This window comes from Solanum stenotomum, chromosome 10 (genome assembly GCF_019186545.1).
Source record: "Solanum stenotomum isolate F172 chromosome 10, ASM1918654v1, whole genome shotgun sequence".
NCBI classification, from domain to species: Eukaryota; Viridiplantae; Streptophyta; class Magnoliopsida; order Solanales; family Solanaceae; genus Solanum; species Solanum stenotomum.
The window spans coordinates 14,096,495-14,230,951 of NC_064291.1; the positions used below are offsets into that span (position 1 = coordinate 14,096,495).

Here is a 134,457-nt window from a genome sequence, read left to right on the forward strand (position 1 = left end):
AGGAAGAGGGGTAGATTTTCCTCCATTGTTTCAAGCTTTGATTAGGGATATGAATTGAGGTATGTTGGCTTATTCATCTATGGGTTCTTCAACCCATAGAGCCCCTTAAGGTTTTCTCCCATGGTGAAATCAAAAACCCAATTCTAGCTAGGGTTTCCTTCTACATTATGGGTAGGGCTTAGCTATGATTCCAATCTAGTGGATCATACCTAATTATGATTGTATTAAGATTGAATTGTGATATTACGATGAATTTATGTGATTTCCATGGTAAACCCTAGTCTACTTGATGAATGTGATATTTTGTGGGTTTATGCAATTTAGAGGTGAAATTGAAGGTTCATATGTGACCTTCTTAAATCAATGTCATGTGTAGTAATTGTTCAAGTTTAGGAATATATAATCATGAATTGAACTACACTCTATTGAATATGAAGGATTATGACTTGTAAAGATGAAATTGAACCTTTATGATCAATTATCACTAGAATCTTCTACTAATGAAGAATATGATTAGAACACCTTGAATTTAGGTATGAATGATGATAATAAGAAGTAAAGCCTTAAGTATAAGGCTAGTAGCCATAAATGTTGATCATTAGGGTTTTGAGAGTAAAACCAATGTGATGATCTAGATGTGCTAAGGATTTGAGAGTTAAGTCTAAATGTGAATAGAAGCTTAAATGGATAGAGTTATGGTGGAAGATATTTACCTACATAATCTACCTAATAAATGCTTGAATATGTGAAGTGATAGATTCACTTGAATCATGAGGATATCAGTGTCTAATGTAGAATTCTAGATATGATATTATGCATGAATATAGCATGACATGAAAGGTTATCTCACATAGAATGATTCTAGGTTGAAAGGTTTTCTCACCTAAAATGAATCTAAGTCTTAGGACTATAAAATGTGATGAGACTTGTGGTGATTCCCCTAAATGACTTTTACATGATAGGAATGTTTGGTGACTTCCCTTACTCCTAATTAATTAGTTATGGGGATTGTGAAGTGATTACCCTTTATATGTGTGTGACTCCCAATGCAAGCGGTGAATACCCTTTATCCTATAGGTTAATCATGGAGGCGATTACCTATGATCCTTATGTGATGATGTGGAGGTGTATACCTTAATTACACATTAAAATTGATATAGAGGTGAATACCTATATCACATTAAAATGGACATAGAGGTAAATACCTATGATTCATTAACTTGTATGAATTGTGGAGACTCCCCTTACCCTTATAATTCATTAGTATGTGAGACTAGAGGTGAATACCCTTGTCTTTCTGATTCAATGATATGTCTGGCTTGAGGTGACTCCCCTTGTCTTTCATGATGATCTAAACATTTATGCCTTGGGTGACTCCCCCTTGCATTTATGAACATGAGCATGATTAGTTTGAATTGTAGCTTTAGAGGCCTCTCCAATACATGCATGACTAATTGAGACTTCCCTTGTCTTTATGATGTTAAGAGATGATAAACATGAATGATGAACCTAAAGTGTCTATCTTAGCATGGGTAAGATTATGGGGTCTTATGCATGGCACAAGCTTGCCTTAAGGTGACTTATGAGATGTTTTGTAACACCCTGAAAATTTCGTAGGTTGAACTAGAGCCTAAACGTAGTGTCAATGAGGTATAAACTGAATTCCCCTAAGTTAGTAGACCATCTAGGTGTGATATGGTGGTCTATGAGTTAAGGCCTAAGGGAGGAGTGCCAAACAAAAGAGGCAAGCCAAGGCCTAAGGCCAAGGCTGCCCCAAATTTGGAGCGACTGCCTCAAACTCCACGGCCATCACCACGGCTCGTGGTCATGACCACGGACCGTGGAAGGCTTCGTGGAGTTTCCTTGGTCGAGGGAGAGGGACCTCCAAGTGTCTCAGACACTGCCTCACCCTTCACGAGAGGGACCACAAGTTGTGGTCCACTTCACGGCTCGTGAAGGTGGGCGTGGAGTTCTCTTAGCTTTTAGGGAGTTGGGGGTTGTTAGGGTACCTACTGCCCAAGGCACCACGGGCACCACTACGGGCCGTGGTGCTCTTAACGAGGGAGGGGGTGGCTCGTGAACATCACTTAGCACCAAGGCTTGAAGGCCTTGCCTCCACAAGGCCAAGACCATCACCACGGACCGTGGTCATGACCACGGATCGTGGAAGGCTCCATGGTCTTGCCTTGGCCAAGTGTTGACTTGTGCACGAAAGGGGATCCACTTCCTCCAACACCACGGGCAGTACCACGGCCCGTGGTGCACTTTCACGGTCCGTGAATGTTGGTCGTGGTCCCTAACGGGGACCATTTAAATGAGGAGTTTTGGGACATTTCCTTTTAAGTCCTATTTAAGTAGGGGTGTTTTGGGTATTTTTAGAGGTTAATTATATATTGGTTTTAAGTCTAAATTCACAAGTTTTGGTCATTATACACAACACCCAATTGAAATCAAAACTCTTCCACTTCTCTCTAAACTCTCTCTCAAAAAACCTTAGAAGAAGAAGAATACATTGGAGCTAGGGTTTCAAGGTTCTTTCCCAAATTTCTTGGAGTTTCTCCATTGATTCTCAAGGAATCAACTAAGGTATGGTTGCTTATCACTCTTGGGATTCCTTTCCCCAAGAGGTCCCTTCAAGATGAATTTCAAAAACTCTAATTTCTAGATTTTCAATCCAAAAACGTGGGTCTTTTTTCTAAAGTGAAATTGATGTTATAAACTGAATTTGATTGATGTTATTTGAACAATTATGAATGAATTTATGTTGTTTTTGTGGTTTCTTGAAGAATTCCCTATGAGACCCATGTTTCTCCTTCTTTTCCTAATTCTAACCCTAGTTTGTGTTGGATATTGAGTGAAGGCTATGAATCGAATGTCATGTTATGTAATTCATGTTTGTATGATGATTATACCCTAGTTTATGTATAATTTCTATGAAATTAGGGTTGAGTCCTTGAATGAAGCCTTGAAGGCTATGAAAGGAATATGCCAATTGCTTATATTGATGTTGATTATGTATTACTTTATGAATTACCTTGTATTATGTATTGGTGATGAACTGATTGGTGATTGAAGTATGAATGTCCTATGAAGGGTAAGAAGGTATGAAAGTTGGTTCTTATTTGAACTCAAGTATGAAAGGTGAATTACTTAGATTGTAATGATGCTACACTCTTACTAGGGCTTTCTTAAGGGTTTCTACATTGTGTAAGGGAGGGTGTGGGACTTCTCTTGCACATTGCACTTGTGGGATCCTAAGAGATGGTTGTAGTAGTGTTCTCTTATTATTATGATGATTATGACTTATGTATGTTGAAGCTATGCTAGGTATGATCATTATGAATATGGTAAGTTATGATGAAGTATGATTTTATGTATGTATGCATGAAGTAGGTTGCTTAATGTGATACTTGGCTTTGAATAGGGTTATGGGATTCTATTCCTTTCATTGCACTAGTATTACTTGGGTTGTCTACATGTTGGGATGATATTATGTTGGTTTGTACTATGATGCTTACTTTGTGTGCATATTGGATTTACTTAGTAAAAAGCATGTTTCGACTAAAATGACCTTTTATGCATGTTTCAATGGTTTTTATGCATAGTAGCCATACTTAGTACATGTGTTGCACTAACCCATATTGTCTCCTTTTTCCCCAAACATTTAGGTTCGGGCCGTTGAGGATTCAAGCTTACTTCTCAAGACACTTGGAGTTGCTTCCCCAAGTTGGTGAGTCCTCAAGTCCGAGGACAAGACCCCATGATCTAGCTTCTATGTTTAGTTCTTTGCTTAGGTTGAAACACATTGTTTTACTTTCCTATTTCTAGATTTTTTATTGATGTAAGGGCTAAGTCCCATTTTCGATACTTCTATGTCTAGATGGTACATTGTGACGAAGTTAGATTCTATTTTTCATATATGAAGTGAAGTTGAACTTCCAAAGTAAAAGTTTTAAATTTTTCGTGTTTTTATTCTATGATACATGCCAGATGAATGCTAAGGGATTGTATAAGACCTCTTCAAGGTCGAATACGCCGGTAACGACTAGGGGGTGCTCTCGGGTCGTTACATGTTTTATCTTATATGATGTATGCTTAGATAGGATTGGGCTATAATTGCCTTCCTTGACATGATATGATTGACTAAAGGTGATATTTCCCTTATATACATGAAGTAAGCAAATAATGAGACCAAATTAGGGTAAATATGACTATGATGACTTCAAGGTTATGCTTAGTGTGAAGGGTAGTATGGAATTCGTTTCATGCATTGCACAAGTGTGCTTTGAGGTTACTTAGGAGTATGGTTCCCTTAGTGTAGAAAAGCTTAAGACTTACCATGCATATAGGCTACAATTAATATGACCAAAAAGGGATACTTGGCTTAGGTGGTTTTATGGGAAGATATTCATGCATTGCAGATGTATGCTTTTAGGTTACTTGAGAGTAGTTTTATTATGGTATAGATAACTAAGTGTCAAATAATGCTTATATGATGCTTATGTTGGATACTTTGCTTATTATGATGTTATTGCCTCTTATGCTTATTATTGATTCCTGATGAAGTATTTCATATGATTTTGGATTATGTCTTATATTGACTAACCATTGTCTTATGCTCTTATGAATATGCTAGCTAACATATTTAGTACATTTTGTACTAATACATACTTTGCCTACATTCTAATCAAATCTAGGGTTTGGAGACTTGAGTGCTATCTTGAAGCTAGGTTTCTAGCTAAGGAGTTGAAGATCTTGGTGAGTCCTCATAGCTTCGAGGACAAAACACATCATTTCCTTTATGTCTTTATTTCATGTTTTTGAGACTACTGTATGGGCTGTGTCCCAAGAGTTTTATTCTAAAGTTTTATTAGATGGTTTGAGACAAAGTATAGAAAGACTTCCGCTTGATTTTATGAAAATGACTTCGATTGTAATTATTTTTAAATTTTCCCGTACTTTTCTATTATGTTATGTTGTGATATGCTAAGGTCTTGTATGAGACCCCTTCGGGGTCAAGTATGCCATGTTACATCTAGGGAGGTAACCCTTGGTCGTGACATTTTGAGAGGGCTATGGTATGTTTCTCTAATGTCTTAATGTCTAATGAAATGAATGTGTTTATAATGATGTTAAATGAGAATGTTGACTTAAAGGCTTAAGGTAATGAAGAATTCTTAACTTGGATTGTTTTTATGAGTAGCTTACCTTGTCATGCCTTATTAAATGTGAATGTTCCTTATCTATGATTATTGACTAAAGATGAGATAGAAGGATTGTAAGTATGTTATGGTGGCCTAAAAGTGGTACTTAGTATGAATGGTATTATGAGATACTATTCATACATTGCACAAGTATAACTTAGGGTTACTTTCATGATGGCTCAAGCCGTAACTACTCAAGCCCAAGATATGATGGCCAAGCCAATAGGGGTGTTGAGACTCATGTGAACCCTAATATGAGCACAATGACTTCTAGGTTGAGGGACTTTGTGAGGATGAATCCTCCGGTGTTTCTTGGTTCCAAGGTGGGAGAGGATCCCCAAGAATTTGTGGATGAGGTGTATAAGGTAGTTGATGCTATGGGGGTCACTTCGGTAGATCAAGCGGAACTAGCCTCTTATCAATTGAAGGATGTTACCCAAGTTTTGTTTACTCAATGGAAGAGTTATAGGCCGGTAGGAGTGGGTCCCATAGATTGGGAGGTATTTAAGAAAGCATTCCTTGATAGGTTCTTTCCCTGTGAGAAGAGGGAAGTTAATATGGAAGAGTTTATCAACCTTTGGCAAGGTAGCATGAGTGTGCAAGAGTATTCTTTGAAATTTACCCTATTGTCTAAGTATGCTCCATCTTTGGTGTCGAATTCGAGGGATGAGATGAGTAGATATGTGATGAGTGTGTCCGACTTAGTTGAGGAAGAATGTCATACAACAATCCTCCATGATGACATGAATATTTCTAGGCTTATGGTATATGCCCAACAAATTGAGGAGTCCAGATTTTAGAAAAAGAATAAGGAGATGAAGAGATCTAAGTCCAATGAGCAAGGTCAACCAAGGTTCAAAAAGAGATCTTCTAACCAAGATTCTCCAAGCACTCCTAGTGTTAACCAAGAGAAAGGTAATGGGTCTCCATTTCCTAAACCTACTTGCTCTAATTGTGGAAAGAGTCACCATGAGAAGTGCCTAGCCGGTACAAATAGGTGTTATGGTTGTAGAAAGAGTGACCATCAAGTGAAAGATTGCCCTACACTCTCGTAAAAGGGAAGAGGTGTCAAGCAAGCTTCTCCTAATGGTACGGTTCCTATTCCTCCAAATTATGGTTGTTTCTATGCACTTTGGTCTAAAGAGGACAAAGGAGCCCTTCTAGATGAAGGCACCGGTATGTTGATAGTTCCTTATAGTTGTGAATGTTTTATTAAGGTCCCTATGTTATTTTCATGTTAGACTTAGTATGGGGTTTACTCCCAAGGGGGACATGGTATGCTTAGAAGGCAAGGTTATTGAGAGTTCTGATATCCTTATCTCTTCCTTCTATTCCTATTCAAGCTTGAGACCAAGAGTTCTTTATGGCATGTTTAATGTTTTGGAATCATGTGTGATTATGTGTATCCATGGTCTCCTTATGATATGCATGTTCTTGATGAATTCATGTTTAATGAGAAAATGGGTTTTAATGATTTATGTTTCTCATGTTGATGTGCATCTAGTATGAGTTGCTTATATGCTTCATGAGATGAAATGTTGAACATGCTTAAATGTGCTTTTGAGAGTAATTGCATAATTTGCTTAATGATGTTATGATGAGCATGAATTGAGTTGGAGAAGGCAATTCCTCCAATGAAATGATAAATGTTGAAGTTTTCATGCATAATGGGTTTGTAGCTGTAGTTCCTACTTCCTTGTGTTGCATTGAGTGTATTGAGATGGAGTTGATGTTTTCTCCTTTGAAAGGTGCATTGTTATGATGTTTCATGCATGATGGGCTGCTAGTCTTGAGTCATTAATTCCGTAAAGTGGTTAAAGTGTCATTCGATGATGAATGTTCCCAAGGGGGAGATAATGTAACGACCAGGAAAACTAGTAGGTGAAACTAGAGCCTTACGAGTGAGTTGTTCAGTTTGATGTGGAGTTTTAAGTTGTAAAATATTTTACCGAGCTTAGGTTGAGTGGTTTAGGGGTTAAACGTCAAGGTTCGCGACCCTTCAAGGACTAACCAAGGGTCCTTAAGGAGGACCCTAAATCCTAATCCCCTAGAACCCAAAATCTGCCAAAAGGCAGCCAACCCACGAAAAAGGCACCCATTCCCCGTAGGTGGGGGTCGTGGGTCAAGTCTGGACCTTACCTCAACCCTTCAAGCTATAGACCCCACCCACGTTTGACCAGTACGGTTAGTGGGGCCATCCACGTCCCGTAAGTGGGGGTCGTGGATGGGGTCTTGAGATGCTGCCCAATTCGGCCAAGTGAGGGACAAAGTGGTAAATTCCTAGGGTGGTTAGTTAAGTTAGGGGTCGTTTTATATTGTTTTATTTCACTTATTTAAGACCTTTTAAACTATTAACTACCCTTTTTCACTTCCTAATTCCCAAACCCAAAATAAGTAACCAACTCTTCTCCAAATAAATCTCTATAAAAATCCATTGAAGAAAAAGAAGAGGTCAAGGTCTAGGGATCAAGGACTCAACTTTTCCACACAATTTTGTGAGGAATCTTGAATTAAGGTATGATAGTTTTGATTCATGGTTAACTTTCCATCCATGAAGTCCTCAAATCTTCAATTTCAAAGTTGAAATTTCTCCAAAACTAAGGGTTTTCATTCTAGGTCATGGATTCTTTCTCAAAACATTTTCAAATGTTAAATTATCATTTATTGAGATTGAATTTCTGTTTTATGGTGGTTTTAAGATAAAATCCCCCATGAATCCATGATTTCCCCATAACCCTAATTTGTGACTTTGGTGTGGGTGAATTGTAGTAAGATGAATGTTATGTAATTGATCTTGTAATGGTTTAGTTACTTGAATTATGTCATTATTAATTCCAAAATTGTAGTATTCTAGGTGTATTGGTGAATTGTGATTCATGGCCTTGAAGGGCGAATTATGAAGATTGATGTATAATCATAATGCTTATGTATATGCTTTGTGATTTCAATGAAAGTAATGTGATCATGACTACAATGCAATTGTGTTACTATTGAAAGGCTATTCTCAATTATACACATGTGGATGACCATGATATGTTGTGAAAGGTTTCTTCAATGTAATGTTATACCTTGAAATGGTAGGCTTAGGGCATCCTCATCTTGTGTAAATGAAAGTGATCTTGATTGATGTACTTTGAATTGGTAGGCTTAGGGCATCCTCTTCTTGTGTACCTAAAGTATCTTAACTTAATGAACTTTGAATCGATAGACCTAATGGTGGTAGCCCTTTCATAAATGATTAATGAAGTATTCTAATGACGTGTCTTGGATTGGTAGGCTAATGGCAGCCTTCCATGTATAATAATGATGAACTTTGGATCGGTGGGCCTATGGCACCATTCCATGAATGATAATGATAAACCTTGAATCGGTAGGCTTATGGCACCCTTTCATGAGGAGTCAATGAGATTTCCAAATAATGTACCCTTAATCAGTTGGCTTATGGCGCCTTTTCATGTGTTAAATAATGTACCTTAGATCGGTAGGCTTATGGCGCCCTTTCATGTGTGAATCAATGTACCTTGGGTCGGTAGGCCAATGGCACCCTCTCATGTGTAATAATGTTAAAGTAATGATATACTCTATGGGAATTTAAAGCTTAGCACCGAGTGGATATGGTAAAATGGAAGATCTCCCCATGTTTAGGCCGGGTTTCAATGAATATCTTCCTTATCCCATAACTATGTGCCCATATAGGTTATTAGCTAGTGGATCCACCTAAGCTAAAATATTACCGGTCCTACCTTAGGCAAGTAGACCAACCCTTTACGATGTGGGATAGACAACGGATTCCATGAGTTTCTCACATGGTCTATAGTGGTAAATGTTTATTCCCATCATGTGAGTTATGTGCTTTGGTTACTTGAGAGGTTCTATGAAGTGTGGGTGGTAGTATGGGATTCCATCCATGCATTACACGAGTAGGTTTTTAGAGGGCAATGGTATGTTTCTCTAATGTCTTAATGTCTAATGAAAAGAATGTGTTCATAATGATGCTAAATGAGAATGTTGACTTAAAGGCTATTAAATGTGAATGTTCCTTATATATGATTATTGACTAAAGATGAGAAAAAAGGATGGTAAGTATGTTATGGTGGCCTCAAAGTGGTACTTAGTATGAATGGTATTACGGGATGCCATTCATACATTGCACAAGTATAACTTAGGGTTACTTTCATGATGGCTCTATTATGTTCTAATGACTTACATGATGAATATGCTTATGTCTTAGGTGTTTATACTAAAGATGCATGATTATTCTCAAACTTGTTAAATGCATAGTTTTCAACTAAAATGTCCCTTTTAAGCATAGTTTTTGCATGGCTATCATACTTAGTACATATTTGTGCTAACCCATATTTCTTATACAAGCTTTTAGTCAAGAAGGAAGCACACCTCAACAACCGGGCCCTACACTTATAGAAAAACGTAGAAAATATGGGTTAGCACAAAATTGCACTAAGTATGGAAGCCATGCATACAAATCCTTTAAAACATGCTAAAAGGGACAATTTAGTTGAAACCATGCTCTTTGTCAACTTTAAGAATCATCATGCACAATAGTGTAAATACATAAGTCAAACCATTTCATAAGCAACCCTAAGCTATACTTGTGCAATGCCTATACAAGATCCCATAATCCTATCTAATTCTAAGTACCACTTTTAGGTCACCATAATCATGCATATCATACCTTGAACTCAACCATAGTTAATACTCATAGACAAGGAAACATTCATGTTCATAGCTTGTAGAAACTAAAGTCACTCTTAGCAACAATTCATATCATACATGCATAAATTCTTATATCTTCATAGCATAAGGAAACCACACCATAACCCCTTTCAAAGCCTACTTTTCCTAAAATTAGGTGGCGACTCATTTAAAACTCTTTTTTAAAAAATTCTTTTAAAATTGATTTAACAGATTATTTTTTATGTCACCATAATGTTTCTCCTTATTTGAATGAATTAGAGATGTATAAACAACACTACAACAAATTTGATTATCAGGGACGAATAATTTCGTCATCTATAAATCATATTTCGTCACTAAACTCTTGTGTGACGAAAAAAATTTCGTCAATCAGTCATCACTAAACGTGCTTCACTAAAAGTATACAAAGACGATTTAGTGCTTCGTCACTAAAATATTATATTAACTACAAAAATAAAAATTGTCCCCAAATGCATAAACATTTGTGACGAATTTATTTGTCATAAGAAGTGTAACTTTTTTGTAGTTAATAGTATGTTTTGTCACTAAAAATATTATTATTAGTGACAAAATTAAATCATCACTAATTATTTTGTTCAATCACTGATGACATCAAATGTCTCTAAAGCTATATGTATTTCATAGTTGAAAAAATACAATATCGTCACTAATGACTATTTTTTTATATACAAATTTTTTTTTTCCTTAAATGTAAAAATTAGGGACAAATTTATTATTATAAAAAAGGTTAATAATTTTGTGATTAAATATATCATTTTGTCACTATAAGTGTAGCTTTTATCGACAACATATATTGTCCCTAAATGTTATCATAAATAGTGACAATTACAATTGTCACAAAATAAAAAAATAATTCATATTCAATAAAAGGGGTACTAGGACAATAAATTTTGTGTCACTGAATGTAATTAACTTGTGATGAATTAATTTAATTCATGACACAAATATTTGGCAAAAAATTCACCCATGATCATACAATAAAAACAACTAAAATTATACTAAATTAATAATATCTCATTACAAACTCCTAAAATAAAAGTAAAATATGTCCAATGACAAGAAAATCAAACAAAAAATATACTAAATATTACTCCTATGCAAAGACATACAAGTAAAAATTCTTTTCAAAATATCAATAATGTGGTAACACATAGCTTGTAATCAATCTTGATTCATTTCTCACCCTTTATACCTGTACAAAGAGGGAAAATAAAACAAAAATTTAGATTGAGATGTTTATACTAGAGTCAAAAGTAAAATATGTAACACAATTTTTCTTTCATATGTTCTATTGCCCACTTTTATAAGGCTTATTGGATGGATTGTCCCTTGTATTACCATTATATATATATATTAATACTTTCTAATTTACAATATAAATTTTATCATTACAAGTTTAACACAAGTGAAAGTTCATGGAGTATATATCATCACAAACTACTCTACATGGCAACATTAACTCTATCATTCATGAAAACTATTAACTATTAAAATATAATGTAATCTATGTAGGAATTCTCACATTCGAATCAAACATGCGTGAATTAAAGGAGAAACTACATATAACTAGAATTTATAGCCTCATCCATTTTGTTGCAAAAAAAAAAAAAGACGAGAGTTCTAAAAAACAAAACTCAAGCAATTTCTTAGAACAGAATAGAAAAAGGCCATCAATTATAAAACAATTTAATGTGATTAACAAATGACACAAATGAAGCAATCAAAAGGCTCTTTTTTCATAAAGTTGACAGATAAATACTTGTAAGTCCAAATCTTTTTTATCTAGCTCATTTAACTAAAAATTGAAATATTATGTCAGTTAATTAGGTGCATGTTATCAACAATGTAATTCACATTTGCTAAATACAAAAGCCCTAAAATAACTCATGAATGTGGCGGTGAATACAAAAGCCAAGAACTGATATTGTTTAGGCAATGAATGAAAGTCTCTTAATTGAAACAAATATTTCTAACGTGCCTAAAACTCACCTAGTATTAAAAGTACTTACTCTTATTTTGGTGAATTTTAGAGAACTAATCTTTCATTCCATTATTATATTAATTGATACTATTTTAAATAAATTAATCCTCATATCAAAGGATTCAACTAATTCAAAATGAAGTAAATTCAAGTTTAACAACATAACCCATTTGTTTGTTATTAGGTAATCACATTTATTTTAAAATATGTAAATTAAAATAGACAATTGACATGAACATTAAGCTACAACAATGTCATAAAAATAGTGAGTTGGGCATGAAAAAATTAAACAACAATAACAACAACAATAACAACAACAACAACAACAACAAAAAATAAAAAAATTCTTACATTATATAGGACTTCATTCATTAAATAGAGATATAACACTTTAACCCAATCTTCATTTCAATCAAATTATAAATAAAACAAAACTATAGAAAAACTTATCACATAATTGTATAAATTTCCATAAATAAATTAAAAGATAAGGTCAAGTTGAGTACCACAAATGAAGAAATAAGAACCGCAAAATTTTGATCGAAGCTCGATTAAAACGCTCATAAATACTTTTTTTGGTGTTAGTGTGTATTGTATTTTTGTTTATGTGTGTGGTTGGTGCTTTGCGTGTATATTGTTTTTTTTTTTTGGTTTTTGCTGATCGTCCCTTTTTTTTTGTGTTTTTGTGTGATGGTAGTATAGGAGTGTTTTTTTCCTTTTGTTCTTTTTTGGCGTTTGCTGGGTTTGGAGTAGTGTAGGTGTGTTGCTTATTCTTTTAGTTTTGATTTATTATTGTGCTAATACATGTAATGATTGTGTGTGTGGGTAGATAGTGGGTAAACAATTAGGGTAGTGGGAGGAAAATAGGATGGTGTAGGTGCAATAGTGGGGTAAGAGGTAGTTTAGGTTGGTTTTGATTTATTTATTAAATTTATATAAAAATTATAAAAATATTAGCTAATTATTTTGAACTAATGAAAATATAAGAAAAAATAATTAGTTAATCTAAAAATGTAATTAAAAAAAATATTAAAATTACTAGCTTATTTATTAAACCTAAATTAAAAGAAAACATATAAAAAAAATTATATTTTTCTATTTCTTTTTAAAACAATTGAAAAAATAAAACTTACCTAAAATTGCGATTCAATTTTTTGTGCTTTTCAAATCATTTAAAATAAACTTAATAAAACAAAATTCAAATTAAAATATTTAATTTAAATTTTAAAAAAATATTTGAGCGCTAAAAATAATGTAAAACTTAAGTTTGATAAAAAATTACATGTTGACACAATATATTAAATCAAATATAATAATCTATAAAATGACCTAATTGACTGTAGATGTACGAGGATATGAGGGTTTTAGAATAAAGAATTCAAAATATGGCCAAACGATTGTAATCTTAGCTAAATTGAGTGGCCTATTGTATTAGGAATTTAGTCAATTGAATTTAAATATTGCCAAATCGAATCAATTAGCTAAATTCGATTGAAGTTGAAATAAGACAAGTAATTATCGATTAATTATTTGAGGTTCTTAATTTAAATAAGACAAATTATTTCTTAAGACATAAGTTAATTAATAATTATACATAAATATGAAGTTAACTAATTTAGAGTTATATATGTATGTGTGTGTATATATATATATACAAAGTATTTAAAGAATATATTTAAAATATTTTTGAAATTTTCAAAAATAATGATTTCAAATTGAAGAAGCTCGATAATTAATACGAAGTGCATATGATCAAAATTGGGTGTCAACACTCGTGATGATTGAAAGGTGTCCTATATTATAATTGTATATAATCAATGTTTATACACACTTATAAAGTGCAGGTACATTATTTAAAAATTATCTACAATTGATTTGTCTATGTGTTGTTTAATTATGTATAACAATATAAAAATGTATATAAGCACCTTTTATACAATATTATACACGTATATACAAGTGTATACACTATTTTAAATTAAAAAATTATTCAGTATAATTATAAAGTTATATAAAATTAAACTTTCGACTTTATTAAAAGAAATACTAGTTAATACTCGGTTCACTTCGATCGGTAAATCAAATCTTAAAAATATATTGATACCCACAATGATAGTACTTTATCTTAATATATTCAAAATCTTAGTTGGTTAATTTCTTTCATTTGTGCTTTCATTTTTTTTTTGTTTATTTCAATTTTCACACGGATGAAAAAGGTAATAGAACCCATGAAATATTTTGCATCTTTGCAGTCTAAGTTTGTAAGTCGATATTATCTCTATAGAGTTGCTCTACGTAAAAGGATCCACTACTAATTATGTATGTATTTTTAGACAGAAGCAAATAGATCGAGTTAGTATGTACAATTACCAACAAAAAATAAAATATTCTCTTCTTTAGTGATTAACGGTTCATAATCAGCGTGAATTTTTTTTTCAATTTTCATATAAAATAAATAAAAGATTTGATATTATTATTCAATTTCTCTATGTAAAATCAAATGAACAGAATAATAAAATTGATATATTTCAAAATAAAAAAAATCTTTAAAATGGTGGAAAATCTACCATTTTATAAATTCAGCTTCTAAGATATCAAATAAATTTCCGTTAATTAAGTCGTTGGAGTACAAAATTTGAAATCAAAATATACAAGTAAATTTTTTAAAATTTTATTCTAATTGCAGGAAATTCATTTCTATTAAATATAAATAAATTTCTTTCTACAACTAACGAGTAATAACATTTTTCTTTTTGTAATAAATTTTAGCATTCTCAAGTCATTAGTAGCAATAATATATTTCATTTCATCTTCCATTGAATAAGAATCAAGACTTGTATCTTCTTTTACTATGAATTTTGTTTTGAATCGTTGAGGTAAGGTTATTTTCTTCAGAGTAATTTGAAGAAAAAGTAGTGGGAAAGTGAAACAACTAAAAAATGGGCTAAAGACTTAATTTCACATAGACATGAGTTCTATTTGTATAAAAATAGTCAAGAGACCAAACATGATAAATTTTTGAATACTTAAAGGACTAAAACTAGTAAATGCATAGTCAAGAGACTAAAAATGGTAGGTCTATAATTAAGAGACCAAACATGATAATATTTTGAATAGTGAAAGGACTAAATATGATAAATGTATAGGTATAGAACAATTTTAGACCTACTTTAATAGTTGAGGGACCATTTAGGAAATTCTCTAATTATGAACAATCGTACCCAAAAATGAATTTTTTTTAGAATATAGTTGAATTATTCAACTACAAATTCTAAGTCATCGCTATTTAATACCTTACATATTTTGTGACAATTTTTTGTTGTCACTAAATCGTAGGTTGATTAGAGACAATAAAATAATTGTCACCAATTGTTCATATTATTAGTGACGAAAATAAATGTTACAATAAAATCTAAATTTTTATAGCTAAAATTTAGAATATTTAACTACAAGCTATAATTTGTCACTATTGTATCAACATATTTTTTGAGACGAAATTATTGTGTCTAAAAATTAATTAATTTTAAGACAAAAATAATTTTTCACAAATTAAAAACATCATTAGTGACGAAATAATGTGTCACTGGTAACTTTAAATTCGTGATTGACAGTACTCAATAAATGGTGACAATACATTTTTTGGTGGGAAACTTTAATGGACAAAACTTTGCTACGAACTATTATGTTTCGTCACCAAAAGTATCTGCCTCGTGCATTTAAGCACGAAAAGTAATTTTCGTCACTAAAAGTGAACAATTAATGACGAATTTTATGTCGTAGCTAATCATTTCGTAGCTATATATCATATTTGTTATAGTGCAATGACGACTCGCTGGGGATATAGAGGCTCTACCCATTATGAGTTCATTTTTTTCAATTGAGGAGGCTTTTAGTTTTTGTGTTATATCTTGTATGTTGTATATATTGTTGATTATTTATTGATTATTTGTATATTGTACTTGTGGTTTATTCTTTATCTATTTTCTTGTATGTACATTGTTGTTTTATTTATGTCATTTTCCTACATGTATATAGTATATTATAGAAAAATTTTGCGTAACCGCAGTCAGACTTTTTTATACTCAATCCTTTTATGGAATGATCGACATTTTATTGGTTATGCGTCCAATGGTTTTCGTGAGTTCCAGCCTAAGTTGCCCATTTGGGTTTCTGGTCTTTCAAAAGCCACTCTTAGTAACCTAGCGTAGAGTGAAATCAAATCCCAAATTTAGTACATTTGAACTAAGTTGACCCAACACCCAAGGCGCGTTGGGCCCTTTAGAAGTCCACCTTGTGTCTATTTGGACCAGTGGTAAATAAAAGACAATCATGTTTCTGTGTTTAATTGAAGGATTTATACGTCATTTGGAAAATCATTGTCACTCCGGGTTGGGGGTTTATTTTAGTAGCTTACTCTAGTCGAAGAAGGATCTTTACAAGCTACCATCCCATCCAAAAGGTGTTGGCATTCGAAGATTACAAGAAGTTCAAGAAAGACGATGAAGGCTTAGTTTAGGATGATACCCTGCGTGAGATTGATTATTTGTATTTTCCCCCTTATTTTTTAATCGTATTTGATTTATTCAGAAAATTTGTACTAAGTGTTTTTGGGGGACAATGTTTTCAAATGGGGTAATACATCCTTCAGATCGGTAGGCCTACCCTTGGCACAAAAGGGTCACATATTTGTATAGGATGTGTAATAACTATCTGTATGTTATGTGATATAATTGAGTTTGTCTTCACTCAGAGCAGTGTTTATGTGTTTAATTAATTCTTTGCGTGATATTTTGCATTATCCATTATGAACACGAACTAATACGTTTACCTTTTAAGTTTTTCTTCTTTTTAAGCAAGAGGTTGATCTATGTTAGAATTTAGAAGTCATTGTTCATCCGAAGTTGCAAGAGACAAGAGGATTCACAAAATTTGAGTCCTTGTATTTCACAAGACATTAATATCAAGTCAAGAAAATAAATCAGGGGAGTATTTGACTATGATGTCGCACTCATTTATTTTTTATTATTTGGCATGCTGGTCCTGCTCTCACGCATTTCTCATATTTTTTGAGGAAAAATGTCCCCAACAACAGTCGGGGATGGTCATAACATTGTCTGGTTCTCATGGATAATTGGGAGAAGACATAGTTCCAAGAGACATTCAAAAAAGAATACAACAACAAGTGGTTACTGTAAAAAATGAGAGACCACATTCAATAGGTAGTACAAAGTGTCACGACCCAGGGGTACCCCCTAGATGTAACAAGGCACATAGGACCCTGAAAGGTACCATGTAAGCCACTTATCATATCATAACATAAGAATAGAACAATAAAGAGTAAAAACACAATTCAAGTCCAAAATTTTCATAAAGGAAAGCGGAAGTCTAGACTTGTCTCAACATAGCTATCAATTACAATACTTGAAACAAGTAGGAACACAACCCATACAATATAATTTGAAAAGGAAATAGAAGAATGAAGCTACTGATTGAAAATATCCATCCTCGAATCATGAGGACTCACCAACAAGCTAGGAGAAATGAGTAAATCCAAGCTTTAGCCATAATGAGGACCGCCTTGAGAACCGGACCCTACACTTGGGGAAAATTTAGGAAAATATGAGTTAGTACAAAAATGCACCAAGTATGATAGCCATGCACAAAATCATGAAAACATGCTAAAAGGGACATTTCATTTGACTGCATGCAATTTACTAAGTTAAAATATCATTTTTAAGATAGTGGAAAAGCATAAATCATAAGCATAATCAAATCATAAGAGGAACATACCATAAATACCCTCAAAGCATATTTGTGCGATTCATGGATAAGATCCCATAATCTCGCCCATACGAAGTAAAGCATCTTGAGTAGCTATAATTCATAATTCATATTCTTGTTCATACTATTGTCATAGTAGGTAACAAGCCTTAACCAACATAGACCATGTGAGCTTACCATGGAATCTGATATCGACCCCACATCGAAAAGGGGTTATCCTACTTGCCTAAGGTAGAACTATACTCTTAGCTCATGTGGATCCACTAGTTAACTACATATGTGGGCACATAGTTTATGGGTAATGATATTGCTACAATAAACCCGAACTTAACTATGGTAGAAGTTTCCATCTTATGAGATACATACTTTGGAACTCGGACTCAGCTAAGGTAGAAGGAACCCATTTGGAAAGTCAAACTTCACTAGTTTAAAAGCTTTCATTGGGTAGCCAAACTCAACTAAGGATATAGCTTCCATCTCATATTCATATCCATTCGGTGCTAAGCATTAATTTCCATGAATTACATATTAAGTCTTGACTTAAGTTCATATTCATGGAAGAATGTTTTGACACTCAATCCATCATAATTCATGCAGTAGCTCATAGATTCAATAGGTGAGAATGTCCTTTCAACCTTAGAATAATCATATTGTGAGAAAACTTTTCACATCATTTCATATTCATAACTAGGTGTGTATATGAGAATAAAATAACGACCCGTAAAATGAATAAGTGAAACTAGAGCCTAACTATTGTGTCTTGGAATTTGTTATGAGGTTTAAGGTGTTTTGATGTTGTACCGAGCTATTGTTGAGGGGTTTAGGGGTTAAAAGTCAAGGTACGACTCCCCAAGGACCACCCTAGAGGTCATTGAGGAGGACCCTAAGTCTAACCCCAAGGCTTCCCCAAATGAGAAAACTTGCGAATTTGAGGGTGACCTACGGAAGGGGTCCACTTCCCATAGGCGAACCCACACCCCGTGGATGGCCTACGTAGGTCAAGGGCCCCCAAACCATGCTGAAGCCATGAACCACGAGGTGACAACATCAGGCGTCAACCCATCCACGGTCCGTGGATGGGGATCCGTCGATTGCATGTGTGTTGCTGGTGTGGTTCGGCCAAGGTGAGGGGTTATTTGGTAATTAGATAATTAATTTAGTTAAGTTGTGGGATGGTTATTTTAAGTTATTTATGGTAATTTAAGAGTATTAAAAGTGTTAGATTCTATTTTTCATCTCATTACTTCAAAACCCAAATCAAAACCTCCCTTCTCCTCAAAAAGTCTCTCTCTAGAAACCTCCATTGGAGGTGATGACTTCAAGCTTTCAAGGTCAAATCCTCAAGGTTTTCAAAGGATTTTCAAGGCAATTACGTGGGAATCTATATAAAGGTATGGCAGTCTGGATCCTTGTCTAACTTTTCATTCAAGGAGCCAATTCAAAGGTGATTTCAAAGTAAGAAAAATCTAGAGTTTCACTCAATCTCATGGGTTCTTTCATAAAACATTTTCAAATGGTTTCTAATGACAAATTATGATTGTATTAGTATTTAATTGATGAGTTATGATGAAAATACTCTATGAACCCATAAATTCTCTCAATTCCTAAATTGTGCCTTTATGAAGTGGGTTTGTTGATCATGAATGAATTATGCCTAGATTGATTGTTGAATTATTGATGTTTATATTGAATTAAGTGATTTTATCATATCAATTTCCTATTATATTGTAGTAGTTTGGATTTATGGGTTGATGTTGGTTCATGGCCTTGAAAGGGCAAGTTATGGTGTAATTACATGTTGAAGTAGAATTGTACTTGAACTATTGATCCACTTGAAAGGTGGAGGTGTTTAATTACTATATATAGTTGTGATATGAAGTATCTGTGTCTGATCTAAATGAATGAATGATGATCATGTTTAGAATGTAGTATGTGGTGATTGAAAGTAAATTTCTCAATTTACCCTATGAATGATGATGATATATGTGAAAGGCTATTCTCACATGTTCACACACACTCATGAATGAATAATGAATGAAGTTCTTTGATTATGTAAATGATGAAGTACCTATTGAAAGGTTATTCTCAATTGTACTTTAATGAATGAAGAGACATATTGTGAAAGGACTTTCTCACAATATGGGATTCCTAGGTGAAAGGCTATTCTCATATTTGAATCTATGAGCTTCCCAATGAATGAATGTTGGGTTTGAGATGGATGCCCATACGTTAGTAGAGGCGGGGAATCTAGTAGCAATCTCTTATCCTATAATAATGAATGAACGTAATAAATGTCAAATATTGTGTGGGGAATAATTCTAAGCACCGAGTGGATATTGGTTGAGATGGATACTCATATGTGAGTTGAGGCGGGGTATCTAGTAATAATCTCTTGAGATAAATGCTCATACGTGAGTTGAGGCGGGACATCTAGTAGTAATCTCCCTATCCCATAACTATGTGCCCACATAGGTCTAGCTAGTGGATCCACTTAAGGCTAAATAAATGATGGTCCTACCTTAGGCAAGTAGGAATCCCTTTATCCGGTAAGGGTGACACCGGGATTCCTTGTCAAGGTCACATGGTCTATGTCGGTTAAGGCTTACCCCCACAATAATGTTAATGAACTATGGCTTCTTAAGAATGTACTACTTAGTGTGGGTGGTGGTATGGGACGTCATCTATGCATTGTACAAGTAGGCTTTGAGAGAGGTTGTGGTTTGTTCCTTTATAATGTTAAGTGTAATGAATGGGCTCTTATGATGATGTTTATGAGAATGTTGATATAATGTTTAAAGAATGAAGGTGCTCTTAATGTAATAAAGCTAATGAAGAATGGGTGACCTAAATACTTATATGTTTAATGTGAAGATGCATGCTATCCTTGGATTGTATTATGAGTTACTTCCTTGTTATGACTTGTTGAGTATGAATGTGCCTTGTCTATGGTGACTTTAAAGGAGTACTTAGTGTGAGTAGTAGTATGGGATGCTACTTGCACATTGCACAAGTATGACTTAGAGTTGCCTTAGGTGATGGTCCTTAATGTGATTATATGACTTATGTAATGTTTGTGTCTCTTATGAATGAATATGGTGTAAGGATGGTAAAGTTGAATGGTAAGTTCACTTTTGGTGACCTTAAGGTGGTACCTTAGTTTGGGTGGTGGTATGGGACGCTTTCCGTACATTGCACAAAGTATAGCTTGAGGATTACTTGGGGTGAAGGCTTAATGTGAAGGAAATGGTTTGATATTGATTATGTTCTAATGTGGTTTAAATGACTTGAATGTTGATTATGTCTTGTATTATGCCTCTTATGTTTGTATTCATGAAGTTTTATCAAATGGCATACAAGCATGACTTTCAAACAAAAATATCCTTTTTAAGCATGTTTTTGCATGGATATCATACTTAGTACTTAATTGTGCTAACTCATATTTTCTTTACTTTATGAAGTGTAGGGATTGACACTCGATTTGATTCTCCCTACTTGAAACTTGGAATAGAGTTCTTCCAAGACATCTTTTGGTTTGTCCTCATAGATCGAGGACAAAGACTTTTAATGTTACTAGTTCTTTTATATTTTAAGACTATTGTTAAGATTTTGATTGTAAAGGGCCGTGACCCTATTTTGTTTCAAGTATTGTTTAGATGGCCATATGAGATATAGACTTCCGTTTGCTTTTAAATTAATGCCTTAGATTGTATGGTTGTTGAATAAAAGTTTTTAATTCCGTACTATTTTTAAGTATCTTATGCAATGACTATGCTATGGGGCTTGTATAAGACCCTTTCGGGGTCGAGTACACCATGTCACTTTTGGGGTGTAAACTCGGGTCGTGACAAACATGGTATCAGAGCACAAGGTTTTGGGAATGGATTTTAGGTTGATGTCTCATAAGCCACGTCTAGTAGAGTTTTGTTCATTAGTGTGAGTCGCGACACATCTATGAGTGAGAGGCTATAGGACGTTAGGAAATTACACTTCTTTCATATTCTTCAAGTCATGCGATAGAGTTTAACTCTAGAATGTCTTTCTCTTATTCCTTATCCAATGGTCTTTAGGGTATGACCATTTGGAAGGCTTATGCTAGGTGGAGTGAGGGAGGAAGGTTGGTTGTGATGCAAATTATGGCTCTGTGACTTGTTAGATTAGAGGTGAGAAATTGTGATGTTGCCTTTAGTAAGGATGGGTTACTTTATGGTTATGTGTGTTGATGGTAGAAAGTCATGATGAGTTTTGAGGTATGTTGATAGAGTTGATGAAATGTGGAGTTTTAGAAATTACTAGGTGTTTGAAGTGTGTAGACTTCTCTAAGAAGGGTAAAAGTGCATTTATCATGATCTAGAATCATCTTGTGTGATGAGTGTGAAGGTTTAGTGATAATTTGCTCCGATCTTAGAATTGAAAGAAGTGATGTTTAATGGAGTTTGTATAGGCTTACTCCCAAGTGGGAGATAATGTGCCTAGATAGCAACGTCGTTGGGTGCTTTGAGGTTCAGGAGTTAGGTTTTCTTGATATTCTCACCTTATGAGGTGTAGTGAGTTTGAGGAGTTTAGAACCGGTGTGGTAGACTCATATGAGACCTTGAGTGGTGTTGGTAAGGTTGTTTGTGACCAAGATTTGCTTAATGAGGACCTTCCTAGTTTAAAGGCACCGGTAAGTGATAGTTCCTTATAGATTGTGAATGTTATATTGAGGTTCCTATGTTGTTTTCATGTTAGCCTTAGTTGGTTTTTATCCTAAGTGGAGGATAGTATGTTGAATAGTAAGGTTGTTGAGAGTTTTGATATCCTTATCTCTTTCCTTCTATTCCTATTAAAGCTTGAGACCAAGAGTTCCTTGTGGCTTGTTTCATATTTTGGAGTCATGTGTGAAGATGTGTTTCCATGGTCTCCTTATGTTATGCATGTTCTAGTTGAATTCTTGTTTAAATGAGAAATTGAGTTTCTATGAATAATGTTCCTCATGTTAATGCACATTTAGTATGAATTGTCTATATCCTTCATGAGGTTGATTGTTGAACATGCCTAAATGTGTTTTTATGAAAAGGTTGCATAGTGTGCATAATGATGTTATGATGAGCATGATATGAGTTGGAGAAGGTAATTCCTCCAATGTAAAGAGAAATGATGAAATTTTGGTGCATAATGAGTTTGTAGATGTAGTTCCTACCTTCTTGTTTCGCTTTGAGCTTATAGATGTGGAGCTATTGTTTCCTCCTAGTTTTGTGCATTTTTTTGATGTTGCATGCATGATAGGCTGCTAGTCGTGAGTCGTTGACCTCTTAATGTGTTTAAAGTGTCTTTCGAGGATGAATGTTCCTAAGTGGGGGATAATGTAATGACCCGTAAAACAAAAAAGTGAAACTAGAGCCTAACTAGTGTGTCTTAGAGTTTGTCATGAGGTTTGAGGTGTTTTGATGTGGTCCCGAGCTATGGTTGAGGAGTTTAGGGGTTAAACGTCAATGTACGACTCCCAAAGGACCACCCTAGGGGTCCTTGAGGAAGACCCTAGGTCTAACCCCAAGGCTGCCCCAAATGAGCAAACTTGCCAATTTGAGGGTGACCTACGGAAGGGGTCCACACCCCGTAGGTCCATCCACGCCCCAAGGATGGCCTCCATAGGTGAAGGGCCCATAAATCATGTTGTATCCACAAACCACAAGGTGACAACATCAGGCGTCAACCCATCCACGGTCCGTGGATGGGGATCCGTCGATTGCACCTGTGTTGCTGGTATGGTTCGGCCAAGGTTAGGGGTTGTTTGCTAATTAGCTAATTAATTTAGTTAAGTTGTGGGATGGTTATTTTATATTATTTATGGTATTTTAAGAGTATTAAAAGTGTTAGATTCTATTTTTCATCTCATTACTTCAAAACCCAAATCAAAACCTCCCCTCCCCTCCAAATGTCTCTCTCTAGAAACCTCCATTGGAGGGGAAGAATTCAACCTTCCAAGGTCAAATCTTCAAGGTTTTCAAAGGATTTTCAAGGGAATTACGTGGGAATCTATAGAAAGGTATGGTAGTCTTGATCCTTGTCTAACTTTTCATTCAACGGGACAATTCAAAGGTGATTACAAAGTATGAAAAATCTAGGATTCCACTCAATCTCATGGGTTCTTTCATCAAACGTTTTAAAATGGTTTCTAATGAAAAATTATGATTGTATTCTTTAATTGATGATTTATGATGAAAATACTCTATGAACCCATGAATTCTTTCAATTCCTAAATTGTGCCTTAATGAAGTTGGTTTGTTGATCATGAATGAATTATGCCTAGATTGATTTAGATTGTTGAATTATTGTTGCTTATATTGAATTAAGTGATTGGATCATGTCAATTACCTATTATATTGTAGTAGTTTGGATTTATGGGTTGATGTTGGTTCATGGCCTTGAAAGGGCAAGTTATGGTGTAATTACATGTTGAAGTAGAATTGTGCTTGAACTATTGATCCACTTGAAAGGTGGAGGTGTTTAATTACTATGTATAATTGTTATATGAAGTATATGTGTGATCTAAATGAATGAATGATGATCATGTTTAAAATATAGTATGTAGTGATTGAAAGTATATTTCTCAATTAACCCTATGAATTATGATATGACCTATTGAAAGGCTATTCTCAATTGTACTCTAATGAATGAAAATACATGTTATGAAAGGACTTTCTCACAATATGGATTCCTAGGTGAAAGGCTATTCCCAATGAATGAATGTTGAGATTGAGATGGAAGCCCATATGTTAGTGGAGGCGGGGTATCTAGTAGCAATCTCTTATCCCATAATAATGAATAAATGTAATGAATGTCAAATGCTCCATGGGGAATAATGCTAAGCACCGAGTGGATATTGGTTGTAATGGATACTCATACGTGAGTTGAGGCGGGGTTTCTAGTAACAATCTCTTGAGATGGATGCTCATACGTGAGTTGAGGTGGGGCATCTAGTAGCAATCTACTTATCCCATAACTATGTGCCTACATAGGTCTAGCTAGTGGATCTAGTTAAAGCTAAACAAGCGATGGTCGTCTTAGGCAAGTAGGAATCCCTTTATCCGATGAGGGTGACACCGGGATTCCATGTCAACCTCACATGGTCTATCTCGGTTAAGGCTTACCCCCACAATAATGTTAATGAACTATGGCTTCTTAAGATTGCACTACTTAGTGTGGGTGGTGGTATAGGGCGCTATCTATGCATTGCACAAGTAGGCTTTGAGAGAGGTTGTGGTTTGTTCCTTTATAATGTTAAGCGTAATGAATGGGATCTTACGATGATATTTATGAGAATGTTGATCTAATGTCTAAAGAATGAAGGTGCTCTTAATGTAATGAAGTTAATGAAGAATGGTGACTTAAATGCTTATATGTTTAATGTGAAGATGCATGCTATACTTGGATTGTATTATTAGTTACTTCTATGTTATGAATTGTTGAGTATGAATGAGCCTTGTCTATGGTGACTTCAAAGGAGTACTTAGTGTGAGTAGTATTATGGGATGCTACTTGCACATTGCGCAAGTATGACTTAGAGTTGCCTTAGGTGATGGTCTTTAATGTGATTATATGGCTTATGTAATGTTTGTTTCTCTAATGAATGAATATGGTGCAAGGATGGTAAGGTTGAATAGTAAGTTCACTTTTGGTGACCTTAAGGTGGTACCTTAGTGTGGGTGGTGGTATGGGACGCTATCCATACATTGGACAAAGTATAGCTTGAGGGTTACTTGGGGTGAAGTCTTAATGTGAGGGTAATGGTTTAATGTTGATTATGTTCTAATTTGGTTTAAATGATTTGAATGTTGATTATGTCTTGTGTTATGCCTCTTATGTTTATATTCATGAAGTTTTATCAAATGGCATACAAGCATGACTTTCAACCAAAAATGTCCTTTTTGACCATGTTTTTACATGGCTATCATACTTAGTATTTAATTGTGCTAACCCGTATTTTCTTTACTTTATGAAGTGTAGGGATTGACACTCAATTTGATTCTCCCTAGTTGAAGCTTGGAATAGAGTTCTTCCAAGACATCTTTTGGTATGTCCTCATAAATCGAGGACAAGGACTTTTACTGTTTCTAGTTCTTTTATATTTTAAGACTATAGTTAAGAATTCGATTGTAAAGGGCCGTGACCCTATTTTGTTTCAAGTATTGTTTAGTTGGCCATGAGAGATATAGACTTCTGTTTGCTTTTAAATGAATGTCTTAGATTGTATGATTTTTGAATAAAAGTTTTTAATTCCATACTATTTCTAAGTATCTTATGCAATGACTATGCAATGAGGTTTGTATAAGACCCCTTCGGGGTCGAGTACGCCGTGTCTCTTGCATGGTGTAAACTTGGGTGGTGACAAATAACCTTTCAACAACACAACACCTAGATGAGATCATAATCACTTTACTCTCAAAGTGATATTAAAACATATACATAAATCTCATAATCATGCATAACTCTCATACTTTGTCCTTCAAAGACCATAGATCATATTCCATCAACATATCTAGAATTACTACATTAGACATGGATGATAACATAATTCAAACATCTCAATTACTACAAGCATAATCTCATAATATTCTTCTTTCATAAATTCACCCACATCACAAGGTCATAATTTGGGAATACAGGGATTTCATGGATTTTTGGGGATTTCAACATAAGAACCATAATAAATCATTCAATTAAATCATAATATAAAGTAATTAAATTATTAGAATCATTTTTGAAAGGAATCCATGAGTTGGAGTCACACCCTAGCTTTTGGAGAATTTCTATCTTTGAAATTGTGGTTTTGAAGGGGCTCCATGGATGAAGGCTATCCATTGATGAAGGACTACCATACCTTAACAGTGAAATCCAATGAATTTGAGAAGAAAACATTGCTCCTTCAACCCTAGCTCCAACTTCCTTCTTCTTCTTCCTTGAAGTTCTAGAGAGAGAATATTTGGGGAAAAGTTGGTTTTGATTTGAAATTTTGGAATAATGAGGAAGATGACTTAATTTAGGGGTCTTAAATCATTATATAATTAATTCAAATTAGTATAAAACAACAGCACTTAATAACTAATTAATTGCCGAAAACACCAAAGTGCCCCTAAACTTAACAGCCAAAAGGAAATTCTATGCCTCACCCACAACCCACCACTGACGAACTGTGGTTGGACCCCTGGCCCGTGCTGGTGAACTATGGTCTGGGTTTAGAGACCACGTTCCTGGGGCCTTAATCCACGACCCCTCACCTACATGCGTGGATGGACCTAGGGGGCGTAGGTTCCCTCGTGGGTCACTGTCCAGGCCATTTTCTAGGGTCTTCCTCAAAGACCCATGGTTGGTCCTTGGGGGTCGTACCTTGACGTTCTAACATGAAACCCTTTATTTCTAAGTAAAGGGGAGTTACATTTACGACTCTAACCCTCATGTTAAGCTCTAGTTTAGCCTACTAGTTTCTGGGGTGTTACAATATCTTCCTCTTTGGAACATTCATCCTCGAATGACGATCTAGACACCTTACGAAATTAAAGACTTAAAACTAGAAGCCCATCAGCATGCAGCATAAAAAATAATGCACAATTCAAAGGAGTAAACTTCAACTCCATCTCAAACATAATCAATGCAACACAAGGAAGTAGGAACTACATCTAACAACCCATTATGCATGAAACTCAACATTTCTCATATTCATAGGAGGAACTACCTTCTCCAACTAAAATCATGCTCAACAAAAAATCATGGAGCCAATATGTAATTACTCTCAAAAGCATACTAAAGCATGTTCAACAATTCATCTCATGAAGTAAAATAGGCAACTCTTACTCAATGCACAACCACATGAGCAAAATCAATCATAAAAACTCATTCTCTAACTAAACATGAATTTCTCAAGAACATGCATAATATAAGGAAATTATGGAAAAACACATATAACACACATGACTCCCAAAACACTAAAACTCAAGATGAACTACTTACCTCAAGCTTGAATAGGAGTAACAGGAAAGAGATGAGGATATTGGGACTTCATATCGGCCTCGGCCTCTGAAGTAGCACCCTCAACTAAATGATTTCTCCATAAAACCTTCACGGAAGCTATTTCCTTGTTTCTCAATCTCTTGACTTGCCAGTCTAGGATCTCTACTGGAACCTCTTCATATGAAAAACTTTCATCAAGTCCCAATCCTTCTAGGGGAATAATGGATGCTAGATCTCCTATACACTTCTTAAGCATAGAAACATGAAATACCGGATGAACCGGGGCCAACTCATTTGGCAAATCCAACTCATATGCAACTCTACCAACTCGTTTCAAAATTTGATATGGGCCTACCTACCGAGGAATAAGTTTCCCTTTCTTGCCAAATCTCATCACACCCCTCATGGGTGAGATTTTCAAATAGACCCAATCATTAACTTCAAATTCTAGATCCTTTCTTCTCACATCGGCATAAGACTTTTGTCTACTTTGAACCGTTCTCAACCTCTGTCTAATAAGCCGAACTTTCTCAATAGCTTCATAAACTAGCTCATGACCTATTAAAGCAACTTCACCCACCTCAAACCAACTAACCGGAGACCTACATCTCCTACCCTACAATGCTTCAAAGGGAGCCATACCGATACTTGAGTGGTAACTATTAGTGGCAAGTGGTCATCCCAATTACCCTTGAAATCTATAACACATGCCCTAAACAGATATTCCAATGTTTGAATGGTACGCTCTACTTGCCCACCAGTTTGGGGATGAAAAGCCCTGCTAAGCTTAACCTTAGTACCAAACCCTTTTTGGCACGACTTCCAAAAGTGAGAAGTAAATTGAGTACCCCCATCGGAAATAATAGATAGAGGAACTCCAAGCAATTTCACCATTTCACTTATGTAAAACTTAGGATAGTCTTCCGCCGAATAAGAAACTTTGACGGGAATAAAGTGGGCTGATTTTGTCATCCGATCTATAATGACCCAAATAGAATCATGTCGCCTTCGGGTGCGAGGCAAAGCCACTATAAAATCCATATTTACATCTTACCACTTCCAAGTGGGAATACTTATATCTTGGGACAAGCCTCCTGGTCTTTGATGCTCAACCTTAACTTGTTGACAATTACAACATTTGGCTACGAATCCCGCAATATATTTCCTCATACCGTTCCACCAATAGATTTCCCGTAGATCACAGTACATCTTAGTGGCTCCCGGATGAATAGAATATCGTGAACTATGAGATTCCTCTAAAATCTGTTCTCTCAAACAATCAATATCTGGAACACATAATCTGCCTTGGTACCTAAGCACCCCATCTCCCCTTTGAGATAAAGCCTCAACGGACTTTTTAAGTACCAACTCTTTCAACTCAACTAATATAGGACAAGGCCTTGTTTAGACTTCACATCCATCACAAAGAACGATTCAGAACCATTATAGACCATGGCACCACCCTTGGTGGAATCCACTAGTTGAACACCTAGCCGAGCCAACCTATGCACATCACGAACCAATTCTTTCTTTTCATCCTCTACATGAGCCACACTACCCATAGACAATCTACTAAGTGCATCCTCTACCACATTAGCTTTGCCGGNGAGCCAACCTATGCACATCACGAACCAATTCTTTCTTTTCATCCTCTACATGAGCCACACTACCCATAGACAATCTACTAAGTGCATCTTCTACCACATTAGCTTTGCCGGGGGTGATAAAGGACACTCATTTCATAATCCTTCAAGAGTTCTAACCACCTTCGTTGATGAAGATTCAAGTCCTTTTGACTAAACACATATTGAAGACTCTTGTGATCGGTGAAAATATCCACGTGGACCCCATAAAAATAATGCCTCCATATTTTTAAGGCAAACACAACCACATCTAATTCAAGATCATGGGTAGGATAGTTCTTCTCATGGATTTTATGTTTCCTTGAAGCATAGGCAATCACTTTACCGTTTGCATGAGGACACATCCCAACTCCACTCTAGAGGCATCACAATACACCACAAAACCATTCGTACCCTCCGGTAAGGTCAACACCGGAGCGAAAGTAAGTCTATCTTTCAACTCTTGGAACTTTTCTCACAAGCTTTTGATCACGCAAACTTAGCTTTATTTTGAGTAAAATCATCGAAGGAGAAGCAGTGGAAGAAAATCCCTCAACAAACCTCCTATAGTACCCGACCAAACCCAAAAAGCTTCTAATGTCGGAAGGAGTTAGAGGTCTAGGCCAAGTCTTTACCACATCCATGTTCTTAGGATCTACCTGAATACCCTTTCTTGACACAATATGACCAAGGAAAGCTATGGACCTTAACCAAAATTCACACTTGCTAAACTCTGCAAAAGGTTGTTGGTCCTTATGAATTTACAGTACAATTCTCAAATGGTCCATATGTTCATTCTGAGTCCTTGATTAGATCAAGATATCATCGATAAACACTATCACAAACAAGTCCATAAATGTCGCCGCAACATTACTCAACCCAAATGACTTAACCACAAATTCATAGTGACTATACCAGGTTCTAAAGTCTGTCTTTGGAATATCATCCCCTCTCACCCTCAATTGGTGACAACCCACATGAAGATAAGTATTAGAGAAATAGCTAGCCCCTTGAAGTTGGTCAAACAAGTCATCAATTCTCGGAAGAGGATATTTATTCTTGATGGTCACTTTTTTCAATTGACGATAATCGATGCACATTCTAAGAGACCCATCCCTCTTTCTAACAAACAACACCAGAGCACCCCATGGAGAGATATTCGGTCGGATGAAGTCCTTATCTAATAAATCCCTTAGTTGCTCTTTCAACTCAGCCGGAGCCATTCTATAGGGAGGAATGGAGATAGGTTGCATATCCTGTAGAAGGTCAATACCAATATCTATTTCCTACTTGGGAAGAATACCAGGTAAATCATCAGGGAAAAGTTTCGGCAACTCATTCACTACCAGAACCGAATCTAGAGAAGGGGTTTCGAGTTCAACATCCCTCACCCTAACAAGATGGTAAATACACTCTTTGTAGATCATCTTACTAGCTTTAAGACAAGAGAAAAATTGACCTCTAGGCATATAATTTCCCCCTTCCACTCTAATATAGGCTCATTTGGAAATTGGAATCTAACCACCCGAGTCCTATAATAGATAGAGGCATAACATGCAAGAAACCAATCCATACCCAAAATCACATTAAAGTCTAACATGTCTAACTCTGCCAAATCCACCAAAGTGACTCTATGGGACAAGGAAATGGGACAACTTCTATAAATCGTCATACCCACCACAAAATCACCAACCGGGGTAGAGACCGAATTCTACTAACACTTCGGGGAGTATATCAAAGTTCATGGCCACATAAGGTGTCACAAAGGACAAATTTACCCAAGGATCTAACAAGGCATATACATTAATGGGAAATAATTTTAACATACCGGTTACCACATCCAGGGAGCTCTCTTTGTCACCTTGGGATTGAAGAGCATACAAGCGGTTTTGCTTTGGGGCATTGGAGTTTGAACCGCTTGGAGGAGCTTGTTTATATTCTCTTCCCTTAACCTTGAGTATCGGACAATCTCTCATCTTGGGGCCAATCTTCCCACAACTAAAACACCCATCGGTGCAAACTAGGCACTTACCATCTTGCTTTCTACCACATTTTGCACAATTAGTCCTAGCCACATAAGAACCACCACTCTTACGTCCTTGATATTTAGGGTTGGAAACCCTATCCTTGTTGACCCTTGGAGCAATAGAGGAGCCTTGGTTGGAAAAACTTTGTCTAAACCTTGGTCGACCTTGTCCATCGGACCTAGCATTGGAGAAGTGCCCATCACCGGTTCTAGCTCTTTTCACCTCTCTATCCTTTTCCTTGAGTTTTGACTCCTCAATTTGTTAAGCGTACACCATAAGCCTTGAGATATCCATGTCATGATGGAGCATTGCCGTACGACATTCTTTTTCAACCAAGTCGGGCACACCCATAAAAAAACTACTCATCTTATCCCTCAAATATGACACCATATTTTGAGCATACTTGGACAACTGAGTGAATTTTAGGGCATACTCTTTCATGCTCATACTTCCTTGATGAAGGTTAATGAACTCTTCCACCTTATCTTCCCTCAAATCTCGGGGAAAGGATCTATAAAGAAATGTTGATTCGAATGATTCCTATCCTACCGCTCCCGCTCTTACGGGTATTCCACCCTTCCACTGATCATACCATACTTAAGGAACATACTTTTGTTGTTAGACGGCTAACTCCACCTTCTTTTCCGAAGACACCCCCATAATATCAAGAGCTTTGTAAAACTCATCTATAAACCTTTAGGGATCCTCTTCCACTTTAGAGCTATGAAATTCGGGAGGGTTAATTCTAGCAAAATCCCTAATCCTAGAAGCAACCCAATTCACATTAGGATTCATTGGAGCTACAACTTCTCTATTGGCTTTAGCTGTCATGACTTGATCCAACATTTGGATAGTAGACCTAAACTCTGCATGGGTCACAGTCTCAATCAAAGGATTAACTGAAGATTGATTAGCTTGAGGAGGAGCTCCTTGATTCACATTGTCATCCTCCATCCTTCTAGCATTTGCCTTTCATGTATTCATATCCTGAAGACACAAGAGAAGAATTAGGAGAGGGACTTTATAAAATTAAATTCTAAGGAGCATCTTAAGGGTAATGAAAGAAGTGAAATTTCCTAAACATCTTGTAGCCTCTCATTCATAAGTGTGTCGCGCTTCAGACTTATGAACAAGACTCTACTAAACGTGGCTCATAAGATATCATTCTAGAATCAATCTAAACCTTGTGCTCTAATTACCAAGTTTGTCACGACCCAGGGGTATCCCTAGATGTAACAAGGCACATAGGACCCCGAAAGGCACCATGTAAGCCACTTAGCATATCATAACATAAGCATAGAACAATAAAGAGTAAAAACGCATTTCAAGTACAAAATATTCATAAAGGAAAGAGGAAGTCTAGACTTGTCTCAACATAGCCATCAATTAAAATACTTGTATCAAATAGGGACACATCCCATAAAACATAATCCGAAAAGGAAATACAAGAATGAAACTACTAAGTGAAAACATCCGTCCTCGAATCATGAGGACTCATCACCAAGCTAGGAGAAATGAGTGAATCCAAGCTTTAGCTATAATGAGGACCACCTTGAGAACCAGACCCTACACTTGGGGAAAATGTTGGAAAATATGGGTTAGTACAAAAATGCAGTAAGTATGATAGCAATGCACAAAATCATGAAAACATGCTAAAAGGGGCATTTTATTTGAATGCATGAAATTTACTAAGTTAAAACATCATTGTGAAGATAGTGGAAAAGCATAAGTCATAAGCATAATCAACTCATAGATCATCATATCATAAGAGGAACATATCATAAATACCTTAAAAGCATACTTATGCAATGAATAGATAAGATCCCATAATCTGACCCATACCAAGTAAAGCTTCTTGAGTAGCTATAGTTCATAATTCATATTCTTGTTCATACTATTTTCATAGTGGGGAATAAGCCTTAACCGACATAGACCATGTGAGCATACCATGGAATCAGGTGTCTACCCACACCGAAAATGGGTTGTCCTACTTGCTTGAGGTAGAACCATACTATTAGTTTAGGTTGATACACTAGGTAACTACCTATGTGGGCACATAGTTTAAGGGATAATGAGATTGCTACAGGAAACTCGGACTCAACTAAGGTAGAAGGTTTCCATCTCATGAGATACATACTTTGGGAACTCGGACTCAACTAAGCTAGAAGGAACCCATTTGGAAATCCGGACTCAACTAGTGTAAAAGCATTCATTGGGAAGCCGGACTCAACTAAGGTAAAAGATTCCATCTCATATTCATATCCACTTGGTGCTAAGCATTAATTCCCACAAATTACATGTTAAGTCTTGACTTAAGTTCATATTCATGGAAGAATGTCTTGAAACTCAATCCAACATAATTCATACTATAGCTCACAGATTCAATAGGTGAGAATATCCTTTCAACCTTAGAATTATCATATTGTGAGAAAACCTTTTACATCATATCATATTCATACCTAGATGTGTATATGAGAATAACATTTCAACAACACAACAACTAGATCATAATCATAATCACTTTACTCTCAAAGTGTTCTTAAAGCATTTATATAAATCTCATAATCATGCATAATTCTCATACTTTGCCCTTCAAGGACCATAGATCATATTTCATCAACACATCTATAATTACTACATTAGACATGGATGCTTACATAATTCAAATAGCTCAATTACTACAAGCATAATGTCATAATGTTCTTCTTTTATCAATTCACCCACATCATAAGGTCATGAATTGGGAATATGGGGATTTCAACATAAAAACCATAATAAATCATCAATTCAATCATAATATAAAGTAATTATATCATTAGAATGGTTTTAAAAAAGAATCCATGACTTGGAGTCACACCCTAGCTTTTGGAGAATTTCTATCTCCGAAATTAGTGTTTTGAAGGGGATCCATGGATGAAGGCTATCCAAGGATGAATGACTACCATACCTTAGCAATGAAATCCAACAAATTTGAGAAGAAAACCTTTCTCCTTCAACCCTAGCTCCAACTTCCTTCTTCTTTTTCTCTTAAGATCTAGACAGAGAATATTTGGGGAAAAGTTGGTTTTGATTTGGGATTTTGGAATAATAAGGAAGATGACTTAATTTAGGGGTCTTAAATCATTATATAGTTAGTCTAAATTAGTATAAAATGACGTCACATAATAACTAATTAATTTTGGAAAACCCCAAAGTGTCCTTAAACTTAATTGCCAAAAAGCAGTTCCAGGCCTCACCCACGACCCACCACTGATGGACCGTGGTTGGACCCACGGCCCGTGCTGGTGAACCGTGGTGTGGGTTCAGACACTTGGTTCCTAGGGCCTCCATCCACGACCCCTCACCCACGGGCGTGGAGGGATCTACGGGCGTAGGTCCCCTCGTGGGTTACTGTCTGATTTATTAACGTTTCAAAGACACTTTATCCAATTCTAAGCGTCAACAATCGTCAATCAGTATAAAACCTAACTAAATGAGTTGGGGTCGAATCCCACAGGGAGCGGTATGTGTTTCAGATTCAATTGGAAAGTATGAACATGGCCAAATCAGTCATAGGAATAAAAATTATTGAATAAAAATATCATTCAAATTAAGGGGTGACACGAATGTCAAATGGGGGGTTTTGGTTTTGATTACCAACAACGAACAACAGTCATAACAACACGAATTAACAATAATGAGACAGGTTCTTGATATGTGATCGATTATAGGCTAATATAGACATATGGCTAATTGCAACTATTAGAAAATAGCTAGATATTAGTGAGTAGCCTAGGCTATAGTGGAGGTAAGTTTTCTCTCTAACATTTTACCGTGAATCAAGTGATTTCTCTTGAACATCAACAAGCATGCAAAATAAGAGCATCCCACACCTTAATCCATTCACTTTCTCGAGCTGAATGTGTGGGATTGGGTTTAGGATTCACTCTCACGAGATGAACCCAGGTCATCCCAATACCCACAAACATCAATCAATAATTTTAGTTCTAAAACCTATCACTCTCGCAAAACAAGAACGCAAACATAGAAATACATTTGCAACTACAATTCCTAAATTAAACCACAATTAACGATTAAACTCACTTTTAAATAGCATTTAAACTAACAATTAGCAATACCCATAAACTAAATCAGCCCATAATCACATAATCACACCCCAAGAATTAGGGTTTCAGCTAGACATTATAAAAAGGTAAAAACCATTACCAAATTTATTATCCATCAACTGGGTAAAAGTGATTTCATCCTTACAATGATCCAATTTGAAGATTCTCAAAGACCTACTTCTAATTTCTCAAAAGTGAATTTCTTCAATCCTTCAAAGCTAAGAAAAAACTAGAGAAAACAATCTCCAGGTGCTCAAAACTTAACAATAGATGGTTCTAAAGAGTATTTCATACTAAACTAAATGTTCAAAAATGTATTTATAGTCGCCAAAAATAAGCTACGAAAGCTCATTCGGCTAAGTAAGTCAGGCTCGCCGAACCACTTGGCGAGCCGCCCTATGGTCTCTTCCATCACCTTTCTGCCTTGGTATTCAACATCCTCAAGGTTTGTAACTTTGGATGATCTATCTTGGATTCGTGAAATCACTCGGCGATCCGCCGATTGATCCTTTTCATCACCAACTTGGTTCTTCCCTTTAGGGCTTGGCACACTAGAATTTTAGGCGGTCTGATAAGCGCCGAGTACTCTTGGCAGTCCTCAGGCTCGCCCATCTTCATTTCTTTAGCCTATTTTGTTCCTTTTTGCCGGTTAGTGTCCTTGCTTTGTTCCTCAATCCATACTCCTTAAAATCAAGGACCTAACATTAGTTATTGGCACAAACTAAGCATTTGAAGACACTAAATCTGTATAAACAAAGCCCTAAATGAGTCCAAATCCAGGACTTATTAACACCCTAACTTAAACTTTAGCTTGTCCGCAAGTAAAACTCAAGTTCAGCAGTTCAAAAAGGATGTCTCAAACAGTGCTAGAAAAGACTCAATCATGAATGCACACAACAAGATTCAACTTACTCGTGCAAGGATCAATTGTGCACTCAATGATCCAAGTTGTGACTCACCATTATGAAAGATACTCAAGTTCACAATACTTGTTTCAAATGCAAGTTCAAGCTCAACAAAAGAACTCAAATGCCCTCACAACAAAGATGATTCTATATTCAGACACAATTCTTTAACAATTTATAGTTCTGAAATCACATACAACTCTCACACTCACAAACATGAACACATGCATGACTTCACCCATAGGTTTGCCCTTAATTTCCAATCAACATTCGTTTCAGCTTGCTCAAGATTAAAAAGGTCTTTTGAAGGCTCGTAATAGAGTTGAGTGTAAAGGTATGGCCATTTAGGCTCAGTTGTTGCTACCCTTATGAAATGTGGTCTGAACACTAGTTTCTTCCTTTCCTTCAACATTTGAATCATGCTTAACATTCACCCCATTATTCAACTTCCAAAGGAATATTGGACACCCAATTTCTTTTGCAACTTTCACAACTTTTTCATTCTTTCTCTTTTGCTTTCTTTTTTTCTTTTTTTTTTATATGGGGGGATTCTATCTTTTTCAAGTCCATTGCTAGAACGGGAAACTTTCACATTTTTTTATTTACCTTCTCTGTTTACCACACCCCCAACTTAGGCTTTTGGCCTAAGTTGGTTATTCATACAAACCACACTTCATGAGGATTATGGGTGAATGGATAAAAAGGTGTCTCAATTTGCTCAAGTTTCTTTCAAGAAAAGGATAAGGTTCAAACAAGGTTCACACATCTCACAAGATTGGCCACAAAAGAGGTATATTGTCAAATTGTTTCACTCTTCAAAATTGTTGCCTAAGATCATTTCAATAGCTTGCATCACTTAGTCAACCGGACCAACGGGGCAAGTTCTAGGTATCATCACACAAGGTTCACGGTAAGATCATCACACAAGGCATTGGCACCAATATCAAACAAGACTCCACACTTTCTCTAGTGTGCAATGTTCATCACAAGAGACTCCATTCGATAGCCGGCTAGTCACAACGAGATGCAAAAAGTCCACAAATTGTCTATGCAGCTTCATTTGGCCTCATCGTAGCCGCGCATTCATTTTTGTTCGATTAAGAGCACTATTCAAGTCATCGGTATTGATCATAACTGATACTCAAATTTACACAAGAACAACCACATTCACACAAAAAAAAGAGGTGGCAAAATTTTTGGACGGGTCGAAAACCATTTTCATTCGTAACAAGGAGCCATAAGCTCAAACGTCTACAAGACAATATCAACACATAATTCAGAACACAAAAACCCAATATATATATATAAAATATAGTCAACAAGAGGTAGGTATGGAAATACCTCACCCCACCACTAATAAAAAAAAGTTGTCCTCAAATGCAACAAAAGTAATCAAAAATCAATAAAAAAAAGGTCAGAGAGGGAGGTAAAGAGGAATCATGTCTACACAGTTGCTCCATCTTTCGGGGAATCATAGCTCGGGGTCACATCAGCACTAGCTCCAACAGGGCCTGCCATGGGTGAATCTACAAATGAAATCTGCACAGCCGACTCCACCATAGCCTCCTCAACCACTATAAGACCCTCATATGTGGTCTCCTCTTGGAGACCGAGTTGTTCCTCATCCGTCTTTCCCTCAAACTCAGCAGCAGCCACCTCCCCAGATCAAACCTCATCTCTGGTGGTAGCTGAAGGCACATCTGCATCAGCTGGCATCACTACAAGAAATATGACTTTTAACGACCATTGCTGGCATCACTACAAGAAATATGACTTTTAACGACCATTTCTTAACGAATGGATATCAATCCGGTCGTTATTAATATAATTATAGTGACCAAATATTTTTTCGGACGTTAAAAGTTAATTTTTTAACAATATTAATATAGTATACTACTTTGACTCTAAAAATAATACCATGTCGTTAAGAAATTAATTATTTAATTAATATTAGTTGCTAGGTTTTTTCCAGTTTTCCTTTTTCTCCTAACCCAACCCATTGCCTCTCTTTAAATCCATCGGTAAAAAACTCATCAAAATACACCCTCACTTAAATTCCATCAGACACAACCACAACCATACTATTCTCGTAAAGAACTGCTAGTCTACTCATAACAAACATTGTTTTCCTATAAGTTTCTAGAGAACAGAGATTGTGTATCACCTCTGCGGAAATCAATTGTTCGTCATAGAGTTTCTTCTCAAGGTAAGATTCAAAATTTAACTTATTAATTCGTTAATTTTCGTTCAAATTAATAGGGGTATGATTACACTTGTGTGTATATGGATGTTGACGTTTCTTTTGGGATGTTGGTGCTCAAGAATTTGTGGTATTGTTGATTACAATTATCCTAATTTAGGGTTTTGGAATTTGGGCTTAGCAAGCAAGAGTTTGTGGCATGATCGATTTCAGTGTGCAATCCATTTGTGGTATTCTCTTATTTTCTCCTTCTTTATAAAGTGATGTTTGTTTTTCTTTATGTGTATTTTCAAAAATTAAATCTTTCTCCAATTCACTTTTCGAAAATTTAGATCCTTAGAGGAATAGAAAAGATTGCTTTAAAATTCGATGGTCATTCTGGTGGTGGAAGCTTAACTGTGATTTGTGATCTGCAATTTTTTGGATTTTATGGCCTAAAGTTATCTTTTGAGTTTAAGGTATCTAATTTATGTTCGTGTTTTGGCTTCACTGAATCAGTATGTTTCGAGTTCACAACTTGTTGGGAAAGGTGACATTTTAAACTTTTATTTGATTTGTGGTCTCTTTTAGAAGATTATTGTCCAGTTCTTATGAAGAAGGTGAATCACTGCCCATTGAAATGATAAGTGTAGTGATGCAAATGTCGTAAGAGGTTTAGTTTGTTGTTGATGAAAAATTAATTTGATTTATTCATTATAACAATTAACAACAAAGTCTTGGTGATTCATATTGGATCCTTTTTTGTCCACACAATTTGCAACTAAAACTTCTGGATATACATATTTTTTTTTGCTAAGTATTCCACCTTTAAGAAAGATTAGAGTTGGCAAAATTGAGATCTTTTACTTTACTATGAATCAGCTCAAGACAATTTGTTCTAATTTTGAAGTATTAAGTTAACTGAAAACAAGAAACAACTGAACATATGGGGGCAACGAGGCTGATTATATTTGATTAACTAGCAAATTTTTGATATAATTTATCTTTTTAAACACTACATATGATATGGGCCTAGAATATCTTTACTATCTTTGTATTGTATAACACAATAGTTGCACTTGACATCTTGGTTTCACCTATGGGTGTCACCACACGTACACCAATACTTCTTAAGGTAGTCGACAATATTCTGATCTCAACATTTCTTTTCGAGTTGTTGAGAGTAGCCAAACAAAAGAACATGTAACTTTTAATTTTTGCTTACTGAGTCATTCATGCAACCATGGTGCCACCATATGGAATGCTTTATCCAACTATCTACCCCTTAGGGAATTGTTATGATAATCATGTTCCTCTTTTGTAAGTTTCCTTTCAATTGTTGTTTTTGTTAATGGATTTGATAATTTTTCTTCACTTTGGTCCTTTATTTTTTTTAGTGTATATAGTTTATATCTTAGGATTTGCATTGATTAGTAAGAAAATATATATATCTTTGTTTTAAAATTTGTCTTGTGACAGCCTTGAGTTTTCTTGGTTGGCCAAATTTTGCCCTGATTTCATGCTCATTGATTGGTTCAATCTTTTTGATTTAAGAGGGTCGTTATGATATATGCTTCCCTTAAACAATGGACTCAACTTTAGTATTTGAGTAATTTATGTTAAGTTTGTATCTAATTAATTGATTTACTCGACTTTACGAAAATATTTTAGTAGCTAACAGATTCTATGTTATAGCTTGATTTGAAATCATGTTATAGACTTGGTACTTGTCTATTTTTGGTAAAATTTGATTGATTTTAGCTTAGTAATCTTTTTTTTATCAGATGTCCTCGAAAGGACTTTTAGATTAGTAATATGATTTGCTGAATTTAAGAATTTTTGGTACTCCGTGATAGAAGTTTTGCTTACTGTCTTGGGCTGATTTTTTCTACTATAAAAAAAATCCTCTCCTCTTTCCTTGGCATGATCACTGAACTACAGGACAACCTCTGGAGCTCTCTCCTCTTTCTTTACTGGTAACAGAAAGCTCTCCTCTTTTTCTTTAATTATTTAAAAAAAGGCATCATTTTTCTTTTGAATCATGGATCACTGGGAAATCCCCTCACGGTTCTCTCCTTTTTCTTTGATAAACAGAAGTTCTTGAAAGAGAGAACACACTTTTATTATCCCCTTTAAATCATTTTAAAACTTTCATCTTTTAAATTGTAAACTATAAGCAATTTCTTTCTTTATGGCCCTGCTCTCAACTAGTTAGGAAGATTTGGTTACTTTGTCTTTTTACCTTCCTTGATGAGCACTGCTCACAATCTGTATAATTTTTGTGATCTTGATGTGTCGAGATTGGATTGTGCTTGCTTGAACTGTTGTGTATCAAGTGTTATTGTTCTCATGTTCTTCTTGAAAGACCGTTTCTTCTTGATTGGTTAGTTTCCATCAAAGTAATTTCAATTCTTAATATGGTAGTTTGTTGTATTTTCATTAACTATACATGTTGGAAAGCTTGAATGCATTAGGCATTCTATGAAAGAATACAGGTACGTGTTCTTGATCCTATATGTGCCCCTAAGACCTTAAACTTGATGATATTCGTAAGCTGAATGGATCTTTGAATCTCATGTTGTATAATGTGACACTAGGATATTTGTCTAAAGTGTTAAACTTGTGCCCACTATTTAGAGTATGTTTATATAGGATGTCAAGCTACTGGCTCTTGCCTGAGAGTGTATTTTGGGTGCATGGTTTTTTTCATCAAGAACTTAATTAGTTTAACACTATTAAGAATGTTGGCTCATAAAATTTATTAGGACTTCACTTGTTTTCTTCTCCTTTCTTGATATGTTTTATGAAGACTGAGTGATGTATTTCAATACATAGAAATTACAAAAAATATATTTTTGATTTATCTACCAGTGCCATGTCTCTCTTGCATTGGCTATAAGTCCTTTTGAAGCTATGCGTACTCAAATATACCTTAAGATCTGTTTGGTTTTGCCTCAATTAAGGATCATGTAATAAACGAGTGTTTTGGCTAAGCTTGATAAATACTAGACATTAGATATTTTGTTACTTTTCTATCTTCTCAGTTGGTTTCTAAATACCTATGTTATCATGTGCATATGCATTCATCTCCAAAGGCATGTTTGCTTCAGTTCTTGACCCTTATTCCTAAATCGTAGGTATCACTGGATTGATATTACCATTAATAAACCTTTGCTTGAATATACATATATACACACACAATGTTTTATAGTTTAATATATTTGTCTTATCTTGTCTTATCTTTGTATGTTGGCATCGAGTATATTGGTGTGTGTGTGTTTCTTTTGGTGTCTATAGGAGACTAGTTTGACATTGGGATGGGTTGAAGAGATGCTTAGGATTTGGAAAAATGGGGTGCAACACTAGTTCAACTAAGACAGCATAATACTGACTAAAGTTAAGGTGCGTGATATAATCAATCTTTTCTTGTTGCCTAGTGTATTTTGATTATTAGACTTTTTTTGTCTTATTGAAACATGCTTTGTTAAATAATTGGACTTTATATTCATGCATTGTGTTGTGAATAATATTATAGAAGGTGTATTTTATGTTGTTGTGTAATTAAGTGTAGAGCTTGTCATCGCATTTCAAGTGTGATTTTTCCCTCCTTCTAAGATGATGACACTTCGGGACAACATCCAAAGCTTCAACCGTTTGGAGGCGAGCCAATTTATGAAACTTGGCTACGATTCAAGAAGTTGGTGCTACAATTCCCAACTCATTGTTTGCCCGACACCGTTTTGCTGCAGTATTTTTACCGAAGCCTTGATTCAGTGAACAAGGGTGTAGCTGACCAACTTTCTCCGGGAGGTTTGATGCAGCAACCTTACATTATAGCAGCCCAGCTTTTGGATGGTATGACCACAATTATTTGGGCTTGGTACACCCGCAAAGATCAGGTCTCCCCTCTCACGTTTAAATTGACCAATGAGCAGTTGGAGAAAGAGCAAGAGAGGGACCACAACATGGCAAAGATCATGACACAACTTGACATTTTGTCTAAAAATGTCATGGGAGCTGGTGTTCAAAGTGTCAATGATGTGGGTGTCGGGTGTGTTAATCCTGATAAGGCCAACTTTGAGGCTTTATACAATGAAGAGGTGAATTTCCTAGCCAACCAGGGAGATGGTTATCGTTCAAACTACCCGAGGCAGGGTGGTAACCAAGGTTGGAACAGGGATGAAGGTTGGAAGGATCGTGATAGAGAGTGGAGGGATCATAACCCACTTGGAAAGAGAGAGACGGGGAGAAGGAGAGATATGTTCCTCCCTATGAGCGCCAAAAGCCCAAGCATTCCGACGGTGGCCGGTCTGAGAATATGTTGTCTCGTATTCTCAACGAGGTTGAGGGGTCAGACAAGATTTTGAAAGAGATGAAGGAAGAGGTGTCGACCCTTAGCCAAATGGTTACCTCTCATTCTGTCTCTATCAAATAGTTTAAGACCCAAATGGGTCATATCTCGTCTCATTTGAACCCAAGACAACAAAGGGGGTTGCCTAGTGAGACTATGGCCAAATCCAAGAATGAAGTTTGAGTGAGGACTTGCGTCGTGCCACGATGTTCAATAAGGCACTGCTTGAGAGGCAACCCAAGTTTTATTTTCTTTATTTTTGTTGTTGAAATAATCGTGTGTTGATTCTGTAGGTCTTGTGTGGCATGTGTTTGAAAAGTGCAGATTGGCGAGCAATGGGTCCAATCGGTGACTCGCCGAAGAGGTTGGCGAGCCCGACCCGGACAGCCGTTGGACTCATGGTATTTTGAAATTTGAGGCTGTAAAACTCGGTGAGCCCTGGAGCAAATTGGCGAATCACCGACCAGGTCAGCTATCACGATTTTGTCCGCCGTTTGGACCCCCACATTAATTGGAGGTCCTATAAAACTCGGCAAGGTAAGTGCCCACTCGGCGTGTCTCCGAGTGGGTCGGCGATCAAGACTAATGTCGCCCAATGGGTGAGAACTGGACAATTTTAAAGGCCCAAGGTTTAAACTTTCAAACTTTGTCACATTCCCTCACTTTTCAACTTTCCAAACTCACACCCGCATTATATTTTCCCATATTTTTGCTTTATTATCGCTTTTTGGTTGTCGATTGTGTGTTCAGAGTGGATATCGTTGCCGCCTAGCTTTTCAACTTATATATTCGGCATTAAAGGTTGGTTTCTCGAACCCCAAACTTGTAATTAGTAATTTACTCATTTTCAATTGTTCATATCTTAGTGATGTGTGTTGGGCCTCTCTGATCTATAATTGTATGCTTGTGTGCCTGTTTTAATTTGAATATCATGCCTATATTCCCTATAGTGTTGATTTCCAGAAATTGTGCGCTTAAAATCGATCAATCTTATTAGGTTGTGCTAAATTGTTGTTGGTTCTAGTCGGGTGAAGTCTCAGTAACCCGCATTTGTGCCAAATGACGTGCTTTGCCTAATGAGGGAGCGGTTGACGTCATTCTTAAGGGCAAAAGACATCAAATGGCCAAATTTCGACAAACCGGGAGAAGTCTGAATATCCCGGGGGCATGGGTATAATGGGTATAAGCCTAATTGAATGAGTACATGGTTTTATTTTGATTTCGGGGGCAGCAGGGTTGAATTCTAGAAGTTGGATGAAAGTATGCACGTTGGGCAGTTTGGCGAGCTGGGTCAAGCTCGCCAAACCACTCGGCGGTTAGCTGAATCTCCCTTGATCGCCTTTAATTTCATGCTAAATTAGTCATTGGGCGCTGTAACTTTTGACGAGAAACCTGAGTTCACCGAGTGCACTCGAAGACTCGCCGAAAGTCCTTCTTGATTGCCCTTTCTGCGCCCCTAACCCCTAAAATGCACTGTAACTTTCGACGGGCTAGTCCTTGCTAACCGAATGTTGTCGGTGATTCGTCGAAAGGCCAATCCCATCGTCAACATGCCATCTTTCTAAGTAATTTTGAGCCAATCCTTTTGGCAAGCCCGATCTTGCTTGCCAAAGTGATTTGGCAACTCGCCGACTGGTTCGGCGAGTCTATCTACAATATGATTTTTGTTCTTTTGCTTGAACTATTTCTCACTTTCTTCTAATATTTTTTTTCAAGTATGGCTAGACCAAAAGTGGCTGGTAGAGACATGTTGCCCGGCAAGAGGGCCAAGGGAATAACAATCAATGAGAATGCAGCTTCATCCAGGGCTAAGGTTGCTAAACTTCCCACCACAGGTGGGAAAGGAAAAGGAAAGGGCAAGGCACCTGCACCTCATTGATGCCCCGACAGAGGAAGCGACTTCTTAGACATGACTTCTCTTTATATCTCTCTCTGTCATTTCGATTGATGTTTTAGTACTTTATTGCATTTGAGGACAAATTGCTTTTTGTTTGTGGTAGAGTGAGGTATTTTCATACCTACCTCTTGTGATTATGACTTTTCTGTATATATTATGTTTTGACATTGTTTTTGTGGATGTTTGAGCTTGTGGCTCCTTATTTTGAAAATAAATTATTTTTGGACCCTTCTAAAAATTTTTGCCACCTCTTGTGTATTTAATTATGGTTGTTCTTGTACAAATTTGAGTGTCGGTTGTGATCAATATCGATGACTTGAATAGTGCTCTCAATCGAATAAATATGAATGTGCAGCTACGATGAGGCCAAATGAAGTTACATAGACAATATGTGAACTTGTTGCATCTCGTTGTGACTAGCTGATTATTGAATTGAGTCTCTTGTGATGAACATTGCACACTACAGAAAGTGTGGAGTCTTGTTTGACATCAATGGCAATGCCTTGTGTGATGAGCTTACTGTGAACTTGGTGTGATGACACCTAGAATTTACCCCGTTGGTCCGGTTGATCAAGTGATGTGAGCTCTTGAAATTATGTTAGCCAACAATTTTAAAGAGTGAAGCTATTTGACATTATACTCTTTTGTGGCCTACCTTGTGAGTGTGTGAACTTTGCTAGAGCCTTAGCCTTTTTCTTGGAAGAAACTTGAGCAAATGAAACCTCTTTTTATCCCTTCACCTATAATCCTCATGAATTGTGGTTTGTTTGAATAGCCAACTTAGGTTAAAAGCCTAAGTTGGGGGTGGTGAAAAGAGAAGGTAAATCAAGAAGTGCAAAGAACTACCCCTTGAACCATGATTTCGAAAAAAAATGGAATCCCTCCATACAAAAAATAAAGAGAAAAAGAAAAGAAGGAGGAAAAAGAAAAAGAATGAAAAAGTTTTGAAACAAAGTTGCAAAAAGAAATGGGGTGTCCAAAGTTTCATGAAAAATGAATAATGGGTTGAATTTTGAGCATGAATGAAATTGTTAAAGAAAAGGGAAGAAACTGTTGTTCATACAACATTTCATGAGGATAACGGGCACTGAGCCTAAATGACCATACCTTTACACTCAGCCCCGTTACAAGCCTTGAAAAGACCTTTTTGATCTTGAGTGAGCTGAAACAAGTGTTGGTTAGAAAATAAGGACAAACCTATTGGTGGAGTCATGCATGCATTCATCTTTGTGAGTGTGAGAGTTGCTTGTGATTCCGGAGCTATAAAAAGTTGAACCATTTGTGTGAATATGGAATCATCTTTGTGTGAGGACATTTCAGTACCTTCGTTGAGCTTGAACTTGCATTTGAAGCAAGTATTGTGAGATTGAGAATCTTTGATAATGGTGAGTCACGACTTGAAGCTTTGAGTATAAAATTGATCATTTGCATAAGTAAGTTTAGTCTTATTGTTTGCATTCATGATTGAGTTTTGTGTACCACTGTTTGAGACATCCTTTTTGAACTGCTAAACTTGAGTTTTACTTGAGGACAAACAAAAGTTTAAGTTGGGGTGTTGATGAGTCCTAGATTTTGACTCATGTAGGGCTTTATTTGTATAGATTTAGTGTCCTCAAATGCTTATTTTGTGTAATAACTGATGTAAAATCCTTGATTTCAAGGTATTTGGATTGAGGAACAAAGCAAGGGCACAAATTTGCAAAAAGAAACAAAGCGAGTTAAACGAAGGAAGAAAAGAGAGCCTGGTGATTGCCATGTCCATTTGGCGAGTCGCTGAGTGGCCATTTGATCGCCTAAAGTTCCAATGTGCCAAGCCCTGATGGAGAAAATGAAGTTGGCGAGAGAAATGAGCAGTCAACGAATCGCCGAGTGGTTCCGTGATGCAGTGTCGGATCGTCCAAAGTTACAGAACTTGACGAAGCTGAAGGCCAAAGGCAGAAAGGCAAAGAGATGGACCAAAGGGTGGATCGCCAAGTTGATCGGCGAGCCCGATTACTGCACTGAATTGTCCTTCGCAGCATAGTTTTGGCGACTATAAATATGTTTTTAAACATTTAGTTTAAGAGCTTTTCATTATTATCAAGTATCTTATTTTTGAATATTGAGTATTATGAACTGAGAGACAAGTTTTCCTTAGCTTTGAAGAATTGAAGTTTTCCATTTTTGAGAAATTGGAAGTGGGTCTTTGATATTCTTCAATTTGGACCTTTGTAAAGATGAAATTAATATTACCCAGTTGATGAAAACATAATTTGGTAATGATTTTTATCATTTTATGATGTCTAGGTAAAACCCCAATTCTTGGGTTGTGATTATGTGATTATGGGTTGATTTATCTTATGGGTATTGCTAATTGTTAGTTTAAATGTTGTTTAGAAGTGATTTCAATCATTAATTGTGGTTTAATTTAAAGAATTGTAGTTGCAAATGCAGTTCTACCTTTGTGTTTTTGGCTTGCTTGAGAGAGAGGTTTTAAAACCAAGATTATTGATTGATAGTCTGTGGGTATTGGGTTGTCATGGGTTCAGCTCGAGAGAGTGAATCCTAAACCCATTTCCACACATTCAGCTCGAGAGAGTGAATGGACTAAGGCGTAGGTTGTTCTTAATTGCATGATTGTCGATGTTCGAGAGAAATCGACCTGATTCGGGGTAAATTGTTCGAGACAAAGTTTATCCCCTCTAAAGTCTAGCGTTTATCCACTAATTTACAGTTATTTCCTAACAATTGCAATTATTTATTTGTCTATATTAGCCTATAATCGAATTACATCCCAAGAATACGTATCATTATTGTTATTTTCGTATTAATTGTTGCTGCTGTAGTTGATAGTTTAATCCAAAACCCCGTTATTTGACATTCGTGTCACCCCCCCCCCCCNCCCCCCCCCCCCCCCCAATTTGCATTATGTCTTTATTCGATAATGTCTTTTCCTATGGCTGACTTGAGCATATTTGTACTTTCCTATTGAATCTTAAATACATACATTCGACCCCAACTCATTTAGTTGGGTTATATACTTACTAACGATCATTGACTCTTAGAACTGGATTAAGTGTCTTTGATAGTGTTATTCGATCAGGAATCACCACAAGCCTCATCACATCTCATAGTCCTAGGACTTAGATTCATTTTAGGTGAAAATTGACTTTCAACCTAGAATCATTCTATGTGAGAGAACCTTTCATGTCATATCATATTCATGCATAATATCATATCTAGAATTCTACATTAGACATGGGTATCATAATGACTTGAGTGATTCTATCACTTCATACATTCAAGCATTCATAAGGTAAATTAGGTAGGTAAAGATCTTCCACCATAACTCTATCCATTAAGCTTCTATTCTCAAATAGACTTTACTCTCAAAGCCTTAACATGTCTAGTTCATCAAATTGGTTTTACTCTCAAAACCCTAATGATCAACATTCAAGACTACAAGCCTTACACTCAAAGATTTACTTCTTACTATCATCATTCATACCTAGATTTCAAGGTATTCTAATCACATTCTTCAATATTAGGAGATTCTAATAACAATTCATCATAGAGGTTCAACTTCAACTTTACTAGTCAACATCCATCATATTCACATTATTCTAATTCAATTGATTTTTATATGTTTGTATTCTTAATCAATTACTACTCATAGCACTAATTCTAGAAGATCACCTAAGAATCATCAAGTTCACCTTTCATGGCATAAACCCACATAATACCAAATTCATCAATTAGGCTAGGGTTAATCATGTAAATCACATAAATTGATCATAATATTACAATTCAATACCAATTCAATCATAATTAAGCATTATCCACTTAATTGGAATTATGCTTCTACACTACCCACAATGTAGGAAGAAACCCTAGCTAGATTGGGGTTTTTCTTCACAATTGGGGGAAACCTTGGGGGGCTCTACAGGTGGAAGAACCCATAGATGAATAATCTAGCATACCTTATAGAAGATTCTCCATGAATTTGAGTAGAATAGGCAGCCCCTTCAACCCTAGACTTCACCTTCTTTTTCTTCTTCTATGAAGTTTTAGAGAGAGAATTATTTGGGGGAAAGTTAATTATGATTTTGGGTTGGGGATTTATGAAGTTTTAAGGGTTAATTAATAACTTAAAAACCCTTATATAGGTCTACTAAAACCATATAAAACAACCCTACAATAAACTAACTAAGGAACTTACCCCTCTACCCTTGCTTTTGCCGAAATGGGACAGCTTGCAGGCCGCATCCACGACCCCCACCTATGGGGATAGACCCATGGACTATACTGGTCCTTCGTGGGTTGGGGTCTGCAGCCCCTTGAGTTGGTCTTGGTCCACGAGGCACCACCCACGGAGCGTGGACCACCCTACGGGGCGTAGGTTCCTCCGTGGGTCACTTTCTTTGGGCTGTTTTAGGGTCCTCCTCAAGGACACCTTGGGTGATCCTTGGGGGGTCGTACCTTGACGCCCTAACCCTAAAATCCCTCATTCTAAGTACGAGAATAATCTTTATGATTTTATCCCTCACATCAAACTCTAACTCTAGCACAAGGCTCTAGAACTATCTAGTTTAGTTCAATAGTTTTCGCGACGTAACAATAATAGAGTTCCTTGGTAGTTCGGCAACCACTTTGTTGCTTCCCCCACTAGAGAAAAGGGAAACAAAGGGAGTCATAATGACTCTTGAGAGATATTCTTGAAGGAGAATGGTCCAAACACATCAACTAAATTTTGAATGTGATTATGAGGGTCCTCATAGGCAAGTTCCCCAAAGAAACCTTTCATTTGCAGCAACTAAAGCATAGTTCCATTCACATTAAAAATAGTGTTGCCCACAGTTGAGGCAAACAAATAGCACCGACACTTCCCATTTGATTTGCATGAACATCGTTCAAGTCTCTGATGTCTTCATTTTGTCCATGTTAACTGACAGCATTACTCCCATTCACACTCTTGTCTTCACCTATTGAGAGAAAAAAATAAGAACACTAATAAAAGAGTTCTACTACAACCAAATTAGTTCACGAAAACACTCCACAAAAGGAATTCTAAATACGACTCCCCGGTAGCGGCGCCATTTTTGATAATGTTCAACTACACCTCTTATGATTCAAAGCTTAGGCGGTCGTTAACAAGTATAAACCCAACAATGAGTTGGGGTTGATCCCACGGGGAATGGTATGGAAAAGAATTCAAATACGAAGTATGAAAGTGTTCTAACTTTTTGTAGAATGGAAATAAACAAAACACAACATAATGTAAAGCAATAAATTTCTATTATCAATGTTAAAAGGATTTAGTAACCTATTGCTAACGAAGACAGTTAACTCGAGGTTTGAACAAATAGAGAGGAAACCTTAAAAGTGTGTGTGCAACCGAATACTAATTTTTCTTAATGGATAATGACTAATTCCTTTAAGTCATTGAATCTCAATGGGTAAGATGGATTTCAACTATAACAACCATTTTTTCAATCAGCTATTATGTTTCAAGCAAGTTCCTTCAAACCTTTATAAACTTAACGATGTGAAGCATCCCAATTCCTTAATTTAACTCACTTTATCAAGCTGAGTTGTAAAGACAAGAATCGATACAACTACCAATTATATACTCCACCCTAAGCATCTTTCACAAGCAAGCACAAAAAGCTAAAGGTAGAACTGAATTTGCAACTTCAATCCATAAATGAAACCATGAGTAAATAATTGAACCCATTTCAAAACAACATTAAATATAGAAATTAACAATACCCACAAGCTAATTTGTGTGCTAGATTACATAATCACACCCCTAAGGTAAGGGGGATTAGCAAAACATAGTAAAAAGTAAGTTAAGTTACAAAAAAGATGTTTCACCAAGATGCCAAAATCTTCAATACTCAATGCCACAAATTAAAACTATAACCCTAAAACCTCAATATCTTAGCCCAAAATCTCCAAGAGAGTAGATGCTTTTGCTAGTAAAATTATTTTGGGATGTAAAAGTCTCCTTTCTCTCTCCTCAAAAATTAATTTATATGTTGCCAAAAATTTCCTAAAATTTCACCTCGAGAACAGCTCGGCGGTATTAGTCGTGTTCACCGAAGGACTAGGCAATCCACCGTTGGGCTGGCCATATCGCCAATTTTCTGCTTCAGCTTTTAAATTCTTGATTTCTCAATTAGCGAACCCAGTGGATACCGCAAAATGACTTCGGTGATTCATCGTTTAGATCCTTCCTCACCGATTGGACGTGACTTCATTCTTCAATTGTTCTGATCATTTAGGCGATGTGAGTCAAGCTCGCGGTTTCATGTGGCGGTGCACCATTTTTGCACTTGAGTTCGCTAAGTTGTTCGGTGATTCATCGTTTAGATCCTTCCTCACCGATTGGACTTGACTTCATTCTTCAATAGTTCTGATCATTTAGGCGATGTGAGTCAAGCTCGCAGTTTCATGTGGCGGTGCACCATTTTTGCACTTGAGTTCGCTAAGTTGGCTTGATTTATGAGCCAACCTTGTTGGATCTTGTGGCGAGCTAAACACTCACTCGGTGAGTCGCTGAGTGACTTTTGCGAGGTCCAACCTTACTTTTCCAACTTTTTTGCTTCTTTTCACAATGTAATGTCCTTGCCTTGTTCTTAAGCCTTCATGGATGCACATGAACAATTTAACATCAATTATGAACACAAAATAGGCATTGAGGACACTAATTCATGAAATAATAGACATTCAATGAGTTAAAATTCCTGACTCGTCAACTTCATGTTCATTAGTCAATTATATTCACAGTTAGATATACAACTTAGTATTTAGAATACTAACAATAAACACTAATTTTGTATACAGATTGTTTCTAGTAAATGATAAAGTTTTTATGTTCTTCAAATCATCAACTGAACAAACTTTGAGTCCTGACGAAGTTTTTATGTCTTCATATCAATATCAAATTCAAATGGAGTAGAAAATACAGAGGTTTTAATCTCCATAAATCAAGAACTAAAAATATAAAATAGTTATTTTCTTAAGATTGTTATTATTTTGTATTTCTAAGAAACTTACAAAAATATATTTGCAACCCTTTGTAAGAAATAAAAAAGTTAAAAGCATATATATTTTCAGAAAGTTAAGATTAGCAAAGAAAATAAAATCTATAACTAGTCAGAAATAATATCGATAAGAAGAAAATCAAGTCCATTGAATGCATAATTTGTCCTTGAGGAAATTATTCACCTCAAGTACTCAAGTTTAATGAAATATATTCTCTCAAGATAGAACGATTTCACCCACCACTGTATTGGTACCAAAACTAAAATTTATTTGTGCAGAAGAAGAAGTTTAGAATTTTTTTGTTTGAAGTCTAAAGAATCAAATGTATTTATAGATTCAAAAGTATTGTTTCTGAAAGATTGCAACCTTCCTGAACAACCACTTAAGAAACGACGAGAATTTGAAATAAAATTCGAGAAAGAAATTGAATCAACTCACGCAATTCTGATTCATAATCGGGTAACATAGATCCTATTGAGGTTGGATAAGTTAATTTAATGACTAAATAATTAATAATAAATAAATTATTATATAACTAAAAAGATTATCCAAAAATAATCTCTCGATCGATCATTTCCCAAAGGCGAAGTTGAAGTCGAGCTGAGCGACTACAACGACGATGCGAGGGGTTCTCTTTTCAACTCTTATAATAACATGTATACGTGTTTTCTTATTTAAATATTTGAATTTTAATTTTCACCATTAATAAGGGAGAAATGTTTTTCACTAAAGCATAGGAAAACACTTCATATTCCCTCAATTCATATTTCCTTCATTTTCCTTTTATTCTTATTGTACCCTATATTTTAATGTATTATGTGAATTATAGGTGAAATAATTATAAAATCAGCTAAATGTGAAATAAATAAAAGAGCCTCGTCTGATGAAAATATAATCTTTGTGGCACGACCTAGGGAGCAAAGAGGCTATCAAAAATATATTGTATATAAAGAATAAAAATAGTTTGAACACGTGCACACATAAAAAAATGACATGTGGAATAACTCGATTGCCAACTGGACAAAATCAAATAATAGATTTACTGATCGAGAAAACTAGGAATAGATCACACTAATAACATCAAATTAGTAAATCGCATCAGAAGAACATCTTGGCTCGAGGAAACTCAATCAACTTACACTAGTGTTGGTTGTCATTACATTAGTAATCAGCAGACAACATCAAGTGTTACTCATTTATTATTTATGACATTTAATTAGACATAAATAAAGAGTTTAACACATAATATTCATTCATTAGAATGTATCACCCCTATAAAAGATCATGTTTGCGATCTTGAAGCACTTCTTAGCTCCAACTATGTCGTTCTTTATTTTATTTACAATTGAGAATGATGAATCTCACCCATATTTTAGACCGACTTTGTGATTTTATGCTTTTAAAAATGCTCTTGTATCGCTAAACCCTTTTATATTGCTCTTTTTCACTTTTGAACACTATACTTTATTATGTTATATCCGATCAAATCAAGACCTCTTATTCTTTAAATCTCATTAATAAATTTAGTTGTATTTTTTTTGGGATGTTTGGAGCCCACCGCGGGGCTAAGGAAAATTATGGTATTGATTCGATCCATTTACATCTTTACTAAAAAACATTATATTATTTTTGGTGAAGTAAAAACCTCTTCGGGTTAGATGACAGGAACTGAAAATCAACTTAAATAGTTATTTTGGTGATTGTGCACCCGATAACAGTGAATTTGAGTTAGATGAATATAAGCATCACCTTTTTAATAGAGAATATTGATGCTTTTCGCCAGGTGAAGTTTTCAAATCATTAGAAATATTATTTTGTTTTACGTCACGAATGGACACATCGATATGCCTAATCAGAGCGTCTTGTGATTTGAAAAATCTCAAAGCTCCAACCCAATAAGGTTCTATATGATCATGCCTTGAACTAATCAAGAGTCTTATAAGTTGACAATAAAAAGAATTAGCAAAAAAAATAATCGAATACTAGCAAGACGTTGTAAATTTTATGTACTTAAATTGACGGAAGAACAAGTAATATGAAAAAAAAAAAATACGTCTTAAAAAAATCATGTCACTTTTTCTAAGGACAATATCAAAGACTTCTATCTTGATGATTAAGGATTTGATGATAATATTTAAATTTTTAATTTATGATAATATAATTAATCTAAAAATATAGTGGGTTTAAATTTAATGTTATTCTTATATTATTAATATTGTTTAAACATATTAGAATTGACAAATGACAAGTATTATATACATAAAGAAAATGAAAGAGAACAACATTTCAAATCATAGAAACTACATTAGAATTCTAATATCCAATTACATAATATAATTTTACACAATACATATAAAATAATTAATACATAAAAAGTGCAACGTAACTATACAAACAAACAAATCAAATGTTACATAAAATCTAATAAACATAACCAACTATGTAATATTTCCAAAATAAATATAATAACAAGAGATTATTTTTTCTCAAACAATTTATTGTCGATAATTTTTTCTCTCAAAACATCTATTTCACGCAGAATGTCTCTTAATAAGGAACTAAGTAGATCTCTATCTTCTCCAACTTCATTCATGTTAGACCGCATATCAAATCTCACATTGTTGTGTGAAGTAAATGTATCTTCATCATTCGAGGGTCTTTACTCTGTCAAGAAATTATCTTCCCAACAAAAATAGTCACATCCACCATTTGCCTATAAAATTCAACAAACAAAATTTTAATATATGACACAAAAATATGTAAGCTACTTTTGTTTTCTTTAAAACAGTAACATAAAATTTTACTTCCGACACTTAACAATTTCAGAATTCACTACTTGAATTTACGGGAGTCCTTAATATCTTGATCCTTTAATAATAATCACATAGATAAATATCTGATTGTGTAATTTTTTTTTTGATGTTTTGTACTCTTAAGATATGATAAATATTTCAATAAAATATAAAAGAAGAATAAATTCCTTAGATAGTCTACCCATGTTTGAGAATTTTCCCTCGATATCACTTTTTGTTTTTTTAGGATTATAATATTAACCAACTATTCCTATTTCCTCAAAATATATTCCTCACTCCTAATGAGATGATATGTCACATTACACTTTTTTTTAAGACAGAATGACTTGGAAGACCCATGTATTTGGCTTCGTTTGTCACCTCGACCCTTCTACTCACCTCCTTGCCAACTGAACACTTTAGGTTATTAAAACATACTATTTTAAATTCATTTGACTTTGTGTGTCTTTCGGTCGTGCTGGCATGGATAACACATCACTATCCACATCAGATATAAATTACCATGTTATTTTTCTTATTACAAATAATATTTTTTAAAAGAAATCTCAATTTCTCCAAAACCCTTTCTTTCTTGATTTCTTTCAGTTCTTTCTTCTCTTCCTATATCTTTCATCTATTTTGCTATTTAGATTTTATCTTATTAATTTTTTCTTTCCTAGTAATTTTTTTACATTGAAGAGGAATTAGCGACAAGGAAAGCTTTATTATGATATTTTATTATAAATTTTGTCATTTTAATGATGGTTAGAAAGTGACTAAAATGGATGGTGAGCAAAGAAATAGGTCATTACAAAAGAACTCATCCAAAATGCTCTACATAATTTTGAGTTCAATTTCGAGATAATCAAACATATATTTTTCATAAATCTATCTAAAATCGCATCTATTTCACAATCAAGAACATCCTTTCTTGTTTTCTCCCTTTATCTTTTACACAAATCTAAATAATATTTTTCTCCAGTCATTCTAAATGTTTTAAATGATAGAAAGAATATGAGAAGGGATAGAGGAAGAACTGTGTCTAAGAATATGTGAAGAGATAGAAGAAGAAGTGTTTGTGTGGGGTGATGGTCGGGTTGGAAGAAACTATGAGGAAAAAGAAGAAGCCTACATAGATCTATTGGGGATGGCAATTTTTTTATTGTTAATTTTTTTCTTTTAGTTTTAATATTTTTTAAATTAAAATAATTATCTTCCCTTGCTTTTAAACATGTGTAACCACTTTTTTATCTGATTCAGTAAAAAAATGATACATAAGTTTGGTTAGCGGTCAAAGAGGTTTATTATAAGGAAAAAAACTCAATTATGTCATTGAACTTTCAAAAAAGGCTTATTTATTCATTAAAAGTTTGGCTCATTTATGCCATTGTCATTTAAGAAAAGGCTCATTCATGCCATTATTTAACTCTAGTTTTGCAAAATAACTTTTTACACCCAAACAACTTTTAACACTTTGCAATTGGAGTTTTGGATCAAATGTACTCGTTTTGCTTCTTCTTCCTCAAAAATACCAAGACCACCTGAAGAACATCAATAACTCCCAAATTTCTAACATCTTCAATTCTTAGTGAAATCACCTCAAAATTCGGCCACATCATTAATTTTAAAAAAAAAATAAAATTATAAAATCTTTTGTGGATATAAAAAATTCATCCCTATTTAAAAAATATATTCAAGAAAATGAAAATCAGTCCGAAAATTTCAAAAATGTGCTTTGATTCATGTTTTTGTTGTTTTTGACATTAAATCTTTGTTCCCTAGTATTTTTTGAGTCTTTTTTCAAAATTTCAAATGATTTGAAGTTGTGGAGAAAATTCTACCATTAAAGAATGATGAAATTTTGAAACTTTGAATAAATTTTAAATGGGTCATGGTGAGTTAGGTTGAATTCGAGGCAAAAAATATTGAGTTTTGGTATCTAACTAGGAGGGAAGCTACTCTTGAAATTTGAAGTGATTTCATGGAGAATCAAAAAGTTTGAAATTCGAGAGTTTGTTGATGTTCTTTATGTGTTCTTGGTGTTCTTAAGAAAGAAAAAGCAAAAAAAAGTACACTTGATCCAAAAACCTCAATTGAAAAGTGTTAAAAGTTGTTTGAGGTGTAAAAAATAGTTTTGCAAAATCGGAGCTAAAACTAAATGACATGGATGAGTGTTTTATTAAGTGGTAATGGCATAGATGAGCCAAACTTTTAACGGATGACATAAATGAGCCTTTTTTTCAACGTTTGATGGCATATTTGAGTCGTTTCCCTTATCAAACTTATATAAATCCCATAGTGTAAAACCTAAATTACATTTTATCCCTACTCTTTTCTATTTTACAAAAATGCCTTAAGAACCAGTCATCCGAATACATCACTGGTTGTCCAGATACATTAATTTTGATTCATTGTTGTGCGGCTATTGCGCTTAAAAAGGAAAACAAAAGGAAAAAAAAAAGAAGCTAATTACAATTACTCTATTCAGTTCCTCCCTTACTGTCAATCACTGAAACATAGATCCTAACATAACAAACCAATTCAAAATTCAAAATTGCATATACGTCATTGTTTTCCCTATTTCGTCATTCTCGATGTTCATCGTTCTCCTTGTTTCGTTGTTCTCCCTGTTCATCTTTCTCTTTGTTTCTTCGTTCTCCCTGTTCATCGTTCTCTCTGTTTCATCATTCTCCCTGTTCATCATTCTCCCTGTTTCGTCTTTCTCCATGTTCATCATTCTCCCTGTTTTGTCGTTCTCCCTATTCATCGTTCTCCCCATTTCGTCGAAGAAATTTTCCACTAAGATTCAAATTTTTTGTTGTAAATATGATATGAACGTTACAAGAGAGATGAGATAGTGGTTGGGAAAAATATTTTATTCGTGAATCTAATTTCACTCATTGCTGCTGAGTTGAATATTGATGAATTTAGGGAAAAAATCGAGATCCTATACATTGTAGAAAGTAATTCATCTTCATTGATTATTAGTAATGATATGAGTGTAAAGATGTACATTGAGGTGAAGAAACATGAGGTTGGATGTAACTACCCTAAAAATGAACTAGTGAAACTAAAGCCTAACATGTGTGCATTTGAGTTTGGTGTGAGGTTTGATGGTGTTTGATGTTGTCCCGAGTCATGGTTGAGGGGTTTAGGGGTCAAACGTCAAGGTACGACTCCCAAGGACCACCCTAAGGTCCTTGAGGAGGACCCTAATTTTAACCCCCAAGACCTCAAGGAAACTTGATTGTTGCCAAGGACTTGGTGACCTACGGAAGGGGACCACGTCCCGTAGGTCCATCCATGCCCAGTGGATGGCCTACCTGGGTCATGATCCTCAAATGCAAGCCACAGCCCCAGATGATGGAAGGACAGTACAGTCCGTGACCCCATCCATGGTCCGTGGATGGGGGTTTCGTGAACCATGCCAACAATCTGTTAAGTGACACGGCCAATGGAATGGTGAAGTGGTAAATTCACCCTTTGTTTAGTTAAATGTTTGGACGGTTATTTTGGGTTTATAAACATATTTTAAGATTATTAAAAGTGTTAAACTCTATTTTACATTCTATTATTTTCAAAACCCCTCCCCTCCTAAAGTCTTCTCTTTAGAAACTCCATTGGCGATCAAGGTCAAGTTCAAGCTAAGGTTGGGGATTCCATAGTGTTTCTTCTTCAATTTTCGTGAGGAATCAATAGCAAGGTATGTTGGGCTTGATCCTTGTATAATTTTTCATTCAAGGAGTCAATTCAAAGAAGATTTCCAGTAATGAAAATCTTAGGTTTTACTCAATCTCATGGGTTCTTTCATCAAACATTTTCAAATGGTTTCTACTGACAAATTATGATTATATTGATGTTTATTTGACAATTTAAGATAAAAATACTCTATGAACCCATGAATTCTCTCAATTCCTAAATTGTACCTTTTGAAGTGGGTTTGATGACCATGAATGAATGTTGATGGATCATACCTAAATTGATTTAGATTGTTGAATTGAATCACTATTCATGCCTAATTATATTAGTTAAAGGTTTATATGATGATTATGTTCTAATGTGGTTTAAATGACGTGTATGTTGGTTGTGATTGAATATTATGCCTCTGATGTTTATGTTCATGAAGGTTTCTATCAAAATGGCATATATCATGACTATCTAGAAAATGTCCGTTTAAACATGTTTTTGCATGGCTTCCATACTTAGTACATATAATGTGCTAACCCATATTTCTTCTCCCTTTTTACCAAAGTATAGGGTTTGGAGATATTGGTGTTCTATGCTTGAAGGATAGGTTTCTAAGGTACTTGGAGATGAAGACTTGGTGAGTTCTCATAGTTCAAGGACAAAATCCATTATGTTCCTTTTATGTCTTTTAGTTATGTTTAAAGCTTTTGTATGGGCTAAGTCCCAATGTTGTATTCAAAGTATTAGATGATTTGAGACATAGTGTGCAATGTTTAGAAAGTCGTCCGCTTACTTTTTAATGAAAGTCTTTTCAATTGTAAAGGAAAGTTTTTAATTCTTCTCTATTTACCTATGTTCAAGAATGCTATGACGCTTGTATTATTCCCCTTCGTGTTACAACTAAGGGGTGCACTCGGGTCGTGACAAACATGGTATCAGAGCATAAAATTTTGGAATGGTCTTACGATGTCTCAAACCACATCTAGTAGAGTCTTGTTCATAATGTGAAGCACGCCACATTATGAATACGAGGCTATTGGGTGTTAATAAAGTTTCACTTATTCATTCTTCAAGTTGTGCCATAGAGTTTAACTCTATAATGTCTCTCTCTTGTTCCTTATCCGATGGTCTTTAGAATATGACCCTTGCAAGGTTTGTGTTACTTGGGTTGAGGGAGAGAAAAAGTTGGTTATGATGCCAGCTATGGCTATGTGACTTGATAGATTGAGATGATATATTGTGGTGTTGACTTTAGTATGAATGGGTTGCTTTATGGATATGTGTGTTGTTGGTAGAATTCGACTTAGTCCTGATGAGTTTTGAGGTATGTTGAAAGAGTTGATGAATTGTGGTGTGTGAGTGATGCCTTATGAGGTGTGGTGAGTTTGAGGAGTTTAGACCCAATGTGGTAGACTCATATGAGACCTTGAGTGGTGTGGTAAGGTTGATTGTGAGCAAGAGTTGCTTAATGAGGATCTTCCTAGTTTAAAGGTACTGGTATGTTGATGGTTTCTTGTAAGTTGAGAATGTCTTGTTAAGGTTCCTTAGTTGGGTTTACTCCTAAGTTGGGGATAGTATGTTGAATAGTAAGGTTGTTGAGAGTTTCGATATTCTTACCTCTTCTTTTATGTGCCTATTCAAGCCTAAGACAAAGAGTTCCTTTTGGGTTGTTTCATGTTATGGAGTCATGTGTGATATTGTGAGCCATGTTCTCTTTATGTTATGCATGTTCATGATGAATTCTTGTTTATATGAGAAAAATGAGATTTCATAAATTATGTTTCTCATGTGAATGTGAATGTGCATTTAGTATGAGTTACTTACATACTTCATGAGGTGAAATGTTGAACATGCCTAAATGTTCTTTTATGAGAAAATTTCTTAAATGTGCTTAATGATGTTATGATGAGCATGATGTGATTTGGAGAAGGAAGTTCCTCCAATGAAATGAGAAATGTGAAGTTTTGATGCATAATGAGTTTGTAGATGTAGTTCCTACCTTCTTGTTTGTATTGAGCCTTTTGATGTGGAGTGGTGTTTCCTCTTATGTTTATGCATTTATATATATGTTTCATGCATGATTGTGGACTGCTAGTCTTGAGTCGTTACCCCTTAATGTGCTTAAAGTGTCATTCGAGGACGAATGTTCCTAAGTGGGGGATAATGTAACGACCCTAAAAATGAACTAGTGAAACTAGAGCCTAATGTGTGTGCATTTGAGTTTGGTGTGAGGTTTATAGTTTTTGATGTTATCCCGAGTCATGTGTGAGGGGTTTAGGGGTCAAACGTCAAGGTACGACTCCCCAAGGACCACCCTAAGGGTCCTTGAGGAGGACACTAAATTTAACCCCCAAGACCCCAAGGAAACTTGATTGTTGCCAAGGACTTGGTGACCTACGGAAGGGGACCACTCCCAGTGGATGGCCTCCATGGGTCATGGCCCCTAAATGCAAGCCACAACCCCAGATGACAGAAGGACAGTACGGTCCGTGACCCCATCCACCGTCCGTAGATAGGGGTTTCGTGAACCATGCCTGCAATCTGTCAAGTAACATAGCCAAGTGAAGGGTGAAGTGGTAAATTCACCCTTTGTTTAGTTAAGTGTTTGGACGGTTATTTTGGGTTTGTTAAAATATTTTAAGAGTATTAAAAGTGTTAAACTCTATTTTACATTCTATTATTTTCAAAACCCCTCCCCTCCTAAAGTTTTCTCTCTAGAAACTACATTCGAGATCAATGTCAAGTTCAAGCTAGGGTTGTGGATTCCAAGGTGTTTCTTCTTCAATTTTCGTGAGGAATCAATAGCAAGGTATGGTGGTCTTGATCCTTGTCTAATTTTCCATTCAAGAAGCCAATTCAAAGAAGATTTCAAATTATGAAAATCTAGGGTTTTACTCAATCTCATGGGTTATTTCATCAAACATTTTCAAATGGTTTCTAATGACAAATTATGATTATATTGATGTTTATTTGACGATTTAATATGAAAATACTATATGAACCCATGAATTCTCTCAATTCCTAAATTGTACCTTTCGAAGTGGGTTTGATGATCATGAATGAATGTTGATGGATTATGCCTAAATTGATTTAGATTGTTGAATTGAATCACTATTCATGCCTAATTATATTAGTTAAAGGCTTGTTGGTGACATATGATCATGGTCTTGAAAGGGCAAGTGATGACCTAATTTCATGTTGAGTCAGGATTATGCTTGAACTATTGATCTACTTGAAAGGTAGAGGTGTTTACTTACTTTGTATATTGATCCACTTGAAAGGTGGAGGTGTTTACTTATTATGTACAATGTGATCATGGCCTTGAAGGCACAGTGTGAGTAATTGAAGTATTATCATGATGTTATATATATGAATGCGATGTGAAGGATATGCATGGGATTTAAATGATAGAATAATGATCTTTTCTAGAATGTAAATGTGTTATTATTGAAAGGCTATTTCTCAATTTGACACTCATGAATGAATGAATGGTAAATGTATGAATATGATGAGAATTATGTGTGTGTGATCCTATGAATGAGTTATAATCATGTTTAGAAGGCAATTGTATGAATGATGAGGTTATATGTGAAAGGCTATTCTCACATACACACACTTGAATGAATGAATGAATGAAGTTCTATGGTAATGTTAATGAATGTTGAGTCTATTGAAAGGCTATTCTCAATTATACTATAATGAATGAAAAGACATGTTGTGAAAGGACTTTCTCATAATATGGGATTCTTAGGTGAAAGGCTATTCTCATCTTTAAATCTATGAGCTTTCCAATGAATGAATGTTGGGTTGGGATGGATTCCCTCACGTGAGTTGAAGCGGGGTATCTAGTAGCAATCTCTTATCCCATAATGAACGGATGTAATGAATGTCAAGTACTCCGTGGGGGATAATGCCAAGCACCGAGTGGATTTGAAATGAGATGGAAGCCCTCACGTAAGTTGAGACATGGTTTCTAGTAGCAATCTCTTGAGATGGATGCCCTCACGTGAGTTGAGGCAGGGTATCTAGTAGCAATCTCCCTATCCCATAACTATGTGCTCACATAGGTCTAGCTAGTGGATCCACTTAAGCTAAAGAATAATGGTCCTACCTTAGGCAAGTAGGAATCCCTTATCCGGTGAGAGTGACACCAGGATTCCATGAATTGCTCACATGGTCTATGTCGGTTAAGGCTTATCCCACAAAGAATGTTAATGAACTATGACTTCTTCAGAATGCACTACTTAGTGTGGGTGGTGGTATGAGACGCCATTTATGCATTGCACAAGTAGGCTTTGAGAGAGGTCATGGTGTGTTTCCTTTATAATGTTAAATGGAATGAATGAGCTCTTATGATGATGCTAATGAAGAAGGTTGATTTAATGTCTAATGAATGAAGGTGCTCTTAATGTAATGAAGTTAATGAAAAATGTGACTTATGCTTAAATGAGATGATGCATGCTATACTTGGATTGTATTATGAGCTACTTCCTTGTGATGACTTGTTTAATATGAATGTGCCTTGTCTATGGTGACTTCAAAGTAGTACTTAGTGTGAGTAATAGTATGGGATGCTACTTGCACATTGCACAAGTATGACTTAGAGTTCTCTTAGATGTTGGTTTTAGTGTGATGATGCGACTTATGTAATATTTATGTCTCTTATATGCTTTATTGTGTAAAGGTGGAAAGGTTGAATGGTAAGTTCACTTTTGGTGACCTTAAGGTGGTACTTTGGTATGGATGGTGGTATGGGACGCTATCCAGACATTGCACAAAGTATAGCTTGAGCGGTACTTGAGGTGAAGACCTAGTGTGAAGGTAAATGTTTATATGATGATTATGTTCTGATGTGGTTTAAATGACTTGTATGTTGGTTGTGATTGAATATTATGCCTCTTATGTTTATGTTCATGAAAGTTTTTATCAAAATGGCATATTTCATGACTATCTAAGAAAATGTCCGTTTTAAGCATGTTTTTGCATGGCTTCCATACTTAGTACATCTAATGTGCTAACCCATATTTCTTCTCCCTTTTTACCAAAGTGTAGGGTTTGGAGATATTGGTGTTCTATGCTTGAAGGGTAGGTTTCTAAGGTGCTTGGAGATGAAGACTTGGTGAGTCCTTATAGTTCGAGGACAAAACCTATTATGTTCCTTTTATGTCTTTTAGTTATGTTTAAAGCTTTTGTATGGGCTAAGTCCCAATGTTGTATTCAAAGTATTAGATGGTTTGAGACATAGTGTGCAATGTCTAGAAAGTCTTCCGCTTGCTTTTTAATGAAAGTCTTTGCGATTTTAAAGGAAAGTTTTTAATTCTTCTCTATTTTCCTATGTTCTTCTGTTCAAGAATGCTATGAGTCTTCTGTTAGACCCCTTCGGGGTCGAGTACGCTGTGTTACAACTTGGGGGTGTTCTCGGGTCGTGACATTGGATTTGTTATGTATCCCCTTTGTATTGATACAACAGATTAGAATGTTGGCGAGATACAAAGTTTTGATGTATCAACTGGTGAAGTTGTCTGGATTTGTTATGCATACCGTCTGTTTTTAAAATTTTTGAATTTGTATAATAATAAATGAGTCGTGATACATTACTGATTACAAATTGATACATTACTAGTTTGACGTATATGTTGTAACACCCAAGATTCAGAAAGTATAAGGATTCCAGTTTTTCAGAATTTGCAGGTGCCCCTACGGAGGCCACCTACGGACCTTAGGTTGAACCACGGACCGTAGGTGGGGTCCATGGTTGACCACCTGCAACCTGCCCAAAAAATTTCAGAAAAGGCACAACCCAAGGCCAAACCTACGGACCGTAGGTCAGACCACCGATCGTGGTCCAGGTCCGTCAATCGTGACCCTCAAACCTATCCTCTGAAGCCGAACGACGATTGACCAGGACAGACCGTAGATTAGTCCACGGTCCATCGGTAGCCCCGAGAACTTTTAAGTCATGGGTCGTTTGGTCTTTTCCCCTATGCATTGGGCACCTAAACTACGTTGTTTAATCCCTAAACTATGTCATTTTGGTCTGTTTAAACTTATTCACCTAGTCAGAACATAACCAAATAATCATCAAATTCATCCAAGTTAAGAATGAGTGGAGGAGAAAGAGGCGACCCAACCCAGCCAAGAACGCAGCAAGTTTTCTTCTGTTCCAGCCCCAAAATCTAAAGATTTTTTCATGAAATTCATTACCGGGTATGTGGAATTTTACTAGTGGGTTCCTTTCACCCATTGGGTCCCTAGAATTGAGTCAGATTCTTGATTCCCTTCATATTGTTTAGACCTAAGGTTTCTTGAATTCTAGAGAAATTATTGTGTTTAAAGTTGTTGTAGTGTTCTTACTCTGATTATCATGTCTTTGTAACAATGTTGCTTAGCGTTTTGCATGAAACTCAGAACCCTAGTTGTGCAGATTCGTTTAGTTTATGAAATACACTAGCTAGGACAGATATACAAATATACATCCCTCAGATTTCAAATGCTTCATTATCAGTACTTAAATGTTTCATTTTCAATTAGCATGTCAGAATGTTGAGCTATCCAGTATATTTTGGTTATGGTTTATTGTACACAATTCTAGTTAGGAGTAGGCTTAACACCGAGTTGGACTAGGGTCAGTCACCCTCACAGTCCCAAAACTACATGCACCTGCGGGTTGACAGGTCCCCTCTGTTGGGCATCAGATTTAGTGATCACGCCAGTCATGTCTTTATACCCCTGCCAAGGTATATTGGGTCCTCTCGATGGGGCATATACATCGGACTCCATATTTAGTTCACGTGGTTTTATGTCGGTTAATAGTAGCCCCCGCAGTCATATTTCGGTGCATTGACTAGGATTTCAAACATACTTCAGTATTCAGTCTCAACATGTTATGTACTTGGTCATTGCATTCAATTTAGTTCATATTCAATGTATTTCAGTATCGTTATCATGTTCAGATTATGACATTACTCAGTACGCTTTGTTCAACTTTATCCTATCCTGTATGCTCAGTACCTTTCATGTACTAACACATGCTCTGCGCTACATCTTTTCATGATATAGGTCAAGGTCCTCAGCATTCAGATCACGTGTAGATTGGTTCCTGATCCGTATTCAGCAACATCAGTGGTGAATCCTCATACCTCAAGGACAATAAACATGTTTTCTATTTCAGTCTTTCATTTTAGTTTCAGTTTTACTAGAGTTAGCTTGGGGCATGTTCCATCATCTCTAGTCAGTTAGAGGCTTATTTTAGACATAGATAGATTCAGCTTTAGTATATTGAGTTATAGTCCAGTATCATTAACTCTTGTTCAGTATTTATATATTCAGACCTATTTTGGGTATTCCCCATTATTCAGTTTGTCTCATGTTTTAAGCTTCTACATAGTATCTTTTGTTCAGTTGTTTAAAGTATGCTTTTGATATGCCAGCTCAAGGTTAACTTGGGGTCACTTGTGATCCTAGATCTTGTGTTTACATCCACGAGGTAGCCTGGGGGAATGTCAAACTTTTTATCAGAGCATTAGGTTTAGGAGTCCTAGGATGTCTGAAAAGCCACACACAATAGAGTCCCTTTCATGAGTGTGAAGCGTACCACACCTATGAGGGGGAGGCTACGAAGTATTTTTGAAAAAACTTCACTGTCTTGTTATTCTTATCATGTGTGGGTGTGATTTCCTTTTTAATTCAATGGTATGCGTTTCAGATCATGCCTCTTTGTAGAGCTTACAGTACAAGAAAAAAAGGCATTTCCCAACAATTAGTTTTGTTGCTATATATAGGATGTTGTTGCAAAAAGTACTTTTGGCAACGATATAAAAATTGTTGCAATAAACACTGATGCAAAAAGTTTTTGCAACAACAAAATATATTGATGCCAAAAACTAACTTATTGCAACCAAAATAATTGTTGCCTTACATGAATATAGCTGTGGCTCATAAAAATTTTTGCAACAAAATTTAGTGTTGCCACAAATTAACTTTTTTACCAACAATATCAGTGGTTGTAAAAAATTGACAAAAAGTTAGTTAGTAATGTGTTGGGAAGGCTTTTAGCAACAATAAATTTTATTGCAATAAACATATTTATTATATACCTTTACCAACAATTTGTGAGTTGTTGCTAAATACATAATACACATTTTCTTTTTAGAAATTTTATACAAATATTTCTACACTTTTAGCAACAATTTGTGAATAGCTGCTATATACACAATACACTTTTCTTTTAGAAAATTTTCACAAATATTTATATTAAGAATTATATAAATTTGCAAATATGTCAATATAAGATTGATATTACAAAGAACTAAATACTTCTACATATGTTTGTACTTGTAAGAAAAAATAATAAGCAAGTCATTCATTATATTCTAATCCTACGAGGTGATAGCAAAAACCCTAGCAACACCTTGATAGTCATCGTTGCCAGTGGCATGGCTACCATGTTGGTCGGACAGCCTCCATCGGGAGAGGTTGCGCCGCACACCAACCAGTCCCTCCCACATACTGCTTTGAATTTTTTGGGAGCCTTGCGCCCAGATATCACGAAGTCAACACCATCAATCCCTTTAACGCTCAAACCTGTTACATATTTGCATGGAGAACCAAGAGTTATTTGGGATGCGGAGGAAGTAGAACAAATGATAATTAAGGAGAACCTATAATATGCCATACTTGGAAAATTTTCATATGGATGGCCGGAGATTCAGGAACTCAGATCGTTAATCCCCAAACAATGTAACTTGAAAGGAGAATGTAAAATTGGTTTATTGAGCAATATATATGTGCTGATAAGGGCCTCACTCTTAGAGGACTACGTAAACTTACTATCAAAGCCAATGTTTTACATAACTCATAAAGGGTGGTCGTACCCAATGAGAACACTAAAGTGGGACCCACTTTTTGACCCGGAGGAAGAAACTACAACAGCCATAGCTTGGATTTCTTTCCCAGAGTTACCCCCAAATTTTTTTGTTAAAGAAGCTATTTTCTCATTGGCATCAGCCGTGGGTAAACCTCTACAGGTAGATATGGCCACCAAGAACCAATCAAGACCCAGTTGTGCAAGAGTAAAGGTGGAAGTGGATTTATTAAGTGATTTTCCAAAAAGGATCAAGATAGGGGTCAGGAAACAAATTACAGGAGATGTAGTTGATAAATGGATTAGAATAAAATATGACTATGTGCCTAAATATTGTAAAACTTGCAAATTGCAAGGACATGATGAAAATGATTGTTATATTGTGCATCCAGAATTATATCCCAAGGAGGACAAAGATAATAAAGACAAAATGCTTGAGGGGGAGAGGAAAGATGATAAAGGAAAAGGAAAAGACATCCAGAGCCAACAGAATGATGATGAACAAATATTCAAGGAGCATAGGCTGAAAAATGGATTTGGTAGGGGAGTAAAACAAAAGAGGATAGGGGTGGCACAACAGTGGCACAAAAAAATTAGGCCACAGGTGGAAGGTGTTGTAACTATTGTGAACAAATTTATTGCACTAGAGGTGGACGAAGGACAAAGTGAATCCAGAACACAGAAAGAGGACAATGTCAGTCAGGAAAAAGATAAAGGGGAAGAAGTAGAGAAGCAGAGAGAGATGCAATCAGAACAATCAGAAACTAACAACAAGAAGAAAGATACAAATCAAAACAACCATGAACAAATCAGATCACCTGTGAGAAGAAGTGGGCAAAAAAGCATTGGGGAGCGATGGAGAAAAAACAATGAACAAGAAATAGAAAAGAGTGTACAGAGTACTAATAAATTAGGGAAGTCACATGAATAGTTGGTGGAAATGCAGGGTGATATAAACATAAATCCAAGTGGTGAACCAGTGGCATGGAATTCAACTCCTTGCAAAGAAGTTCAAGCAGTAGCAGCCACTAATGGGATGCCAGAAGATCCAAATAGTGAGGAAATTAGTGTTCTAAGAAACAAGGAGGAGGATGAAGAGATGGAGGAAAATATTAAAAGCATTGACAAAGAGGGTGATTTCTCACCTGGACAGTTGGACAGACTGAGAAGCGGACTAAGAAGAGCTAAACCAAGGATTACAGTACCTTTACAGGTGCAAACAAGGAGTAGTAGGGAGAGGAAAACATCTTGTGATCTATGATAGACAACATCATCTTTTGGAATATAAGATCAGTGAATACTCAAAATGTTTTTGAGAGATTACTAGATCTTAATAGAAGACATCACTTTTCATATATTGCTCTCTTTGAGCCATTTCAAAATCCATCAAAAGTAGAGAGTTACAGGAGGAGAATAGGACTAAGAAATGCCTTAGTTAACTGTTCTTCAAAACTTTGGATATTCTGGCATAAAGAGTGGGAGGGACACATCTTATCAGACACTATCCAACAAATCACTGTTAGATTTACTCACACTGGCAGTCAAAAGCAGATATTAATGACAGTAGTTTATGCTAGATGCAGTGCAATAGAAAGACTTGAATTATGGGAAGATTTGGAGAATGTTATTGAAGGCAATCACTTGCCTTGGGTGGTAGGTGGGGATTTTAATGTGATAAGAAATGAAGAGGAAAAGCTTGGAGGGCTACCAGTGTCAAATTTAGAGACTATTGATTTTGAGCAATGTTTCAGTAGTTATGCACTTGAGGAGATAAAATTCACTGGGAGTAAATATATATGGTGGAATGGAAGAATAGGGGAGGCTTGCATATTTAAAAGATTGGACAGAATAATGGGCAATCAAAAGTTTTTTGAGTTACTCCCAGCTTCAGAAGTAACACACCTGTTGAGACAAGGATCAGATCATGCACCTTTACTGGTTAAATGCAACACAGATAGTGAACCAGTGATTAAGCCTTTCAAATTTTTGAATTTTTGGACAAAACACAAAGAGTTCAAGAAAATTGTAGAGGATAATTGGAAGATTGATTTTGTAGGGTCCCCATTTACAGAGGTACATGCAAAGATGAAAAAAATAAAGGCTGCTCTGGCAAAATGGAGCAAAAAAGAATATGGGAATATTTTTCAGCAAATTGCTACATTAGAGGATATTATTCAGACCAAAGAAGCTCAACTAGAGGTTAGAGGTTAGGCCTGATGAGAATTCAAGGGAAGAATTGAAGAAGGCAGAGGCAAAGCTTATTAGATACTTAAATCTTGAGAAAGAATATTGGTCGCAGAAGTCAGGATTGAGATGGTTCAAGAATGGGGACAAAAATACAAAATTCTTCCACTCCTATGTGAAAGGCAGAAGGAAGAGGATGAATATAGAGGAGATCCACACTGATCAAGGAGATATCATTAGTGGTACACAGAACATTGGGGAAGAAGCTGTCAAAGTTTTTAATGGGCAATTTAATGAGGTGAGGGGAGACAGAGATTACAACATGCTGCAGAATATTCCTTCTTTGATCACACAAGAGGACAATGACAGTATCAGTAAACCACCAACAGAGAATGAAGTAAAGATAGTGGTGGATGCTTTAAATAGAGACAACACTAGTAGACCTGATGGCTTTTCTGGATTGTTCTTTCAGACATGTTGGGACATCTTAGGCAAGGATATCACTAGAATGGTGCAGACATTCTTTGCTGGACAAGAGTTGCCAAGGTATGTTACTCACACTAATCTGGTGCTTATTCCCAAAAAAGAAAAAGTGGTGACTTTTTCAGATTTAAGGCCAATTATTCTAAGTACATTTTCTAATAAAATAATCTCTAGAATGCTTCATGAAAGAATTGTCTCAATGCTTCCCAAGATTATTTCAAACAATCAGGCGGGGTTTGTAAAAGGGAGAAGCATTTATGAGAATGTGTTGTTAGCTCAAGAAATTGTTAGGGACATTAACAGAAGAAAGAAGTTGCATAATATTGTAGTTAAGTTGGATATGACTAAAGCATATGATAGGGTGTCTTGGGTGTTTCTAAGAAAAGTGTTGAGAAAATTTGGTTTTGGGGAAAGAGTGATTGATATGGTTTGGAGGTTACTAACTAATAATTGGTATTCTATACTAATTAATGGGCAAAAACAAGGTTTTTTCAAATCCACTAGGGGATTGAAACAAGGAGACCCATTATCTCCCACTCTATTCATCATTGCTGCTGAAGTTTTAGCAAGAGGTCTGAATAAACTGCATAAGGATCCAGATTACAGAGGATATGGTATGCCCAAGTGGAGCCCAGACATAAATCATCTGTCATATGCTGACGACACTATTTTTTTTTTTTGGGCATCATAGATCTATAAAGAAGATGATGAAGGTGCTAAGAGAATATGAATATGTTTCTGTCCAACTGATCAATTTATCTAAAAGTTTTATATATCTTCATGAGAAAGTGCCTATTGCAGATTGCTCAAGAATAAGGAAATTGACAGGAATAGGTCAGGGATCTTTTCCTTTCACTTATTTGGGATGTCCTATATTTTATGGGAGAAGAAGATCAGATCATTTTGAAGAGCTGCTGAAGAATGAGAAAGAGAATATTATTGTGGCAGAACAAACTACTTTCTTTTGGGGGAAGATACATTTTGGTAGCTCATGTGCTCCAATCAATGCATGTATATCTTTTAACTGCAACGAATCCACCTAAAGGGATTATTATACAGTTACATATGATATTTGCAAAGTTTTTTTGGAGCAACATTGCAGGTATAAGAAGTAAGCATTGGGTAGCATGGGAGGACTTATGCAGTACAAAAGAAGAAGGTGGCTTGGGTTTCACATCACTGCATGACATATCCAATGCACTTTTTGCTAAACTATGGTGGAAGTTCAGGGTATCTACAGACTCACTGTGGAGTGCATTTATGTGGAACAAATACTGCAAGAAAGACCATCCTATAATGGCCAAAAGCTTAGGGGGATCTCATATTTGTAGGAAGATGGTGATGATCAGGGAAGAGGTGGAACATAATATTTGGTGGCAAACCATTGATGGGTCTTCAAGTTTCTGGTATGACAATTGGACAAAGCTAGGGGCTCTATACTATATAGAGGGGGACAATGCTAAGGAAGAAGAAATAGAGGTCAAAGAGTTTATTCATAATGGGAGTTGGGATAAACATAAGCTTCTGAATCACTTGTCGAAAGAAATAACAGAATGTATAATAGATAATGTTAAACCAGAGTTAATTGAGGGGAGGAATGATAAAGCATGGTGGATGTTGGAAAAGAATGGAGAATTCACTGTGAAATCTGCCTCGGAGGGTTTAAGGAATAAAAAGGAGAAAAGAAGAGACTTTGAATTTATTTGGGATCCCAAAATGCCTTTTAAATTATGTTTCTTCTTGTGGAGGGTATGGAAAAGAAGAGTAGTTACAGATGATAACTTGCAAAGGATGAACATACAGATTGTCTCAAAATATTGGTGTTGTGATGAAAGCAAACATGAGACTATGACCCACCTTTTTTCTAACAGCTTCTATAGCCAATAGGTTGTGGAAGCAATTTGCTACTTGTGCAGGTATAAACATAGAAGGCATGCATTTGCAACATCTAATCACAAAATGGTGGACCAAAGATGCTAACGTAAAGCTAATGGCAATTCAGAGAGCAGTTCCAGCAATGATAATGTGGGCTTTGTGGAGGAGAAGGAACACAATCAAACATGGAGGAAAATGCAGTTATAATCAGATGAAAGAGCAGATCAGAGTTCAGATACACCTTTTCATTAAGTTGAAATACCCTTGGATGCAAAAAATCCCTACAGAATGGTAGGATATAGTCAAATATCTTAGTGAATACAAACCTAAGATTTATGCCATGAATGTAAGATGGGTTCCACCACCAAGGAATAAAATTAAAGTGAATACAGATGGTGTTTGCAAAGTGAATCCTGGACAAAGTGCTTATGGATTTTGTATTAGGGATGAATTTGGTAATCTTTTATATGCACAGGGAGAAGATATTGGTTTCAGAACCAATACGGAAGAAAAAATCATTGCAATATTGGAGGCCCTAAGATACTGTAAAAGGGCTGGATTAGAGGGGTTTTGGCTGGAATCATACTCTCTCAGCATTGTTAATTGTCTAAGGAACTCTTGGAAAGTTCCCTGGGAAAGAGTCGAGCAGGTGGAGGAATGTAGGGTTTTAATGGAGATCACCAAAGAAAGGATTCAACATACACCGAGGGAGGGGAACAATTTAGCAGATTTCATAGCTAACGCAGTGATAGGAGCAGTAGGATTGGTTCAGTTCAACACATTCATAACCTATGAAAGGAAAATGCATTTTGAACATGGACAAGGCTCAAGTTCCTTCATTGAGAATCTGAACTAGACCAATCAAAAATAGAACAACATCATATACATGGGAGTAACATAGGGCATTCAGTCAGATAGCAGATACAAAGGAAAAGCTTTTTCATTATTGTTGCAAAGAGAATATGTACAGAAATGGAGAAATAATACAAGTTTTAGTGGTGTACGATACAAAATCAACTAACCTGAGTGTTGTGGAGACCTTTAGGAGCACCAGTGTTCTGGATCTGAGAGCTGCAATCGCCGACATGAGTACGCTTGGCTCAAGAGATCTTCATGGAAGCAGATTTGACATCAACAATTACAAATGCAAAAGGGGCGTAACAATGGAGAGAAGGTTAATTGATGCTTACCTCAGCTGCAAACTCAGTAGAGATGAACATGGAGGCACCAATCTGATAAGGGTTCCAATTGGGGATGAAACCAATTGAAATCAAATGGGGAATGAAACAATACAAAAGTAAGATAGATGAGAAATAAGAGATGAGAAGAGAAGAAAGAAAGGCAATTGAATAAACAATCAACCAAGGAAGAAGAGAAACTTGAATTCGAAAAGAAACAACTCAAATTGAAAACCACAAATGAGCAATCTCAAGTGAAATCAAGGTTAAGAAGTCCTAAATCAACAATGAGAATCCACCCATCACTAATCTAGATTAAGCTACACTAAGCTAGGCTATCCTAAAGGGATTCCACCTTAAATTACACTCTTGAAAGAGTTTGTTCACTTCACATTCAAAATCCATATATCTAAATCTTCCAAAATAAAAGAGACTACTATTTATACTAATAAAATAAAGAAGACACTTATTTGACAATTTTACCCTTAATGAGGTAAGGGCCTTATTTGGTTGACTTCTTTTGTGAATTCTTGAAAATAAAGTAAAGAAGACACTTCTTTGACAATTTTACCCTTAATTAGGTAAGGGCCTTGTTTGGTTGTCTTCTTTTGTGAATTCTTGAAATTATGAGATGACTATTTGCACAAATGAGCTCTTTCTTCTTTCTCTTCACTTAGATGGACCTTCCACACATTGTACTTCTTGATTTTGTGTCCATCAAGCTCCTGTAATGCTTTTACGCGATCCATGCTATCCATGTTGTTATCACAATCAGAGGCTCCTGAGACAAAGAAGAAGATGGTTTCCTAAACACCTTCACACCTGTAGTTCTTGGACCGACAAAGTAATAGGGCATGTCCCTTTTTCTTTATTATTTGTTTTTGTATTTGGGATTATGAATAAATAAAAGGTCCACTGGACTAAAATTCATTAAAAAAATATATATTCTAATCCTACTAGTTATAACTTTTGAATAGTCCGATCTTCCAATAGTACTGGTATTGAAGCAATGGTTCAATTATGCATGTTCATCCTGCAAATAAAAGATAAATATAATTATAATTTGACAAAGTAAGTTATAAAATACACAAATATAAATCTAAAAAGCAGAGATATTCACATGAATGAACTCACTAATACACCCAAACACATTTTAACCCTCTTGATAAATCTCCTTTTCATTTGCAAATGACCAAAATCAGAAGCACTATAAATTATGTACAGAAGAGAGAGTGAGATGTTCCAGATTTGGCAAAGGATCATCTGTTTACTTCCTTCAACCCCAAGAATGTCAAAAAAACAAAAGGAAGTAAAACGTATAATCTTAATCTCTTGGAATAATTTTGTGAAATAAACTTTTTAAACAGTTTCCAGCTTCCTGGAGACTTCCCTTTTCCCTTCTTATCAAACCTGACCAAGAACATTGATTGAGTTTAAAAAGAGATAATAGCTGAATGTGAAATCACAAGAACTCTCTATGTGTAGTGATTTTAATCCATCAAAACTCTTCTTGTTCACAATCAACTTCCTGCTGGCATACTACTCTCCAAATCAGATGCAGACAATATCTCATCAAAAGAAGTCGATCTAAGACAGCCAAATCATATGCACAATCAAGCAATTGCAAATGACAAAGATTACCAATATCTAGTAACTCTTTCAACTCATTGCAATTTTGTAGTATTAGAGATGTAGTTGACATAAACTATTGATTGAAGAAGGAAGTGCTCTAATACCAGTATGACTCAGATTCACAACTTTTCGAGCTGAAAATGCAAAACAAGAGATATTTAGGCAACATACCTCACTTGATTTATTCTTTTCCAGCTCTACAATTTTTGCCTGAAGTGATGATTTTTCACTCAAATGCCTCTTTTTTGTTTCTTCTACGGTACGCAACATAAAACGAGCTTTCAAATCTTCATGGATCTTTTCAAAGACCTGCAATTAGTGAAGTCACATGAGTTTCTGCTTTATGGATACTAATCTGGACAAAATATAAAGGCCAAATAATATTTTATAGCTTTACCTGATTATTTGCGTCAACCAACTCTTTCGAAATAGTTTTCTTTGAACCTTGAGAACTCAACTTTGGAAGCCACATCTCTATGCTTCGCTTCTCTGATAGGGCAGCCTATAAGGAATGGAGTAGTAAAATGAATGATTGTCCCCTTAATAAATCAAATTTAATAACATTAAAAAAATACCTTAAGCTCTACATCTTTTTCATTGCACAATGAACTGAATTTATCACAATCATAAATAGCCATTTTTAAGTTTTGCTACTTAAGAGTCAAGATATCTTTCAAGTCATCCAATTCTTTTTGCATCTGTGATTCTTGGTTTTGCTTTCCATGTAAATCTTCCTGCAACTGCTCATCAATACAAAGTAAACATATATCTAAAATATATTTATTACATATTGTGTTTTTTTGTTGTAATTGAAATGATAGATGGATATGCATAGAGATACAACTGACACAAGGAGAGGAAAAATCTATTCCAATAATAATATAGGAAGTCAATGTTAACAATAAAGAACAATCTCTATTTTCATCTAATTACCAGCAACATATACTTGTAAACAAAAACAAATTTTCAGCAACATATACTATTTTCATCTAATTACCAGATGTGATGCTCGAACAAACTAACAACATATGTTTTGAGATCAATGAGCAATACCCGACAATAGCACTAGTTCAACATGTAATAATAATAGTAATTAGAGTTTGCTTACCTAGAGAAGCAGGAGGACTAAACATCCTAGATGTAGCCTATTGGAACAAGATAGCTATATGCAAGTTGCTATGAAATTTGTGCTGTAAAAAAGATAAGTTATGGGTCAAGTGTTCCACTTCTAGTACATAAAGGGCAATTCTATCTAGAAATGCACGCCAAAACAGGCTTCATAGGTGGTGTTAGAGGAAGCGGACATAAGGGAGGTGGAGCTTGCAGCAATGGATGCATTTTCCATTAAAAAGATGCATGTGTGATTGAGAGGTAATTTCCAACTGATTCACAATAACAAGGGTTCCCCAAAAGGTAATCAGGAAAATAATCCAAGAAGTCGTGTTCAGAGGATCATATCAAGCACGCCTACCAGCAGCCAATGCAAGTCTAAATTTTTACCCTTGAGAATAGAAAAAATAGATATGAGACATTTACTTACCCAATTGTTATTCATTAGACTTGCCTTTTGAATTAGTTGAAGTTGTAATGATATTGAAAATCGAAGCAGGAAGGCCATTTTGTTAAATATGGTACAAATTAATAACTTAGTATGTCGATAAAAGAAGAATAGAACGAGGAAGAGGTGAAGATGTATAGTGAGAGTGAAAAAAATTTAAGTAGTAATGTAGCATCTACTAATTTAGCGATGTATACTATAAACAAATACCTTGGGATTCTGCAAATGAGATACTAGCACCATCATGCTCTCTTTTAACAATTTTTGGTCATGCACTAAACGAACTTTCATTACTTCTTGGTTTTTTCGCTCCTTTTCAAGTTGATTCTTAACTTCCATTAGCTTGCTTTCTATACTCTCTCGTTTACGACGTTCTTCTTCTACTTCCTTTTGTTGTGCTTGAAGTTGTTCTTGAATTTTATTCTAGATATTCTACTTGCTGACTTAATTCCATATCCTTGACCAAGAATGTACTTTGATTTTTCTCCCATTATTTGCACAAAAGCAACATTAATAATAGGATCCACATTTGTACCCTCTTCAATTTCTTGAATTTTTTCGGCAACAACATCTTTCACTTTATCCTACAAAAAAGGTTATACTAGCTCTCCGTATTTATTTAAATAAACTCATTCTATGAATAAAGGTAAAAAAAAAGTACATTCACTTCAGCAGAAGTATTAGTAACCCATTGCCCATTTGGCTTCATGTGAGTTATTTCCCAAAGTTTTTGAAAATTCAGCTCTTTTCCAGTGGTTGTGTCCCTCTATCAAAACAAATGAAATTATGTTATTGTTGAAATTGTAACAATAATCGATCAAAATAATTTACATATATCTCATCGCTTCATAAGACACTGCTTGAAAAGTTTTTCTGCCGCAAATATGATTCACTTCTTGTTTTGCCTTGTTATTTTTGTTTCTTTCACTCATTTTCTGCATTGATGTTGAGTTTAGAAATTTATTTTGATCTAAGTATATAACAAGTCAAAAAACAAAACAAACAATATAAAAGGTTACTGAAAGGGTAAGATGGAGTGTCATCAACTTATGGAGAAGATTACTAAAAGGGTAAGTAATGCTTATGCTAGGAAGCTCTCTAATGCAGGAAGACTACAAATAGTCAATGTTGTTTTCTTTGTGATACTTAACTTTTGGGGTGGAGTCTTTATCTTACCTCAAAGAGTACTCAAGGCTATGGATAGAAAATGCAAAGATTTTATATGGGGAAGTAGTGCAGATCACAAAGAAAGGCTCCTATGGTTGCCTGGGACAAGGTGTGCCTCCCAAAGAAATTCGGAGGACTAATTGTTAAGAGATGCAGAAACTGGAATGAAGCTTCAGTTGGCACATTATTATGGCAGGTTTCAGAGAAGCAAGACATTCTCTAGGTAAAAATGGGTACATGGAGTGTATATAAAGCAATATAGAAATATCAGGAATCACATTCCTACTGACTGTAGTTGGTACCGGAGGAAGTTGACCTCTCTGAAAACCATAAGATGGCAGATTGGTACAAAAATGACAAGTAGAAGTTGACAAAAGGTGGCACTTATTCAGTCACAAGGAGCTATAATGCACTGATAGGGACTCAAACCACAGGCTATGGGAAGCAAATCTTATATGGACAAAAATTTACAGCCAAAACATAGATTTATCTTATGGTTAGCAAATCAGAACAGACTGCTTACCAAGTCTAGAATGATGCGAGTGAACATTCATGTGGAGGATACAAAGTGTTGTCTCTGTTTGGAAGGGGTAGTAGCAACTCCTCAATACCTATTCTCCGAGTGTGACTGGATTACTGCAGTTCGACATGGTCTGACAAACTGGACAGAGGTCTAAATGGTTCAGAAGGATCTAAAATGGCTGAAATAAAGGGAATGGAAGAAAATAAAAAATTTGCTAGCAATATGGGAGGCAATGATCTATCACACATGGAAAGCAAGAAATTGAAAGATTTTTCAAAGCATAGATGTGAGTACAAGTTTTGCGATTGTACAAATACAGAAAGAAGTGAGAGCTCAAATAGCCATTCTCCAGAATGCAAGGTGTCGGATTCTGTTGAGAAGACTAATTAGAGAGCAAACAGGTTAGATCAAAAGAATGAATTTGTCTGTATTTGGTAATAGCTTATGTTTTATTTTCCTTGAATAGCTTTGATTGAGACCTGGATAGTCCTAAACCTCTTCTTGGAGGTGGTTGGGACAAAAGGTGCTCTTTAGGTTGTAAATTTGAATTTTTCATGTTGGAGTAATAGTAGTATTCACAGTTATTACCAAAAAAAATATAAAAGGTTAAATTTTTCACTTTTAAATACCTTAAAATCATCAAAGCTGAAGTAGTCTACCAAGAATTTCCATTCAGCTTCATTAACATCTGTTGGTATGTTTGCAAACTCTCTTCTTTTGTAGCAAATTTCTTGAAATGGTCATGATGTCTACTCCGACGATATCGATACAAATTTTTTGTTGTTTGAAGAATGGTATCCCGATTGTGTTGTATGTCCGGAAGCTGAAAGGTGTCCTGCATTCAAAATAGTATAATAATTAAGGCTAAATAAAATGTTTCTTAGTTAGTTTCCAACCCAACTGTAGTTCTCAAAATTTTAACATCTGCTATATCAAATTTATCACTCAAATCTTTTCATAAGCTATAAGCTCTTTGATTCTCCTTGACCATTGATTGGATTCAGCACATACTAGAACAATATTAGTGTAATGATCATCGAGGTAATTTTTGTGTTTTTGGCATGCTTTTTCTACTTTACCCCTTCTCGTAGTTTCTTTATAGCTTTTATATGGTGTTGGGTTGTATGGCATGCTTTCCTAAGTGTTCGGTTTAGTTTGGTGCGAGTTATTGAGTTTTGGAGGCTTAATGCTTGAAAGAGTTGACTTCAGTCAACATTCGGAGATTCAGATGTCGAATCAGAATTCTATCAGTTCCATCAGCTTCAAAAGGATAATTTTGGTCTAGTGTAATGATCGGTTCGGATTTTGAGGCTTTTATTTGGATTTAGTGTAATTAGGTGTTTTAGCTTTGGAGTTTTACGAAAAATTTTCCTTCGATCAGCTTTCTTATTAAACACGCTCCGAATGGAATTTCGTTAGCGCGGTTAACTCTAGAATGCCGAATTTCATCTACACGGACCTTTGATTTGGTTCCTGAGGCAGCTAGGATGATTTTGTGGCATTTAGCGTTTTGTTTGGTAATATTATAAGTATTGGCTGGGTCATTGTTGGTGCAATACTGAATGTAGGAGGCCACAATCTCAGACCTCCAGTCGCACTTCAAAAATACAGAAAAGTACTATAAAATGTTGTTAACAAGGTTGTCTCATGGACATGGGTGTCTGAAATGAGTTGGTGTTGTTCTTTTGGCTATGGTCGTGGGAGATGCTATCGTTTCACAAATTAGGAGGGTTGAGATTGGAACAAGTTAACAATTTTTCATAATGCCCCACAGTTCCTCTAAGTAATCTGCACATGGAGTGTTCTTTTTTAACAGTTAATGGTCTCAACATCAACTGGAAATATTAGTTCACAAAACTTGGAAGTAACTTTGGAGAAACAAGTAGCTACTGAACCGGAATTTGGAGATATAGTTGAACATCCTCTATTGATATCTGACTTATTAGAGGTAGTACTATGGTTTATTTCATGCTATCACTATTCCTGAGTTCATTTACAGTTGATCAACTAATGAATTATTATTTTTTCAAAACAGGTTGTGATGGAAAAATGTAAGATTTCCAACAATCTTTTCTCGAGCCACAGTTGAAGAATAAATAATGAAGAAGCTGACGAATTTCATTTGATAAGATATAGAGATAAACAGGAGAGAAAAATATGCCATAGATACAAAATCGGCGAGGAATACATTAAAGAAATGATCAAATGCTAGAAGAAACACTACATTATAGATCATTTATTACTTGTGGATGGAACGTAACTGCAGGATCTTTCAAAATAAACAGACATCTGAGGAGAGTATTATTAGACGTATCATTTGAGATATACATGGAAGAGGATCTCAGCATGCTAGATTAGGTGGAAGACTACAACAACTTAATGTATATCCTTAAGCATAGGGATAGTTACTAGAATGTGATGTTTGGTAGAGCTTAGGGCTACTTGTCCAAGCCTACTGGATGGTTTTGTTTTGAATTGTTCACTTTAGTATTAAAATTTACTTACCAAAAAAAAAGACACTATCAAAGTTAATAGAGGTCTCAGACAAGGCTCCAAGCAAACCTAATCTCAAACAGGGCTCTCGGCGAGAGGAGATGAAACAAAATCACAGCTAAAATAACCACATGGATGGCTGAACTTCTTCGACAAGATAAAAGAGACAGAGAACTACATTACTAGAACTACCATTACTGAACATTTACCATTTCAACAACAACATCAAAAAGATACAGAGAGCTGGAAAACCAGAAACACTACTATGAACCATTTACCATTTCAACAAAAGAAGACGACAGAGAGCTACGATAATAAGAAACACAACTAATGATTTAGGCATTGTCTATCTATCAATAGCTAGCTTAAACTTTCAATTTCAAGTTATGAATAACACAAAATCTTGTTAATGGTTATCAGTTAGAAAATGATCAGATCCTAGAAAAAAAAAGAAAAATAACATTGAAGGATCAGTTGTTGCACATTACAATGCATAAGAAGGCCAAGTACTAATCATTTACCAATTCAACGAACAAAGTAGTCAGAGAGCTATGACGATAATCAGAATTACAACTATAATGCAAAAGAAAGCCAAATAGCTGAACTTCTTCGACAAGACAGAAGAGACAGAGAACTAGATAATCAGAAATATCATTACTAACCATTTACTATTTCAACCAAAAAAGAGACAAAGAGCAAAGTACATTACCAGCATATAAGCAACAATCCTATTCTTTGCTAGATCAGGAACTCCCTTCCAATTCTTGACGTCATGTCTAGCATTGTGAAGAACTTTCACTGAGAGCTCGGTAATAAAATCTTTAGCTCCAGGACCTACCATAACTGTTCGATCTAGTGGGAAAATCACCTTCAATTTTCCATTGTCATTTTCTTTACGTTTCTTTTGGGTTGAAAGCCCTGTTGTCTTTCCTCTTCCCTTTCTCTTTTTTTCTTTAACAATACATAAAGGTATTAAAATTTATATAAATAAAACATATATGATATAGAGATTTTGAAGAGATTCAATTTAACAAACTTACCTGGAGGTGGGATTGCACCTACATCGGCAGTTTCACTATTATTAGAAATATGCATATTTTGCATCATGATTGGCTGCAACCACAATATCAACAAACCCAGTAAAATCCCACTACATGATTAGTTGCAACATACTATAATATTATATAAATAAAGACTAGTCAAAAGTACAAATCATGAAAGTAAAAGATAGCAATTGATAAACAAATAATGTTTAAAAATCGAGAGAAACCAATAAAGCTTTTAAGCAAGAAGATAAATAAATATGGGAAAAGTATAAAATAGAAATTAACTATTTCGGTAAGGTGAAAAACAAAACTTCTACGGTTTATCTTTATGACAAGTTGAAAATCAAAACCAATCATCATCCTCAACTTCATCATATTCACTAGTATCTTCATCTGTTGCAGAATCACTGAAGTCATCTAAATTTTCATGATCAGGCTCATCTACAACTACTAAGTCGACTTTTTCCTCATTATTGAGAAAAGGTGCTTCAACACTCACTCCATCAATATCTTCTCTTTCTATTCTGATGTTATCATTCTCCAACTCTACTTCTTGATTTGTTTCTCCTCTTTCAACCAAGTCAATCAGTTGATATGGTTCCATTTCATCTTTTTGTTCAGGAAGATCATACAAATTCCGTGGTCTTACCCTTATCACTGAATGCCATTTTTCACTTTGACCATGTTTCACATAATACACTGATTGAGCCTGTGAGCCTGTGAGCCTAGAATGAATGGATCACTTGTGTAATAAAGTTGTGTTATATCTACACAGAGAAATCCATATTCATCTTTTTTGTAACCTCTACTTTGACTATGACCTTGAGGAGGAACTTTAAACCAGTCACATTGAAATAATATAACTGATTTATTTTTCATATATTGGATCTCTAAAATTCTTCTTATACTTCCAAAATAATCAACATTTCCTGTATGTTCATCACTCTTCACAACCACACCACTGTTTTGAGTTTTCAAACCTAGCTCAGATTCCATTGTTTGAAATCGAGAATCATTCAAGATATATCCACTATAACAAAAAACTCGAGGATATGGAGGTCTTGCCAAAATTAGTAATTCTTCAGTAATTCGGTTATCACCATTTTTCTTTAATTCTATCACCTGTAGTATTTTTATTACAAAATCACAAATAAAATTAATGTTATTTTAAAAAATAAATTTACAAATTATCAAATGAAAGATTTTACCTTTTTTCAAACCATAAAGGAAATTCTTTCTTGTGTCTCTTTGCTATATTTCTACTATTCTCCTTTGTTAAAATATCTAAATGTTCCCTATAGATTGTGGAGGTTTTGAAAAAAAATCAAAAAAGTAATAAAAATCCGACACAATTGTTAAGTGTTTGTAAGAAAATAATGTAAAGGTGAAAAATATCTTACTCAATCCAAGGTCTGACTTCCTAAAAATTTGGAGAATGTAAAAATGAGCCTGATTGATTTTAGAAGTATTCAAATTTGTCCAATTACCCCCTGCTAGTGGTTTACCATGACAATTAAATATAGATAAGCTATTCGGATCAGTGTTAGAAGAATTAGGATTCCTATCTAGACGATTTTGCTTCGTTTTCATATCACTCAAATATCTAGAGAATAATGTAATGCACTCCCCTGCAATATGACCCTCAACAATTGATCCTTCTACACGATAGTTGTTGCGTACATAACCTTTCAAGGTTCGCAAAAATCTATGAAAAAAATATTAATATTTTAATAAATTTAAATTAAAAGAATAGATTTAAAAAGTAAGAAACCAACCTTTCAATGTAATACATCCATCGAAATTGAACCGGACCACCCAACTTCGCCTCATTTGCCAAATGAACCATAACATCAAAGAACATCGGCATGAACACACGTTCTAATTTACATAATGTCATTCGCATTCTTTTATCTAGTTGTTCTAGCTTCTCCATAGATAACTCTTTAGAACACAAATCATTAAAGAACAATGACAATTCAATTAATGGGTCATGTGCATCTTTCGGTAAAATTTCTTTAATAATAAGTGGTACAATACGCTGAAAAAGAACATGATGATCATGACTTTTAAGCCCAAAAATTTTAGCTTCCTTGATACAACGACTGATGTTAGAAGCGTAAGCATCAGGAAACTTAACTTCTTTGTTAAGCTGACAAAATTGAATCATTTCCGCCTTAGACATTGTATAACTTGCTGGAGGAAGTATGTATTTATCCCCAATTTTTATGGGATGGAGGGACTTTTTGATCTTCATTTCTTGAAAGTCCAATCGAGATTTCAGGGTGTCCTTTGTTTTTCCTTCAATATCCAACAACGTACCTAACACACCTTCACTAATATTCTTTTCAATGTGCATCTCATCCAAATTATGTCTCAACAATAAAGTCTTCCAATATGGGAGTTCAAAGAATATACTTTTCTTTTTCCAATTATCATATCTTTCAATATCTCGTTTTCTTTTTCTTGTGTTGTCATTGACTGAAATTTGTGAAGAGGTATTAAGTTGCACAAGCACATCTTCACCACTCAAAGCATGTGGTGCAATTCTTTCTTCCTTTGTGTTATCGAAAAAACTTTTATTTCGACGATAAGGATGATTTATCTCCAAGAACCTACGATAACCCATATAGCATTGCTTTCGACCATGTTTCAAGTAAGCAGAACAAGTATGCACATGACAAACTGGACAAGCTAATTTACCTTTAGTGCTCCAACCAGATAAAATACCATAAGTAGGAAAATCATTGATTGTCCACAACAAAGAAGCATGTAATTGAAAATTTTGTTTCATAAAAAGCATCATAAGTCTCAATTCCACCCCCCAATAAGATTTTCAAATCATCAATCAAAGGGGAGATACACATCAATATCCATACCAGGACCTTTTGGTCCAAGAATAAGTAAAGACAACAAAAGATTAGATTGTTTCATGCATAGCCATGGGGGAAGATTATATGGAATCAAGATAACTGGCCACATGCTATATGAACTACTCATTGAACCAAAAGGATTAAAACCATCTAAAGCAAGTCCAAGTCTTACACTACGAGGATCTGAAGCAAAATTTGGATATTTTTCATCAAAACTTTTCCATGCCAATGAGTCAGCAGGATGTTGTAACACTCCATCGTCAACTCGTTCATCCTTATGCCACCTCATTTTTTTTGCGGTTCCTTTTGTCATAAACAATCGTTGTAATCTAGGTATAATAGGAAAGTATCTAAGAATCTTTCTAGAAATTCCTTTCTTTTTGTTATTCAAATTGCCTGAAGCAACCTCACTATTGGCATCTTTTCCTTTTCTCATTGTCCATCTTTTTTCATCACATTTAGGACATTGTTCAAGATCCGCATATTCCTTTCTATATAAGATACAATTATTAATGCATTCATCTATGTTCACATAATCTAAACCCAAATCTTTTATTTTCTTTTTAACTTCATAAATAGAATCTGGGAGCACATTTTCTTTAGGTAAAGCATCACTAAGTAATTTCAACAAAGAGTCAAATGAAGTATTATTCCATCCATGCATACACTTCTTTTGAAAAAGATGCACTATAAAAGAGAGTTTGGAGTACTTCTCACAACTTGGATACACTCGATTTTCTACATTCTTCATTAACTTATAGAATCTCTTAGCTTCTTTATTAGGCTCTTTGTGTGGTGACTCAGTTGTCTCATTAAAGTCATAACTAGTATTGGGAACACCAGGATATATATCATGCAACATTTCATAAATTGGAGCATCATCATTTTCTAAATTTGAATCTTCACTAATATTTGTTTCATCATCTGAAGATAGATCTAGTTCACCATGATGAATCCACTTTTTATAAGTTTGATTCATTTCCAACCTACATAAATCTATTCTCACTTCATCGCGCGTTTTCCAAAGAACATTATTGCATTTTACGCACGGACATTGAATTCTTACACCAACCTCAAGATTAGAAAATGCAAAATTCAAAAATTGCTCCACACCATTTAAATATTGCGGTAACACTCTATTTCCAATAAGTATCCAACTTTTATCCATTATATACTTACCTACAACAATTTTAAATCAATTAATATAAAGTTATATGATTTTTTAATAAAAAATAAAGAAAGAAAATGTTAGAGAAAAACTTCATATTATAAAAGGTCAATATAAAAACAGAAAGTGGTTTTAAGAGCAGTAATTCTTTTTTGTATATCTACATCTACGAACATCTTCAGAAATCATTCATATATCTACAACCTCTCATAAAATAGATAATATTAGAATAGCTAAACAATTTAAGTTCAAATCTGCATGTGATATTTCAATATCAATATAAGCAACTTAAAAAAAAGATGGCTTAATAAAGGAGTGGTGCAACTATGAAACTATATGAGTTGGAAATACATCTCTTACTCAAGATAAATTGATGAAAAGAAGGATTACTATCTGTCCCAGTTGCTGCCTATGTGGGAAAACTACAGACACAGTTAATCACCTTTTCCTCCACTGAAAAATAATTGGTCAAGTATGGAGGATGTACTGTATGATCTTATTAGTGATAGGAATCCACAAACTTACCAATTTCAAAAAAAAAAGTATGCTAAAGATAGCTATGCATGCAAGTTATTTGTCACATCTTTTCATATCTTAAGTGTGAATATAACAAGTTCATAGGCACCAATGGCAACAAGTTGGTAATTTAAATCTTCAGAGAAGCACATACACATGACCAAACTTGTATTACATCAACATTACTTCAAAATGTAAGGAAGAACTGAAATAAAAAGGTAAATTACCACTGGAAATAGGTCGCAATATTGCTCCATCACCGACAACCTTAGCTTTAGTTGTGACAATAGATGGAAGACGAGACCCTGCAGAAAAATAAACCATGCTAAGAATATCAGTATAATTAATCTAAATTCTTAGATTATTCAACCAAGCAAATATTGTCACCTACGATAAGAAGAGAAAATTTCCTCTTGAGAGACCATACCTTAAAAGTAATGAGGTGTTAGAAGAAAAGGTGCAATTTAGTACAAGGAACAAGCTTTCAGACACTATTAAGAAAATTATACATATAGTAGCAACACAATGTATCATAAACATAATCGTTGACTTTGAACCATCAATGGGTGTTGAAACTCGACAATGAAGATCACGATGTCAAACTATACCAATAGATACCTAAGATAATTAACTCTTTTTTAAAAGGTGGAATAGACTAGTTTTTGGTCAAAAACTATATTTCCTAAAAGAATAAAAAGTAACAGCAGACACTAACTTAAACATATCTTACCCTTAATTAGAAAAAATAAGACACACATTAATCAATCAATATATAACAACACATACGTGATATTTTAAGACAAACACATTAAGCTACATGTGATATTTTAAAATCGGTATAAAATTGTGCATTTTGACAGTTTCCTCCTTATCGCCATCTAAGAGCAAACAAACAGCTTTGAGTTCTTCCACTGTTTGATGAATATTGTCTCTTGCTTCTTTAACACTCTCAATGTTTGGGATTAAGGCCAATCCCATGCAGTATCTAGTCAAGGTTTCCATGGGGATGTTATAATGGTTAGGAAAGATGGAGCACATCAAGAACAATCTCTTGCACAAGTCGATTGGCAAGAAATCGTAGTTGCCTATTTCCACAATGTTCTGATTGATAGACACGAGCCTTGCCTTCATTTGGAATCTGAATTAATATTATATGTTTTCATTGGATCTTAGGCATTCTTAGGTATCCAATTATCTAACTCCGCCATCCAATTGTGAAGTTCATCTGTTTTTCTGATTTATAAGATCGTTCATACACTTTCCAGATAAAGCTTATTTAGATTTTGCAAAACTGCAATTGTGTAGATGGTCTACTATCACTCTGGCGGGCTTCGTGTCAATCAGAACATGTATGAGTCAGGAAAGGTTTGCCTTAGCCTCTTAAACACATGGACGGGCTCTGGAATTGAAGTGTGGAACCCCAAAATTTCCACGATTCTACAAGTTCTCCTTTCTCTTCAAGCTCTTGTGCTCAATGAAAAGCCTTATTTCAATGAGGCTGGATATGATGCATAGATTGTAAAGCTGACGGTGAAAAGAGCTCTGTAAGCTATAACAAAAATGCTTTCCTTGTTACCTTGAAGTCCATGTTATACCTGCTCCATAACCCACCCAAGGTAAATGATTTATATTTCAAGTTTTCCAAAAAATTTCATGTCATTTAGATTTCAGATAAAAGATGTACAAAAGAACTAAAAACTGGAATTTGGATTGGGTTAAATGAAATGTTGTTCTCTTATCATAGTCAACCAGATTGGGTTCCACTCCTTTCTCAAGCTCTTGCATCACTCCCTCTTTGTCACCAAGACTTGAACAGTGCAGAAGACGATAAGGACCTCCTGAGTCCATTCTTTGAGGTAGCATCTGCTGCTCAAAACGTACCACTAACCAAATTTAGTCTGTAGTGCCAGACTAACCTTTACTAGATAATCGAAAAGAAGAAAGCGCGACATAGAGACAACATCTGGTATGGCAAGCAGCGGGTAATCCCTAACATTCCTCAACAATTTTCTTCCCTGTCTCTTCAAACCCAGATAATTTCTACAGAGGAATACAATACCATCCCACTGATCTCACCAAAGTGACTAAATAAAAACAATTGAACTTTAACAAAGCTATTGAATTTTACAAAATAACCTAGGAGACTAAATCATAAGATAACCATATGCAAGAATTCACCAAACTTTGTGAAAAGAAACTAAATCATAAAGAGAACTCACCGGAAATAGACTTCAAGAACACTGATCTTCAGCGAAACACTTGAACAAAGAAATAAACCTAGTTTATGTTTTCCCCAAACCTGATGAAGAGGCGCAACTATGTGGAAAAGAAAAATAAAATTTGGTGAACTTCTAAAAAAAATTGCGGAAACAAAAAAAACCCGCAATTGTATTGGCGGAAAACTAAAAAAACAAATCTAATTTTTGCCACAATGTATAAGTTCTTGTGAAACTAAACACATTAGCAACAATAAAAAAATTATTGTTGCCAAATATTTTTTAAGATAGCAACAAATTAATTAAATTGTTAACATTATTAAAGTTGGGCAACAATATCGGTGGGTGAGTTGAGACAGAAGATCCTTGCAGAAGCCCATAACTCCAGCTATTCTATTCATCCAGGTGCCATCAAGATGTACCGTGATCTGCAGGAAGTCTGTTGGTGGAATGGCATGAAGAGGGATATAGCAGATTTTGTGGCTAAGTGCCGTAATTGGCAACGGGTGAAGGTAGAACATTAGAAACCAGGAGGTATGACTCAAGAGATTAACATTCGAACATGGAAGTGTGAAGTGATCAACATGGACTTCATTGTAGGTTTACCTCGTACTCGCAGACAGCATAGCTCCATTTGGGTAATAGTAGACCGAGTTACTAAGTCCGCTCACTTCTTGGTTGTCAAGACTGCAAATTCAGTAGAGAACTACGCTAAACTCTACATTAATGAGATAGTCAGGTTGCATGGGGTTTGTTTGTCTATTATCTCAGATAGGGGCCCTCAGTTTAGCTCTCATTTTTAGAGGTCATTTTAGAAAGGTCTTGGTACCCAGGTAAACCTCAGCACAATATTTCATCCACAGACGGATGGTCAGGCATAGCATACCATTCAGACCTTACAGGACATGTTGAGATCTTGTGTGATCGACTTCAAGGGAAGTTTGGATGATCACCTTACTCTTATAAAGTTTGCCTAAAATAATAGCTATCATTCCAGTATTCATATGGCCCCTTATGAGGCATTGTACGGGAGTAGATACAGAGATCCAGTTGGTTGGTTTGAAGTAGGAGAAGCAGCCTTGATAGGGCGAGATTCGGTTCATGATGCTATGGAAAAAGTTTAGCTCATCAGATATAGACTTAAGGCAGCCCAGAGTCATCAAAAGTCCAATGAAGATGTAATGAGAAGGGACTTAGAGTTCCAAATCGATGATTGGGTTTTCCTGAAAGTATCACCTATGAAAGGGGTGATGAGATTTGGAAAGAAAGGAAAGCTCAGTCCTAGATATGTAGGCCCTTACAGAATCTTGAAAAGGGTTGGAAATATGGCTTATGAGTTAGAGTTTCTAGCAGAAATAGCAGCAGTCCATCCGGTCTTCCACATTTCCTTGTTGAAGAAGTGTGTGGGTGACCCAGCATCAATAGTACCATTAGAGAGTGTGTCTGTGAAGGATAGTCTTACTAACGAAGAGGAGCCGGTTGAAATTCTTGATCATCAGGTTCGAAGGTTGAGAAATAAAGAAGTTGCTTCAGTGAAGGTTTTGTGGAGGAGTCAGTCCGTAGAGGGAGCTATTTGGGAAGCAGAAGTAGCCATTAAGGCCAAGTATCCTTATCTCTTTCCTTTTGACTGAGTTTTAGCTTCAGGTAATGGTTCCTCTCCAGTCTCTTAGCTTACTCTTGCATAAATTTAATCTTAGTATTATGTTCACTCAGTTATATTTGCATTTTCAGCGTATTTGCATGTTCATAGAACTCAATTCAGTCAGATATTAGTTTAGTACTTAGTGGTAGGGATTGCAGCTCCTTCCCTCTATATTCAGCTAGTTTAGACTTCATTTGAGGATGCATGTTCACAAGGAGGAGATAATGTAACACCCTAGATTAAAAAGGGATAAGGATTTCAGTTTTTCAGAAGTTGCAGGTGCCCCTACGGACCTTTGGTTGACCCACAGATTGTAGGTAGGGCCTGTAGCTGGCCAACTGCAGCCTGCCTAATTTTTTTTAGAAAAGGCATGACCCACAGCCGGACCTACGGACCGTAGGTCAGACCACAGATCGTGGTCCAGGTCCGTGGATCGTGACCCTCAAACCCATCCTCTGAAGCTGAACGAAGACTGACCAAGATGGACCGTAGGTCAGTCTATGGTCCATCGGTCGGGCCCGTGACTGGACCCGATAACTTTTAAGTAATGGACCATTTGGTATTTTCCCCTATGCATTGGGCACCTAAACTACATTGTTTAGTCCATAAACTATGTCGTTTTGGTCAGTTTCAACCTATTAGCCTAGTCAGAACATAACCAAAACCTTGAATCACCAAATTCATCCAAGATTAGAACGAGATGATGAGAAAGAGGCGACCCAACCCCTCCAAGAATACAATAAGTTTTCTTCAGTTCCAACCCCAAAATCGAAAGCTTTCTCTGTGAAATTCATCACTAGGTATATGGGATTTCACTAGTGGGTTCCTTTCTCCCATTGGGTCCCTAGAATTCAGTCAGATTCTTGATTTCCTTCATATTGTTTATACCTAGGGTTTCTTGAACTTTAGAGAAATTATTGTGTTTTAGCTTTACAGAGATCTTACTCAGATTATCTTGTCTTTGTAACGATGTTGCGTAGCTTTTTGCATGAAACTCAGAACCCTAGTTGTGTAGATTATTCATTTAGTTCATGAATTACACTATCTAGGACAGATATACAGATATACATGCCTCAGATTTCAAATGCTTCATTATGAGTAATTAAATGTTGCATTTACAGTTAGCATGTCAGAATGTTGAGCTATCCAGTATATTTCAGTTATGGTTATAGTACACAATCTAGTTGGGAGTAGGCTTAACACCGAGTTGGACTAGGGTCATTCACCCCCACAGTCCAAGAACTACGTGCCCCTATAGGTTGATATGTCCCCTCTGTTTGGCATCAGATTTAGTGATCATGCCAGTCATGCCTTTATACCCCTGGTAAGGTATATTGGGTCCTCTTGATGGGGCGTTGATGAGTCCACAAATTGGACTCATTTAGGGCTTTATTTTGATACAAATAGTGTCCTCGAATGCTTATTTTGTCTCAATATCTGATGAAAACTCTTAAGTTTCAGGTATTCAAAATTTTAGTGGAAGCATGGACACTTAGGTGCAAAAAGGAACAAAAAGGCTGAAAAGAACGAAAAAGCTGAAGCCTGAGCATTGCCAAGCATCTTTTGGGATTCGCCGAAAGAACAGACTCCGCCCTTTGTTCCAGTATGCAAAGCCCTAAAGGTCGAAGATCAAAACGGCAATGAAAGGAGCAGTCGTCGCTTCACTGAATAGTTCTGCGAAGCATTACTACACCGCCCAATGGTCCAGAACGTGAAGATGCTGAAGGCAAGCACTAAACGGTGATGAGAAAGAAGAAGGGCGAGTCACCGAGTCATTCGGCGTCGACTAACCTCGCCGAACTATCCACCAACACTAATTTTTTATGGCTATAAATACTAAACTCTTTATTAATTTTAGGAGTTCCGAATCATTATTATTATTTTTCACAATAGAATAGAACTTTTTAGTTATTTTCTCTCAAGTTTGGAGAGAGTTTTGCGGGAGACTTGAAGAGAGAAGGATTTCATCTTCCCCAAGTTGGAAGTGGGTTTTCTCCATTCTTCTTCCTTTGCTTAAATCAAGGTTTAATTTCTTATACCCATTTGATTTTAGTAGCATTTTAGGTGTATTTTGTTATTCCTTAATGTGTGGCTAAAAATCTCATTCTTGGGGTGTGATTTAGCAAATATGTGTTAATATTGTTGTTGGGTCTTGCTTTGCTTGCTGATAGGTTAGATGTATTTTAATGGTGATTTCACCTAGTGGTTGTGATTTAATTTAATGGATTTGTAGTTGCAAATACAAAACCACCCATGTATTTTCGGCTTGCCCGAGAGGGAGGTCGCGAAACCAAGACCACTAGACTGATGGCCTAAGTAGTGGGTCGACATGAGGTTCAGCCCGAGAGGGTGAGCCCTAATACCATATCCTAACACTCAGCTCGAGAGAGTTAGTGGGGTAAGGCGTAGGCTGGTCTTCATGTGGCAAATGGGTGTCCGAGAGGAACCCATTTGAAATGGGGTAAGTTGCTCGAGAGAGAACTTATTTCCATCTAAAGCTTAGTCTAGTCACTATTATCTTGCAGATTTCCTATTTAAAGCATGTACCCAATGATTTATCTCAACTTGTATTGTCGTCACACCCCAAGAATATTTCCCCATACTTGAGTTTCTTGTTAATTTTTGTTGTTTTTACTACTTGTGACAAAAACCCCAATTGATATTTGACACTTTTGTGTCACCCCCTTTAATTTACTATGTTTTTGCTCGTTAATGTCTTTAGCTATAACTAGTTAGAGCTAAATTTTATTTTTCTATCAATTCTCAAAACCTCTCCCTTGGGACACGACCCCAACCTTTAGTTGGGTTACTATACTATCGACGATCGTAGACACTCATTCCATAGGTTAGTTTCGTTGGTCACGATAAGCATCAGGTGTATACATCGAACTCCACGTTTAGCTCACGTAGTTTTATGTCTGTTAATAGTAGCTCACACGGTCAGATTCCTGTGCATTGACCAGGTTTTGAGATATACTTCAATATTCAATCTCACCATGTTATGTACTTGGTCATTGCATTCAGTTTAGTTCATATTAAGTATATTTCAGCATCTTTATCATGTTCAGATTATATCATTGCTCAGTACGCTTTGTTCAGTTATGTGTTTGTTCAGCTTTATCCTATCTTGCATGCTCAGTAATTTTCAAGTACTGATGCATACTCTACGCTACATCTTTTCGTGATGTAGGTTTAGGTCCTCAGTATTAGATCACGTGTAGATCGGTTCCCGATCATTATTCAACAACATCATTGGTGAGTCTTCATACTTCGAGAACAATAGACATGTTTTCTATTTCAGTCCTTCATTTTAGTTTCAATTTTACTAGAGTTAGTTGGGGGCATTTCCCAGCATCTCTAGTCAGTTAGAGGCTTATTTCAGATATAGATATAATTCAGGTTTAGTATTTTGAGTTATAGTGTAGTATCATTAACTTTTGTTCAGCATTTATATATTGAGACCTATTTTGGGTATTCCCCATCATTCAGTTTGTCTCATGTTTTAAGCTTCTTCATAGTATCTTTTGTTCAGTTGTTTAAAGTATGCTTTTGATATGCCAGCTCAGGGTTAGCTTGGGGTCACTCGTGATACTAGGTCGTGTGTTTACATCCAAGGGGTAGCCTCGGGGTGTGATATATGTAATGTGTTTTTAGATCTTTGAGTTAGTGTGCTGATAATATAAAGTATCTAGTACATGTGAATTTATTTTTTTATTTTTTATTTGTTCTTTAATAAGTATTTTTTCATTTTTGAATTTGTATATGTATATATAAGTCATGATACATTAGTAGTTACAACTTGATACATCACTAGTTTGACGTATATGTAATGGCTTTTATCACTACGGCTCAGTGTGTTGTTACTATAACGTATCATATAAATGTGGTCTTTTAAAAGCATCAGTATATGAATTTTTATTTTTTATAATGTACCAATGTGGAAGATAATATATTGTTTTAATGTATCTATTATCCTCTTTAGCATGTATATTAAAAAAAATGTTTTGAAAGAAATTGTCTTGCCACCTAGGTATAATAGAATGTCTGGAAGACCAAGGAAAAGAATTAAAAAAATCCAGATAAAAAGATAAGAACAAACACAAACTGTTGTGGTCATTGTGGGCAAGAAGGTCACAACTGAAGAACTTGTACTTTCTTTCCGAAAGAAGATTGACAAAATCTTTTTTGGGATTACTATTATGTTTAAGATACATTATTTTGAGATTAGATATTTTTAATTTTTGGATTTTCCATTATTACATTGATAAACAATACAATTTACTATTAGAAGATCAAATTCTGATACAATAAATTGACAAGTTAATCTATTCAACTTTGTGCTCATTTCAACCACACATTATGTTTCATATACCTTTTTGTATAATGTACATTCTGTAGTTGATAATAATGTACCATACATTATGTTTCTGAATATGGTATTACTCAATATATTTCAGATTCACTTTTATATAATGTATTATTTTGTAGTTGATAATAATGTATCTTATGCAATAAGGTTGTGAAAAAATGGTGTATGTAATTGTAAGCTGAAATAAAATGTATCTATAAATGTATCACAATAAATAAGAATTATGTTATCAATTAGATACATGAATGAACTAGCAGCTATCAACAATTAAGTGTCCAATGTATCAGCATGAATAAATCAACAACTAACTACAACTAAGTTATCAAGTATATTTATGAATGGATTAACAATCAAGTTATCGAGTACATTGCATTAATTAGGTGTCAAATGAATCAACAACTAACTAGAACTACTGAGAAAAAAGAATTTTGTATGTGTATGCATGAATGAATCTGATACTTAATTTTATGACATTTTTCTACCAGATTATATAAGACAAATGTATAATACAATTCATACCGTAAATAACAACTAAACAAATGAAAGTTAAAGTCAAAATAAACAAATGAAAGTTAAAGTCAAAATAAATAAGTTTTTATACACTAAAACTTGAGTAGAAGTATCTTAAAACATTAGGTCATTCATACAAATTTTAAGAGTAATCCTCTAAAACTTAACCAAATCTTCAACAAAAAAAATAAATTAAAGGTGTCTATTAGATAAATAACTACTTTACGTTAACAAAATCTTCTTCAGCAGGTCGTGTGAAATGACCCTTAGGTTTGGATTGATCATCTTTTTCACTAACATAATCTCCATTAGCCTTTTCGCTACCATATTTTCATAACAATGTTGCATATTTTGTACGTAGGTAATTAGCTTGAAATTCATTAGGTGGGATCGGAAACTCATCGTTAAGATACTCAGCAAAGGCAGCTTGAAATTCTATACATTAAAAAATATGAACAATACTTAAAAGACTGAAGATATATAAATAGATCTGATATATAGTGAATTATTCGAATTTGACACAATTATGTATCATATACATATCACTGAATTTGATACACAGTGCTTTAGTTATAAAACATTCGGATTTATGTATCATGAATATTATTCGATAATGTATACAGATATATAACCTTCTAATTTAAGTAACTCTAAACAAAAAATAAAGATTGTATATGCATGACAACAACTGATACATGATCGACTGTACATTGTTATAGTTATGTCTCAAATAAATAATCAAAAGCATGCGACACACTAATTGATATATGAAAACAGGAAGATTTATGTATCACGAATATGATTTGCAATTGTGTCCTTCCAATTTGAATAAGGTTGAAGATACATAGAAACACCTGATACATGATAAATAATACAATTTGTAGAAGTTATGTATTAAATATATGTATAATGAACTTGATAAATACTAATCTATGTTTCAAAATAATAGGATTATGCATCAAAACCTTTAAATTGAACATGATTTAGAACTAGAAATATTGTAAATCTGAACCTTTAGTAGTGAAGAGGGTGTACTGCAAGATTCGACTTTCCATCCTATTTTTTGGAAGGTTTTTCAACAAAGATACATTACAGAAAATAGAGACTAGTGTAACTATAATGTATCAGAACGTTGAAACCACTATCAAAAGCTAGATCAAAAATCTAACTAAAGTATATCCATTCAATATTTGTACCTTAGGTAGTGTTGGACGAGATAATACAAATCCAACTTCTTTTTAAACCATGGGTGGGTGTCACGACTCAGGGGTACACCCTAAGTGTAACACACCATACTTGACCCTGAAGGGGTGTCATACAAGCACTTAGCATATCATAACAGAGGATAAAAGAAATGATGTGGAATTTAAAATTTTTATCCATACAATCGAGGTGTTTTATAAAAGCAAGCGGAAATCTAACTTGTCTCAATTGGCCATCTAATACAATCTTTGAATAAAAAACAGGGTCACAGCCCTTGAAACATAATCTGAACATAAAATGACTAGAAAGTAACTACAAATGACTCATACGTCCTCGAATCTTTAGGACTCACCACAAGCTAGGAGAATAGTCGATCCAAGCTTGAACCACAAGAAGATCACCTTAAGAAGCGGAACCTACACTTTGTGAAAAATGTAGAAAATATGGGTTAGTACAAAAATGCACTAAGTATGATAGCCATGCATAAAATTCCTTGAAAACATTCTAAAAAGGACATTTTATTTGAAAATCATGCATTTACCAAGTTTGAGAATAAGTATAAGTCACACGCATATTCAACATATAAATCATCATAGCATAATAAAACCATCTCATAAGAATCCCTACGTTATACTTGTGTAAGTCATAGATAAGATCCCATAATCCCATCTACACCAAGTACCACTTTTAGGCCACCATAATCATACTTACCATTCTTTAACCTCATTCTTTATTCATACTCATAGACAAGGAACATTCACATTTAACAAGTCATATCAAGGAAAGCAACATATAGAAACAATCAAAGTTAAGCATTCATCATTATATTTATCCTTCATATCAACATACTTAGTAGCATCATCATAAACATATTTATTTCATAAATCATTATAACATTTGAGGAACACACCATAACCACTCTCAAAGCGTACTTGTGCAATGCATGGATGAAGTCTCATACCCCCACCCACACTTTATAGAGCTTTTTGAGTAACCATAGTACATAACTCATATCCTTGTTCGTAGTGGGAATAAGCCTTAACCGACATAGACCATGCGAGCTTAACATGGAATCCGGTGTCATGTCCCACACCGAAAAGAATTGGTCTACTTTCCTAAGGTAGAACAGGTAACATTTTAGCTTAGGTGGATCCACCAGCAAATAACCTATGTGGGTACATAGTTATAGGATAAGGAGGTTGTTACTAGGAAGCCGACCAGTTATAAGGAGAGCTTCCACCTCACAATATCAACTCGGTGCTAAGCATTAAATTCCCATGGAGTAGTTAGTTATCTTTTAACATCATTACACATGAAAGGGATGTCATTGGCCTATTGGTTCAAGGTACAACATTAGAAAAACTCATTGAATCCTCATGAAAGAGGTACCATTGGTCTACCGATTCAAGGTTCATCATTATAATAGTTCATTGACTCCTCATGAAAGGGGTGCCATTGGTCTACCGATTCAAGACAAAGCCTTAGAATACTTCATTAGTCATTCATGAAAGGGATGCCATTGGCCTACCGATTTAAGGTATATCATTAGGATAGTTCTTTAATTACACATGCAAAGGATGCCCTTAGCCTACCGACTCATGGTATATCAATCAAGATAACTTTTAATCACACATGAAAGGGATGCCATTAGCCTACCGATTCATTTAAGTGAGGAAAACATTTCACAACATGTCATCATCATTCACAAGTGTATAATTTAGAATAGCCTTTCAACAACACCACAATTACATTATAGTTATAATCACATTACTTTCAAAGTATTCATAAAACATGTACATAAACATCATGATTATACATAATTCTCTTAATTTGCCCTTCAAGGACCATGGATCATTCACCAGCACATCTAGAATTACTACATTAGACATAGATGATAACATGATTCAAGTAATCAATTCATAACATTCATAATTCTATAACATTCAACTTGTATCAATCAATACCCTCACTTTAAGATCCAATTTGAGAAAATAGGGTAATTCATGGATTCTTGAAGAATTCAACTTAAAAATCATAAAAAAATCATCAATATATCCATACAAAAACATAATTAAATCATTAAAATGAATTTGAAAGGAATCCATGAGATTGAAGTCAAACCTAACTTTTGGGTTTTCTAACTTTGAAATTGGGGTTTTTGGAGGGGCTCTGTGGGTGAAGGCTACCCATACATGAAGAGCTACCATACATTATTGAAGATTCACTACGAATTTGAGGAGAAAATCTTGATTCTTCAATCCTAGCTTCACCTTTCTTCTTCTTCTTCCTTGGAATTCTAGAGAGAGTTTATTTGGGGAAAAGTTGGTTATGGCTTTGGGGTCTTGGTATTTATGAGGTGAATGGGTTACTTAATGACTTAAAAACTCATATATAGGTGAATTAATACTATACAAAATGACTCCACTTAATGCTTAATTAAAAAGGAATTTACCTAAAGACCCCTAACTTAACCGACTTGGGACAACAAGCAGGCCCCATCCACGCCCCTACCTATGGGGTGTGGACTGACCTACAACCCGTACTGGCAGGGCGTGGGTTGGGGTCTATAGCTACTGGATTTGTCCCTTGACCTACGAACCTCTCCCACGAGGCGTGGATGGACCTATGCCCCGTAGGTCCCATCCATGGTTCACTTGTTGGGGTAGTTTTGGGGTTAGGCTTTAGGGTCCTCCTCAAGGACCCTTAGTTGGTCCTTGGGGGGTCGTACCTTGAAGTTTAACCCCTAAACCCTTCGTTCTAAGTTTGAGAAGCAGGTTTTACAACTCTTACACTTACGATAAGCTCTAGTTAAGCCTACTAGTTTCTGGGGTGTTAGGGGGAGGGAGATTTCCATAATAACTTTAGAAGTTGAAGGTGCATCCTTCTGCGACTTTAACTTCTCCACATTTGAATTCTTCATTAATAACGGATCGTGCCTTTTTTGGATCTATTTCCTGAATTTAGTTGGGCAATACCAATATTAAATGAATGAGCATGATCCATATGTATCAGGAAAAAAGGATAAAAACAAAAAAAAATTGAAAAAACGACAATGGAGAATACGAAAAGTACTTATTCAATGGTTTGAATTTGATTGACTGGAGAGAGAATCCTTTTGAAATTCAAATTGAGAGTTTTTGGCTAAAAACATCCCTCTACTACCATAGTGACCAAAAACACATCCGTTAACTATCCTAAAATTGGTCAGATTCACCCTTTCATTTTTTTTCTTGATAGAAACTAACGGTTAAACTCATTTCCTTTTATGTAAAAAAAGCTAGAATTAACTATGGATAAACATGTGGCATTTTTCACATATTAAAGTTGCAATTCTTCTCATGTCAATATGATGAAAAATACATAGTAAAATATTTATAAAAAGTTCACATAATTAGAATCTTAAGAAACGAAAAGTGTCACATAAATTGAAACAAAAAGAGTATTTTTTTTATGTAATATCTAAATATGTTATTTTAATATTTTTAAAAATACGGCCTATCAAATTTACACAAAAACAAAAATAAAAATAGACTACCTACATACTTCAAATTTCCTCATTCGTCTAGGAAATAACGAGAAAATTGTACATTTTTTTTCTTATAATATTCTTTTGCTTATCTGATCAGTAATTATCTAGGGCGAAAAATAGTTTACTCGAAATTTTTTACTCACTTTTTACGGAAACATCGTGGTTGCTACTGTGAAGTTGAGGATGAAAACCTATCTTCCTAGCTCATTCAATTTAGTTAGGATTGTCTATTACTAATTATAAGTTAAGAGAAGAATGGGAGCAAACGAAATGGGGGATTTCTAGGTTCATCAATCGTTAGTTTTTTAACAAAAACTAATTGAAGGATGAATCTTGCCATTTTTTAAGATAATTGAAGGATGTTTTTCGTTCATTGTGATAGTGCAAGGATGTAGTTTAAACATAGAGTATAGTTAAGGGATGTTTTTGGCCAAAAACTCTTCAAATTGAGATAAAAATTGTAACTGATAAGATTGTGGAGTGAAATTAGGGAGAGATTAAATGAGTGAAAAAAGGAAGGGAAAACGTGGGTTAAGACTGGGATACTTATGTATCCGACTGACTTGAGAATTGGGAAAAATAATGGATTTTGAAATGATAGGAAATAATGGAAATTATGGAAAATAAAGGTGTGTATATAGATAATTTTTCCTTATAATAATGTGTACTAATAACTTTAAGTTTATAAAACTAATCAAATTTTAGATTAAAATTAACTAATATTTGTTATTAATTCATTAATATTTTTAAAAATTAATTATGAAAAATTATAAATTAAAGAATATAAGTAAATAAAATTTACAAACTAAATTTTTTTTACTTTTAATGACTTATATAATACAATAAAATTAGTAGGATATATGAATTAAAAAAACCTTAGTAGTCGTTATGAACCGCTCCATTTTAACATGACCCGTATCATATTAACTTATTTAATTACTTGGATCGACTTTTATCTTTTTACTTGTCCTTTAAATTCCAAACTTCCAACAAATAATGCAGAGATGATATTATATTAAATTAATGAAGAATAAATCCGTGCGTATGTGTGTCAGCAGCCATGACTCTATCTTAGGCATGTGATGAATAATATTCGAGATAATGACATAAATAGGCCCTTAACTATAGGAGTAGGTCTAAAATTGTGTCTTAACTATACACTTAACCGATTTAGTTCTGTAACTATTCAAAAACTTTTCACCTTTGGTCTCTTAACTATACACTTACCGGGTTTAGTCCCTTAACTATAAACTTACCGATTTTAGTCTTTTAAGTATTCAAAAAACTTATCGGGTTTGGTCTTATTCCATTTTTAAAATACAAATAGCTTAGACTTATATTAACGGAATCCATGCATCGAGAAATTAAATCCATTAGCAATTTATCCTATTGTTTCTCTCTCTCCACTACTTTTTCTTCAAATTAACCTTATGTGAGAACCTTAATCTCAACGATTTAAAATAAAATTCACGAGGAAAGAAAATATAAGTCATAATTTTATTCAACGGAAGATAAAATGAAGCATATTATTGCTACTAATGACTTGAATATGCTAAACTTTATTATAAAAAGAAAAAAAAACTATTACCCGTTAAATCCAAAGTTTGTACCCCAACGACTTCATTGAACGAAATTAGTTTAATTTTTCAGAAATTGAAGTTTATAAAATGATAGATTTGTAATTTTTTTTATTTTTTAAAATAGATCAATTTTATTAGTCTATTCATTTTATTTTACGTCAAGAAATTTGAGTAAATTAAATAAACTCCACACTGATTAGCATATTCAAGTGTGGATTCAACTCATTAACAATTATATGCTTAATTTTATCCTCATTGAATAAAATATCATCTATCCTCATTAATTTTATTTTGAATCGTTGATGTTATTCTTCTTTTCATAAGAGTAGTTTGAAGAAAAAGGGGAGGGGATATAGAAAGAACTTAAAAAATGGATTAAAGATTTAATTTCACGAAGATTTTCGTTAATATAAACCTAAGCTATTTGTATTTAAAAAATGGACAAAGACCAAACTTGATAAGTGTTTGAATACTTAAAGACTAAAATCGGTAAGTTTATAGTTAAGGGACTAAATCCGGTAAGTTTATAGTTAAGAGACCAAAGCTGATAAGTTTTTTGAATAGTTAAAGGACTAAATCTGTTAAATGTATAGTTAAGGGACCATTTTAGACCTACTCATATAGTTAAGGGACTATTTATGTCATGTTCTCAATAATATTCCATAACAGAAATCATATACTTTCTCCGTTCAATAATAGTTGTCGATTTTACTATTTTGCATGTTCCATTTTATGAAATCAATAGATAGTTTTACATTTTGTTTCTAATTTACGTTTATCAGTAATTATTGTCATTCTCTATTACATTTTTTAAGTTGTATTTATTATATTCAAAAGACGATGGAATAAAAATATCGTTCTACTTATACTTTTTTTAAAATGTGTAAAATCAATAATAAACAACTATTATAGAACAAAGAGGGTAACATTTAAATACTACCCATTTTTTGGACATATATCCACGCATCAAATTATTTCTATTTTTACTTCCTCAATCAAATTTCTTTACGTTTTTTTAATATTTTATATTTATTTGTTACTTTACAAAAAACCCTTTGTAGGCCACCGTTTAGGAATTCCATGCAGTAAGACAGAAGAAAAACAGCCACCGCGCAGGTCCGTTCTAGTTTCTTTCCTAAGATTTTGTTGAATTTGATTTGATTAGTGAGTGCTGTTTCATAAATTCCTTCATGGGTCTGAAAAAGAGATATGAGTTTGATGGAATCTGGAGCAATCTTGGAATATATTTTTGTTCTGCTTCTGTTTGTTGGATTGGATATTGGAGTTTAGATTTTGATCTTTTGGTGGTGTGACCATAAACAGTGAGAATGGTCTTGTCTGAATTTATTAGATTTCTCAAGTTCAAGAACTCATTTTTAGGTCATGTAATCATTCTTCTTGGAAAAAAAAAGTTGTAACACTACTAAATATGGCTATTTTCATAGATATTCTGTTTGAATCGGTGTGAAAAGAAAAAAATAGTAGTGTTTTCGTATGGAAAAATTACAAAGTTCCCAATAAGAATATGTTTCTTAGTGAGTTGGTTTGGTGGGAAATGGGTGGGAAAATCATGTTCTATGGCACAAATTTTCCACTGATTCACGGTGAGTAAAACCTTTGTTTCTAGTAGTGTAATCTAATCAGGTGAACAAAACATTGATTGATTAATGATGTTTAGACGGAAGAGATAATGTGTGTGATTTTTCTTAATGATGTTTAGATGAAACAAACCACGTGTATTCCCATTCAAAAACGTAGAGAATATTCACTACTTGACTAGTTGGAGATTTGAGATTTTCTTGTTCCAAAGTTTGAGAAACTGCTTACTATTAGTAGTTTTTTTTTTTATGCCTTAGTGAATAGAGTTACTTGGTATGTGTTGGTGTAAGGTAATGGTTACTCAGACGGTTATGAAAAATATTTTCCTCTAGACTTTCTATCTCAAAAAGGGGTATTGTTGCGGTTATCAACAGGTCATTGACGTTATGATTACAATCATCGTTTTATCAACAGGTCATAAGATGTTATCGCCTAATACACTTGATAGTTAAATGTGGGGCGTCGTGCGTTTTAATTTTAAAACAATCACTCTGTATCGTATCCTGAAGAAGGCGATCGGTTTAATTGGTGAAAAAAAAAGAAAATGAACAACACACTTCAAGGGGTGTGAATTTCGCTTGTTCCTTTTTACCCTGTATCCCACTTATGGATGGCTAGATACTGAAATGTTTAGTCTGAATTGAGGGCAAAAATAAAAGCTTTTTGCAAGATTATGTGTTTTCTATGTTACACGCCGAGTATATGTTGCAGATAGGAACGCTATTCACATTATAGTAGATTAAACTGTAATCAAATATCTGTAGAATTTTCGAGGATCCATGATAGTATAATATTTAAATAGAGCAAATAACGTGTCATTTTCTTTTTGGATGATCATATTATCTTGTACATCTTGTTCTTTAATCTCTTCCATTTTTAACAATTTCACTGATTGGAGATGAAACTCAATGAGCATTGCTATCACTTATGACCTATGTTGCTCGGACTCTTCAAAAATGTCAACGGGTGCGTGTTGGATTCTCCAAAAGTAGTGTATTTTTGGAGAATCTGACACGGATGCAGCAATGAAAGTGAAGAGTTCGCGCAACTTAGCTTATGATACACAGAGAAATGTAGGACCGTTGTATTATTTTTCCTTGCTAGCAGTATCAGCCAAGTTATCATTCTGCTGCTTTAGGGAAGTCAGCCTAAACTATCGTAACTGTTTACACTGACTCGGGAGCCATTTCAGTGGTAGTGCTTTTATGTTTCTGCACACACATTTTTCCTAATTGTTTCATGCTTTCATTTTCTACAGTTTTACTTCCGTTCATTTTTTCTTCTTTTCCCTTTCTAAATTAAACTTGTATTACTCTTTTCTGTTACTTCGCATGGTCTCCTAAATCATTGTTTCACATGATTCTTTCTTGACTTTCTTGTCAAATGATTTAAATACCAACCTTATTGATCTTAAATTCATTGTGGTATTTGCTCCAGCAGACAGCACTAATGTCCCATAAAATGGAGAGCGTTACCAATGTCATGGAGTATGAGATCCTAGCAAAGGAGAGGCTACCCAAAATGATTTATGATTATTATGCCTCTGGTGCAGAGGACCAGTGGACACTCCAAGAGAATCGAAATGCTTTTTCTAGGATTTTGTAAGTATTTCTATAAACGTATCAACACTGTTGGTATTCTGACCTGTTAACCTGAAGCATTTGAAATGTAATAAGATTGAAAGTTTGAAAAGAATTATCTTCTATAAGCCACTGAGATTTCCTCTTCTTCCAAATAGGTTTAGGCCCCGTATTCTTGTAGATGTTAGCAACATTGATACAACCACAAGTGTCTTGGGATTTAAGATTTCAATGCCCATCATGGTTGCACCGACTGCAATGCAGAAAATGGCTCATCCCGAAGGTATCTTCTATTGTTTGTTTGAATTATGACAAAGAGAGTTCGTTGAGTTCTATCTATCGTAGTGATTCTGTGTTTGTGATTCGGACATGCATGTATGGGACTTCATACTGGTAGAGGAGCTACAGTCTGCTGTTCTTCATCTTCTTCCTTTCTTCTTCTTGAAGGGATAATTACTGATTGGTACTAAAATGGTGCACATCAAGAAAGTTTGGATGGAATACATTGTTTGTTTTCGATGGGTAACACTCCTGAAAAGTCAGAATTGGAAATAGTTTTACTTTGTTGTTTAGAGTATGGAATGCCCTTTTTCAGAATTACGAAGAGAAATGATTCCAAATTGTAGCAAGTGTTTCACATCCTGTCTTGTATCGTACAGTTGTGAGCTTTGACTTAGCACATCTCACGGAAAATATAGCAAGTGAGCTCCTTCTTTTAGAGTTATATTTGTCACAAAAACTCAAGGGTTCACATCAGAAGCTTTTACTTGTTTTTTTAAAAAGCTTTATGCTATAGGTAGACAACTGTTTGAATGTGGTAGCTTCAGTTAGTAGCATATGCTAAGCTAAATAACTATCAACTTCAGATTAACTTGAGACATGGTTAATACTGTGAATTCTGAGATTGTAAGTGATACTTGGCTGGAATCGCAGCATGTTTTATCTTATTTTCGTTAGATGGCAGGAACTTTTTGTGCGTTTCTTCTTGGAGTGTGTCTGATTTGGTTCATTCAGATATTGGAAGTTTTTCAATTTGCTTAAGTGATCATAATCTTGTGGTGACCAGCAACTCTTGTCTTCTAATCCAATACTTCGATGCAGGAGAATATGCAACAGCGCGAGCAACATCAGCTGCTGGTACCATCATGGTTTGGATTTCTATAGCCCCCCTCTGTGCTTATAGCCCTAAATTTTATTATTTACATACATATCCCTGCTATCAACTGAAATTTAGTTGGTAATTTTAGACATTATCCTCATGGGGTACTTCCAGTGTAGAAGAGGTTGCTTCAACAGGACCAGGCATTCGCTTTTTCCAGCTCTATGTGAGTTTTTCTGTTCATTGTTCATATTAGCTCTTATATATTTTGTGAAGCATGGATCAAAAGGAGTAAGTGCTTTATTTTGTTTACCTTCGATGGATTTATATTCATATTACAGAAGCCAATCATAGATATGAACTAATATTGCTTCATCATGCAAATAAACAGTGAGAGAAGAGAAGAGAAGTAAGATAGGAAGTGTCTTAAGAATTGGTTCATTAATAGCATGCAGTAATTTGAGCTACGTGAAATAAGGAAGTTCCCTAGTTGTAATGATATGAAGTTCCCCAATTGTAGTGACATACTCTACTAACTATTAAAAATATTCAATCAAAATCTTGCTGATTCTCGACTTTCAGAAAGTTCATTAAGAATTTTCTATGCAACACTTTTAGTGATTCTCTCCACTTTCAACATGCAGCTTCAAATGTTAGGTAGTAAAACAACTTAAGTCGCAAATAAAAACTGGAAAATAGAGTTGAATATCAGAAAAAGTAGCTGCTGAAGAAGCATTCATTTGGCTAATATTTGTCTAAATATACTGTCTTTGGATAGAAATTCACTTGATGCTGCCATGACAAAATTCAATTGTGGTGCTGTGAAACTAACTTGGTTGTGTTGAATCCCTGAGAAGTGGCGGAACTTGAGGACTTGGGTACTACTAGTTTGACTAGATGACAAAGGCAAATAGGCTGCCAACTTGACCAAATCCTGACAAACCAGATTTGGCTCGGCGTAGGCGATGATTTGACAATGACATGACCAGACAATGAAATAGTATTGATTCTGCAATAACTTATCGCTGACTGGACAAAAGTTATTTGATGACTTGACAGGTCAGCCGACGTGAACATATAACATAAAAGATACATATCGGAAAAATGTGTGCTGCTGGAGTGGTAATTGGAAATATACCAGAATAGTAAAGCGTGAAGGGAATAAAATCATTGGTCAGGTGGGCAGCATAAGGCCACTCTCCTGGATGCAGAATCTGTTTAGATCTCTACCAAAATCGTGGAGGCTTTGATACCATATTATCGATTGTTTTTGAAGTCTTTTTTTTGTGTCTTTGCCAAATCTTTAGTCTTTCTTTCTCTGGTTAATTTCCTTTTTCCTTCTTTTTCCTCTGATATTGTCTACACCCAGTCATATCTACCTGATATTTATATGACAACTGGTTTAACATGCTTTCCATTTTTAGATGAGGTTATTATCTAGAACGCAACCTTGAAACCTTTAGGTTTTATTATACTTTTCAGATGTATAAAGACAGGAATGTTGTTATGCAACTTGTGAAAAGAGCGGAAAGGGCTGGTTTTAAGGCAATTGCCCTTACTGTGGATACGCCTAGACTTGGCCGTAGGGAAGCTGATATAAAGAACAGGTATTTGGCACAAGTATCTATTTTGGCAGTTCATGATCTGAAGGTTCTGATTGTTTAATTTGGTCTTCAGCTAGTCTTTTTCCATAAGCAGAGTTGATTGATATGGTGGTTTCCATTTGGCTTCTGACAGGTTTGTTTTGCCACCTAACCTATCACTGAAGAACTTTGAAGGACTGGATCTTGGAAAGATAGATAAGGTAAACAACATTAAAATCAGACATACTTGAGACTAAAGTTTTTAAGTTGTGCATTTTTTTCTGACTGCACACTTTGTTTGGTGAACCTGCAGACTGATGACTCTGGACTTGCTTCTTATGTTGCCGGGCAAGTTGACCGGTCTCTTAGCTGGAAGGTACACTGCTGTTTTACTTAATCCGTGCAGGAATAATGGATGTATACTTATTGTCATCTGAAAACTCTCTTGTTAAATTTGGACAGGATGTGAAATGGCTTCAGACAATAACACACTTGCCAATCTTACTGAAGGGTGTATTAACTACAGAAGATGGTATACAAAAATAATATACGTGAACACCCTAAATTTTTTTTCTCTTCTATCCACCTCCATCTTTCTTTATACCTCCAGTTTCGTCTGGTCGATTGCATTTAGTGACTTCCCTTTGTTGATAAGTTTAGCAAGGCTAGCTGTAGAATCTGGAGCAGCTGGAATTATTGTGTCTAACCATGGGGCTCGACAACTTGATTATGCTCCTGCTACAGTTATGGCCTTGGAAGAGGTTAGCTTACTAGTTTATTTAATCTTTGATGATTTTCTACGTTGTAAAATAGTGGAACTACACTGCTCAACTGTTACTAAATTGATGCATATCGCAAACCTTTTGTACGTTTTCTCCCCTTTCTTTCCCCCCTCATCTATATAAGCATGTAGAGACTTCTCATCTTCACCAAGCTGTGCGTAGTAGAAAATCCCGTAAAAGTTAAACTAATGGTGCTTTTCTCTTGCTTCACTCTGTGCTTCCTTCACTTCCCTCTGTTAAAAATGCGGGGTTTGGGGTGGGGGTTAAAGGGAGGAGAATGTAAATTGTGTACCATGTGTGTGATTTTGTTATGAACCAAGTCCAGCCCAATGTAGATACTAATGTCATACAAGTTGTTATTGGGCTGAAAAGAGCTATTGGGCCGAGAACGAGCAATAGGGCCAGGTTAATTTGGAATCCGGGTTGAGTAGTGGGCATGAAACGGTTCCAACAAAAAGGGTAGTGATATGTGTTTTAGGGATTATGAAAATTGTTAAGAAAAAAGTCTGTTTCCTCTCATCTCCCTTCTTAGTCTAAGTTTCCCATCTCCTTCTATATAGCTCTATATTTCCTGATCTTCTTTCCCTTCAGTTAAGTTTTCTCAGTTTCGTTGTAAGGACGTTAATTGTTTCCATTTCTCAATTGTATTTGTGTTCTTCAACGATTATAATATATATCCTCGTTGTCTAGTAACTTGAGTTGTTACATTGGTGATTTCATTTTCGTACTCTAAGGGCAATGCTGGTTTTAGATCGATTCACCGGCATGGGTAATCCAGATGACTGGATCTTTCGGGCCGAACGATACTTCGCGGACCTTGGCTTCCCGGAGAATGATTGGCTACCTCTTCCTCTCTTCTATCTCGAAGGTGAGGCACTTGACTGGTTCCGTTGGATGTATCGCAACAAACAATTTTGGGATTGGAAGCATTTCAAGGAAAAGTTATCTTTGTGCTTTCGAGCACGAACCACCCCAGAGTCTCCAGTTGCACAATCGCAAATCACGACTATTCTTACTTTGCTACAGAAGGTGCAGGATAATTTTTCAGTTATGTCTAAGCAACTTGACAACACCCATATCCCAACTTCCAGTATTTCTAATATCACGGGCTTGTCACCAACAATAATTCAAGAGGCTGCAATAGAAGATGCATTTGACAGTGCTACTACGAGGGATAGCGAAGAGATTGCCTCTGCTTTGGGTGATGGACAATCAAGCATTGCAAATAATTTTGAGGTACATCTTGACACTTTGATCGATACAAACTTCCTTTTAGGACAGATTCGGTCATGGGAGATGAACATTCAAGTCATGCAGACCAAGTGTTTGATGAAAGTTCTCACCATATTGAAGACTCGGTCCATGAATTTGACATGGCATTTGACTTGGTAGAGGATAATTCAATGGGGTTGCAAATGCCTTTGCAAGTAACTGAGGTGGTAAGTACACCTACTTGGTGCGTTGAAATTGATTATCGTGGTGATATGCACTCTAGGAAATCAAATGTTGCGGAAGATGAATGTCTTGAAACAAATACAGACATAGTGTTTGGTTGAAGTCTCCAGCGAAACGAGTCCACCCTACAGGGCCAATTCGCAAATCTGAAGCTTGTAGTGACTGAAAATTCTATTTTCCCTGAGACTTTGAGTTCTAACTTTGATGCACCAATAAGAGTTGATGGTGAGATCTCCCTTATCCCTCGTGATGATGAGGATGAGATTGCTGAGTCTTATCCAAGCCTATTCAATCAGTCATTTTTTGCCCATTTTAGGGCTCTAGCAATTGAGAGCATGAAAGATGGCTTACCCACTTGTTATTGGTTTGACACTGGGCAATATGTTTCTCAGTCCATTACATTCGTGTTTAGACGTAGGAAATGTGGTGATCATTTATCTGCAACGGACTTTGATAAGAATGATTATCTTCCTATTATTGGCGCTCAAGGTGGCAATGTCCAATTTTTTGCCATTATGTGCTCAAGTTGTTATAGCAGTGGGGACGACTCAAAAATAGCTTGTTAAGGAGCAGCTCACAATTGGTTGCTCGACGTGTTGGTGAGTTACGTCTTAGCTAAAGAATCGGGCAATTCAAAGGTGCACCAAGTGTTCGACACAATATCCAATGAATCTTGGAAGGTATCCAATGTTATGTTTACTTTGTTACTGGTTGGGGTGCTAGTTGAAACACCTAAAGAAACACGAACTATTCAGCAACTGCACTTAACAGATAAAGAGTATTTGTTTGTTACTTTTGGTGGTCGACAACCTATAGTGTCACCCTCACAATCCACACACGCCCTACCAATGAGGTATTTAGATGCCAACTTTCCTTGTAGTGGCTTTTCTAGACATAAAATTGATTTGGTGGCATCTGACAAAATGTATGCTGACATAATTTTCCTGAAACTTACAATAATTGAGGATCTATATCTTGATAAACTACTTTTTGAGAATAATGGTGGAGTTTCAAAGAGTGAGATTCAATCTTATGATGTGAGGAATGATGTTAAACAGGAAAAATTTAATGAGGGAATAAGACATATTGAATGTTTCTTTCTATGGATGTCGGAGTGAATCTGTTCATCGTTAAGGTTGGTGGAACGGTGAAGGTTAATTGTGTGTGGGATCCAGGAATCAGTTCCAAGACTATGCACCAAAATGGTCTTATGGAGACCACCGAGGCACACCTATTGTTCGAATTTATTGATATTACTTCTCGACCTTTTCATTACTTTTTTGATGCTCACTTGAAAGAGAGTACTCAATCTAAAAAAAGGAGGAAGACGACATTAAGGGGACTCTTGGTATTTTCTTATGTGTGGTTGAGTTTGTCACACGATAATGGATGGCAAGTTTTACTTGATATATATACGTGCGTGGAAGCTAAGTATATGCCTAGTGATATTAAGCTTTGTGTTCTTACTCTTGTTTATGTTGCGTTACTGGAGCCAAAGCAGGAGAAACCTGTTTATAATGGACAACCCCACAATAATGGCCAATATATGTCAATTGACTGCACAATTCTTATGGTACCTATCAGTGTGCCTAAAACGACAATTGTGTTGGTTTAAGGTCAAGAGTACATTTTACCTCCTTGGTTAGTACAGATTCACCCAAATCTCAAAAATATGGCTTTCAACATGCCTATGTTCAGTGCAAAAACTTCATCCCAAATAGTGAGTTGTGATTTGGGACTACTTCATTGTTTCAAGTAGTGCACAAAATCACAATATCAATGAAACCACTTGGTGCATGGATTGACAAATATTTAACTGTTGAAGTTATAATGCAGCATCAAAAAGTGTCAACAGATCAATGTGCTTATTGGTGTTTGAAAATGATATATATTTCTCCTGATGACATCTCATTTTGGGTTGATACTCATACTAGTGTGTGTCCAATGATTAATATAAATTGCATGTGTGGTTTCGAGTGCATCTATGTGGCAGGTATTGTGACTTTTAAATGGGTCAAGATTGTTCAATCTACTCAGCTACTGTTATCTGAGGCAATTGGTGAGGAGCATGTTATTTCCATTGTTATTGCCTTGAACCTTGAGGACAAGGTTCTTATTGACGACGGGAGTATTGTTATGAACCAAGTTGTCATACAAGTTGTTATTGGGCTGACAAGAGCTATTGGGCCGAGAACGAGCAATAGGGCCAGGTTAATTTGGAATCCGGGATGAGTAGTGGGCATGAAACGGTTCCAACAAAAAGGGTAGTGATATGTGTTTTAGGGATTATGAAAATTTTTAAGAAAAGAGTCTGTTTCCTCTCATCTCCCTTCTTAGTCTAAGTTTCCCATCTCCTTCTATCTAGCTCTATATTTCCTGATCTTCTTTCCCTTCGGTTAAGTTTTCTCAGTTTCGTTGTAAGGATGTTAATTGTTTCCATTTCTCAATTGTATTTGTGTTCTTCAACGATTATAATATATATCCTCGTTGTGTGGTAACTTGAGTTGTAACAGATTTTATTACTGGCTATTGCAAGTATCTATTGCTAATCAACTCGTTGAACCTTTAGACTGCCTCTTTCCTAGTCATTTTCTTAATCAGATCTTTGTTGTAATTTTCTATTCTTTTATGACAAATAGTTTAGTTAGCTTGAGCCGTTGTCGCTTAATTCATGTAGGGGGCTGGGGCTTTCCCCCCATGACCTCTTTTAAAGGAGTGTCTGTGATCATAATCTCCAGATGTGTTTCCCATGAGCTTATTTCTTGTTTCTTCTGATAAAATTTCCGCCTCTTAAAAACTTGCAGGTCGTCAAAGCAGTTCAAGGAAGACTTCCTGTGTTCCTTGACGGTGGAATTCGCCGTGGGACAGATGTCTTTAAAGCACTAGCTCTGGGAGCATCTGGTGTATTTGTAAGTAAAGCTATCACATTATGTGTCACTAATTCTAGAGTGTACCTACTTCAAAAAGAGGCCAACTTACTCACATTCTTATTTAATTCACATGATCGAATATTCTCTTTTTCCTCCCTTGCCATATTTCCTTTTTTCTTCATCCTCCCTACCCTACCCTACCCTACCCTCCTCTCATCACCTCTTACGCACATAATGCTGATAAAATCGTATCTTTAAGGTTAAATTCTTCTACACATAAATCAAACGTTTTTTCATTAGGACAAAAGAGATCATTTGTGTGGAGGTGCTGACAGCCGTCTATTTTGCTTGATACATTTACAGATTGGAAGACCAGTTGTGTTTTCATTGGCTGTCGATGGGGAGGCAGGCGTTAGGAAAGTACTTCAGATGCTCCATGATGAGTTTGAACTGACAATGGCCTTAAGTGGTTGTCGCTCAATCAAGGAAATTAGTCGTAGCCATATCACAACTCCTTGGGATCCCCCTCGCGTCACACCCCGGTTATAAGCTGATTTCTCAACTTCATGCAAATGATGATACATACTTATTCATTAATAAAGGTTCCCCCTATGAGAATAATGACCATTAGTTCATCGTCTTTTTTCACAATGGAGAAAAAAGAGACGTTACACCGCACTTTGTGAACGAAAATATATTGCATTTAGAACCTTGAAATTGCATTAGAGCCAGATATTTGGTTCAGATTTGACACATTGTTCCGAGACAAATGCAATGTTGCCCTAACATTGAACTATTGAGGCAAGGAACTTTTGAGTGGACAAACACAAATAAATGTGAGGGTGTTAGGCTAAATTTATAAGTTGATTTACAGATATTTGTGGCTTATTTATGTGTGTGGTTAAGCTCATAAGTCAAAATCATTCAAAAGTTATCATAACAACTTATGATTTTTCAGCTTGTTAGAATTTTATTAATCCTTTGTTTGCATGAAAAATATTTGAATTATAGTTTTTTTTTTTAAAATAATTCAGAATATATTTTTCATTTTGAAAAAAGAACACCTAATTATTACTACTCCATCCATCTAATTTATATGACAATTTGTTGGAATGTACGCGTCCACCAGTGTTCTTGGGACCAAGTCCACGACAGAATAAAGTGCAGAAAATGAATAACACAAAGTAAATCAGGCACACTGATTTTATGTGGAAACCTCTTTGCTCAAGAGAGTAAAACCACGACCTGTCACACAAGACTTTTCAAACTGCTTCCACTAATCTTCTCCAAGCAAAAGTAAAAGCCAGTTTACAAAATAATCTCCAACACTAAGCAATACCTCCTATCACTTAGACGAGCCAAAGCAGATATAACACTGCCCACTAAGCTATCACCCCTAGATAACTTAGACTTTGCCAAGCAGATACCACACCGCCCACTAAATCAACTAGCTCCTAGATGACTTAGAATTTGACTAAGCAACAAAACAATGCTGCCCACTAAACTAGTTAAACTAAACTGATTTAGGCTTTTAGAAACCAAAACAAATAACTGAATCCTTTATAAATTAGGAACATATTTACAATATATGCACGGAAGTATAACTCCTAAGACACACTCTGATGGTTGCAGCTTGATCAGGTCCTTGTTGTGCTTGCCGGAGAATACTTCTTGAAAGTGAGTCTTTGCAAGTGTTCTTGAGAATTTTCAAGTTGCAAAAACTAACAAAACTCAAACTCAACAAAGACACTTCAGCACTCTATCAGGTCACTTTGTTGAGCATGAGTATTGTTCTTTCTTGCAGATGGCCTTCTTTTAAAGCTTATGAATTTTCAGAGAAGATCCAAGTTTTTGTTTTGCCAAAGCTTGAGTTTGTGGGTTTTGGAAAGAGATAATATAATGAAAATGAACACAATCTCCTTGGGACAGCCCATTGGCTAAGAGCCTGCCTTCTCTGTAAAGACGTGCACCTATCACATCAGAAGTGACAGGTTTACAGCTATACTGTCGTCCTTTCACATACGTAGTCTTGCAGGGTGGTAGGTCCCGTACAGACTTTTCTTAGTAAGTTCTTGAGAAGACGTGCTGGCTCTCTCTCCATTTGAATGAATGAATTAGTTTGTTGTTTGTGATGTTGACTAAGTCAACCATAAAGAGTTTAATACACATTGGACAAACAACCTCGTCCCTTTTGATTGGTGTAGTACTTCTGACGGCTTCACCAATTTCTTACGCAGGAAGCTTTTCAACTGTACCCCATTATAGATCTGGACGAGAGAACTCTGCATGGGACCAGATCCCTGAATTTGTGAGACACTAAAGCATACAATCTCGTCCGCTCTTCCTATTGATGTAGGACCCTGCACTTTTCACCTACCACCTGACATTACAGCTTTACAGTTGTACTCCATTTGTATCTGGACGAGAGCATTCTGCCAGGGACCAGATCCCTGCATTTGTGAGGATCATCAAAACACCTAAAATATAACATTTCCCCCCTTTTTGATAATTACACTTAAATATTCCTCACACTAAGTTTATTCATTCATTTCCTTGTCAGCAGTCCCAATAACAAAGATCTGGTTCCTTGTTTGATCGATAAGTTTGTTAAATCATCAAAACTTCATATTAACTTCAAACTAACATCTCATATCACCTTGAAACTAACATTCTCCATTTCCCCCCTTTTTGTTGATAACATACTTATTCATCAGTTCCCCCTATCAACAAGAACTCTTCGGTAACTTGAGTTTCATCATCCCCGAAGATTGTCAAATCATCAAAAGATCAAAATATCATTTTCCCCCTTTTGATGATAGCAAACTTATTCACTTGTATCCCCTATCAACAAGAACTCTTTAGGTAACTGCAATTTCATCATCCTCGAAGTTTGTCAAATCATCAAAATAACATTTTCCCTCTTTTTGATGTTGACAAACAACTTCCTCACCCTATTGGCAGGACCAGGTCCTCTTCAAGTAGCTAGCATTGATTCCCCCTATTGGCAAGACCCTTTCTTCTTCAAGTAGCTAGCATTTATTCCCCTTATCGACATGTCCTTGTCTTCTTCAAGGTAGCTAACATCATTGATCACATACCTTTAACAATTACTTTCCCCCTTTTGACATCATAAAAAGGGTTAAAGCAGTAAACCAAGTTGACAGAAATGCAGTTCAAGCAAATTCATGGCCACTTGGGCAACACTGAGCATGAGTATAAATGCATAAAGTAATGACACAGGTCAATAGAAACAAGACATTTTTTCATTCAGAAATAAAGGATCAGCCATCAAAGCATTACACATAATATTACAAATGAGAACCAAGACAATGCCCACTTAGGTTCAATAGAAAAGAAGGAACGAGGATTGACTTAGAAAGTTAGGAAGAGAAGGGATGACTTAGAGGAAAGAGATTGAAAGAATAGAATTAGTAGAGCATATCCCTTAGCATGGTATTTTCAGAAGCCTCATTTGAAACTCACATTCTTTGCTGCCCAGCCTTTATTTTGAACCTTCAAGACTGCCAGTTTTTTTTTCAACCTGGTCCCTCTGATAGTGCTGTTTCAGAAGCTGAGCCTTTAGAAAACACATTTCAGTATCCCAGTTAGCAAGAGCAACTATCATAGCTTCCAACACTAGCCTGAGTTTCTCATAACAAAAAGAATGGTAAAATCAAACTTACCCAAAGCCTCCGCGATGAATAGATCAATATTGAGGAACCAAAAAGAAAATTTCATTTCATTCTAATTTTATTTAAAATCAGACACCCTCTTATTTAGAATACTTTCAGTTTTCAGAATATCAACTTCCCCCTTTTGAACAACATCTTTTCCACATCTTTCTTTTGCTTGGTGGACCTGGTCCCTCTTCACACTTAAAACATCTTCATCATAAAAATCTCCAGTAAGAACAAAGAGTTTAACTATTTGAAGTGTTTTTGAGAGAGGATAAAAAAGGTTTTTTTAAAATTTATGATCTTGGAGGGGGATTTGAAAAGAAATATGGAGTATAAAGAAAGTGAAAGGGTGTATTATGGGAAAGAAGGTGTCATTAGGCATTCAAAAGATGGGACAACGATCAGATACCTGACTGACAAACATGTGGCAATTGTAACGGTTCACATGCATAATTCAAACTGCAATGTTAAGAGTGCTAACCTTGGATAACGGATAAGGTCCCTCTCTGATGTTTGAATGTGATTTGCCTATATCTGTCCTGACCTTTCCTTTCCTTCAGCCCTTTTGCCATGTGTGTATACCTACAAAAGGTATGAAACTAAATTTGCTAAACATACATAACTGCAAAGCAAGGATACATACTCCCTTTGCATAGTCATGAGAGAGTTGATTGCTTTAGGCAGGACCGAATCAATAAGGTTTCAACATTTCCATCATCAATTGATTATTTTAGCCAGATCTTTAAGAGCTTCGGCCTGCTGATTGATCCACAACATTTGACCACATCAAGTTGTACTTGCCACATTCTCTACCTCAGTTGTTGAAAGAGCAACTGAATCTTGCCTTTTAGTTCCCCATGAGTGAGAGTTCATCCTTTAACATAAGTCACTCCTGAGGTGCTCTTTCCATCAACTCGATACCCAGCATAATCAGCATTACATGTTCCTCCAAATAAAAAAGTCTCCTGATGGATAGAATAGAACTAGGTCCCCTGTCTTCTTCAAACATCAATTGTCTTGAACTCTGTGTTATCTTCTTCTCTGTAGCTAAGTTCCTATGAGAGTATACAACTGGTCCTTGCTTAGGGCTTCAGTGAAGAAGTCAGCCTCTTGATCTTCCATTTTGCAAAACTTTATTATGACATTACCCCTCTTTAACATTGTCTTGACTTCAAGCATGTTAAGCCATTTGAGCAGCTCATTGATGTACTTTTCTTGATACCCGAGGATACCTTTAGAGGTTTGCTTGATCTACAACTCCAAGAAGAAATTTAATTCTTCCATTTTGTTCACTTCAAAACTCATTATTCATGAGTGCAACAAACTCTTAACATAACACCTCGAAGGTTGCTTCAAAGATGACATCATCAATATGTACTTGAATAATCATCAATTCCTTTCCTTCTGATTTCAACAAAAGGGTTTTTGACAATTTTACCTCTTTTGAAGCCATTGTTGAAGAGGAATTTGGATAACCTATTAGCTTGTTGGGGAATCGAGTGTCATACTTTGCTTTTTTCAAACTGAGCTTTATCAGCCTCTTCATTCTCACCTTCATAATTCACATTATCAATTTGAAATGAGTCATCTTTTTTCAACACTGTCTAACGGACCAGGTCCTTCATCTGGTTCATCATTTGCATCATCTTCCTTGAGATTGTTGTATTGATGAAAAAGATGTTCTTCATCAAGCTCACTATTAAAACCGTCTCTCTGAATCTGAAGCAACCCTTTCATTTCAGAATCTTCTTTCTTTTGCAACTTCTCAACTCTTCCAAACTCATCAAAAAATCACATGATCACCTTTTTATACACCCCATAAGCCTTGTTGGAGGAAGAGTATATCGCAACTATACTTTCATCAATATTGAAATCAAACTTCTCAATATCATCCCTTTGGTCTCAAAACATGTCGTGTTCACCACTTCAGCCCGAAAGTTCTTTGAAAGATTAAAAGCCTGCTTATTCCACTTGAAGGATGGTCTGATCTGCTTCTCTTCAACACCATCATCACAACCCTTGTCATCTGCAAATTTCATTTTGAGTAGACTGAGGACCTGGTCCTTTGACAAAAGTTTGTGCAGTAGAGAAGCACTCACATGAGCACGTCTCTTGTGTCATACCTCAACATTCTTGCCTTGAGTACTAAAGCAAGTTAGACAGTCACCACGAGCAGTATTCAGATCAGCAATGTACATGTTCTTGCATCTCCTTTTTTTCAAGATCATCACCCGAGAGAGCAAGTTTGTGACCACACATTTGTATGATAAGAACTTGACTTCATTTTTGTTCATCACAAATCTGTGAAACACTTGAAAGATTGTACTCCAATCATTGATATAGTACACAAATTCAATGGAGTATTCCACAGATTTTCAAGTCCTGCCTACACTAAGAATGCACCATTTCTTACCATTGCTAGAATAGACACCTCCACATTGAAGTGCCTTGAGAGAGAGGAAGTTTCCAGTTTTCCCAGTCACGTGCTTTGAGCATCTGCAATTCATGAACCACCACTGACTGTTACTACTTCCTCTCACTTGGATAGCAAATCACTTGTTAGCCTTGGGAACCCATTGGAGACGGAGTTCCTAGTAAGTAGATAACGGAGTGATAAGAAAGTCTTTTGTCCAGTAAGGCAAATTGGTTTTCATTAACTTGAGACCAGAAGCAGGACCAGGTCCCTTCTTCAATCTATTCCTCTGTTGGGAATAGTTTGACGAACTTTCTCCATATTTTTTTAGAACAGGACAATCCTTTCTAAGATGTCCATCTCTACCACAATGCACACACAATAAATTATCAACATCAGAATAAAATTTGTTGTGAGGATTGTACGGGGGATCTATCTTCTTACAATCCATCCCTCTTCTACTATTGTTTCCTTGACCAATTAGATTTGTAAGGATCTTAGAGTAATTGGTCCATTTGAGGGATTTTTCAAGTTCCTCTTTTACACGGACCAGGTCTCTATCCAAACCAAGATTTCTTTCCAAAGTCAATTTCATCTTCATTTCAGCAGTATGCAACTTATTTTCAAGCTCCACAAGCTACTTGCCTCGTTTTTTCCTTTAAAAACTGTAGTAGTTACCCCCTTTATCTTTTCCTTCAGTTTTAGATTTTCAGCTTCTAGAATAACCATTTGATTTTCAATATAAGATATTTGGGGAACTAAAGCAGTTTTTCCATTTTGAGAGATGTCTAGGCTATTGTTCACAGGATCATCCTCAGTTGTTAGCTTACTTATCACATCAAGTAATACAACAACTAGCTTTCTCAATTTACTGGTAGAAAAGGCATTCAAGTTTTGCTTGAAATATGATAGGGTTACCTTTTCATCAGCATCCTCCTCATCTGACTTTGCCATGAAAGCATCAATAGAGTGCTAAGAATCATCTGAATCACTTGAGGAATTTTCCCATGCAGCCACATCCTTCTTCACTACCTGGAAAAAGGCTTCTGTTCTGCTTAGCTTGGGACGGACCAGGTCCCTCTCTTCGTCTTTACTTTCTCCAGACTTGACATATTCTCCGTGGTCAACTTTGTTTATAGAGAAGTCTTTAATGGAGTGATCTGGTTGATCACACTTCCCACACACTTCACTTGAGCTGGTAGCCTTGTCATGATTTTAGTTTCTTCCGATCGGCCTCATCAATCAAATCTGTCCTCTTGTCTTTTCCCTTGAGAAAGAGACCCTCCCCTTTTCTGTGCATCTCATGAACTTTAAGATGCTCAAATAGTGTATACATCGTCATTACATCAGGTTCTCTTGTCTCATTTTCAGTCACAAACTCATTTGTCCAAGATCTAGGAAGAATTTCTAGTATCTTAGAGACTTGCTTGACAACAAGGATTGGTTCTTCAAGGAACATGACCTCACCTGTAATGATGGAGAATCTGGTGCGCATTTCATGAATGGGTTCACCTTCTTTCATGGTGAAACCTTCAAACTTAGTGATAAAGAGATCTAGCTTAGATTCCCTTATTTCCTCAATGCCCTCATAAGTTGTTCTCAACAGATCCCAGATTTCCTTGGCTGATTCACAAGATGAGATAAGATCGTACTCATTTACACAAAGGCCACACATCAGTAGCTTCCTTGCTTTGTGATTTTTCTGGACTAATGGTCTGTCAAAGTCATTATACTGTTGTCGAGTTTTGGGAATGACTCTTGTAACCTCCATCTTTAACCTTCATAATTGACACATAAGGACCTTTACATATGACGTCCCATACTTCAATGTCCTCAGCCATGAGATAGTCTCTCATTCGAATCTTCCAAAGTTTATAGAACTGACCATTAAGAAGAGGAGGTCTTGTGGGAGACTGACTTCTTTGCATGCTCACTGGTGTCGTCATTTCCTTCAGGAATCTCTCTCTTGGAGTTAAACAAATAGAGAGTCCAAGCTCTGATACCAATTGTTGGAATGTACGCGTCCACCAGTGTTCTTGGGACCAAGTCCACGACAGAATAAAGTGCAGAAAATGAATAACACAAAGTAAATCAAGCACACTGATTTTACGTGAAAACCTCTTTGCTCAAGGGAGTAAAACCACGACCTGTCACACAAGACTTTTCAAACTGCTTCCACTAATCTTCTCCAAGCAAAAGTAAAAGCCAGTTTATAAAATGAGATTAGCCTGCTAATCTCCAACACTAAGCAATACTTCCTATCACTTAGACGAGCCAAAGCAGATATAACACTGCCCACTAAGCTATTACCCCTAGATAAGTTAGACTTTGCCAAGGAGATACCACACCGCCCACTAAATCAACTAGCTCCTAGATGACTTAGAATTTGACTAAGCAGCAAAACAATGCTGCCCACTAAACCAGTTAAACTAAACTGATTTAGGCTTTTAGAAACCAAAACAAATAACTGAATCCTTTATAAATTAGGAACATATTTACAATATATGCACGAAAGTATAACTCCTAAGACACACTTTGATGGTTGCAGCTTGATCAGGTCCTTGTTGTGCTTGCCGGAGAATACTTCTTGAAGGTGAGTCTTTGCAAGTGTTCTTGAAAATTTTCAAGTTGCAAAAACTAACAAAACTCAAACTTAACAAAGACGCTTCAGCACTTTATCAGGTCCCTTTGTTGAGCATGAGTATTGTTCTTTCTTGCAGATGGCCTTCTTTTAAAGCTTATGAATTTTCAGAGAAAATCCAAGTTTTTGTTTGGCCAAGTCTTGAGTTTGTGGGTTTTGGAAAGAGATAATATAATGAAAATGAACACAATCTCCTTGGGACAACCCATTGGCTAAGAGCCTGCCTTCTCTGTAAAAACGTGCACCTATCACATCAGAAGTGACAGGTTTACAGCTATACTGTCGTCCTTTCACATACGTAGTCTTGCAGGGTGGTAGGTCCCTTACAGACTTTTCTTAGTAAGTTCTTGAGAAGACGTGCTGGCTCTCTCTCCATTTGAATGAATGAATTAGTTTGTTGTTTGTGATGTTGACTAAGTCAACCATAAAGAGTTAATACACATTGGACAAACAACCTCATCCCTTTTGATTGGTGTAGTACTTCTGATGGCTTCACCAACTTCTTACGCAGGCAGCTTTTCAGCTGTACCCTATTATAGATCTGGATGAGAGAACTCTGCATGGGACCAGGTCCCTGAATTTGTGAGACACTAAAGCATACAATCTTGTCCGGTCTTCCTATTGGTGTAGGACCCTACACTTTTCACCTACCACCTGACATTACAGCTTTACAGCTGTACTCCATTTGTATCTGGACGAGAGCACTCTGCCAGGGACCAGATCCCTGCATTTGTGAGGATCATCAAAACACCTAGAATATAACACAATTGAAATTTCAAGAATCAACATGAATTTTCTTTTATTGAGATGTTTTTATACGTCTTCTGAAACATTCAAGGGCATTTTTAAAACACATCTTTTTATATGACGCTTAAATATTTTTTAAAAGACAGGGTTTCCTAATATGCTCACTTTCCAAAATTTGTAAACACTTGGACACATGAAGAAATGTTGCCGCTGTGGAGAAACTTCCATCTTTGCCTCTTTCTTATTTCTTTTAAAATTACTCTAAATAACAAATAAGTAGAAAGTAATTTTTTCTTCCTAAACCCATTTTATTTATTTTTATTTGATAATGTCGATCATATATATAAGATCATAGTCACCTCATTATTAATTTCATTTGATAACGATAAAAAAATTAATGAAATTGAGAAAATATTTGTATATCCTAATCTTTCACGAATTAAAGTAAGATAAATATTTGTTAATATAAAAAAATATTATTAAGAAAAGGTATGGTAAAAAAAGAAATAATATATTTATTTGGAAAAAGAATATTTTTGGCTCATTTAATAATGATTAAAGCATTTTTGGATTTAATTATTAACGACAAAGATTTTTAGATCAAACTATTAATTGGGGGTTTGGGCTGAAAAAATATATAATCAAATGAATCATCATTAACCATGTTTTCTAATGGCTTTTATGAGTCCACCACAAAACAACAAACCAGGTCCCTCAACACAAGCACAAACGACACATAAAGTAATGTGTAAAGTAAAGAAAAAAGAATGTTTACATGGAAACTTCCTTTCTCAGGGGAGGAAAAAACCACATGCTGCCTCACAAGATTTCAACAATAACTCCATTAATCAATGAGTCAAGATTCAAATTCCAAACTCTTGTCATGTGGGAATTAAAATCTTAACCCGCCCCCCTTTGTAACACCTTTGTTACAAGACAACCAAACAATAACTCTATTGCCCCACTACAACAATTAACTATAGCTGATATAGACTTCAATAAGAACTCGACAAAGCTAACTCTAGGTACAAACTTGACTCGACAATGATTACAACTGAAATGATCTAAATTCCTCTATAACATATGAATGAATCTTACACTTACACTAACCTCACATAGCAACTAAAGACTTCACTTGATCCCTCGAGCAGGTCCCTTGCTGCGTAAGAGAATATCTGCCTTTTAAAGAAGAAAGACTTTGCTTTAGTGAAAAACTTGATAAAAAAATCTAGGTTTTTTCTTTTCCAAATGACCAATATAAGATGGACAAAACAACGTAGTTCAAGTGTTCAACGCCATTGGCTGAGAGCTTTGTTTCTGTAACACCCCAAAAACTTGTAGGCTTAACTAGAGCTTTACGTGAGAGTTCTAGAGTTTGATGTGAGGGTTAGAGTCATAAAATTTGCTCATCGTACTTAGAATGGAGGGTTTAGGGGCTTAACGTCAACTTACGACTTCCCAAGGACCAACCAAGGGTCCTCCTCCTAGGAATGCCCTAAAAGCTGTCAAAAAATAGCCTACCCACATGGAGGATCCATAGATAGTGGATGAACCCACGCCCCATGGGAAGGGGTCGTGGGTCAATACCCCATTTTGTTGAGTTGCAGGCCACCACCCACGGAGGACCAGCACAGTCCGTGGGTGTGGTCTCGTGGGTGATGCAGTTTTGGGTCCTTTAAATTGGTAAGTTGAGGTTAAGGGAAGGGTCTAGAATTAATTAGTTATTAAGTGGGGTCATGTTATTAGTAATTAGACCACATATATAAACCTAATAGACCCCTAAATACATGGATCCTAGTCATTATTTTCAATTCACCAAAGAACCCAAATTCCCTCCCAAAAATCCTCTCTAGAAAGTGAAGAAGAAGAAGAAGATCAAGCTAGGTCAAGTCAAGTATCCATTGTTGCAAGCTTTGTAGGGCTTTATATCCAAGGTATGGTAGTTTATTCATCCATGGAGTCCCCTAGAATTCCCCAATTTGATGAAGAACTCCCCAATTCAAAGTTAGGGTTTCTTCAATGTTGTGGGTTATGATAGATGTTGATCCAATTGAGTAAATAATAGTTGTTTATGATTGAATTGATAGTGAATGATGATAGTATGATGAAATTACATGATTCCATGGTAAACCCTAGTCTAATTGATGAAATCAAAGTATGTGGGGTTATGGCTTGTGAAGGGAAATTGAGGATTCATAAGTCATCTTCTAGAATTGTTGATATGCATAGTAATTGTTAAAGAATAGAAGCATGTAAACATAAATTGAACTAGATTGAAGTATATGTCATCATGATTAGTAATGATTGGGATTGAGTCTTTATGATGATATATGATTAGAATTGCTTAAGAATGAAGTATATGACTAGAAGATATATGGTGATCTAGATATGTATGATGATTATAAGAAGCAAAGCCTTGAGAGTAGGACTTGTAATTATGAATGTTGATCACTAGGGCTTTGAAGAGTAAAACCAACTTGATGAATTATGCATGTTAAGTCTTTAAGAGTGAAGCTTACCTAATAATGGTAGACTACTAGGTAGAATAGTGGTGGAAGGATTTTAATCACCAAACATACCTCATGAATGTTTGAATGCATAAATTGATAGAATCACTCGAGCTATGATTATATCCATGTCTAATGTAGTCATTCTAGATGTGTTGATTTGATATGAGCTTTGACCTTGAAAGGGAAAAATATGATAGTATGCACGTTTTATGAAGATTATGTACATGCTTATGAACACTTTGAGAGTAAAGTGATTATGATTATGATGTAGTTGTTGTGTTGTTGGATGATATCCTCATATGCACACTTATGTATGAAAATGATATGATGTGAAAAGGTTTGTTCACAATATGACGATTCTAAGGTTGAAAGGCTATTCTCACCTATTGAATCTATGAGCTATAGTATGAGTTATGTTGGATTGAATGTCAAGACATTCTTCCATAAATAAGAACTTAAGTCAAGACTTAATATGAACTCAATGGGAATTATGCTTAGCACCGAGAGGATATGAATATGAGATGGAAGCTTCTATGCTAGTTGAGTCTGACTTCCCAATGAAGGCTTTTAAGCTAGTTGAGTACGACCTTCCAAATGGGTTCCTTTTACGCTAGTTGAGTCCGGGTTCCCAAAAATATGTACCTCATGAGATGGAAGCCTTTTAGTTGAGTACGGGTTTCTAGCAGCAATCTCCTTATCCCGAAACTATCTCCCCACATAGGTTACTTAGCCATTGGATCCACCTAGCATAAATATATGGTCCTACCTTAGGCAAGTAGGATAACCCCTTTTCGGTGTAGGGTAGACACCGAATTCCATGTTTAGCTCACATGATCTATGTCGGTTAAGGCTAATTCCTAAAAACTAGAATATGATTATGAATTATTGTTACTCAAGAAGCTTTACTAAGAATGGATGGGATTATGGGATCTTATTCATGCATTGCACAAGTATGCTTTAAGGGTAGTTATGGTATGTTCCTTTATATGATATGATGATCTATGCTTATGACTTATGCTTATGATATGTGCTTAGTTTGGATTGTAGCTTGGAAGGTCCTTCCAATGCTTGTGGGACTAAAGGTGAATATTCCATTGTCCTTTATGTTGACCTTAATATGAGATCAAAAGAGATGATCAATATGCATGATGACTTAAAGTGGTACTTAGTATGGGTGCGGTTACGGGACCTTGTCCCTACGTTGCACAAGTACTACTTGAGGTTGCCTAGGTAGTATTTCTCTTGTATGATGCATGTTTAGATTGGATTATTGCTATATTTTCCTTCCATGATATGATTGACTAGAGGTGATAGTTCTCTTGTCTACATGTAGTAAGCTAAGGATGAGACCAAAGGTTGGTAAGTATGGTTATGATGACCTAAAAGTAATACTTAGTGTGAATAGAATTATGGGATCTTATTCATACATTGCACAATTATGCTTGGAGGCCACTTATGAGATGGTTCTTGTATGATATGAAGGTCTAAGTAATGACAATGTTATGAATATGTGATATCTCTTATGCTATTGGATTATGCCTTATGTTTACACAAGCTCATGTTATCACTAGGTTATAGTTTATTCTTATAATTATGTTATTGTCTCTTATGCTTATGTTTCATGTTGACTAATCTTTATGATATGTTCTCATGATGTTGTGCTAGCTAACATATTTAGTACATTTTGTACTAACGCATACTCTTGCCTACATTCTTATCAAATGTAGGGTTTGGCGATATTGAGTTCATTTCTTGAGGATAGGTTCCTAGAAAAGCAACAGAATTGAAGACTTAGTGAGTCCTCAATAGCATCGAGGATGTGATCACATTTCCCTTTTTATGTCTTTATTTTATGTTTTATACTATTGTATGAGTTGTGTCCCAAATTTTATTCAAGTTGAGTTTAGATGGTTTGAGACAAAGTTTTGTACAGTTCAGTTTGTTTTTATAAAGACTTCGATTGTATGGAAAAAGTTTTAAAATTTCCGAATCATTTCTATTGTCTTATGTTATGATATTCTAAGGGGCTTGTATGAGAACCCTTCAGGGTGAGTACACCTTGTTACATTTAGGGGGTACCCCTGGGGCGTGACAATTTCTCAGTTACCATGCCTTACCAACCACTGCAGTTGTGGGAACTTTTCAACTGTCCTTTGAGGCCTGTCTGAAACTTCAGTCACTTATGGATCAGGTCCCCTACTAGATTCCATGATTTGTTAAATCATCAAAACATCAGAATATAACATCCCCCCCCCCCCTTTTGATGATGAAAAACCATACCAAGCTTGTTCCCCCTAACAACAAGTTCCCACTACAATTATGCGTGTGATGCATGTGCTTTGCGAGAATTCGCCTTCTCAATATAAACATGTCCCACACAACTACTAGCTATCTTGTATTAACACAAACCTCCATCTTTTTACATCATAAAAAGTAGAACAATCAACCAAGTACGTATCATGCAATTCATGTAAATTCATGGCCACTTGGGCAACACTTAACATAAATAGAAATGCATAAAGAGTAAATGAGAGAAAGTAGACATAAGGCAAGAACATTCATAATTATAGGACCGTGCATAAAATTATAAATAAGAACTAGAAGACTGTCAACAGAGTTCCAAAATAAAGAACACAGGGAGAGGGGTAATTTGAGAATTCAAGAAGTAGGAGGCTTAGGGGCTAAGGATTGGAGAAGTAAGGTCATGTGAGAATTTCCCTCAGCATGAGTCTAAAGTAGCTACTTGGTGAGATCCGTGACTTCTACAGTGCGACTTTCATTCTGAGCTTTTAGAGAAGAAAGTTCACCTGCACCAGGTCCCTCATCTTGTGCCTTTAACAACTGAGCATTAAGTTTGACAATTTCAGCATTCCTACTAGCCAAAGTGACATTTATTTTCTCAAGCTCATGCTTCAACTGCTCTTGTTGTTCCAACAGATCAGACACTTGTGACTTGACATTATTTCCAGCTCTACCTTTGACACACTCACATTCAATGAGAGTAATCTGAGAAAAGGCATGTTTGATAGTCTCTTTAATACCCTTTCCTAGTGGAATGCTGAAGTGATTGAATAACCGAGGCAATAAGTAACCATACCCCATTCCATGACGACCATTCTTCACAGTCATGGTCATTAACACGTGTTCCAATATTATTGCTGGATGATTAATTTCATCAACCTTAATGAGTGCCTTTAAGAGGATTAGGTCTACCGCAAAATCCACAATACTTTTTTCTGATCTGGGAAGAACTACCTTGTTCACAAACTCAAAGGGGTCGTTTGATTGGGAACAAGTTATCCCATGATTAGTTATCCTGGGGTTAGCTATTCTAGGATAAGTTATTCCACCATATGTATGGGATAACTTATACCATCACTATGATATTAATAATGGGATAAGTTATCCCAAACATGGCAACCAAACAAGATACAAAAAATTTATCCCATCACTATTTGTTTTTATCCCTCACGCCAAATGGCCCCTAAGTATAATCAGAATTGTCCCTTTAGAAACTTCTTGGGAATACCCCCACAATTCAGACCAGAGAGTTTACTAGCCTCCTTTACAAAATGTGAATTAGGGGATGCCTTTCAAAAGTATCAATTCCTTTCCTAGTAATCTTCGAAATCTCCTTATTCAAGTAAATCAGAATACCCTTCACTTTAGTGTTAAGACTCACCTCCTCTATGAATTCCATACTATAATAAATCTCCCTCACTTTATTTTCATATAGTGTCAGTTCAAGACAATCAAAGAGGTGAGTCCATCTTTGAAGTTCGACATCATCAACTAGATCCTTTATCCCTATTCGTGATTTCACGGTCAAACACCCTCCCACTAAGAACTTTCTGAGTATTCAGGATGTTAACTCTTTTAGCTTTGGTTAACACTTTCTCAAGCTTTCTATTCTTAAAAATGGAACCTAGTTCCTTCTCATGACATGAACTGGGCTCTACAGTTTCTATCCTCTTACCTTTTCCAATTTCAACCTTATCCTTTTTCTCTGGCCTAGGATTTATGGTTCTTGTTTCCTTGCATATGCTTCTTAGCGAGTGTTTCTGTTCGTCTTTTCTCAACTTCATTCACAATATCATCAAACTCAGTATCACTTCCCCTTTATATTTGGAGTCATCAGCCACATTCTCTGGAGGAGTTCATCCTTGTCAATCACTGTACACCTTCTCCTTTTCATGTTCTTCAAAGTTTTGACCTTGTTAGCTTCCATTGCGTCACTCATCAACTTCCTTTCTCAGCCTAGAGTAGGATATAACTTAGGCTTGATAAATTTATAAGTAACAACCTTTACCTTTTCAAGACTAATATACTCCATGTCCTTTTGTTAGCCAACAGGTTTCTTTCCCATTTTTTTTTCAGAACGAATGGAAGTTCATCTTAATCCTCATCCTTCTTAGTGGGAATGACTGATATAACAGTCCAGGAGTCTAGTCAAATAGATGCCCAGAATAAAAAATAGATGAATCTAGTGACTTAAATTCAAAATATGAAAATGAAAGTTATAGATCATCCTTCATTTCGGTAAGACTTTGCACTACCCACTCATTTCAGTAATACTTTGCACTACTCACTCATCACTTTCTGATAGAATGTTAGAAATAGTGGTCAGCTCATTGGGCAGATCTCCATCAAAGAGTTGCTTAGACATGGTTGAAGAAACATGACCACGTTATAAGTTTGACAAATTTTCTACTGAAGGTTCCATATCTAGAGGTTGAGCATCTATTGAGCCTATGAATAAGTAGAGGCATTTGAAGAAGACCCTCGATAATGGGAAAGTTTAAGGGTATGAGAACAAAGGGGGGAGGGGGTGGCAATTTGAGAAGGAGGATTTTGTTGGGATACTAGGAGTAACAAGAACTTCAGTATTTGAGGTTTCCATTTCCTCATCAACAATTGAAGTTTGATCTGTGGTTGAGGGAGGAGGGTTCTCATGAAGAAGATCGATTTTGGACGATTCCTCACCTTCATTACTAGTGTAGGTAATTTTCTCAATTGGGGAGGAAGGTTGAGATATTTTTTCGTTTAATTAGGAATTAGGTAGATTAGAGATGATTTGGAGAAAGAAAAATTCAAATTGAGAAAGTAAATTGATATAAAGTGGAAAGAGGATAGATCGATTATAAAACAAAATAAAACAATGTGTCTAGTCCCTCATATGAGGTGTCTTTTGGGTTTTCTAAATGATGTGACAACGGCTTAGAAATGGAATGATTGACATGTGAGAGTTACAACGGTTCTTACAAGTATTTCAATAGTAGTGTTACGAATGCTAACCTCTGAGACAGTACCATGTCTCTCTCTACATTTGTTGAATGTAATTTTCCCAGATCTTTCTTGTCATCCTTTTTACTTCAGTCGATCCACCATGTCGTATACCTACGAAAGGTATGGAACTGAATTTTTATCAGACAAACGTGGTAAATAACAAGGATACTTGCTCCCCAAGCATAGTCAAAGAAGGGGTTGACTGCATGAAGTTGGATCAAGTAGTCGAGTTTGATCATCCCAAACTTCAGTTTGTTCTTATATAACTGGTCCCTATTCGAAGTCTTTAGTGAATACGTTTGAAATTTGATCTTCAGCCTTGCAAAATTTCATGCTGATGTTACCCTTCTCAACATTATCCCTTAGAAGTGATGCCTCACATCAATATGCTTAATTTTTTTTATGCTAAATTGGATTTTTAGTCATATTGAGAGCACTAGTGTTTAGGGATGGCAATGGGGTGGGGGGTGATGCTGGGCGGATGCAGGGTGGGGCAGGGCGTGGCGGGAGGGATATAGGGTGGGTTGAAGTTGAAGTTTTAAAAATTAATGCGGGATGGGTATATGTGATTTTATGTGGTTTTAAACTTAATTTTATATTTTTTACATGTTATAAGAGCGATATAACATTATTTATTAAGATAAATTCTTTAAATCTACTAAAAGTTTCAAGATAGTAAATGAAAGTGGTTCAATAAAAAATAATATAATTTCTTACATGATTCCCAACTAACCTCTAAAAATATTTTTAAGTCATTATCTATTAAATTAATACAACTTTATGAAAAAATGAATCTATTTTATGAATTTTATTTTTAGTATCAAACTTAGTTTGAAAAACAAAATATTGAAAAAATTATGCAGGGCAGATTGAAAATAAAAAAAAGTTGTTACGCAAGGCAAGGGGGGGGGGGGGCAGATTAAAATTTTTGCAGGTTAGGCTCAACCCGCCCTATCCCCACCCCGCACCATCCCATTGCCATTCTTGCTAGTGTTAATAGATAAGTGATAAATAATGCGAGTAACTACTCCAAAACCTTTAAGTTGTTGTTTGAACCAAAAACCAGGAGACGAGGGATGATCCTAGAAAACAAGCCATTCACGAGGTGCTCTTTCTGTTGACTAGGTATCCTTCATAATCTTCATCAAAATATCCAACTAGATCAACAGAATCTCTTGATGGGTAGAATAGGACTAGGTCCCTGCTTTCTTCAAGTATCTCAAAATCTTTGTAACTTTCAGATGTGATTATTTCATACTTTTCTTGAAATCTAGCACATATTCCCACACGGAACACAATATTAGGTCTATTGGCAGTCAGATGCAGAAGGTATCCAATGGTTCCTATGTACATAATTTCATTCACATCTGGACTATGTCCATCAGCATCAAACTTGGAGTTTGTTCCCATAGGAGTGTATATTCGTTTGGCATCAACCATGTGGAATTTCTTCAATAGCTTTTTAATGTACTTTTCTTGACACATGAAGGTTCCATGTGGGGCAGTTTGATCTGTAATGCTAAATGGAAACTTAGTTCACCCATCATACTCATTTCAATTCACTCCCAATGAGTGTAAGAAAGTCTTCGCATAGAGAATCCGTCGTTGCTCCGAAGATAATGTCATCAACATATACTTTAACTATAAAAAAATCTTTTCCTCAAGACTTTAAGAAAAGAGTATTGCCAATATTTTATTTATTTTGAACCCATTATTAAGAATAAATTTGGACGACCTCTCTTACCAAGCTCTTAGAGCCTGTTTCAGTTCATAGAGAGCCTCGTCAAACCTGAGCACATGGTTTGGTTGATCAATATCCTCAAAACTAGGTGAATTCTTGACATAAACTTCTTCTTTAAGATATCCATTCACAAAAGCACTTTTCACAGCTATATGATAGAGTTTGAAACCCATGAAGGCTACAAACGCAATACGGATTCTTATGGCCTCCATTCTTTCCACAAGAAAAAAAATCTCATCATAGTCAATGCCTTCCTCTTGATTATACCCTTGTACCACTAGCCTTTATTCGTTCCTTGTAATGATCCCATGCTTGTTTTCGTATACCCGCCTTGTTCTTACGATATTTCTATCAAAAGCTTTGTGGACCAAGTGTCATACTTTACTTCTTTCAAACTTGTGAAGTTCTTCTTGCGTTGAGTTCACTCCATCAGCATACTTCACACTTTTAAACTCAATAATAGATGTAAAATCTTAGAATGCAACTAAATTTGTTATTTTAAATCTAGTATACAATATAGAATCCCAAAGGGAAATCCGACAATCCAAGGGATGAGATGACTTATGCTTCCATACAAGATTTCTTGCAAGTTTTTTAGTTTGATCTACACCTGATTGTTCATAATCAAAATCAGCAGGCTCAACTTGTCACGACCCAGGGGTACACCCAAGATGTGACAAGGCATACTAGACCCCAAAAGGCCTAAAACAAGCCCCTTACCATGTCATAACATAAACATAGAATAATAAAGCGTAACACTCATTTCAAGTCTTAAAAAGTTTTTCAAAAAAGCAAAGTGAAAGTCTAAACTTGTCTCAATTAGCCATCTATTAAAATCCTTGAATCAAAATAGGGACATAACCCTTACAACATAGTCTAAAAATGAAATTCTATAAAGGAACTACAAATGACTCATCCGTCCTTGAATCATGAGGACTCACTACAAGCTAAGAGAATAGTCGATCCAAGCTTTAACCGGTAGAAGATCACCTTAAGAACCAGACCCTACACTGGGAAAAATGTAGGAAAATATGGGTTAGTACAAATACCATTACCCTTTATTCGTTCCTTGTAATGATCCCATGCTTTTTTTCATATACCCGCTTGGTTATTACGATAGTTCTGTCAAAAGCTTTGTGGACCAAGTGTCATACTTTACTTCTTTCAAACTTGTGAAGTTCTTCTTGCATTTAGTTCACCCCATCAACATACTTCACACTTTTAAGCTCAATAATAGATGTAAAATCTGAGAATGCAACTAAATTTATTATTTTAAATCTAGTATGCAATCTAGAATCCCAAGGGGAAATCCGATTATCCCATGGATGAGATGACTTATGCTTCTATACAAGATTTCTTGAAAGTTTTTGAGTTTGATCTACACCTGATTGTTCATAATAAAAATCAGTAGGCTCAACTTGTCACGACCCAGGGATGCACCCAAGATGTGACAATACGTACTAGACCTCGAAAGGCCTAACACAACCCCTTAGCATGTCATAACATAAGCATAGAACAATAAAGAGTAAAATTCATTTCAAGTCTTAAAAAGTTTTTCATAAAAGTAAAGCGGAGGTCTAAACTTGTCTTAATTAGCCATCTATTACAATCCTTGAATCAAAATAGGGACATAACCCTTACAACATATTCTGAAAATGAAATTCTAGAAAGGAACTACAAATGACTCATCCGTCCTCGAATCACGAGGACTCACCACAAGGTAGGAGAATAGTTGATCCAAGCTTTAACCAATAGAAGATCACCTCAAGAATCGGACCCTACACTGGGGAAAATGTAGGAAAATATGGGTTAGTACAAAAATTCACTAAGTATGATAGCCATGCATAAAAATCTTGAAATCATGCTAAAAGGGACATTTTAGTTGAAACCATGCTATATACCAATTTTGAACATCATCATAGAGATAGTTGGAAAACGTAAATCATAAGCATAGACATAATCATAAGCATAACCTCCATCATAGACATAATGTAAACATTAATCATCATGAAGCATAGTTCATATACATAGTCAATACTTAGATCTTCATGTCATAAGAGGATCATCTCATAAGTAACCCTAAGTCATACTTGTGCAATGCATAAATAAGATCCCATAATCCCATCTATACGAAAACCACTTTTAGGCCACCATAATCATACTTACCATCCTTTGATCTCATACTTAGTTTAATACTCATAGACAAGGAAAGCAACTCATAGTAACAATCCACATTAAGCATACATCATTTCATAGGCCTTTATAACATAAGAGAAACACACCATAACTACCCTCAAAGCCTACTTGTGCAATACATGAATGAGATCCCATACTCCTACCCACACTAATTAGAGATTCTTGAGAACCATAGTTCATAATCATTCATAGTGGGGATAAGCCTTAACCGACATAGACTATGAGAGCTAAACATGGAACTAGTGTTACCCTCACCGAAAAGGGTGTGCTACTTGCCTAAGTTGGAACCATTAACATAGCTTAGGTTGAATCCACTAGCTAAAGACCTATGTGGGCACATAGTTATGGGACAAGGAGATTGATACTAGATACCCCGCCTCAACTCACGTGAGGGCATCCATCTCAAGAGATTGCTACTAGAAACCCCGCCTCAACTCACGTGAGGGCTTCCATCTCATCACTATCCACTTGGTGCTAAGCATTAATCCCACAGAGTACTTATCATATCATAATTTGAGTTCATTTTTTGGAAGAATGTATCAACACTCAATCCAACATCATTCATAAGATAATTCATACATTCAATATGTGAGAATAACCTTTCAAACTAAAAATCATCATATTGTGAGAAGACCTTTCACAACATTATCATTCATAAGGGTATAATTGAGAATAACCTTTCAACCTACACAACATCATCATCATAATCATGGACACTTCAATCTCAAAGTGTTCTTAAGGCACATACATAAATCTCATAATCATGCATAATGCTCATACTTTACCCTTCAAGGACCATATATCATATTCAATCAACACATCTAAAATTACTACATTAAACATTGATAATAACATGATTTCAATTAGCTCAATTACTATAAGCATAATCTCATAACATATTTCTATAATCAACAAACCCACATCACAAGATCATAATAGAGTAATATGAGGTTTCATGGGTTCTAGGGTGAATTCAACACAATAACCATAGGAAATCATAAATTAATACATAATATATCGTAAATCAATCATTAGAAACATTTTTTCGAGGAACCCATGACTTTGGAATCAAACCCTAACTTTTGGGATTTCTAACTTTGAAATTGGGGTTTTGAAGGGACTCCATGGATGAATTCTATCCATGGATGAAGAGATACCATCCCTTGAATATAAATTCTTCTTCTTCTTATTCTCCCTCTTCTTCTTCTTCTTCCTCTTCTTCTTTTTCTTCTTCTTCTTCTTCCTCCCCCTCCTCTCCCTCTCCCTCTCCCTCTCCCTCTTCCTCTTCTTCTTCCTCCTCCTCTTCTTATTCCTCCTCCTCTTCTTCTTCTTCTTTCTCTTCTTCTTCTTCCTCTTCCACTTCTTCTTCTTCCTCTTCCTCTTCTTCTTCT

At 35.6% G+C, this 134,457-nt stretch overlaps 5 protein-coding genes and 1 pseudogene across 6 annotated transcripts; 3 read left to right on the plus strand and 3 right to left on the minus strand.

Moving 5' to 3' along the window:
• The first annotated feature begins 68,085 nt into the window (after positions 1-68,085).
• On the plus strand, positions 68,086-71,982 carry LOC125842757 (uncharacterized). The gene is made up of 6 exons (XM_049522074.1): positions 68,086-68,358; positions 68,463-69,344; positions 69,445-69,875; positions 70,504-70,823; positions 70,915-71,472; positions 71,684-71,982. Exons 1-6 carry the CDS (start codon positions 68,086-68,088, stop codon positions 71,980-71,982), a joined length of 2,763 nt encoding a protein of 920 aa, XP_049378031.1.
• Positions 71,983-72,027: 45 nt separating this feature from the next.
• Positions 72,028-72,543, plus strand: LOC125842758 (uncharacterized). Its single transcript, XM_049522076.1, has one exon. The coding sequence runs from the start codon at positions 72,028-72,030 to the stop codon at positions 72,541-72,543; it is 516 nt and encodes a 171-aa protein (XP_049378033.1).
• A 957-nt stretch (positions 72,544-73,500) lies between these two features.
• LOC125842759 (uncharacterized) lies at positions 73,501-75,142 on the minus strand. The gene is made up of 5 exons (XM_049522077.1): positions 75,073-75,142; positions 74,895-74,999; positions 74,669-74,806; positions 74,507-74,570; positions 73,501-73,646 (listed from the first exon to the last, which is right to left on the minus strand). The coding sequence occupies exons 1-5, from the start codon at positions 75,133-75,135 to the stop codon at positions 73,501-73,503; spliced, it is 516 nt and encodes a 171-aa protein (XP_049378034.1). The 5' UTR covers positions 75,136-75,142.
• A 33-nt stretch (positions 75,143-75,175) lies between these two features.
• Positions 75,176-81,333, minus strand: LOC125842760 (uncharacterized; annotated as a pseudogene).
• A 2,792-nt stretch (positions 81,334-84,125) lies between these two features.
• On the minus strand, positions 84,126-86,816 carry LOC125842761 (uncharacterized). The gene is made up of 3 exons (XM_049522078.1): positions 86,729-86,816; positions 86,066-86,143; positions 84,126-85,333 (listed from the first exon to the last, which is right to left on the minus strand). Exons 1-3 carry the CDS (start codon positions 86,814-86,816, stop codon positions 84,126-84,128), a joined length of 1,374 nt encoding a protein of 457 aa, XP_049378035.1.
• Positions 86,817-101,976: 15,160 nt separating this feature from the next.
• LOC125842473 (glycolate oxidase 1-like) lies at positions 101,977-112,743 on the plus strand. 2 transcript variants are annotated; one of them, XM_049521774.1, is made up of 12 exons: positions 101,977-102,003; positions 103,927-104,087; positions 104,225-104,349; positions 105,168-105,214; positions 105,314-105,391; positions 106,648-106,772; positions 106,903-106,969; positions 107,062-107,124; positions 107,211-107,280; positions 107,409-107,509; positions 111,790-111,894; positions 112,219-112,743. In XM_049521774.1, exons 2-12 carry the CDS (start codon positions 103,936-103,938, stop codon positions 112,402-112,404), a joined length of 1,119 nt encoding a protein of 372 aa, XP_049377731.1. In that variant the 5' UTR covers positions 101,977-102,003; positions 103,927-103,935; the 3' UTR covers positions 112,405-112,743. The 2 variants fall into 2 exon arrangements, with proteins under 2 accessions (XP_049377731.1, XP_049377732.1); XM_049521775.1 differs by having other exon boundaries at positions 101,980-102,003; positions 103,924-104,087.
• The last annotated feature ends 21,714 nt before the right edge of the window (positions 112,744-134,457 follow it).

What these genes read in the sequence shown, in the direction of transcription:
- LOC125842761 (XM_049522078.1), bottom strand. Translation starts at nt 86,816, where the DNA reads ATGGGATTGGCCTTAATCCCAAACATTGAGAGTGTTAAAGAAGCAAGA. An exon ending in GGAAGAACTCAAAGCTGTTT is followed by an intron (nt 86,144 to 86,728) that starts GTTTGCTCTTAG and finishes ATTTTTCTGCAG; the next exon opens with GGTCTCGTCTTCCATCTATT. An exon ending in ATTGCGACCTATTTCCAGTG is followed by an intron (nt 85,334 to 86,065) that starts GTAATTTACCTT and finishes AAATTGTTGTAG; the next exon opens with GTAAGTATATAATGGATAAA.
- LOC125842759 (XM_049522077.1), bottom strand. Translation starts at nt 75,135, where the DNA reads ATGGCTATTTATGATTGTGATAAATTCAGTTCATTGTGCAATGAAAAA. An exon ending in TGGTTGACGCAAATAATCAG is followed by an intron (nt 74,807 to 74,894) that starts GTAAAGCTATAA and finishes CACTAATTGCAG; the next exon opens with GTCTTTGAAAAGATCCATGA. An exon ending in GAAAGAGTTACTAGATATTG is followed by an intron (nt 73,647 to 74,506) that starts GTAATCTTTGTC and finishes TCTTTGTCTCAG; the next exon opens with GAGCCTCTGATTGTGATAAC.
- LOC125842473 (XM_049521774.1), top strand. Translation starts at nt 103,936, where the DNA reads ATGTCCCATAAAATGGAGAGCGTTACCAATGTCATGGAGTATGAGATC. An exon ending in AATGCTTTTTCTAGGATTTT is followed by an intron (nt 104,088 to 104,224) that starts GTAAGTATTTCT and finishes TCTTCCAAATAG; the next exon opens with GTTTAGGCCCCGTATTCTTG. An exon ending in TGGGAGCATCTGGTGTATTT is followed by an intron (nt 111,895 to 112,218) that starts GTAAGTAAAGCT and finishes ATACATTTACAG; the next exon opens with ATTGGAAGACCAGTTGTGTT.
- LOC125842757 (XM_049522074.1), top strand. Translation starts at nt 68,086, where the DNA reads ATGCAGGGTGATATAAACATAAATCCAAGTGGTGAACCAGTGGCATGG. An exon ending in CCAAAGAAGCTCAACTAGAG is followed by an intron (nt 69,345 to 69,444) that starts GTTAGAGGTTAG and finishes TATTGGTCGCAG; the next exon opens with AAGTCAGGATTGAGATGGTT. An exon ending in ATGTGCTCCAATCAATGCAT is followed by an intron (nt 70,824 to 70,914) that starts GTATATCTTTTA and finishes GCAACATTGCAG; the next exon opens with GTATAAGAAGTAAGCATTGG.
- LOC125842758 (XM_049522076.1), top strand. Translation starts at nt 72,028, where the DNA reads ATGAATGTAAGATGGGTTCCACCACCAAGGAATAAAATTAAAGTGAAT.